The following is a 144,179-nucleotide window of genomic DNA, read 5'->3' as shown; positions in this document are numbered from 1 at the left end:
TAGTTCTTTGCACTTATTTACCATCTGACCAGACTGTGCACAACAGTTTAAAAGTTTAAAAAAAGATGGCAAACGAAAAAGAGCTCTGTTTGATTTATATATATATATATAAGTGCGGCATGCTGCTTTAGAGCGAGTCAGAATCTCACTGGACAGAAAAAAGGCAAGCATGTCATTCTGAAATGCCTCGCTTAACAGTACCCAACTTCCTGAAAATGTTGTGCAGTGATTTCTGTATATATTATATATTTTTTGTTGTGACTTTCTGTTATGTGGAATGTAATAAACGAGAACCAAAATGGTGAGTTTTTTTGCCCTTCACTTTACAGTGTCATTTCCATGTTTTTTGTTTTGTTTTATTTGAGTTAAATTTAAAGTTAAAGTTCAGTTTTCGTTTGCTTGTTCAGCTACACTATGGCACAAGTAAACCTAATGTTATTACGTGTTGATGGCCACTATTTACTGTGAAGAAACGGCAATGGCAAGGAATGAACAAAAAGAAAAAGAAATAAAATGTGTTGTCAGTGTTGTGTACTATTTATTTCGGGGATAAACAAAACAACATTTAACTTGAAATGCTATTTGGCATCCTTTGTTTTGTAGTTAATTCACTGGGGTGAAGTGTTTGTCTGTGTAGTCCATTTTGTTTGTCTATTTATTTTGGCGAAAGTGCTGTGTCCTGTATTTTGTTTGTCTTTACAACCTTTTATTTTCTGTCTGTTCATTATTAAATGCTCAGCGAAACCAATTGCTCAGCTCCACCCAACTCCACATCTGTCTTTGTTTATTTCCTGGTTCCTGTTTCTGGTCTGACATCACCCACTACAGCCATCTTTGTGACAAAGTCCTACACAATGTATTCGTTATTCCTGGGATATTTCTCTATTTTAACATGTTACATATTGTAAGGTCTTGCTGTTAATAAAGGAACGCATACAGCCGTGGCCACACTCTCTGCCGCTATGCTATCTCTGCCTGCGTTCAGAGCAGTATAATGGCTTACTTAATTCTTACTTTTTGAAAACCAAACACATATTTAAATTTATGAGCGAATGTCCAGACATGAAAATCCTATGTTCCTCCCAGCACTAATTTATTTACAGTAAATGTATTTATTGAAAGTTGAATTGGAATTGCAGTATTGTTTCTTGTACCTCAAATATACAGTACAAAAAGGGTTTTGTTTATTATATTCTTTACACAAAAGTACCTGTTGGCTCTATAAGCTTTTAGGCTCCAAATTATTTTAACGATAATTGCTAGTGATGTAATCTTTACATGTATGCCTAAGTTCATCAGTTCAACAAACTCTTATTGACACATTAAGGATTACGTTTTCGAATTTAATCTGAAGTAATATGAAACTGTTCAATAGCCTCTACAGTGTATCCAGTAACTTTAGACCCAGAGACAACCAGACCTTGTAACACAGTGGAGATTTCCACACACTCTTCCTGTAAACTGTGTGCTCATTCACAGGAGGGATAACTAAGAGTTTACAGTACTACAGCAACTTGACTGAACAAAGTTGCAGTTTTGAACATCTTATTTTTTTTTATTTTAACAGAGGTGAAAGGGACTCCATTCCTGCCACCATGGATGAACAACCCCAAGGCCAGCAGGCTGCAATTCCACAGTTCCAGCCACAGGTACAGTAACTTGATCAACGTCATCTATTTATAGAAGACTGTATGGAAACAATTTTCAAAAAGTGGCAGGAATTGAATATAAAGGATGCGGGTTGCACATGATTATGTGAAATGTACCAGTCTTCAAGCAATATGGACTAGTGTTCTGCTATTCGCTAATGTGGTTGATATAGGTATATATAACATTATTATATATATATATATATATATATATATATATATATATATATATATATATATATATATATATATATATATATAAATTACACATGTATGCATTGCTGAAAACACCATTTTCTTTATTTCTTACATATAATAAAAGAACGCTGGCGTTTTAGCCAGCTTCAAATACTCCAAATTACAAGGAATGTCTCGATTCTTATATATAACAAAATAACACAGAAATACTTTCCTTGAAGCCGGACAGATGTTTTACACACAGGGGTATCTTAGACGTGCCCTAAAAATGTGAGCAAGGAATGAAAAAAATTCACTGTTGTGGAAGCTGATTTACACGGTTACTTCAAAAAATGGCTTGAGGAGGTTCTTGCTTGGATCAATAAACCATCAAATGAGCAAGATGGGCCAAATAGACCTCCTTTTGTTTGTTTTCAAAATGGCTGCTCTAGTGCACTGGGGTTTGAGAGCTGTCCTCTAAGTCACTGTGGGAAGAGCAATTAAAAAAAGAAACACATGCTTTGGCTTTTCTGTATCATTATTGGTGTGTTACCTGTTTGACAATGGGGGCAATAATCCTTACACTGTCAGTGCACTAGAGCAGCCCTTTTGAAAAGAGCTTTGAAACAGACTTTAAAGTTATAAGTGTAAAAAGCTGTCAGGATGGTAACAATGAAAAGCAAAATTACAGGTACACTATTTAAACAGTTGTAACAGCACCTGGGGACGTGTAACCCTCTATTTTTCTGAATCATGCTACTTATTCTATTTCACGGTATTGTTACTCTCATACATTTATGAATCTGTTTCACCGACTGCAGTTTAAATTGAAAAATACACATCCGATTAAAAAACAAAAACAAAACTGACCTGTATTCTTGACTGTAACCTAAAATGTGTATTTTAGCCTCAAGGGAAAAATGATTATCTGATGCTGACAGTCTTTCTGCTTGTTATTAGCTGTTTTACTTTAATTGTGCAAATATCCATGTTATCTCCCATTGTGCTGTTGTATGTAATCTTGGATCAATGTAGAATTGTGTATTGATTGAGACTATTGTAGTTTGACCTCCTAGCTGTGTTTTAGATGGTTAAATATCATTCAGTCTAATGTATGAATCCTGTCGAAGCAGCATTATAATAGAAGACAGAAAAATCTGGTTATAGATTTTTCTGAAGGGCAGAATAAACTTGGCTTCACAAATAAATAAAAAACTAAAAAGAAACTTAATCCATGTTCTTAAAGGTTAAAACAATTTCAATAAAACTGTTGTCAGTGGCTAGGTTTACACAACTTTTAGCACTCGGAGTGGAACATTCTTTTTGTTGTTTGATATCCTACAATACTAATACTTTTCGAAATTTTGGAAATGGGTGTTCCAAGCATTAAACGGTCAGAGGCGCTAGGCCAGTACTAGTTTAGTACAATTAACCTCATTCCATGGGTGAAAATGCCTCAAATTCAAGGGACAAATTGAAAAATTAAGTGTACTGTAATCCTGTTGCAAGCCTTCTGTTAAGAAACTCTTATCGCACAGTTTCAGAACAAACATCCCGGGTATTTTTTTTTTTTTTTAAACGGACAAGGGAAAGGACACAGTTGTTGTCACAACTTTAGCACAGCACATTAACAAAACTCTTTTGTGCTATGAGGGAAACTTAATGGAAACATTAACAAATAATCTTACAAAGTCATTGTGAACTGCTTTTTTAGGTTTGAATGGTAGTTTTTTTCTTTTAAGTAGATTGACGTAGATTTCTTGCAAATTTTGACAACTTACATAGTAGCAGATCTGCTAGACTAGATGTGTAACCTACCGAAGCAGGAGTGTCCTGGTTTGTCGCAGAGTGACGTAAGGTGGGGGGAAGCTTAAAACCCTGTAGCTGGTGCCACAAAACCATAATTCTGTCAATAGCAGCCTTGTACATTTTTTGGGTCGTGGGATTCAAAACATTTTATGAGATTCTGGTCTTGTTACAGAATGTGAAAAATGATTTTATCAATGAAGTTTTTTTTGTTTGACTCTTCATACAAATATATTTTTGGATACCACAGTGTTCTCAGATATTTATTTATGTCCTGCAGTGAAAGAAAAAAAACAAACAAACAAACAAAAAAAAAAAGCTTTTGTGTTTTCCACCAAATGCAATTTGTACAAATTGTGTTTTCAGAGAGTGACCCAGTGTTTGTCAGGGATGTGCAGCTATGCTGCTCCTCATGTCAGCTCTCCATTCTAAATTGTATGACGGGACAGAGCAGCGGATGAGGCAAGCTGTCACTCAGCCACGCTGCCCTTTGAAGGGGGAGGCCATGGGGCGAAAAGGTGCTGCAAATGGGCTGTGAAGTTTACATACACTGCCCACTGTTAAACAGATTACCTCTAATGAAGTGTCTAATGCTCAGACCACATCAACCTAATCCTCGCTGGCAGTTTGTCCTACGGCTGCCAAAAAACCACCACCCTCTGGCCCTCTCTCGCCACTGAGGCCGCCAAGCTCAGGGAGGTGCCCAGCGTTAATAAAGCAAGACCGTGTGCGATCTGACATGCAAATGTAGGTCATTGCATATGTAAATGTGTGATTACAAACCTGCATGCCAGAACACATTACTGAGACTTTGCTGTCAGCGTGCGGTTGTCACACTGCTTTAGAGGCTCATGCTAACATTTGAAAGTAATTCCTGCTCTTAATCTCAAACTGTATACAGTACAGAGCTGCTCTTCATATATCCCCCTCCTCCTTTATTTCTACTAATTGGGTAACAATTCTTAGGTTCATCTTTTTATCTGCTACCACCCTTTAAGCTACAGAATGTTTAAATTGGCTGTTCATGTTTTTTTTAATGTATTATTATTTGAAGTGTAAATTATATTTATTGGGTACTGCCTATTCTAACACTTTGTGAATATACAATGCACTACAAGATATAATTTGCATAGAATCTGCCTCGTGCAGATTTCTCTTTTCTCCATATTCAACCAATATTGAAGAAAACAATAAACACATAGTTAATTAAATAAATAAATTGCTTCAACTAATTTGTTGGTCCTTCTGTCTATGGCAACTTATTTCCTGAATGAGGCAAATTAGTTGCCCTTAGCGCTACTAACATAGGCTTTTGTACCTGGAACTATGAGCTGTAAGAACCATTGAAAATATATACAGTATATCATGGTAGAGCCTGTGGTTTATACCCCCAGGACTATTTGTAAATGGAATTTGACCATGAATGTAGCAGCATTGACTTGATCTGATCCTTGTGTTTCTAAAAGTTTTTCCCACAAAGTATTGTGGCTCTAAGGGGGTCCCATGGCCATCTTTACACTGTCACTAGTGACATGTGGCATTCTGATATATGTCACCTTTTGTTGCCGCAGTTTTAAATAATACAAGGTTACAAAGAAACCTCTAAAGGTCTGTGTTTTAAATTGTAACCAAAGGGCTTATCTTTAATATTGCCTTGCTTGTAATTCTAGATCTCAAGTGCCAGAGTGCTGTGTGATTATTTTTTAAGGGACTTTGGGGGATTCTATGCTAAGTGGTCCGACAAAAGTCACTTCGACGATAGTGGATGTCATGCTGTTTTGATATGTTGCTGACAACAGTGAGAATGAAAATAATACTTATTTTATTGTTTCTATGTACTCTGCCTTTTAAGTGAATTTTTGAAAATGGCTTTTTGTTGTCACATAAAAAAAGTTTGTATTGTTTAGTTTTGGTTCTTCCACAGCTACTGTAGATAGATGTATTTAGTGTGAAATCCAAGTATGGCTTATTGTGATAAATCCTGTTTTTACTTAATTTGCAGAAGCCACCGCGGCCAGATATGGGTCACAATGCACTTGCAAATTTTCAGATTGAGAAGAAGATTGGACGAGGACAGTTTAGTGAAGTGTACAGAGCGACATGTTTGCTAGATCGCATGCCGGTAGCCCTGAAAAAAGTGCAGGTAAGAGAAAAATAAGTACTTTTCTGTAATGCACTAGATGGTGTAATATCTAAATATCTGTGTCTTTTGTAAGGGTGGTGTGCTCTGTGTAAAGTATAAATAGCAAGTCCCAAGTGTTATTCCTTACTCTAGTCATCAATAATGAATGATCTTATCTTTTCAGCCTCCTGCTGTCCAGATCATTGATCTTGGCCTTTAAAATAAGGGATGTAACACATAAAATAGAGAAGAAAAAATATATACTGCAAAGGTCTTTCCAGTCTTTATACAATCTGGTAGAGTTATGAATTAATACAGTAATTATACTATAGTTTACAGTGAGTGGGTAAACTTATGTACTGTAAAAACTATGTATACATTTAAAATAAATTGTCTAGCCTAATAAAACATCTAAACTGATTAAAAGAAGCTGATGAAGCACTGGTATCCCTGTCCTGAATTGTAGTGGTACATGTGTTGTCTTAAAGCCAATTTAGAAGTGACTTTTACTGCATTTATCTATCTATATTTATTTATCTGCATTTATGTCTTCACACAAATTATACAGTTTCCCGTGGATACATAATTAAAAAATAAAAAATAAAATCGGAAACAAAAAGATTAAAACAGTCTTGGCTCCTGCAGCTTTTCGTCAGCCAGACACTGTTTGTAACATAATCCTTTTATTCACTGCACTCTGGTGCTGATGCTGTCATTGTTGTTCGGGATCATTACTGGTAATGATGAGCCTGGCAAGAAGGAACTGTTTCCAGGTATACACCACTAATGGCTGGCAGATAACAAGCATTTAGCTACAGTGGGAGTTTTCACACTGCATACCTTATTTTCAACCAAGTCCATGCCTTGACTTCAGAAACCACATATAAATCCCCCTCCCCCTTTAAATTGTTATATATTTACATTCAGCATCTATAAATGTGTAACGAAATAGCCATATGGCAAGGCACCAAGACCTTGACTTGCATATCAAGGTGTTTTATTGCAAATTAAATGACTGTGGTGCATTGCTGGCACATTGCCTCTCAGTACACTATCACAGTGGCTGGATATGCCTTTTCTTCTATTTCTGTGGTTTTACAGGTTTAGAAAAGTAGTTATAAATGCCAAAGATGGATTCCCTTCTCTATCATATGATACTGGCCACTCACATTTCACTTGTTTTCTAGACAGGAACAGGTTCCTTCAGTCAGTTTCGTCTAGAAAACACATTATATACTAAGAATCCAATTATTTTGACTTGTGGTGAATTACCTCTAATGCATTCATAGATTTGTTTTCACTGAGATTGAGATCCATGTATTGCTTCTCTTTTTCAGAATTTCTGACTAGGTGACTTGCATGGCATGTCCTGAAAAGTTTACTGCAGTGCAATACTAAAATAAAAAAAAAAAAAAAACAAAAAAAAAAAACAACATACGCACACACACACAAAAAACCTTGCAAGATTTTTTAAACGGTTCAGATTCATTTATGCAATGTAAAAACAGTAGATGCGTGATCTTACCTGTAAATTTGCAGTTTATCCAGGTGTGTACCACAACTGCAGTTTCTTTGTATGGTAATGCTTTGTGTGCAGTCCTGTATTCTGAAATGCCATAACAGCATTTTCTTTTGATCTTTTGATAGATATTCGACTTGATGGATGCCAAAGCTCGTGCAGATTGCATCAAAGAAATAGATCTCCTAAAGGTAAAACACTCGAGGAGTTAAAAATAGCATCTTGTGTTGTATTATGTTTTCTAAAGGTGCCTTAGCTGAGACCTGATATTAAAGAAAAACAATTGATCTGTATTGGACGTACAGTTTCCTGTGAGGCGAGTGCAGATCACTACAGTAGCTTCCATATATCATTTCCTTGAGGCCCAGATAGTTTTTTTTTTTTTTTTTTTTAAAAGAGTCTGTCTGACTAATATTTTACAGGTTGGCACGGTTTATTGAAATGGGATTTTTTTTTTTATTTGCTTTAAAAGCGAGGAAAACAAAAAAAGATCAGTGAATTAGGATTTACAAAAAGAAATTTACAAAAAAAATCAACCAAATTAGTAGGATCTGGCGAAATCCATTGAGCTTTTTTTATTTTTTTTTACTAATTGTGAAAGCAAGCGCTCATGTTTTAAAAGCACCACATGGTTTCATTGAGTTGGTACGGGCCATTGTTTATGGATGACTGGCTTTGTGTGACAGTGCTCATGTAAGGTGAGGATTGATGACACAGGAGACCTCCACCCACGAGTCAGTCACAGCATGGGTGAGTGCAGACTCACACTCCCAAGCAGCGCTTTGCCAGTCGGCTAACCTAAAATTACTTAGCCTTCAGTGGGGCGAGAAGTTAATTTAATAATCATTTTTATATGTTCTTGTTTGTTTGTTTTTGTTTTTTTCCGAGCAGTTAGTTACAGTTAACTGTATATATACCAGTCGGCATCATACAATTAACAGACTGAAAAAGTAGTGGATGCTGCATCGGCAAGCATAATAATAATCGCGGTAAAACTGGAATAGTAAAAAAGTGAAATTTAGTTTGTGGCCCTTGGTCGTCTTTATTTAGGACAGTGTCCGTGGTTTCTCATCTTTCTATGCATTGTAGTGTTTTTAAATATATATATTTTTTAATATTTTGAAATATTTATATTTTGAAACTACATCAAATTATACATGTGACATTGCCAAAATACAACGCAAAATCTATCTGAACATTTAGTACATTTTATAGTAAAAAAAAAAAAAGGTTTGTACATTCATATCCTATCAATTCTGAACATTTGTTTAACAGTATGTCATGCATGTTCCAAAATCCACTACTTTAGTCCCAAGCTAATGGTATCTGACAAAGATTTTTTCTGTGATTGGTTGAGTTTGCTTTATTCAGTTCTGTTAATAGATATTTGCAGGCCGTTTCAGCTGGGCAGGCAGCCCGGCTAAGTGACTGTCGCCGCCCAGCTGAACAGCCCTGATCCTCCTAGATGCTACTGTAAAGATAAAGATAAAGATAAGGATTAACTGCGCTGCCAGCAGACTAGATCACTTGCACGCACTGGTTGAGCAAAAAAAAACAAAAAAAAAAACTTGGAAGCACACAACAGCTGTGTTGCCTTGTTACATCTGTTTTTTGTTTTGTTTTGTTTTTTTATTCAGGTTGCATGTTATAGGAGTTTCACAGTATACTTGGGTTATGGTATTCTATATAGTATACTATGGTGTTACTTATAGAAAAGTACTGTATACAAGAAGATTATGTTATGCATTAAGTTCACATTATACAAGGGATGTAAACCAAGGCTGCTCAATCTTGTGCATTATACTATGGCAAGCCAAATTATCATTTAGAGATCTCAAATTCATTTATATTTCTAAATATTTGAAGATCTCTCTAAGTCATTTAAAGATATCTAAAATACATTTAGAGATATCTCAAAATGATTTACAGATATCTTTAAATGGAGCTTTAAATGAAATGAACATGCATTTTAGATAAATTTAAATTGTTTTAAGATCTCTCTAAATGTTTTTGAGATATCTTTAAATACTTTTCAGATATCTGTAAATCATTTAGAGATATCTTCAAATAAAGTCCCGTTCATTTAGAGATATCTCTAAATCATTTGAAGATATCTTCAAATGAACAGGAAGCCGTTTCAAGATATTTCAAAATGACTTCCTGTGAAAATGCTCTGTTTTCAATGGACTTCCTGTCCTTTAAAGATATCTTAAAATGAACAGGTAGTGATTTAGAGATATCTAAATGAATAGGAAGCTATTTGAAGATATCTTCAAATGATTTGCAGATATCTTTAAACGAACAGGATGTTATTTGAAGATATCTTCAAATGATTTGCAGATATCTTTAAACGAACAGGATGTTATTTGAAGATATCTTCAAATGATTTAGATATATCTTTAAATGAACAGGAAGTTATTTTGATTTAGATATTTCTTTAAATGAACACATGATTTAGATATATCTTTAAATTAACAGGAAGTTAATATGTCATTTTAAGATATCTCTAAATGACAGTTTGGTGTGCCATGCTAGCACACTCCATATGGTTTCCATAGTATTTAAAGAAACTAAATCAATTTTAGAGATCTCAAATTGATTTACAGATATAATTTTAGATATCATCTTAAAAACTGCACATTTTAAGATATTTGGAATTCAATTTGAGATATTTTGAAATGTTTTACATATATCTCTAACTATTTCATGATATCTTAAAACCCCCCCACCTTCATAACTCCACCCTCGCATACCGCCAACTGTTCTCTCCAATTAAAACAAGAAGTTAAGCAGTTAACCTTTGGCTCACTTTCCTAGTTTGTTGTTAACTTAACGTTCATACCAGTGTCATCAACACTCCTGCTCCTAAAGCAAAACAGAAAGTACAAAATGGTGAGTCGACCCCACATTTAACACCAGAGCAAAAGAAACAAGTCTGCATGTATGCATCTGAAAATGAGAAAGCAAGTCAGCAAGACATTGCAAATGTTTTCTCACCTAAGTGAGGCATATACTGTTAATCAAAGGACAATTGGAGATTTAGTGTTTTATTAAAATGGCCTTGAGATGCTGTAATTTTATAACAAAAAATAAAAACAAAAAATGTTTGAATTCATTGCAAATATAGGTTGTGTGTGTGTTTTTTTTTTTTTTTTTGGACCCTCACTATAACGCCACCCTCGCTTATTGCCTGTTTTTGCCCATGGCCCTTACCAGGCGGTATAAAGAGGGTTGGCTGTAGTTACTTTACTGTAATTAAGGAATACAGGCTGTTTTATTTGTTTTCATTTTAGCACTTGCCTTAAGAAGCCCCAGTAGCTCAAACAAGTCATGTTAAATATTTAAACCATTAATGGCACTTCCTTTTGTCATTTCAGCAACTAAACCACCCAAATGTAATTAAATATTATGCATCATTCATTGAAGAGAATGAGCTAAATATAGTCCTGGAGCTTGCAGATGCTGGCGACCTTTCACGAATGATAAAGGTAGGAAGGTCATTTCTGACTAATGCTTTGTTTCCATTTACTACTAGCATGGAAGTGATCTCAAATTGTCTCCAGTATGTTTCAATTATTGTTTTTTTTGTTTTTTTTAAATGTATAAACCTGGTTTACAATAGCTTAGTTCATCATGCACAGCAGCTAGGAGTTGGTGTTTGACCGTCAGTATATAACCAAATGTATAATAAAAAAAAAAAAGTTCATTTATTTATGTACAGTACACCCACACTGTAACTCCCTTCGTTATAATGAACCTTCGGCTATAACGAACCTGGCCCATGGACCCCAAATAAAAATAAATAAATAAAGATAATATAAACACACACTGTCAACATCCTCGGTCTGTACGCATGGGATGCCGCCACCACAGTGAAGCCAGCTCTTTTTTAATTTTTTTTTTTTTTTTTAATGAAAAGCACACACTGTGTAACTATGCATCCAAAGCGAAAATAATTTGCAACAAACAGAAACTATACTGATCATTTGAAAAAAGTAGTAACGCTGACATCTCTGTCTTGAATACAGGTTGTCAGAAAGCACCATGCGGCAAAGCAAAATTGAGTGAAAAAAATGAAAAGAAAAATAAATAAAAACGTGAGGATCTGATGAACTTTTCATGTCTGGTTGATTTGGAATGAAAGCTCAGTGGATTGCATATTGGATTAAGATCTGGTGCACTTTGAAACGATTTGTGTCAGATTGATTTTGCATAAATGCTTCAGTTTGTTTTTTTTTTTTCTTTTTGTACTGCATTTTAATTCCTTAATGAATAGGATAAAGCAAAGGCAGAATACTACATACTTAAAATGAAGAGGCACATGCAATTCTACTTTAATTGACAATCGCATCTCATGAATTTACTGTTTGTTGTTCACTTGATTGTCCTATATATATATATATATATATATATATATATATATATATATATATATATATATATATATATATATATATATATATATTATCGATTTTGTAGTGGTTTTTCTGCACAGCTGCTGATCAGAGTGACACGTGACCTTCTCACCATCCTTATTTTTATGTATTAATTTACACTTAAAGTGACACTTCCGGCATATACTGTAGTATTCTGAATACGCTTGGTCTGTAGAGAACAAACTTCAAACATGTTCTTATTTCCTAAACAATGTAGAGAGCTTTAAATCTTAGCATCCATGATATTCACAGAATAAAATGGTCCTCTACAATCTCTTTTAATGAGTGCTCTTTCAAAGTGATAAAAAAACAAGATAAATTAAAAGGGACATAAAAAAAATAAATAAGGAAATGTGATTAACTATTTACCCTCCTGTTGTACACCTGCATTCAGCATTGCCAAATAAAAAAAAAATAATAAGGTTTAAGTCACATACTGTTCATTATAATGACATGAAATTGATTACAGTAACGAAATGTACATTCTAGAGAATATGAAATGATGGGCTATAAGCCAGAAATTGAACATTATTTTAAGTGGCAAACAATAAAACACATGTGTTTCTTTGTACATGAAATATGTACGTAATTATTGTGGTACTCTGATTGATGCAAACATTATAGTCACATTTTAGCAGTGTATTCTGATTTTCTTAAGAATTACTAATTGCAATTGATAAAGTGGCCTTGAAAGTTATTAGTATTTTACTATTTTAAAAATAGCAAGTGACAGAATCATTACAATTCTGATGCTTGCATAAATATTTATATTGGGAGAATACATCAAGGAGTTAGTGTTTGGGTATTTGTCATCAGTTTCATGAGGTGATTGTTCTTTAAAATATTCATTATTATCAAATATTTTTGACATGAGGTTCGTATTCGCTACAAATGACAATAATCCTTTGCACTTACTTACCGTCTGACCAGAATTTGCACGACAGTTTAAAAAAAGATGCCAAATGAAAAAAGTTCTGTTTGATAATGGTTAATGTTAATGTATTAAAATGTTTAAAATAACAAAGCTATACATTACATATAAATATAATATATCAATATATATATATAGATATATTATATATATATATATATATATAATTATACATTAATCATATTATAAATGTAAAGCTTTGTTATTTTAAAATTTAATACATTAACTGTATTTAAATACAGTATTATTATTTATTATTATTATTATTATTATTATTATTATTATTATTATTATTATTATTATTATTATTGTTAAATAATAAAGTTTAAACTGCTTCTGCTTCGAAGCTGTGTGCCTGATCAGGTTCTGTCTTGGCAGGTAACAAGCTGGATACATTGGCTGTCAGATGCTGAAAAAATTTTGCTGCTGCGTCCCTGCAATTGGCATTTTTCAATAAAGCCTTTCGAAATCTTCTTCTTGGGAACCGGTGAAGCGATTGATCTGATACTTGGCATATATCATCAGCATCCAAACCTGCATCAAGTTTGCGAAGTGGCTGCCACAAATCTTATCAAAACGCGCCCCTAACAACAAACGGCTGCTGTTTGAAAACCGTTTGTCCAACAAACTCCAAACTTGGTAGTTATCGTCCCAGTAACAATGGAATACAAATATGTGAAAATTGTGATTTTTTTATAAAACAAGATGGCCGGCACTGATACGTTTAGGTTTGAAATTTAAACCTGCGTCAGTTGACAAACGATTTACTTGACTAACTCCAAACTTCACAAGCATCTTCCCTGATACTGTGTCAATACAACTGACTTTTAAAAATTGTGTTGACCAGAAACGAAAATGGCCTTTTGACGCATTTTTTTTTTAGAAACCTCTCAAACTTCTTCTTGGGAACTGGTGAAGCGATTGATCTGACACTTGGCATATATCATCAGCATACAAACCCGCATCAAGTTTGCAAAGTGGCAGCCACAAATCTTATCAAAACGCGCCCTTAACAGCAAACTGCTACTATTTGAACACCATTTGACCACCATTTGACCAACAAACTCCAAACATGGTAGTTATTGTCCCAGTAACAATAGAATATAATATTTCAAAATGGTTATGTTTTATAAAACAAGATGGCCGCCAGTTGTAGGTTTACGTCTGAAATTTAAAACTGCCTCAGTTGACAAACGGTTTACTTGACTAACTGAACTTCACAAGCATCATCCTTGACACTGTAGCAATAGGACTGACTTTTAAGAAACTCACGTTAAACAAGATGGTTGCCTGACACATTTTTGAAAAAAAAACTTTCAAACTCTTCTGTGGAACAGTTGAAGTTACTGATTTTAAACATTGAGAACTAAACATGCTTAGACAGGTACTGATACTGGGGCTTGGGAGACGTAAAACTGCCTGGTAGTTCTGGTTATTATTATTATTATTAATTACCTGAAAAAGATTCGGCTGGTACATGGCGGATACACGGTTCCGGATTTTGTGATGTCTTGATCTGAGTCAGCTATTACACTGTTGGTGGGAACCAATTATACTTAGCTGCCAAGGGGCTCCTTTATTTTTTTTTAAATAGTGCACATATTTAAAGGTACAGGTTATGTTTAAGCTTGATAACATCACATCTATATGAAGAGTGCACTGTAGCAAATGATTTCTGACCATTTCAGAATTCAAGTTAAATCAAATGGCCCTTCATTTGCATAGACTTACAGAATACTGCATGTACTGCGTTTGTTTTTAAATGCATCGACAGCCGATATGCACCCCATTGACATCAAACAACCCTCTGATATGCAAAGTGAGCTACAGGAAGAATAGGTTTACCGGCTTTGTTTGGATGCTGGCCAAGGTTCCTGTGCTAAATTTTATATTGAAGATTTACATTTAAATATGGGAAAAAATAAAAGTAGAAAGAAACACACAAAGAAATAACCCATCATGATTTTGTTTTTTATATTTGCCTGCACATAATAAATACTGTGCTTGAAACCTGCTTTATATCAATTGGTATACATTTGCATAAAACTAGTTGGTTCCTTCATTAAAGGATGTGAAAACTGGTAACCTCTTTACTGCAGATTATTAATAAATGTTGGTACCTGATATGCAGAGTGTGGTAATAGTTGAAGAAATATCGTTGTTACAAAATGACTTTTTTTAAATTTTATTTTTTTACTGTATGTTAATATTTAATGGGGGGGGGGGGGGGGGGGGGGGATTCTATTCCATTGTGCATGCCTTTATATTAATATTTAATGTAATGTATAGCTTTGTTATTTTAAACCAGGCTTAGATATTTTTCTCTTACTGTTATCGTACTCAAGCCTAACTAGAAACTAAATAGTGCAGTCCCCTATGATAAAACAGAATTGCAACACTTTACTACCTTACAGTAAGGTAAGGGACAAATAGAATAATGGGTTACTATCTTGGTAACCTCTCTTTCTGCAGAAGTAGTTTATTAGTAATGATCAAACTTTTCTCAGCAGTTCTTGAAGAAGCCTTTAGTCTAGAAAAGTTTAATGAAATCACAACTTTAATCAAAACACACTTAAAAACAGCACTCTTCATATATTGCAACTCATGAGAATGCATTATGACTAGGCGTCTTTTTTTTTATAAATCCTCTACTGGTCTTAAGCCTAGAAAGTTGACAAAATAACAATGGTTCGGTGTCTGGTAGATTGTCCATCAGATTCTGGAAAGTAGTTCAGTACAATACACGCCAACATGTGGCATGGATAATTGACATACTATAGTGAGATCATCCTGCAGAGTAAGTTCTCCCTAACTTCTTTACTGAGCGATAACCCCTCTCTCTCTCTCTCTCTCTCTCTCTCTCTCTCTCTCTCTCTCTCTCTCTCTCTCTCTCTCTCTCTCTCTCTCTCCTCCTTTTTTCTCTTTTCCTTTGAAGATGTATAAAAACAGACCAAAACCAAAGGAATATTCTGTTAAAACTGAAATCAGTGGAAAAAGTATAAAGGGCAATGTTATGTATATTAAAGTTGTGCACCAGATGTGCACACAAGAAAATAACCTCAAAGTGCATTTTCAGGGTAGTCATGTGATTTCAATTGAAATTTTTTACTGTATAAAATACGATGAAAAGAGAAGTGTTTTGCAGGAGGCTTGCAAAATGTTTTAAAATGTTTTTATTTATCTGATTTTCCACAAAGGTAGATATTGTAGGCATTAGTAATGTACTGTACTGAAGACTGAATGTTCATCCTGTTGCCATTTTTCACCTGTGCACTTTTATTTACTTACAAAATGTGATGTGCCCTGAAATGAAAATCCTCATGAATCCAGGTTATATATTAAAAAAAAATAAATAAATAAAAAAATGTACAAGAACTTCTTTGTTTTGGGCATACATGAGAATGTGCCTGCAAGTTTTTCAGGCTCATTCATAGGGTGGTATCTGCAGCATGTACAATGGATGTCTTGTGCTTGGGCAGCTGTAAATTGTGGCTGTGTTTTTTTTAATTTTTTTATTTTATTTTCAACAGCATTTTAAGAAGCACATGAGGTTGATACCAGAGAGGACAGTCTGGAAATATTTTGTTCAGCTGTGCAGTGCCTTGGAACACATGCACTCTCGACGTGTCATGCACAGAGGTATTTCAGTCAAGGGAATGTTCGAGAGTAATCCAAACATCATGATGCTAAAATTGAATATATATATATATATATATATATATATATATATATATGTATGTGTGTCTTCCATATAGTTGTTACCTACTGTTCAGATATGTGTCAGGCAGAACATTTTCTCATCATTTTACCCCTAAAAATGATGATCTGCAAGTGTGACTGACAGGTACTCTCATTTTGTTCGTATAAAACGTCACTCTATTTGTTAGCCTGACAACATGCTTCCTTTATTTATTCAAAAATACCAAGAGCAACATTTTCATACTTTGCTGAGTACAACTCTGCAAACTCTACATTCTAAATAAAGTTTTGGAGATCATGACATACAATGTAGAAAAAATCACTTGGCACACGTGTCAAATGGACATCTACTGTGACATCTGTGTGCTTAGAAAAGCAGCCTGCCTGCTTTAGTTTTCTTCTGTATGGTTTGTAGCCAGACATATGAATCTTGTATGAAGACCTTTTTAATTTTAACATCAGGAAGGTGCTCAGAACATAGTATTAATTGTGAATGTCAGTACCAGTCATCTTTATCAATATTACTTTGTGTCCTCTTGTATTTAACATCTGTAGAAAAATAAATGCTTTAATAAGGCGTAAAAAATCTACGTAAAAAAGCTACGTTTCTAAACGTCAGGTTGCATTCTTGAACAAGGTTACATGAAAATGTCTACTAATTTTGCAATATAACTGTACACTTTTATATCCAGAGATGTTAAACATTAAAAGGGTGAATGTCTTCTGTTCAATGTACTTTACTCAGCATTACAGATTCACTGTATCAGCTTCTGTTTTCTGCCCTTGGTAGGGGCTGTGGCACCTTTCTTGCTCTCATTGTGGTATAAAGTGAAATGTTGTGTTATAGATTTTTCTTTTTGTTTTATTAGTTTGTTTATTTATAACAGCAGTTTAGGTTTTGAGATGTTTGTGAATTGCTTTTGCCATTTTATCTGTGTGCCTGCATTGCAGACAGGAAGGTGATGTCAGTCCACCCTTCAGAATTGTGCCTTTTCATCTCTCTTACAACATAATTTCCACTGTGTCCAAGTCTAAAGGGATTTAAAAGGGTTCAGAACCATCCTGCCTACTATGACACACATCCATCAAATGTAGCTGCATTCTTGCATGTTAATATTTTAACCTCTTGCCAATTTTTAATTTTTTTTTATTTATGTTTCACAGATATAAAACCAGCTAATGTGTTCATTACAGCCACTGGGGTAGTGAAATTAGGAGACCTGGGACTTGGCCGATTCTTCAGCTCAAAAACTACAGCAGCACATTCTTTAGGTAAGAAAGCCTTCAAATTCAGCACAGTAGAAGGCCAATTTAATTACACAAGCTGGATGTGTTTCATTATACCACTTAGACTAAAACCATGTGTCTGTTATAAAAAACCTCCTGCAGCCTTAGGCAAACCTTACAAAGCGGTGCTGGGTATATCCATTTCATGGAGAACTTAGGAGTTTCCTGTTGCCTTGACCTCCAACCTTTTCACAGATGATGCCTGGGTGTAACAAGTCTGCCCCTGCTACTGCAGTACAAGTCTGATTTGCACAAGAGTGCAATAAAAAAAAACAAGCAGGCTATGATGAATGGACTGCTTTGAGAACCCATGCTGGGCTGACCTGTTGATCTCTTTTAAGGTATAAAAAAAAAAACAGCAGAAGTAAAATTTTATTTTTGTAAAAAAAACAAGTCCAAAAAAAACATACTGTAGCTACAATTCAAGAAGGTTACTACTGTATAAGCTCATACTGAGATGAATGGCGGTAGACTATTTAAAATAAATAAATACATGCAAATAAAATCCTTTTGTTATCAAGACACTTTGAAGAATGTATTCTAGATTTGTTTTGTGACGAAACAAGCCGTGGTAAAAATTAAGTGTATTTATATATAGACACTGCAGTAGGTTGCCTAGTGGTTCAGTGGCTTGATGCTCTGTGCTTTAACTGTCAGCCACTGGAGACTGGTAAAACTGTAAGTGGAATAAACATTAGCTACAAAAAATAATAGAAACTAGCATTCATGAAAAGCAGCACAGCACCCTCTGTAGGTACATTGGGCTAGTTTCTGATGCTGAGCTACAGTTTTAAAGAAAAAAAAACACACCTCTGTGCAGTACTAGACAGTCCCTCCGGGAGTCTGTGATCGAGCAGTGCAAAATTCAGCGATGGAAGAAGAAAAACATTAGTCGCCACAGAAATTAGCACAACTAGGTGATTTTCTTACTAAGAAAAGTATTTTCCTTTCAGAAATACTTTTGGTAGCCAACAGCTACGACCTATAGACAACAGGATAAATTGTGCACACGGAATATACTGTAATTTCAAAAGATCGTGCTGTACAGTACCCGCAAACCCTTCATGAAGACAGTGTGAGACTGTTTGAGTTTACCCACGAGGCTAAAGCACAAGAAAAGCAAGCCATTTTTCCAACAGGTACAATGTAGAAAGAGACGGAGACGAACGTAAAACCATGTCTCCCATCCTAGAATATTGGGATGGTAGCAAAAAAAAAAGCTTTTGACTACAATATATATATATATATATATATAATATATATTATATATAATATCTATATATATATATATATATTAATATATATATAATATATATATATATAGATCCTATATATATAGATATATATATATATATATATATAATATATATATATATATATATATATATATATATATATAGTAGTCAAAAGCTTATATATACATTGTATGTGTATACAGTATCCACCACTTACACCGTACAAGGTTATTTCGGGCAGCCGTTTAATCAGACAGATAGCGCTTGCCATTTATACCGAGTTAAGTGCAGCGTATATTTTGGGCAAACTCAGCTGTTTGGATCTCGTTATGTGACATTCCCATATACTTAAATAACAAACGCACTACTTATTACTGTAGTAATCGTCCTTACTAATCCACCAATCAGCTGTATTTGCCTAGTTGCCTTGCCATTCACGTAGTTTTCAATACAAAAGGCAGCACTTTACTGTAGTAAAAGCTTGACAGATCGATCAATTAGCTGTTTGCACCTTGTTACTGAGCGATTACCCCTGTACTGTACCTTGGCTGTTTAATCCCTGTACGCAGTGTCGGGTTTACAGTTTGAAAAAACAGTAAAACAGCAACAAAGCAAGCGTGGCTGGAAAGGGAAAAGGAAAGAATTTCATTCTTGCTTTGCAGTAATATGTATGGCGGTGAAAAATGTGATTGACAAATCGAAAACCTCACGTTGTTTTAGAGGAGTTCACCACCTGCCTGTGCTTTACCGTTCAAACATTTTTTCTGAACGGCTACGCATGTGCGTACTGCACTTTTAACACACAGCATCTGAATATAGAGCCGAATTGTGGTGTTTTTAGGAAACACTGACAACTTTTGCTGCCCATACTTGCAAAAAACTAGGGCCATTTGTGTTTCCATCCTGTATTCCATACTTTGCAGTACAGGCTTGAAACGCATATCGCTGCATAGGAGAGGGACTGACGTTCACTTCCTGATTTTTTTCGTTTTTTTTTTTTATTTTTGTGTGCGACATCACTGAGAGGGGCATTTAGTGTCTAAAGGCCAGAGACAGTTTACAGCAGCCTGCAGAAACAAAACATCACAGGAACTTGTTTAGAGCGAATAAAAAAGGGGAAACACTGTAAATCTGATGTGTTTGACTTATTATATTAGAACATTTATTCTGTCATGTGTTTTAATATATATATATATATATATATATATATATATATATATATATATATATATATATATATATATATATATATATATATATATGTTTTTACAACATTTATAAATATCAAGAAACAAGTGGATATAAGCAGATGCTGTTTCATGAACTATCAGGTAGTTTCAGGTACATTTCTTTTCCTTATTACTGATAATAATGCAATGAATAACTATTATTTATAAACAGTGTAAGACCCTGAGAATAAACATCTATTCTTTGCAATCACTCAGGTGAAGCAGTGTCTTGTTATCTACCCAAACATCAGTATTTTTCAGCACAACTTTCAGGAAGTATTGCAAGTTCTCTTGGGTCATAGAATAACGTTTTTATACATGTGTCTCTAAGCAGGATACATAATAAATACTTCCCCAGAGTTTTCTGAAAAAAGACACAATTTCCAAGATGCTACTGTAAAAAATAGAATTTTAGTGAATTTTTATAGGAAGAGAGTCAACTACAGACAAAAACGGCTGGTCATGGGTGAGCATCCCACTGAAAAATGCTTGGTCCTGAAAGGGTTAACATTTTAGGTGGTCATTTTTTGGGGGGTGGAATGAGATGGTGAATACTTGCTGTACATTCACTTAGCTTAAATTCAAAATCCCCCCCCCCCCCCCCTTTTTTTTTTTTTTCTTCATCTAAAAAATCTGGTTTTGAGTCACAAATGTCTAGGCAAAAATATAAAAAGAAAACCCTTTTTTAAGAACAGTTAGTATGTTGTATATTACGCCATTATTCTTTATAATAGAATGTTTTGTCTAGTTTACCTAATTTTGTCTATCTGTGAATGTGTGCCCTTTGCTGTAATTCTGGAAAGAAATGCTCCAGGCAAATAAAAAAAAAAAAATAAAATAAAAACAAACAAACACTGAATAATAAAATATTATATTCCAATGTGGAAAGGGTGGTGGGTAATTCACTGACACATGGGAGACAGAAAGGTGTACTTGAAACGCCGCACTGGTGTCCAGTTTTATTAATTCAGGTTTCTTCATTCAGTGATTTATTTTAGCCCGCAGAGGGCACTGTTGTCCGTGACCTGACTATCAGCGATGATAGACAGGACCACGAGAATACCAATGCTGGTAAACAATTCAAATGCAGGCGCACTCGCAGGTGCTCCAAGTAATAATGAAAACAAAAGGCAAAAGAAAAAGGGAAAATAAAACACAGTAACAAAACTACAAGTAAAAGGTGCTTCACTTGGCAGCATTACCCTGGTCGTTGCTACCCGCACGACCCAGGTCACCAACCTACACTTGCGGCTCCCTCAGTCTGCTATACACAATACTTTGGGGGGGTCTGCCCAAGGTTTCCCTGCTACCACTATGTTTCTTTCTGTTTCTCTTTCGGGTTTCTTTCTCCCGGTCATTCTTGGTCCTGGACCAGTGCTTCCGCACACTTGGCACGTCTAAAAGGGCAGACCTGAGGGAACAGCAGAGTGTTATTTTATAGATCCACCTTTCTGTGTCACTGCCATGACCGTCAGGCAGTTATTGGATGACTGCTTCCCTCCTCCTGCAGCATGAACACGCCAGCAGAGCCTCCCCCCCCTGCTACATCCACTTTCAAATTATTGTGAATAGTTTTTGTGAACACTTTACATTTCAAATATTAAGTAATTTTTAAAGCTGATATAACACAAATTACATCATCTTTTTTTTTTTGTTTGTTTATTAAAACTTGTTTTTGCCTTTCTTATAGGACACATGACACTCTCGTCTGTGATTTACTAAGCTTAAACTTGCCAGGGTCTGAAATTCATTGGTTTCTATATGGCAGGTTAAATTCACCCAGGGGCATATAGACCTTGTATCTGCCTTTCCCATTGGGTGAATAGACTAAAGCCTCACTATGCAGGGGGCTTGACAGTTGTGGCTGTAGTGAGACAAACCTGCACTGTAGAACACTGGGATATGCGGTGTATGGGGGTCCAGGAGGCTGTTATATGCCTGTCAGTTATCTGCTTTAGAAGCCAAGACATAGCCTTTTAACTTTTTCTTTCAGCATCTGAGCTGCCTGCAGATACAAACTGCAAAATCGTAGTAATCTTAAGCTTTTTGATCCAGGGGCTGATTCCCCTTTAAATTGCAAGAAAAGAAGAAAAAAACAAAAGACAGTCAGGAAGAAACCAGTTGTATAAAAATGAAAAAATAATTGCAGTCCTTGAGCCTTACTGTACATTTGCATTTAATCCGAACGGGCACCACAAAGAATAGTTCTAATTACCTTAACTTAAAGATGCTGCTATTGCGTGAGGAGAGATAACCGTCAAGTTAAATAAAAGGTAGCTGCTGATCTTTTTTTTTAATGGGTATGTTGCTGTTCTATATTTTTCAAGATTTAATAGGAATCCTATTTATCTCTCTCTCAATTAAATATTTTACCTAAAATGTTATTAGCTGTTAAGTCCTATTAATAGATAAAGATAATCTGATTAAACAAATGACACAAAAACATGATACTTATTTAACATTTATTTATCCACAAATGATTCAACATTCAATATCCATGTGTGACAAAGTATGTGAACCTTTCTATTCAGTAACTGAATCTACCCTCTTGAGCAGCAATGACTTCATATAAGCATTTCCTGTAACTGTTAGTCAGTCTGTCACATCGGTTTTGAGGAATTTTGGCCCATTCCTCCTTACAGAGCTGCTTCAACTCAGTGACATTTGAGGGCTTCCTTGCATTGGACTTGGACTAGGCCATTCTAAAACACAGAATTTTTTCTTCTGCAGCCATTTTTTTGTATATCTGTTTGTATGTTTAGGATCATTCTCTTGCTGCATGACCCACTTTCGGTTCAGCTTCAGCTCACGGACGGATGGCCTGACATTCTCCTCCAGAATCTTCTGGTACAATGCAGAATTCATGGTTGTGTCAATGATGGCAAGCTGTCCAGGTTCTGAGGCAGCAAAGCAGCCTCACCATGCTTAACAGTTGGGATGAGGTTCTTCTGTTTGAATGCAGTGTTTGGTTTTCGCCAAACATAACGTTTCTCACTGAGGCCAAAGAATTCTACTGTCCAGAGAACATTGTTCTAGAAGTCTTGTGGATCATCTGTGTGCTCTTTGACGAACTTCAGACGGGCAGCAATGTTCTTTTTACAGAGCAGTGATTTCCTCCTGGCTATCCCACCATGAACACCGTTCTTGTTCAGTCTTTTTCTTATAGTTGAGTCATGAACACTCACATTAGCCAAGGCGAGAGTCGCGTGCAGATCTTTGGCTGTTACTCAGGGGTTCTTTGTGACTTCCTTGATGATTTTCCGGTTTGTTCTTAGAGAGATTGTGGTAGGACGACCACTCCTGGGTAGAGTGACTATGGTCTTGAACTTTCTCCATTTGTAGACTGTCTGTCTGATAGTGGATTGGTGGCGCCCCAAATTCTTAGAAACGGTTTTGTAACCCTTTCTAGACTGATGAGCATCAATAACTTTTTCTGAGGTCCTCAGAGATTTCTTTTGATCATGGCATGACGTGTTTCCACACACCTGTATGGTGAAGACCAAACTCGCAAAGTTTCTGATCTTTATATAGGGTGGGGCCTCCCAAACCTCACCCCTGAAGATCTACGTAATTAAAACCAGGGGTTCACTTACTTTTTCACATACCCTTAATCTTAATTACTCATTGTTTGTCTAATTGATAGATCATTTTGTTTCAAAAGACATGGAATTGTTTAATATAAACCCTATTGGATATTTAAGAAAAGATTTAGAAAGGTTTTGATTCAAGAAGGCTATCATGGTAAAACTATGGAATTTCCATAATTATCATTGAGGTTCACAAGCTTTTTCTCTGCACTGTAGGAGGAGCTGAACTGAGACCAAGACCCCCTCTTCCATGCTGAACTTGCCCCATGATATCACCGATTCGAAGGGCAGCCTTTGCATCTTCCACGGCTTTCTTTGCCAACCACTTTCTTACAGTTTTCAACACAGGCGCTGCCTCCCTTACGCATTTGTCGCTTGACTCTACTAATGTCATTTACAGTCGGACCTCAGTTAGAGTGGAGACTGGTAGATGCAGTATTCCTTTGCTATAAAGTCCGACCCTTCTGAGGCAATGTGGAACTCCCAACCATTTCCTGACATATGAACTGATAAAATTTTCCAGCTTCTCTGCTGTTTTCTAAGAAACCTCATACACAGTCAGTGGCCACAGAAGACTCAGCAGCAGACCAAACTGAAAGCACCAGAGTTTTAGTTTGCCTGGTAAAGCGCTGCTGTCTATGCTCTTCAACCCTTCACTGCTTGTTGTCTAACTTCTCCCACACGAACTGTGTCCTTTAGATCCCCGTCGTACCATCTCCCAAGGCTTTTTCACTGGCTTCTCAGACAGTGTTGGTATTGCCTCACCATTAATGTAGAACCTTTTATCTACTACCTTTTTAATTATAGAGATACTCCTTGGTTTAGTGGGCTTCAATTGCATTTGTGCCTGTTGGTTAATTTGCCCAATAACCGATTAGTGCAGGCTACTGTTGTAGTCATGGTTGTCATGTCATCCATCTATGCTCAAATTGGTGGTAGTCGTATCCCAGAAGCCGTGCTCTCCTCCCTCTACCCATTTCGATGCCCTAATGATTACTTCCATTGCCATGGTAAAAGCCAGTGGAGAAATGGTGTATCCATTATTCCAACTTCTAGGCATTGCCATGTAGTGCTGAATTATGAAGTTGAAAAACAAAATTGCAAATCTCCAAAGTAGGCTTTCACTAAGTTTGTTATTTTCATCGGTACGCTGAAAAAATCAAATTTTGCCCAAAGAAGTTCTGTCGCACTGAACCATGTGCATTAGCCAAATCCAGGAATGTCACATGGAGCTCCTTCCTCTCATTTTTAGCTGACTGTTGCCAGATCACACTGATGTGTTCCAAGAAACCTGGAATGCCCTATTTTTGTACTCCTGAAGCACTCTTGTACACTCTGTAAGAACTCATTAGGCCATGGAGATGATGACACCCTTGCTTTTTCACAGCTTGCTTTACATCTTTCTACTTAGGTGCACAGTCCTCCATTTGGTGTTCTGGTGGACTGATAGGTGGGATGTCTGAAGGAATTGACATAGGCTCCTGCCTTTTTTAATCTGTATGTGTTTCCACCCTTGCTTTTTCACAGCTTGCTTTACTTCTTTCTACTTAGGTGCACAGTCCTCCATTTGGTATTCTGGTGGACTGATAGGTGGGATGTCTGAAGAAACTGACATAGGCTCCTGCCTTTTTTAATCTGTATGTGTTTCCTCCAAATATCTCTGCAGCTCAAACTTAGATGCTTTTAGTGTGCCATTTTTCTCACTGGTGAATAACTTCTTACAAATTTTGTTTTTATAAAAGTTTTCTCATGCTCCTTCTTTTTGTAGCGTTTCAATAGGTGCTCAGCTCTGCGCAATGTTGCAAGCTGATCTTTTATGACCCTTTTTAATAGATTGAGTCCCTCCTTCTGACTTTGTTCAGCTTTTCTCCATTGCTTTCTCAGCTGTCTCCTTTCTCTAAGTGTTCGATCTCCTGCTGCCGTCCAGACTTTCCAGGAATAGTTTGTACTTTTTCCTTTCTTTTTTCAACTCCAAACCTCTCTCTTCCATATGCGTAGATTATGTCCCCAAATTTGTCCAGCTTCTTTTCAACTGTTCCATTTAACCTTTCCAACGCAAAACAGAGATCGGTGTTTACTGTGTCCCGTGCAGTTTTCTGACAAGCTCTTGGCCATTTAACTCTAGGCTTGTGCCCGTTGAGGTTCTTTTCTCTCTTATGCTGGTTTGTCTGACCGGGTTCACTAGGATCATTAGGTCCATCACTAGCTGTATCCATGCAAGTCCTCCTCACATCTATGACAGGGGTGCTGATATCCTGCGAACTGTGGTTTGCTTCCTGTCGCTGGATTTCATTCAACTGACTTTGTAAGTAGTACTGATCAATGCAAGGCCCAAGGCCCTTGTCCCTTAAGTTATTTATAAATTAGGGATGTAGTGATTCATGGTGTATCGATGTTCCAGTAATGCCTTAATATAGTCCAGCAGATGACGTGTAATTAAGGTGTGGTGCATATGAGTGCAAAGTGGATCATTAACCCTTTGCGGTCCATTTATTCAGCGTGCGTCACTTCCAATTTATTTCCACACGCGCTGTTGATTTTACACGTGCTGTTTTAAAAGGTTTTTTTCACAGTAAAAGAGGTTTAAAAGGCACGACATATCAACAGGACACTCAGTACTGCACCTCCAGCCAAGCCCCCCCCCCGTTCGCTGTATTTATCATATACCTCTTCCTAGTTGTGCATACTGATAAATCATCTCCTGATCACTCGTTTTATCACCAAACTCATCAATAGTGCATCAGTAACTTTTTCTGATATTATTACTATAACATCTCAAAAAGCTCTGCAGATGTCTGTGATATTCTCTGAGCGCTGGATGCGGAAGTAGCTATCTTGTTTGTTTGTGTCCGTGTTATGTCTGTGGTGCAGGGGCTATGTGTATTGCTCGGATCCTCCCCCCTCCCATTTTTTTTTTCCAGAGAAAAATGACTAAAGACCTGTGCTTGAGGTCTTTTTGATGATGTCGGAAAGGGTCCGAGATCGGACCAGAAAGGGAAACTTGTAATGTCGGACCGCAAAGGGTTAAACTGAAGAGAGCTGTATTGATTTTGTCTGTTTCAACCACAAAGTGCTTAACAGGCTTATTAAATCTTACTGTAATGTTAATGATCTGCATCTTCCTATGCAATGTGTTTTTTATACCTGTGGTATAAACATAGTCTATCTACCTAATGTTAATAAACTGACCTGCTTACTTCTAGTGTGTTCTGCATTTATAAAAGTTTAAAATTACGAATCTTGATTTTGGAGTAGTAATCATTTTAAAATACAATTTCTAGGAATAACTAACTAATGATTTTCATCTCTTTACACCTTCTTGTGGTGGGAAGCTATAACTGCAACAGCAGTAGAATGAATTTAGGCGGGGGCATGAATCGCATTTTATTGTGTGTTTAAAACTCAAGCTTTATTATTATTATTATTATTGTTATTATTATTATTAATTAAACTGTAAGCTATTGGTAGATTAAGCTGTGATTTGTTTAGAACTAATTGGAATCGATAAATAATATTATACTATGAAGGCTACTGTACAATTTTTTAAATAATGCTTTACACTAGCCTGTCAGGCTGTGCCATGTGTTTATCAGGACAGGGATTCAAAGAAATATTTCAGAATGGATAGCATTTTTATAAAAAGGTGGTGTTTTACTGATTCTGTTTGCTGTAAAAGCCTGCCAGAGATTTAAATATAATTTAGAATTTTTAAATTCAATCCTTCAAAAAGCAATACATTATATATTATTTTAATAAAGTGCTTTAAATTCAACAATATTTAGTTGTAGTCTTCAAAATGTAATACAGATCTTGGCATTGCCAGACACAATCTCAGTGATCTACATTAAGTTATGAATACCAGAACTAACAGATTTCGTCTGTGTTTTTGTGTTCCAGTGGGTACCCCTTATTACATGTCTCCAGAGAGGATACATGAAAATGGATATAACTTCAAATCTGACATCTGGTCACTAGGCTGCTTGCTCTATGAGGTAAACTATAAAATACCACCGACCTGATGTTCTGATGTTTCTTCTCTTTATGAGATGCAATACTACCCTTATTAAGATAAGGTATCTATCATTAAATTACAATATCACATATGTTTTTTTTAAACTAAGAAAGCAATATGAAACAGAAATCTGTAGAATATTTGAAGAGCTTTGAAAAATGATGTTGACACATTTACATATGTTTTAAATGACTAATGTAGTTTTGGTTAAATGGCTTAAATATATTCCTTTGCTGTAGCTTATACCAGTGAATTGCCTTATGCTCAACTTTAAAATAAATAGCATTTAAAATTTAAAATGGGAGACATGCACACCATACTTTTGACGTTTGAAAATTAGAAAATTAGGCCGGCTGATGTTGAGAGGCTAGTCGTGTCATGTTGAGTGAATCATCAACAACCTTAAGGAAAGCCAGTGCTGGTAAAATGCAGAGGGAAAATGGTGTTGGTTATGCATCAGTTACTTTTGATTCCCTGTGTGTTAGCAGTTTTTTTTTTTTTTTTTTTGGCAATTCAGTAGCAACTACAACTCCCAAAGAGCCTCGGGCTGCAAACGCAGAGATCCCAACTCTAAGCTGTGCAGAGACTGTTGCTATCATTACTAATTACTCTCCCACAATGCACCTGTCTCACACTATGCCTAGCAGTTAACTCAAGTTAGACATGTCCGTGAGAAGAAGCAAACCAAGTTTGCGTTTTCTGATCCCATGGTGCTGGTGGCACTTCATTCCCGGGCAGTCCTGTAAACAATACCACTGACTCATGTGGGTTGAGGGGAGGATGCTTTCATCATAAGAATTGCATCTCATGTCACATCACATGACTTGAAACAACACTACACTGGACTAATCTGAGATTAGATTACATGGTAAAGGCTAAGAGTTACACTAAAATAGACCTGTGTTGGTATTCATTGGAATATTATATTTGCCATGTCCAGGGGTTTGTTGGTTTTAATATGATAGATTGTTGCCTTAATCACACCAAAAAAAACCCCAATTCTCTTCATTGTATCACTATAAAATGGGTATTTTAAGTACTCTATCCTGATTGGTCATGTGGGGGGTGTTGCCATTACACTCTGCTTCTCCCTGAATTACAGCATTTCAAAAATAAATAGTTAAAAATATATATTTTAAACTTTCAGGTATTTAAAAAAGATTTGGATTGCTCTTAACAGAGACTTTGGTGGTTAAATGGATGTTTTGTTGCCACTGACTGTGGTCTGTGTATGTCTTTCTCCTCTGGTTGGTTGCATCTCCTGCCCTGCCTGCTATCGCCAGTCCGAATACCTGCGCAGCTGTGATCTGATGTAGAATATTTATAAATGCATCTTGACAATCCTGCCTTATCTTTCTCTCCACATAAATGTGTGCAGGGATGATGGTATCATCTCTTTTGCTGTGCCCTGCATTGTTTTAAATTTGGCCCAGTAGTCCACCATGTTGTCCAGCTGTAAGTCAGTTTGATGACTAACTGGGTATCCTCCATAATGCAAATAACATCTTTCTCGTCACTGTGAAGCAATATCGCTAATCTGGTATGGATACCTCCTTACCCCGCATAACAATGGACGATTTAAAAAAAAAACAGCACTATCACCTGATACTGTTGCATGTCTTGAGGAAGGTTCTGCGTGATTTAATTTATATATATATATATATATATATATATATATATATATATATATATATATATATATATATATATATATATATATATTATATTTATTTTTTTTTTTAATTAATGCATTTTTGGTTATATTTTTTTATTGTTATATGGAACTATTTTCTCTTAGCTCAGTTTTAGGTGGAAGGGTATTTAATAAAAAAAATAATTTTTAACAATTAAACATTTTTGCCTAATTTCTTTCAATTTAGTAAGTTAACCCATTTTATCAGCGCAATAAGGCACGCACCCGGGCATGGTGATATTGGAGAATATCGCACATCCTGTCGTGCCTTATTGCTTATGTTTGTATATAGATATTTATTATTTTCATCATCCACTATGTATTGTTATTATTTAAACTACTTGATCTGACTTGTCTTTTAGCAGATAACAGGAGTAGTCAGTGCCATATACAGGCACTGTGCAGGTGCCTTATTGACAACATCTTAACTGCAAGTGGAGAGGATGTGTTACATTCTCTGCTTTGTTTTGGTGTAGTCTAGACTGGAGTTTTAGCAGTGAAAAGCAGCTAAAGGAACGATAAACAAATCAAAAGATCTTTTGGAAAATAGTTGTAGTTTTCACCACATTAAATCTCCACGGCATTGGGGTATTCCAAGCATTGGGTTATTTCCCAGACGCTAATGGTTTCAGTTACCATGTCCTACTACAGAATTTGGTTTAAATAGTATAGATGTTTTGAGAATGGGATTAAGAACAAAATAATCCAAGAATTACCACAGAACGACATCAATTATCCCTGGTTCTAGATGGTACACAGCTGATAAAGCTGAATGGATTTTAAATATAGTGTTAGTAGCAGAATCAATAGCCGTCATATTCTGTTTTTATTTCACAAACTTTTTTTTCTTTTTTAAATAAAAATACGCCTATGATACCATTATTTGACACAGAAAACCCCTTCCGTGTTGACATTTCATAATAAAAAAAGTGGAATTTATTAATGTGGGTAAGAAGATAGGGCTTTTTCAACTCATGCACAAAGGAATTTTCATCTCTGAAGTTTTGGTGTTGGTTTTATAATCCCGGAAAAAAGGCCACAGTAAACTAAACAGATGGCAGTCAGCATGATCTGCGATTCACAAGAATTATTTTCATAGCAAACTGTCTACAATGTATATTAAAGACAGACAGTGTGCAAATCGACGAATCTACATCTATATGGATTACGTGTTCTTTTGAAGTCTTTTTAAACTGTCTTTAATAGCACTTGTTGAAATAGCTAGTGGGGTGTATCTTGGTTAAAAATGCAGCTGTCTTTCTGGTTGTTTTACGTTTTAATATATTCATAAATCAGGAAATCCCGCTTAGTATTTTTAAGTCTTCTCTGGTCTTAAATATCACCCTAGCTTGTTGTAAAATGTTTACAATTAAAACAAATGTGATTATCTTTTCATGCTCTTCATTTACAGCCACATGTTTTAAATACACTGTTTCTTTGAAAGCTCATGTTCAATTTTAAGTATAATCTGATTATTTAAAAGGATCACCCATAACTAATACTCAATAGTGTTCAATTTATAAATAATAAAAGTAGCATTTCTTTTTATTTCTTTTTTTTAATTTAATTTATTTTTTATTATTTTTGTCACCTAGATGTAGAATTGTGTTGGTTTAATATTGTTTACCAGGATGACCCCTTTTATCTAAATAAGTGTCCAGAGAGAGAGCAGAACCCACAGATTCAATTCCATAAATTACTGCTGGGAAATCTGTTCCTGGGACAAGTACACACCTATGTACTTTGTTATATCTTTTATAATTTAATTATGCAGTCCCAGATTCTATGCATGTTAATGGCATAATAATGAAGGGAATATTGTTTTTTATACTTTAATTTGGGGTGTGCTGATATTTTAAATTCAGCGCTATAGTGAAAAATTATGCTGCTTCCTGGTACCAAAGACACTCAAAAGGTCTAGCTGAAATAACTCTTTACCAAAATGTATACTATAACACGGTATTATAAATAGTTACCAATTTTTTGGTGTTATGATTGTACTACTGCAACAGGCTAAGCCAAGACCATCAATTTAATTTTACTTGGAATCTGAACCTTTGCGCCAGTTCAGTTTAATTCTGAAATTAAGAACAAGTGTATTTATTCACTAAGCCCAGCAGCCCCTGGTTGCCATGTCCAATGAGGTGATAAAGGTCACCAAGATTTCTAATTGGGTTAAGCTAATTCTACCAGTTTTCTATTCCTCCCTCCTTATTGTGGATATGCATCATAAAAATGAGACAGTGTTGATTCCCAGAAGGCAGGGATTCAAAATCTGCGTCTGCAGTCTCTCTTGAACTTTTAAATTTGCCCACATGGTTTGGAAACGTATACACCCCAAGCATATCGACATAAATATGTGTTTAGATTTAAGGAAATACATGTTTTACATCAGTGATACTGTATTTATTATTGTACCAACATTCTCTACCTCTCTTTAAATGACAGTATAGGATAACATTTGAAGTTGCACAGTAAGAGTGTACACAGTCAAGCAAGTGAGAGCATGACTATTTTAATATTTTTGAGAAGACTGTCAAGTCCCACCTATTTTAGTATATTTGAATGGACTGTCCCAGATTTCTGTGTATCTCTTGATTCATGTTTTACAAGCTACAGTATACAGAAAGTAAACTGATATATTTGTTGCAGATACTGTAAGCGTTGGGTTGGTTGGTACAAATGTGTGAATTTTGAAGTGTTACACAAACTTTAGTACTTTGGAAAGTCAATGTGTGTGTGTGTGTGTGTGTGTGTGTGTGTGTGTATATATATATATATATATATATATATATATATATATCTATATTATATATATATATATAATATATTATATATATATATAATATAATGAGATAATGATGCATAGCACAACTCTATAAGTCTATAACTTTGTCAAAAAGACTAGTAAAAACTATGTTTTTCTAAACTGTCAAGTAAAAATTATTTTCCATGTTCAATCAAGTCCAGGTAATGTGCAGTTTGAAAAAGAAAAGAATTGTAACAGCGAAGGAAGATGCATCTCACCCGTCTTTGTTCACTTTACAAGAAAATGTTTGATAACATGTTATTTAGTTGGCCTGGAAATGTTAACTTAAACATAATATTTCCAAACGTTTTAATTGTTTTACTTCTAAATATAACACTGCTTGTAATACCACATAATGTCTAGTATCGGGTTTTTTAAAATTCCATTTCTGGATTTCTATTTGGTTGATTATTCTAATCTGTGGGTGTGATGGGTGTTTCTTTCAATCACTGTAGATAAACTTTTTCATATGATCCTTGCACATGGTAGAGGATCACGAAAAGTCGAATAATCACTTGCTGTATATATCTTTAATTACAGTCCCGCTGAACTTGTGTTAAATGAATGACATTTTTGGTCTGATAAATATATCATGAAAGTTAACATGAAGGCTGGTACAATAAAATAGTGACAGCTTTTTATATTAGAAGCATTTGAAAGTCTTCACACTTGATTATAACCTTTACCCACAGAGGGGAAAAAAGACTTTAATTGGCATGCACAGAAAGAAAAAAAAAGGATCAATATTAATTAAGATAATGGCAGAATTGGTCTCCTACACGGGACCTTTACATAGGGAAAGTGGTTTTTACACATTTGCTTTATTGTTCAGAGCAGCGGTTGCCTCCTCATGAGGTTGTAGGTTGGTGGCGTACGATAAAGAAGAGAGAGTGCCGCCACCAGCCCTGAAGACAGACAGCAGGCTCTTGTACCTTTCACAGCCCCAGAATACTAATCAGGAAAAGTCGGGCCCTGGAGGTCAGGGAGCAAGTCAATCATTTCAGCGATCGTCTCAGTGTGGAGGATCAAATTAGCCTGAAAAATTCAGCTGCTGGGAGTAGAGGGCGAGCAGCTGTCAGGGGCAGCAGCGAGATGCACTAATGAACCAGATGAATAGTGCAAAAACTTGAAAATAAAAACAGGACAGTTGACATTTTTCATCTGTCAAAGCAGGAGATGCATGAAAATACAGTAGTCCTTGTTTAACCCTTTATTGGAGTTGCTGAACATTTTATCTAAAAACACTTTAACACCTCCCCCCTCTCTCTCCCTTTACTCAAAACCCACACATGCAGATCTACGGTATGTTAGGTGAATACAGTAGTAGTATAATAGTCATATTCCTACATTTCTAGCTGCTGAATATGCAAAAATGTATTGCAAAACCAACCAAGAATCATTATGGCAAACAATGTTTGTTTGTTTGTTTAACGGTGATGATGACCTGGATCTTTTTGATGGCAAAGCTTCCCACAGGGCAGCTGCATTTTGTGATTGTAAGCATTATTATGGGGTACTATACGCAGAAGCTGGTCTTTTTACTGTAACAATTAATTTAAATTGGGTGTCATAAAACGTATGACAGCAGTATCTGCAAATTCATAGTATTACAGAATATAGTTGACGTCCAGATATTCCATTGCTTGTGGAGATGATTTTTTTTTTTATTTTGTTGTGATAGGGTCTCATGGTTTTCTTGTATTATATAGTTTTTTACTTCTGGTAATTGATATTGCTGTCAGATTGCCTCAAGATGTCCTGGGTGGCCATCATGTTCAAACGAATCATACACAAGCCACTTGTCATTTGCATTATACAGTGGAACAGATCTGCTGTGATATTGGTATGGCGACGTAAGAGTTAACACAATTTTGAAAGAGCACCAGACAGGTGAGAGGCATTTTTCAGCTTGTCCTGTCCCTGTTGAAGCTCAACGAGTAGCACAGGATGGGCTAGCGTGTTTCACACACGCTCTGTCTGTCTGGAGAATGTACACATTGTCCTTTCAAAATCATACTTATTAGCACACGCAGAGAAGGGTGACTGACTCTGGGGCAGTGCTTCTCTCAGTGCAATCTTCACACTGTTGTGCTTGAGGGGTTTAGCAGCACTTGGACAAGATTCCTAAGATGAAGCTGCAGATCTGCCTATCACAAAACATTCCCTCAAGTTATGAGCTGGCTTCAGTTTATTTTTAAAAAGTAAAAAAAAATAAATAAAAAAAAGTTGATACATACAAGATAGTTAGGCACATTCATTGTTAACTTTCAAGAAGCTGTCTCCAGATCTTGTCTAAATGGGGAGGAAGGAGAGAAGCCAACAGCTTTACAACAGTGTTGATGAGGTGACACCTCCAAGTGCCAATGCTGGCTGTCATGGTTGCTGTTGCGTTATTAAATTGATATCTAAGTTGTTGCATTGTCATTTTAAAGTTGTAGAATTTTTACATTATACAGTGCTCCCTCTCTATAACACGGGTCTCGAGGGACACCAATATGAGTGTTATAAACGGGATGGGTGGAGGATGCCGCAGAACACATAACACACATCTGACTAAAATACTAAATAAAATAACTCCCTCTCTAGAGTGCATGTATCCTGAAGCAGAAATGTAACTTTCTGTGAATTAACCATGCATAAAGCACCGTGTAATCAACGTAAAAAAAAAAAAAAAAAAAGGTAACATTCCCACTTGTGGGTCATTTTAATTAGCAGTTTTTAAACTATAAGTAGCCTGGCTAAATGACGACTGGGAGTTCAGTTCGAAGTGACAGACAAACAACACCGGTACTGTATTTACTGTAGAAATATTGTGTGAATCGCGTTCTGTCCGAGGCCTGTTATAACCGAGAACCTTATAGCGATGCCTTAGTGCATTTTTAAAGTGGAAGTTAAAACCAAGATAGCCCTTTGAGGACATTTCAAAATAAGCAAAATGTTGCCCGCAAGTTCAAAATATGTGTGTTTGTGCGGCCTGGATGGATACAATCTATAAATATTGACTTTTTGTCCTGTTTTATCAGGACACTGCAGTTCTAATAAGCAAATTAGGCCAAATGCCTACTGCTAGTTGGGTGTCATATTGTATTATCCCCAGTTATCTCTTTGTAGGCTGTAATTAAATGAGTAGTTTTGTTTACACAAGCATCATCAACTTGATATTGAGAAGTACCTTTATATGTTAACAGTGGTTAATCTGCTTCCACTGTTTGTGACAACTCCAAGCGATAGTGGTTGCATAAATGTGGTTTTCCGTATTGCAGGAGTCAGGTTGTTTGTGTTTGTTTTTAGGTTCCTCATTCAAAATGTGAACCTGTATGCACCGAGTCTGTCTGACTACGTACTGTTACAATATGTGTTGGACAGAACTGCCTTAAATGTTCATGTATCTCCTCGAAGCCTTTATCAAACTACTAGCTTCCTGTAGACCTTTCAGGTAATGTTTTGGTATAGTCTGGTATGAAAACAGTTTTCATACACATTTTAATTCTAACAGTTATATTATGAGGACCATCTGAATCTGATTGCACTGGCTAAAGGATCTACAGTATTTTGTTGTCACTTTGGTGTAAATGTGCTCTCTCTCTCTCTCTCTCTCTCTCTCTCTCTCTCTCTCTCTCTCTCTGTCTGTCTCTTGCTCTTGTCTCTGTCTGTCTCTCTCTGTCTCGCTCTCGTTCTCTCTCTGTCTGTCTCTCACTCTCTCTGTCTCTCACAAGACTGATTTAATTTTGTGTTTTGCAAATGTCATCCCTGATATGTAGTGTGTATTGTATAGAAACGGTATCTTCTCAGCTAGACTGTGACTTAGTTTGGTGCTGTGCTTCATTATCAGTGACAGCATGAATTGGGAAAACAGTCCTTTCCATACATAAATGTTTGATAATAAAAAGTAAACATTTTATGATGTTTAATGGCAGGCGGTTAGTGAATAGACTGAATGACTGAATAGATTTGTAAACTAGCGCTAAGATAATCAACAGGATAAACTCTAAAAAAACTATAGTGAAGGTCTACGAGTGTACTGTGTGGATTTTTTATTTTTTTTTAAACATCAGTCAAGGGTAATGATTACATTAGATGAGCATTGTTTTGCATTATGTGTAAAATGGGGAAGTTTGAAGTCAGTAAAGACAGGCAGTAAAGAAATATGACAGATGTTTTATGTTCCAGAAGCCAAAATTAATATTCATTAGTCTAATGCTAAAATATTTTCCCTATTATATAAGGCACTAGATGCTGTTTGTTACCGCCATAACATGCAACATGTTAAGATACATTAGTCTGGGACCCTCTTTCGCTAATGGCAGATGGGTAGTAAATGCCTATGGATCAAGCTGTGTCTAAAATAAATTATTAGTCCCTTCTCTGTGCTATCGTTCAGTTTTGTTACATTCTCTATTTGAATGAACCAACAAAACTCCTCACAGCCATGCCAGACCTGTGATGGCCGTTTTAATTCCTCTAATATAATGCTTGGGCTCTAGGTGATTTTTTATTTTTTTTTCCATCCATATATACTGTTACTACTCTAGGTAAGAAGATTGTATTCTTATGTTGAAATACAACGTTAGGGCCAATAAACTGGCTTCCAAGTGGCATGACTTAAATGAGTTAGTATTTCATTATACCCTAAATTTGCATTAAGTTCCCATCCATCCCTTTTAAGGTTTGAGTCCATTAAAAGTTTTGCCAGCACCATCTGTAGGAAAAGTTTTTTTTTTTTTTTTAATAACATATTATCTCCAGGCTTGGAGCCGTATGATCTGTTTATTGCAATCTAAGTCTTTCACAGCTAATGAGGATGTGATCAGCTGACCCTTTGGTGGAAGCATGCTTCCACATCTCAGAGGTGTTCTCGCTTCTTCTGATCAACTGGGTATCCATGTGTTACACAATAAAACTCTACTGTGAACTGATCCTGCATATTTTGAAATAATTATTGTATTTGATGAAGTAGATTTTATTTTTGAATGAAGTATCCCCTTTTTAATTGCTTTTAAAATAAAGAAGATGAATTACTCCTATAGCTTCTAGATATAATATAATATATAATATATAGGATATATATTATATATATATATATATATATTACACACACACTCGCTTTAGATTAGATGGGATAAAATATTGCAAATTGCTCAACATCAGTCTTTTGTTTAGTTTTTTTGACCAGTTGTACATAACATAAGTGATTTGTGCTTCCAGCCAAACAGACAACACATGTGAAGAACTCAGAATACAGGTATTCCAACATCCTTTGGGATTGGATTTCCTTAACCTGTTTCCTTCATTTTCAGTATTTTTTTTTTTTTTTAACAAAAGTGAATTTTGAGAACAATACTGTGAAAGTAGTTGTACTTTTATTTTGTCTCCATCAAGCCTGCCTTTAGAATCGGATAAACATAGCTCAAGGCAACGCCACCTCTGAGAATTAATGTCATATTCACTGTCCAGATTGAGAGTATTTCAAGTGTAAACTGCATTTCCCCACAACATTTCATTGTATTGTTAAGTATGACTACATTTTTTTACAACATCAGAAAAGACCTGATTGACTTACCAGCTCTCAAGAATGTGATGCAAACATGTTTTTGCTATGACTTGCAGCAGTGTGGGGTTATGAATGTAATTAAAAAAAAAGCTCAATTTTAGTTCCAGAAAATACCAAATAGGTTTATTATACTGACAACAGTTTGCAGGAAATATCTATGTGGATGACCTCTTAAGTTTGGGCTTGTAACGTACACGTCTAAACACTGTTTATAAAATATTCCAAACACATTCATCTTTTACAAACATAATTTAGGGACAATCCGAGATGGTAAGCATCATGGAGAAATATTCCCAAATGTGATTTATTACCTCTAATTAATCGGTCATACAAACGCAATGGTTGGTTTGTGTGCACAACAATTCACTTAACACAGTTGATCAGTACATGCCGTAGTAAGATTGGGCCATGTCAATCCCTTCCTAATCTAAATTCCTACAATGTTTTGCTATATTTTTTTTTTAATTTAATTTTTATTTTTACAGATGGCTGCCTTACAGAGCCCATTTTATGGAGATAAGATGAATCTCTACTCTCTGTGTAAGAAGATTGAGCAGTGTGACTACCCTCCCCTTCCGTCCGATCACTATTCAGAAGAGGTATTTTCTTCCCCTATTTATTGATATACACTAAGCAGCTGGCCAACTAAAACCTTGAACTTACAACTGACAAAACCACATTGGCGTCAATTTTGCTCTTGCTTATCCTTGTGGACACAGGTTTAAATACATATTTTTCTTACCTGAGCAGGTCTAGATTACACCATGCTAAACTGTTCTGACCCACATTACAATTTCACTGATCTTGACAAGCTTAACATTTGTTGTCTTCGATCTTTCATGTGTTTGAGTCTCTTAAGAACTATTTATATAATTTGACATTTCATTAAATGACATTCTTATTCATACTTTTATTCTGAGATTTACTCTAAGTGCCAGTAGGCAGAATATACAGGTCTTGGATTCCGGTCTGCCAGCCATCTTTAATCAAGAAATATGTAAATATGGCCGTTAGACCTGAAAATACCCCCTGAAAGCTTTGGTTTTATAAATGAAAATGTATTTTCACTCATGTGCTAAAGGTTAAAATCGCACTGCCTCTTGGGATCTGTCTATTTTTACTTATTTGAGGGGCTTACAGGGGCTTGGCTCCCATTCAGGGAAATGACAGTCAAAATTTACTAAATATAAACTGATAAGACATTTTTAAACTATGTTTTGTGTGGCTTTCATAAGTCACACACTCGTTTATAGAGTTATTTTGTGCTAATGATTTAACCAGCAGATAAAAGAATACATTCATTAATAAGAACTTTTCATTTAAAAAAAAGTGTGTTATTATGATGGCATTTTTGAGTGCCCTATTTATCTGAATTCATATTTTATTGCCATTGTTAATTCTTGCTTTCTTCTGCTGTGGCACAATCGGGGGTTTCCTTCAGCCGGCTTCCATTCTAGAGGCCTGGAAGTACATTTGGGGTGTGAACAATGAGTTGGAAATTTGGCAAAAAAAAATGTCAGAAGACGTTCTTTGTTGTGTCATTTACACTGTCTCTATTTCCCCACTGAGAAACGCATGAATATTTCACATATCTGCATCCTCATCGCCTATTCTTCTTGACTAATTTTCAGACTGTCTAAATTTACATTTCACATGCAAGGTGATTAGGAGATGCCGAGCGCAGCGGAGGAGCCTCAGCAGGCGGTTGCCATGGTGACCTTGCGCAGGATTTTAATGATGATGCCACTAGTAGTTGGTTGAAGTCAGCCTGCCTTCAGGGCTGCTCCACTCAGCCTCTTACTGCATTTAAGTGTGAAGTTGGGTGTGTGGGGGATGCAGAGCTCCATGTACAAGGGGCAATTACCAGGATATAGCCCAGATGGAAGCTTCCAAAGGCAGAATCACAACCTTTACAAGCCTAGTCTAAGTAGTTGCACACAAAAAATAAAATTAAGCCCTTTATTTATTTATTTATTTTGGTTGTTTGTTTTTGTTTTTTGAGTCCAATAACGCCTATTAAGTTGTATATACACTTAACATGTAAAGGAAGACATAGATAAGACGAATCAGGTCAAATTACTGTTTTTATTTTATTTTATTTATAACCAACAGTGTATTGCATGTTTTCAATTCTCATATTAAGTAATGTTTTATTATTTTTTAAAGCCTAAAAAAATTGATTTTTTTCTTCTCTTCTGCTGTATCTTTTAGCTGAGAAAGCTAGTAGATCTCTGCATTAACCCTGATCCAGAGAAACGGCCTGATATTGCTTATGTGTACGATGTAGCGAAGAGGATGCAGGCTTTTAACTCGGGGAGCTAAGAATCAAGAGAAGGGGCAGAAGATTTCCCAGTGTTTTCTGCAAGTCACCCACCCTCGAAGACAGTGCTATAGATATCACAGGGAAACATTGAGTACTTCAACTATTTTACTTCAGGCTTCCTTTAAGCACCAAGTGTTTACTAATGAAGCCCAAGAAGGGAGTAGTACTGGGTGTTACACTCAATTTTTAGTGGAAATAAATAAATGGAATGGCACACTTCTTATTGTACCTGCTTGGTTTGTGTTCTGTTATTGACATCACAATTTAAACTGCTTATTTCATATAAAGAATTTGAATTTCATTGCAGTTAGAGAAAAGCTGTAAATGTCTTTTTGTGTTTTAATTGCTTTAGTTTAAATGTTAGTAGTTTTGACACATGCCAATGTAAGCAATTGTTGTAGAAAACAGCATACATTACTGTGGCTGTGGTGTAGTTTTACACTAGGTCTACTTTTAAATTAGTAATTCAGTAAAATCAAACTGGAGATGTATGCATCCAATCGAATTTGAAGTTGCTTAAAAATCTAGTACTCCTGGTTGTGTTGGATTGCTGGCAGAAAATGTATTTTGAAAGTAGAAGTGGTGTCTGCTTTACTCTAAGTGCAAAAGTATTAATAATTCAGAAAATGACAAAGTTACACAAGATATAAACCCCATAGGTTTAATCAAATACCCAATTTGGCTCTAAATGAGATTCACTATTAAGTATAAATCCCTGTTTAGCAGTCCATCCTGTCTAACAAATGCAGTAATCATTCTAAAAAGTGGCAGTTGATTTACATAAATTGTCAAAAATTATGCTTAGAATATGTTTCTCATACAGTTTAAATGAAGTTGTTTCTCTACTGGCCTATTGGTACAGTTACTTTGCTCACTGTAATGTACAACTCATACGTTTTACTATCCATATTTCTATAGGCTATACTGTGTGCCTTATTACTTGCAGAGCTTCTATATTCCATACCATTAAACTACTCTTCTGGTGTTATTGTTCAGTCTGTTCACTCCTTTCCGTAGTGAAGCTTATTGCATATTCTCTGCTCATGAAGAGTCTCCTGAAGAACTTGATGTCCCACAATTTCAGATTAAACTACCTATGCTTTATAATCAGGTTGGTAATACAGTATGGAGCAAGTATAGGTTATATTTAATGAATTGTGGCTCAAGCCATTGCACTGTTATGAGCAGACTGGCTTCACAACGTTTTGCTTTATACAGTAAAGTAAAAATAAATGATTCTACCTTTTTTTGTAGAATTGCATGGAAGATAACATAAGCCTTGCAATTCATTTTTTAATCCACAAGCCTCTAAATTCTAATTAGAAAATGATCTGAAAAGTGTTTGAAGTTTCAAGTTGTAAACAGGACATATGCAAAGAAACACCTGAACAGCGAGGAATGTGAAAAAAAAAAAAAAAAACGCAAATTCTTTAAATCCAAATCAGATTTCATCTCCAGTACAATAACCTATTACAAAATGTATGGTATAAACAGTGTTAAATATAAAATAATTAAAATGTAGATTAATGACTGAAATTCCAGGAGAGGGAATTTAATCTTGTAAAAACATAAAATAACCATCCTATCTAAAAAAAAAATAAATAAAAGAAAGAAATACAAATAGTTGATTGGTACTCTCTTCGCACACATACATGTCTGTTTTTAGTAACAATCACAAGGTCTCATTTCCCATGTGTACACAACTAATTTATGTAAAGCAACAAATGTGGCTTTCCAACTGTTACTAAACTATCGTAGATATTTAAAATTATTTTGCAAGTATTGTGAGTGTTTCTTGTTTGTTTGAATGTGTTAAATAGTATGTCTCCATACATATGGAATTGTAGTGCTAATATAAGCCAATGTTTTGCACAATATGGTTATTTTGGCTGATTTTTTTTTTTTTATGTGAGTGAGCTATTTTTTTTTTTTTTTTTTTAAATCCAACTAATCTAAATTCAGTTGTACCCAGGGTGAGTTTTTCTGTTTGACACATCTTTGTTCATAACAAACAATTTAATTGTAAAATGAATAACTATCTAAAATGCACAATCTAATTTTCAAAAGAGGAGTTTGGAGTTACTTGTTGAGTTCAGTAATGTTGCTTATCCTGTGTACATTCCCTTTTGCTAAAAACAAACAAACCATCACTCTTGCTGTGTAAGGACGCATTAATTACTAATGAGTGTGATGACCAGAATACCAAACTGAAAATAATGATTCATCTTGTATTTTTTTTCCCCAAAGCAATACCGTTCATATGTTAATATAAAAAAGTATATATTATTCACATTTTTTTCTGTTTGTAAACTCAAAAGGATTGATTTCTAGAAAATCTAGGATAGCTCGATGCTGTATAGAAATAAAAAAACTATGCAATTGAATCTTGTTAAAGCAAGACAAATACGTGTAGGTACTTTGATTTATTGACAGTAGAAAGTGAATTCTAAATTATACCCATTTTGAAATTGTTATCTATTTTTTCTCATTTCATGGTTGTGTTCACCAGTTATTATACCATTAATAACATTCACTTTAAGGTTTATATTAAGCTTTAATGCCAATCCTTTTTAGTATCTATATGCATAAGTGCTTGACAGTAATTTGATTGTATCAGTTATAAAAAAATAAAATAAAACTGAAACTACATGCGTTGTGCTTCTACCACAAAACACCATTAGCTGCATACTGTAGGTGTTGCTGTGACTATACCAGGTGCATCATGATATTTAACTCGCATTATAATTCATAAGTCTATTATAATAACATTGATTCATGTTAATTTAAGAAAAAAAAGTTATTTTGTGAGCATTAGATGTCATTTTTGCAAAAAAAAAAAAAAAAAAAAAAAACAACTTTCAAAATGCCTGTCATGTGTTCCTGCATATTTTCTGGATGTGTGTATTTATTGCATCATTTAGAAAATGGTATTTTAACTTGGGTGGTAAGTGCTGAAAGGCCAATGCAGTGCTTGATGTGGACCCCAGTATAAATCTGTAACTTGGTGTAAGCAAGATTCCAGCCACACTAGCATGACTTTAGTACTTGTATTACGCAAGCCACTAGGGACTAAAGAGTTCTGCTTTATTTAATCTTTAAATTTAAAAACTCACTGACTATTATAGTGTCTGTTAATTGTTTTGATTACATTATCAAAATAATACTCTTTTTTTTTATTATTAATTAACCTTGCAATATTATACTAGTACAATATATTAAATATGGTGATGTCCATGCAATCATATTATACAAAAGTATACATATTCTACATTATAGTATGTACTATTTATTTGTAAGGCTATAGTATGCACTTTATAGAGTCTTTCTTTCTCTAAAATAAACATAATTATAGTACACCAATTAATTTAGGAGAACCTGTCCAAGCTTGAGTGTTCATTGTTGCAAAATTTATTGATCAGATTAATAAGCCATCTAGTAACGATTTACAGTTTACAGCATGTAATACTTCTTGATGCCTAGCAGCGAAGGACCAGAACAGCTGCAAGTTGGGTATTATTATTATTATTTAATAATTTGACCTGATTATATCATATTCTAACAAGCCAGTCAACTAATGACCTGTGAATCGTATTCAAACTTCAGTATATTGTTACAGCTCTATCCAGAACAGTGGCCACTTTGTACGTTTGGGCTTGGTCTGTGCTCCTCCTGGTTACTGCGTTTCCACAGCCAAAACTAAACACTATTGATGTGCAGGGGCTGGTTCCGGCCTTTCCACAGCCAAAAGTAAACCCCAATTATAGCCTGTTGTGATGCATTTCTAATCAGAACAGATGAATCACTTTCAGACAAAAGGATACATTCTATTGGCAAGTCATAATCTTGACAATATTTTAGAAAGATTTCCACTCTGTGCAAGTAGTTGGTCTGCACTAAATTAAGCCTTAATCTTGGGGTTTCTGTCGATGATTGTTTTATTATTTCTGTTTTAGGTACAGTAGTATTATTTTTGTATCTATTACTACTGCATTATGAGGTTTTGTTTCTCTGCTACCAGATAATTAATGACACTTTTTGCATTAGATGTCTGTGTGAAATTGCAGAAAAGACCTCACAGCATGCCTATAATAAAACAGAACTCATTTGTTTATAAATGCATTCTGAAACAAGATGCAGCCTCATGCTCTCCACATTGTACTTTGTGTAATTTAATGCATTGTGCGTTTAGAAAAACAGTCTATATTTGAAATAATAGGGACATATAATACACAGATGCATGTGCAGGTAACATTCATTAAGTTGTTGAATCATATTTCTTTAGCTTTACTCCTGCACTGTTAGCATTCCATTTGTTATTATTATTATTATTATTATTATTATTATTATTATTATTATTATTATTTAAACCAAATAAAATTGAAAGCTCCCATTTTGAACCCCTTAATTTCCAACCATTTTGTATGTGTCCAGAACCAAACCACAAAGAATTGTCACTATTTTCCTCTGGGGATTTTTCAAGTTTATTTTGATATTGTTTCATCCAGTCCAATGCAACAAAAATAATTGGATAGCACAGGAATTTGTAATTTTATTTTGGTGTTCCTCAAGGGACCTGAACCCTTGACCGGGAGAGGCTATTTGAGTCTTTAAGGCAATCTAATGCTTGGCTTCTCTTACTGAAGGCTTATGAAGATGGGTATTAATGACAGCTGGTAGTTTTGTGATGTGGACATCTACACTGATCCTCCCACACAGCTTTCAGTTAGAACTGACACTTAAAGGCCCTGTGAGATAGGTACAAGTAAGCCTTACAAAATACCCAATTTAATCTTTTTAAATGCATCTACAGATACGATTTAGAATCTGTGATTTAGAGAATTATTACTAGTTTATTGAATATACTGTATAATGTGGAGTGTACATTTTATAGGTTTCAAACAGGCTCTCCAACAAATCACTTTTCTATGTTTTCGTACCCTGGTCAGTAATGCCCGAACACTGCATACATTCTCGATTGCACAGTTAATGTCATTTAACCCTCTTATTATGTTCAGAATTTAGGTACAGCTGTTATCTTTTGGGTCATATTGATTAAATGTTTTTATTTGCAAAGGTTTTACTCTTTTATACTCTTTTAGTCCAGGAGCTGTGATAAAACTTCTTTGACTGCCAACCTGGGAGCTCCTCATTTTGGAATGTCTTTACCAGTGAGATGCTGTTAAAATACTGACAGAAAATTAGGCTCTGCCTTGTAGATATATATTGTTTGTTTTTTTGTTTGTAAATATTTCCAGACAGGTGCAGCCATTTCCAGAGATAATAATACAAATATAATAATACTAAAATAACAAATTAAAGAAGTTTGTTTTATTCTTGCGCTTAAATCTACATAGATAAGTGCTACGGGTCACAGTGACCCAAAACATCTTATTTGTATACATGACCTGTTTTTAAAAAAATAGATAAACATCTCAAAGGTTCTGTTTTCTGTGTATAAGTACATGACCCCAACTTAGAAAATGTGATAAAATATTACACAAAAAATTAGAAGGAAAGTAGCATTTAAGCTAATGGAAACTAGAGTCGGGTCAAATAGACCTGAAACCTAACAGGAGGGTTAAGGGGTATGAGAAGAAAACGAAAAGAGTACTGCATTGAAATTTATATATACAGAAATATTTAAAATGACCACACATGCAAAATATTTGTACTTTGCAGGCAACAGTTACACTTGAAAATATAGATACAATGTGGATGAACAGTTTTAGACACTAAAAGGCAAAGTCAGAAACCACTAACAATTATTTGTGTTACTTTTTCATTTATAAAAGGTGACCATGACTGTTTCTTTGTAAGTCTGTTTTCATTTGATATAATATAAAAGTAATAATAACATAGTTCACATGAAATGGAGGTGTGAACAGAAAAAAATCATCAATTTGTATTGAAACTACAGGTTTTAACCCATGAAGTGCCGTTATCCTCGTTTTTGGAGCATTTTGAACTGCCATCTACCAGTTATTTTATTTTTATTGTTATCTTTAACTATATTATTATAATAACTTACTTTTGTTAACTGCAAAAGTCTAAACGTAATGTGTCAAATTACATAAATCTAGCATGTGTTCTCATTTTTTTGATAGTGATTTGATACTTATGGGCTAATGACAAACCATTTGTGACTATTATTGAAACTTCCAAATTTAGCACGAAAGCTTCTAGTGAAATGCCCTAAATTTATTTATCAAAAACCCTTTTCTTTAGGGGGTAAGGGTGTGTTTAGCTAGCGTTGGAACTTTCCTTTCTTCAGAAATATATTGTAGAGAAAACAATTTTTTTTTTTTTTTTGCAGTAGTTAAAATAAAGCTCCTTTTAGGTTTATAAAAACTTGTTTTTTGAGGCACAAAAATATCAATAACATGTAAACATTGAAATTGCTTGTGGCCCATGCTCAGCAACACACACTTCAAACATATTATTTCGTAAGAAATTAGCCCCATTCCTCTCTTCCATCGAAGATTTGTTGGATACTTTCTCGGAACAGGACTTACATTCCCTGCTGTACAATTACCTTACTGAAGTACCTGGGATACAGTTCAGGTGATTACTGTTAACTTGTTAACTATGCCAAGGACTTGAATTCTAATAGGTACAATGCCTGCAGTGATGTTCTTCTAAACTCTGGAGATCTTAGTGTTGAGATGTTTAGTGCCCTAATACTGTGGTCTTAGGGGATTACTGTGGGCAAATGAAAATTGTTATAGATATACTTTCTGTGGCCATTGAAAATAATACAAATAGATGCTTTAATTTTACTACTGAGGAGAACCTCTTTATACAGTAAGGCTTTGTAATTCTGTATTCCTTATTGTGACTGATGGGCTGTCCAGTTTTAAAACCATAGAGGCACACCAAGACTCAATTAAGAAAGCATTTTGTGTCCATAGGTATATTTTTAAGAATTGTGACAATGCACCTTGCCTGAGTATGGTAGCCTGTATGGAAACAGAACACATGCTATTGGCTGTGTTTCAATTTTGTCAAGCATACTGTACAGTTTGCAATCTAGTTTGGATCTTGTGTTCAAAAATTACTTGTACTTTTCTTACATGCTTTGCCCTTAATTGCAGTATAAAAAACAAATGTTATGTTAAATTTCAAAAGTAATCTGATACAGAATGTGGTTTACTAGTAGCATTCGCACCGCAATGGTATTTTCCTCCACAGCTGTTTTCACTTTAGAGTTGAATTTAAAACTGCCACATGTCATCATCCTGTTGACCAGTCCCAATGAAAAAGAAATCTTTGGAAATATTTTGTCCATTTCATATGTGTGAACGGGACCGGGAACGGAGCCAGTCAGAACCCAGAAAAATTGAAGTTAGCTGTGAATTGTTGTTTTAACGTGTCTTATTGCGCATTCAGCTGTGGTTGTTCGTTAGTCCCTCAGCGGCCTTGTGCTCTGCGTGAAGCCAGCAGCTCTGCTGCCCCTTCCCTTTAAACCGTCTACTGGTGCTCTCTCGTAAGCTGCTAGCTTCGGTTGAAGCGTAAAATAACATTTTTGTTTTTTATTATAAAAAAATATATAAAAATATTTGTTTTGTGTGAGAAGATTTTCTCTGTTGTATTTTCTGGGGGGGGGGGGGGGGGGGGGGGGGGGGTTTCACAACTGACCCATGGCTGCGGAAAGGGGGAACTTCAATAAGTTCTGCCATCAAGCGCAAAGGCAAAAGCCTCAGGCTAAGCCAGAGACAAAGCAGCAGCTCTAGCAATATGCTGCCACAGGCCCAGGAGTACTGGAGTCATCTGGAGTACTGCCGTCAATGCACCTCGGACACCTGGGTGCTCAATACTGTACAGACCGGCTATTTTATGCAATTCAGACATGGTCCCCCTCCATATCGCAGGGTGACTACAATGCTAGATCCAAGAGATGCATTGGTGTTGTCTCAAGAGGTGACAGCCCTCCTACAAAAACAGACTATTTGCACTTCATCCTCTTCACATAGAAGAAGGTTTTTACTCCAGTTACTTCCTGGTGCCCAAACGGGATGGTGGCCTCAGATCAATCTTTGATCTCAGACAGGTCAATCCATAACTGAGTCAACGGAGGTTCAAAATGTTAACCACACAATTATTATATGGCTTGCTATAGAATTGGCTGACTTATGGATACCTATGATTCTTACTTAAGCCAGCAGGAGTCGCTGCCCTTTATTTTATTTAGTATTTATTTTTTTATTTTTTTGTATTACTAGGACCTAAAACTGACCTTGAAGTATAAAGTAACATTAAAAAGTAGGAGACATGTTAGACAACAAGGAGGTGTGTTCACTTGAATTTAGAATAATCCGAATCAATGATTATTGGGTTTCTGAGCTGAAAAGCAGACAGAGTGAGTGATTGCAGCAAGAAAGATATATACTCAGCCAAGGTAAGAACTAAGGACAGGTTGTTTGTTCAGTGGTAGTTAGGACTAATATCAATAAAGAAGTACAGCTCCTCAACACAGGGAGTGTTGTTCACTAGACTCTGAGGAGGCTTCACCATTGCCATAACCCCTACTTGCTTCAATATATAATTTACATTAGCAGGATATTCTGGTGCGTTGAATCTTCATGGTGTAAATCATTGGTTACTAAGGCCAGAGTCAACATGTGTAATAAAACACAGGCTAATAGTAAGTTCTAGAACAAACGCAATTGAAAGGAATCACTAACAAATTCTAAAATTATTTTGAACAGAGCTGCTAAATCATTTCCAGTAAGGCTTCACATTTGATTTTGTGATTTTGTGATTTTATGGGAAAACAGAACACTTTATTAACAAATAATTGGGCTTTATTTCAGATACAGAGGATAATAAATATGTGTTTTAATTTTTTTCAGCCTTATATTTATAATAATCATTAGGGTGTTAATTATTATCCATAATGATTTTTTTTTTTTTTTTTTTTTTTTTTTTTTTTTTGAATTCATACCATGTTTTTAATTCATGAGGTACATTGACAATCCTGATGTACCCGAACTTATCTCAACTTACTGTACGTTGACATCCCAGTGCAATTAAGTGCCAATGCTACATGCTTTATTGCAGAACTCAACCTACTAACTGCAGAAATAACTACTTCACTGCACTTTTTATCCCAATTCTGACATACAATATTGTTTTTCTCAATAACTCTGCCAAGGAGAGGCTTGACTTTTTTGTTGGTAGTTTTTAGCATCAGCTTTGTTTCATAATACAAAAGTAACAAGCAGTATTAAACACTGCTGCCTGAAGTTGTATTGTTGTTAAAAAAAATTAATAAATCATCTGAGAAAATGAATTACAGCTGAACCCTATATACATTGTTCCTTTAACAACTTGGCCTCAAAGGAAGGTTCAAGAGAACCTCAAGGATCTGATTGGAGATTGATTATATATATATATATATATATATATATATATATATATATATATATATATATATATATATATATATATATATATATAGATATATATATATTAATTCAGAATTAATTCAATCAGAATGCGGTTGCTAGGGTCCACTAGCTTTTCAGGTATCCAAGTAGTTCAGCAAAATGGGTTGTCAACCAATATTACCAACCAGTTTTGGTGGCCATTCACATTATAATTGTTTATACATACCTACTAATGTAGCAGAACAAGGGTACTCAGCATGCTTATTACAGAACGGCTACAGCTATCATGCAAATGTACGAAAGACTGGTGGTGGTGTGTTGAAAACAGTAGGAGTACAATTTTATTGCTAGGGAAATAAATCAAGATCCAATGGCAGATTGTGAAAAGAACTGGTAAAGATCACAGGATTCAGGTTCTCCCAAAACCCAGGTTTAACAAAGACTGTCCCAAGACTGCTTCCAATTGTTTCCAAAGCCACTCAAGGGAGCCCGGAGCTACAAGCTTGTACAGCATTATATCTTACATTCTCTCAAAACTGCAGAGCGATATTCTGTCTCTGATTGGGGTACTACTGTAGCTACCCAACAGAAATCATCTATAGGCAATGGAATGGTGGAATATGTTTAGGGCTGTGATAACTAGACCGAGTAGAACTCTGACAACAGTCATTGGAAGGTCATTTGAAGATGAGCAGCAGAGCTGCCTGACAAACAAAGCACCAGAGCGCCAATGATGCAGGGAGGTGGGTCTGCGTGGGCTTCATCTCTCATAATGGGGTTGGTGAAAGGGTGAAGAATGTATGATATCAAAACCTATTCTGCTGGCTGAGCAAGACAGTATATCTAACAAAATTATAGTTCTGAGATTTGAGCAATTAAAGTTAATTACCAGACATACATAACTTATTAGATGTTTCTTTTTTTTGTTGTTGTTGTTGCTATATGTGGTTATTATACATAATATTCTTGCTTGCAGCCAGTGCTATGGTAAAATATCACTTAAATTGGAAATCAGAAGATTAAATGTTGCTTGTTACTTTCTAAAATTAAAAGGGTACGTTCATAAATCATGTAGAAAAATAAACAGTTGAAAGTTAGACAATGGGTTTTCACTTTGATTAAAATGTTACAAAAACAAAGACTGGTTAAGAAAATATTTTGTGAATTGTACTTAAGTGAAAACTGTCATAGACCACACTTAGACTGGGCTCAGTTTAGCCAAGCTGAAACAACAGGGTGGGAAGAATACAAATGCAACATATGTCAATGGTTTGCAGTTTTATTGCAATTAAAACATTGATTTTATTAATCAAATTACAAAACAAAGGGCCTGCACTTCAATATGTTAGTAGGACTGGAGTGAAATTAATCACCTTCCCTAAAGCTCACCATTGAAACTTCCTCAATTGTGCCGCGAAGGGCATAGTGAAATTAAGATGCAATATTTCATTCCTGACATTTAATCCATAGAAATAAATGCCCTTGGAGACCTATTATTTCTTAAAAACATAATTTATGTACTGGCCACAGTAAGAGCTCCATTGTACCGATGGTGAATAAGATTTGTGAGTTTTATTTTTTTAATCCCTGCTATATTTCATACAAATACCATTCTTTCCAAAGTGTTTCCTACAATGTCATTTCTCTGTATGATTTATTTAGGTGAAATATCTAATAAGCAGACCAGGTATAAATTGTCTAATCACCAGCCCCAAATAATGACATTTATCTCATTCAATTAAGGATCTCTTAAAAATGCACTATTTCCAGTCTAACATATTTCAGTGTAGCAATAGCACCTCAAATAGATTCTAGTACATTTATTAACAGTATCACAATGACCAAACAAACTGCAGAGCTGTTAGCACAGTGCCTTAGTGGGGAATGTGATACATTCATAATGCAACTGGTCATGCTAAGATGCTATATCAATATAGTATAGCTAAAATACCCTGATAAGGGTCAGTGTAATCAGATTAATGTATACATCATCCTCTGTGGTGACAAATGGGTATTTTGTTGAAAATGTTAAGTTTTATGCATAGGTGTAGTGTCAGCTTATCTACAAAAATAAAGTGTGACAAGCCTTTTAATGTCTGTCAATTCAAAAAACAGTTATGGTAAAAACAATTTGTTTAGGGATGTTTGTTTGGTATTTCAGCGAAATAAAGAAATATACATTATAGAAACAATATAGAAATATTCATATTATATACAGTGTTTACTAGTGTCAGTGAACTACAAAACACATTGAGAAATGTATCATTGTAACAAGTCTGAATGGAGGAAGAACAGGAAATAAGGTAACATATATTAACCCATAGGCATAACGGGACCTTTAGCAACTGTGATGGTGCCTGTATGCAATTATTTATATATATATATATATATATATATATATATATATATATATATATATATATATATATATATATATATATATATATACACATATACAGTATAATACACATAGTGCATAAGCAACAGTTTAGATTACTGTACAGGCCATCTTTCATTTTCCAAGTAAAAGCTTACATTTTATGGTTGAATTGCATGTTTACTTAACCTGGCGGTATCTGAGCACATCTGAAAAATATCACTGTCAACAAGAAACCCCTGCCTCTACAGTTACTTGCCTTTTTATTTAATAGATTAATTATTTCAGTATTACCAAAACAGCAGTTCACCTAATGTTAACCATTTCAATACAATTACTGATAACGCATAAACAATTTAGTAAGATCATTTTCCAAAGTAATGGATAAGTGGTTTTAATAACATTTCAATTTTGCACAATTTAACAGCTGGGATTCAATTTAGGACAAATGGAACCCTGGCTATATCTAGTCTGGACAATGAAATAAATACGATCTTTGTTATTCGTCCATTCACTACAACAGCCAGAAAAGTCTTTTCTGTTGCTCCTATAAAAATCTCAGTCCTCATTCAAACCGTCTATGCTGGTCTCTCAATGATTATCAAACACTCTCATTCGTGTATTAAACTCCTGCTGTCAAAGGATTGTAATGTTTTACAGGTTCCCAACAAATGAAACTGTTACCAGATGTCAAAAATCCAACAATTTACCTTCCTAACCGCCATAAGAAATGCATTCTGTACAAGAATAGTTTTATAAAGAACAAGAGACCACAGACATTCTATTTAAACTGTATTCCTTTACAAAACAAACTGCTCCAGGAAACCCTATGAACAATTTTCCCACAGTGTCCTCTGTACTATGTGCCACCTGCAGCTCTAGCCACGGCATAGATTTTAGTGGGGCAAACTAGGAGGGTGAAGGAGTGAGCATCAGGTTGAAGTTCATAGTATTCTGCAGAGACCGCTGAAACAGCTTAGGCGTACATTTTGTGTTGACTGTTTTCTAAGTACATAATTTAGCAATAATGAAAGCTATTTTAGTGACATGAGTCTGTTTTCCAGCACAGACTAATATGTGCCAAGTTGATTTGCATATTTGCATAAAATAGTGGATTCAAAGTAAAACTAAATACTAAATTGTAACAAAAAGACACATAATGTAATAATAATAATAATAATAATAATAATAATAATAATAATAATAATAATAATAATAATTAGAACTGCCAGGCACTTTTACGGCTCCCAAGCCCCAGTATCAGTACCCGTCTAAGCATGTTTAGTTCTCAATGTGCCAAGTTTAAAATCAGCAACTTCAACTGTTCAGTAGAAGATTTTGAAAGTTTTTTTTTTTTTCAAAAATGCATCAGGCAGCCATCTTGTTTAATGCAAGTTTTTTAAAAGTCAGTTGTATTGACACAGTATCAGGGAAGATGCTTGTGAAGTTTGGAGTTAGTCAAGTAAATCGTTTATCAGCTGAAGCAAGTTTAAATTTCAAATCTAAACGTATAAGTGGAGGCCATCTAGTTTTATAAAACATCACCATTTTCACATATTTGTATCCCATTGTTACTGGACAATAACTACCAAGTTTGGAGATTTTTGGACAAACAGTTTTCAAACAGCAGTAATTTGTTGTTAGGGGTGCGTTTCAATAAGATTTGTGGCAGCCATTTTGACATTAAAATTTATCACAGCAACTTCTGCTTCGCAAACTTGATGGGGGATTGTATGCTGATGATATATGTCAAGTTTCAGATCAATCACTTCATCATTTCCCAAGAAGAAGATTTCAAAAGGTTTTAACGAAAAATGTGTCACAGCATTTTTTCAGCATCTGACATCCAATTTGTCCAGCTTGTTACCTGCCAAGTCAGAACCTGATTAGTCACACAGCATTCGAAGCAGCAGCAGTTTAAAGTTTTGAGAAGAAAAAAAAAACTTTAACAATAACAATAGGCTTCCCAGCCTTTGGCTTGGAAGCCTAATAATAATAAATAGAACTACCAGACAGTTTTACTGCTCCCAGTATCAAACACTTAAGCAATTACTGGGAGAAGAGAGTTTAGTTCTTGATATTTGACAAGTTTGAAATGAGTAACTTCACTAGTTCTCCAGAAGAGTTTTTTTTCCCCAAAAATGTGTCAGGCGACCATCTTGGCTCACGCACAAACACCATTTTTGAAAAAGTCAATTGTACTGATACAGACACGATGGTTTTCAGGTTTGGAGTTAATCAAGTAAACCGTTTTTAAACTGAAGCAGTTTTAATTTTTAAGAATATGCAGGTCCGATGGCCATCTTTGTTTTACAAAAGAACGCAATTTTGCATATTTTAATTTGCATATTTTAAATTCATTGTCACTAGGATGATGCCTACCAAGTTTAGAGTTAGTTGATTAAACAATTAGAAGCAGTTTGATGTTTGGGGTGCATTTTTACGAATTTGGTGGCAGCCATTTTGATAGTAAAGGTTACCATAGCAACTTCTGTTTCGCAAACTTGAAGCGGGTGTGGTTGTTGATGACGTATGCAAAGTTTCAGATCAATCGATTCACCGCCAAGAAGAAGATTTTGAAAGGTTTTTAAGGAAATGTGTCAGGCGGCCATCTTGCTATATGGAAAAACACCATTTTTGAAAAAGTAAATTGCATTGACACAGGGATGACACTTGTCAACTTTGGAGTTAATCAACTAAACTGTGTTCAACAGAAGCGGTTTTAAATTTAAGAATGAAACATAGGTCTGGCCGCCATCTTGTTTTATGAAAGAACACCATTTTTCCATATCTGAATTCTATTTTCCCCTGGATGACGCCTGCCAAGTTAGAAGTTAGTTGGTTAAACGGTGTGCAGTTTGATATTTGGGGTGTGTTTTGGCGAATTTGCTGGCAGCCATTTTGATAGTAAAATGTATCATTTAACAATAATTTCAAATTCACTTGAGCTGCTCACATGCATTTTTTTGAGGAATGAAAATAAAATAAAAACATAGAGGTGTGGATTGCTACAAGACAATATGGATAAAACATTTGACCAGAATAGGCATACAAGTACTGAGTTAATATCTCATGAGATTGGGTTACTGATTTTTCAATGAATAGCACCTTTATTCTTAAGAGGATTAGAATTGGTAGAGAGCACATTTCTTTTATCCCTGTGGTTTCAGCTTCCCGCCCAGCCAGTAAAACTGGATCAAGGTTTATTTTGCTTGTTTAGGGCCCTCACCAGGCAAATAAACCAAATTTTCAACACTAGTATAGCAGAATTTTATTAAGCGTTTCAAATATTTCTGAAATAATTAAAAAAAAAAAAAAAAAACACTGAAAGTGTACTGTAGGAGACCAACAAAATACTTTAAATTAATTCTGTAATTTGAAAAAGTACGTTTACTTTCTTTAAAAACATTTCTTAATCTGTGTTTTCATTGTTCATGCAGATGAATCAATGATCATTAAATAACCTTTATTTCCAGGAAATATGTAAGTTAATAACCCTAAAGTATTGTTTTCAAAGCTTTCTTGCACCATTGCAAAAGTTGCATCATGTTTATTTGGAAAGGAACCAGCAACTACTTCTCATGCACTGTGACTTTTAACCAGATTACCACTACATGAATGCAGTACATTGTGTCAATCTGGCTCAGGGAGAGAGCAGAATAAAGAGGGGATGTTCAGTTTATTCCAATCATAGACCCTTATTCTCATGATGATTTGAAAGGCATGTTAATAATTGTACTTCATGCTTTATGATGCTCGTGGTCGTCTTGTTATAACAATTTATACAAAACAACAACAACAGCAACAACAACAAAAAAAAAAAAAAACGGTTTCCAGCAGTCTGATTTAGTATTACAACAAAAGCAAACACAGAAACTGCTTGTTCAGGTATACTGCATTCAGTCTTGCTTGTGTCTCCCAGGTGACAGTATAAATGTACTGAAGTGGATAATGGCATCGGCAGCCAAACATGAAGAAAGGTATAGAAGCATATACAGCAGGATCCAATATATGCATCTATCCAGCAAAAGAAATGTTGGCAAATGTCTAGTAAGTTGTAAATGCCAAGAGGCTGTTATGTGAAGAAATCCCCAAGGAAACTGTTAAAAGTGTGATAAAAAAATAAACGTTTGTACTTGGGGGCAGGTCAATTTGACTGTTTTGTATGTGCTATCAATATGCTGTTGTATTCCTTATAAACAACGCCCACAGTATATTGTCTACTATGCTTTTACCTCTGCTTACAGAAATAAAGTTTTCTGAGTTCATCAGAATGATCTGTTTCTGATACTGCATACTAGACTATCAGATGCCAGCAGCTGTAGATAGCAGATTACATGTCAAAGTAATGAAATAATGGGTGGATGTTAATTAGTTCAAATTAAAATCACAAAGAAAGAAAGAATATTAATTTACAATGCTATGAATGTATTGGAAAGGCTTTCTTTAAATAAAGGAGAACTTAGTGTTACAAGCAGTTTTTTCACAACTAAACTCCAAAGCTGAATCAGATGTTGCAAACAGAATAGCTGGTCTAATGCATGGGAATAGCACATGTCCTGTATATAGCTGACCTACCCTAACCTAACCACAGTATTTGATGTTGTCTAACCAGTAGTTAGACTATAATCTCTATAGGGTTTCAAGTTATCTTCATTCCACAATTCCACCATTTTACTTCTTGTAGTACACAGAAATTACTACTGTGATGCCACTCTTCAATAAATAATGCAGTAGATTTGATTATTGTATTGCACAAGTATGATCAATACCTTTTTTTTTTCTTAATATATATATATATATATATATATATATATATATATAACGGCTTTTATATATATATATATATATATATAGTTAATATATATATAATATTTTCAGGGGAACTTTCCCATTTGAAACGGTGTTTCTGTACCCTAAATTCGGGATTTTACTTTCTGGATGACATGGAATTTAAGCTGGATGAAAGTGTTTGACTTTATTATTATTATTATTATTATTATTTATTATTATTATTATTATTATTATTATTATTATTATTATTATTGTTGTTGTTGTTGTGGTTGTTGTTGTTTTATTTACAATATTTAAACACATAACGGTGTTTGGTGGTTGTGTTGGTTTACTTTTGTAGCCTTAACCCCCTCATCACTTTTTTTAAAGGCCACTTCTGGTGTCAGACGTTTTTGGTTTGCCGTGGTTTAATGTTGTTCTCTTATGTGAAAGTGAGCGGTATTGAGGTTCTTGAACTGAATGGCTTTTGGATTCTGCTAAATCATATATTTTGTAATAGTATTTTTTGCCTAATATGCCCACATCGTCTGTACCACTGTTTTTCTTTGTTGGAACTCATCCCACAGCTCTAATACACGTAGACAACACAGTGATTAGATTGCACTGTAGAAAAATAACACAGAACAAAATGTTTATTAATGCAGTGTATTTCTACATATGTTACTATGGAGCATGATTTTAATGGGTGAGTAATCTACAAAAAGAAAAACCCATCTAACTAAAAAATAAACAGAGGGGTGGACTGGAGTGATAATGTCAGTTTAGGTATCTTTGCTGTATGACTCTGGGACTCCACCCCACCTGAAGAACTGGCTGTTATGTATGGGTTGTAGTTCATTACTACAGTTAATGTTACATTATTGTTAAAACAAGGGAACTTGGGATCGATACCGTAAAGGGGAAGGGAACTGCACTTTACGTTAGAGGAGGCGGCATGGAGAGATATGGGAGTTTTGCAGGCACTTTGGTCTCAGTGTATTGAGTGTTAATAAACAGCACAACATTAATGTAGTATCTGAGTTGGTTTGTCAAACACAACAGTGGCCACAGACTGACTCCCACTGAAAATAAACTAGGCTGTCTCTCTAAAGCATTTTTGAGGTGCGTTTAGCAATATGTAAGGAGGAGTGTCACATTTTAATGAAGAGCATGCAACCCCAGATACAGCAATCAGAGGCTTAGGCTAGCATTATGTTACTTCACGCTTTGGATTGGTTGAATTGGCTGCCATTTGCTTTGTAAGTGTAAATATAGTTGTTTTTGTGTACAAAGTGATTAGCTACTGTATATGCAGATTTTAAATTAGGGATCTGTCTCGAAACACAAGAAAAAAAAAATGACTAACAGTAGTTATCTATCAGATGCATTCTGGGGTCTGTTCAATTGATCTAATCAGTAGCAGGTCTACATACGGCTGCTGTTGTTATAATGAAAGAATAATGAAAAGAAAAGTCTCCAGCAGCGTGGCAGGTTTGGTCTGATTTCAATCATTAAATGGTGGCAGTATTTAGACCTGCTGGTGTTTACATCAATGGCATAATCCCCACTGTTCTGCAGAGGAAATTACTGCTGTTATGATCCATGGTCATTCTATATGCAGACCTGGTTTAGCTTTCTTTTACTGGATCACTATAGATCTAAACAGTGAGAGTTTCTTTACTCACTGAGCAGGTGCAATATTTGACCACTTTACCTGTTTGGTTCATAATTAACAAACCTCACCCATTCCTATCATTTTCTGACTAACTGTTTTTGGTTTTGTTTGTTTCTTAATTGGATATTTAATTCTAATTGATAGCTTACCTGTTTTTCCCTTGGGTTTGACAATATACAGGTATTATAATGAACATGAGAGTTACTGTTTCAGACACAGTAAAATTCTCATTCGATTTTTAAAAAAGGTTGCATTCAGTTCCTTAAAACCACCTCAGTGAACAGGAGGGAAAAACCACAACAAGAAATAAGCACACTCAAGAATATTACTGTCTTGTTTTCTATTGCCCTGTCAGTTGAGTCCCTTGATTAATCAAACATTATTAAAAGTTAAAAAATGAGACTTTCTTTCTCTTAGATTTCTCTCTAACAAGGAAAAATTAATAACCAACCACCACGTTCATTAAAATAAATACTACCATCACAGTGCCACAAAAAATATTGACAGCTATGGTTTTCAATGCAAGATTATTGTAAGAGCTGGTGTGCAGTGGGGCATATCCAAAAACTAAAGGATGGGTAACCAAAGCAACGCTCCTAGCACTGAGGATCATCTCCCAGTCTTTTCAGACCTATTAATATCCGAGTATGGCATTGAGATTCATTCATTATTCATAGCAATGCAAGCAGAGGCCATTCCGAGACCTGATAGATTCTCGCTTAAATGACAATGAGTGACAGAGCCTAGGGTTTTATAGTCTTTCCCTTACTGAAAGTGCAGTGCAGTTGGCAAAGGCCCAGCCTGATCTTCCACTAATGACCAGCATGATGTATGTGCAGCTGCAGCACTCCTGACATGTGGTCTACATGGCATAGCTTCCAGCTTGCTAGCAGGAGAAGATCTGAGGCATGGTGAGGATGAACGCTTGACAGCCTGCACTGCTAGAGAATGGGCCTGTGAAATTTGTCATTAGCTGGGACATAGAGGGTTAACCCTGGAGGGGAGCTCAGGGTTGGAAAGGATCACTGCATTGGCCCATTCTTTACCTGACCTGCCTGAGTCATGGAACACCTTGTCAACACAATGAAACTTGCATGCCTATGAATAGTGCAGTGTCGTATTAAAATAGAGCAATGTTAACTTTAAACCTGCTAGCTATTCTCAACTTATTAATGCAAAATAAAAAAATAAAAAACACTGGAAGCTATCTTTTCTCTTGTGAGTATATCTACAATATTTGCTTTGTTATTTCAGTTTACCCCATTTTAAATCAATATAGCAATAATAGGTGCTTGAAGTGTTTAGTATTATTCTATAGAAAAGTATATGTGATCTAGTCCTTAGTCTCTGGTAACCTGCTTGACAGCTCCTCACAGAAGCAGGCAAGTACTATCGCTACAAAACCCAGAAAGCACAGGAAAAGGAGCCCATAATACCTTGTACTCGTGTCTGGAATCTGAAACAAAAACACATTGGAAATGTTAAGGTGGAGATATCAAAAACACAAGTCGTTTCAAGAAACAATTGGGGCAACCTTGGCCAGCACCAAGCAAATAGGCACAACTGTAAAGGCGGTGGGGGTCAAGGTTGCCCCAAAAGTTCAATCTGCTTTTTTTTTGCCTGAAAAACACGGCACCAATATAATAACCCTACGTTTTAGTCTTGGCACTTTCATCACATATTCTCTCCGATCACATCTCACATGTTCGCTCAGTCGCACCCACAGTTTCTCATTCAAATTCAGCGCTGGACTATTTCCAGTCCGCAGGCTTATTGTTTCCTGCCACTGTCCGGCTCATCATTCAGTCACATCCATGCTCTGTAACCCCCCAAAACAGCAACACACATTCTCCCCATTCATTCACTCACTCCCCTTTCCCTTGTTAAGTAACGGCATGACCTGTTCCCCTTACAATACATGTAACATAAAAGACAGACTAGACAAACTGAACAGACAACAAGTCCTGCAACAAAGGAATTGTCCAGGTTGTTCCAATCTATTTTTTAATTTGAAAGTAAAAATATATGAAAGCATGACAACCTTTATGTACAAAAATCTTCACTAATATACAACTGAACAAGAACTGTTGAGTATTTAATTTTGTTTCAGACAGTATTAAATTGCAATGTTTATTTATAGCTGATAAATAAATATCAAGATAGATAAAGAAAGAAGACAAGTATCTGTATTGATTTAATTATTCATTTATTTCAATATTTATTAATGTATTTATTTATTTATATTTTACTTTTACCAAATATATAGGCTATCCTTCAGCATAGCTCATTCTCAGAAATTAACATTCCTTTTTGTCCAGTGGGGACCATAAATATCCTTACTCTCATCCGCTAGTATCGAGAGGAACCTTACTTCCTTGAACCAATAGGGACCACAATGAACGTTACAGGAGACCAAAATTTTTTAGAGATCAATATCGAATCTCAGAATGATAATGCAATGACTCGAAAAATCTTCAAAATCTTCAAAACTAATGTGATGGGCAGTGTTGTGTGATGCACTGCCGTTACAGATTCTGTTTCCTGTCAGTGAGGTGAGGTTAAAAGCTGTATAACCACAAATGCTTTTCTACATTGTGGTTAAGATGCCCGCTAATAAAAACATGATTTAATTTGGTAAACATTACTACAGTAACAAGTTTAATTGATTTCAAATATATTGTGGCGAACACACGGAGGTCAGACATGAACCTAGGACCTCCCGCTCGGAAGCATAGTGCCGATATCACTGCACAAAAGAGCTGACCTATTATATATTAACTAACAATTAACAGAAAAAGAAACAATGCATATTAATATGTTTTAGCTGGTGGTTAATAGTTAATAGGCTGCCCTTAAAATAAAGCGTGACCCATTAGTTTAATACACTGTTGTTTTTTCCCAGTAAATATGGGAACATTTCATATCATCACAAATTCTGTAGACAAGAAAAGACTTATCAAAATGTTTTAGTTTCTATCAGTATTTCTAAAATCATCAAAAAGTGTGCCTGAATGCTGCTTAGTTTTCACCTTTGCCATTGTTACAGGTAGTTTGCAAGAATATTCTATATTCGTGACGTTATCCCCTTCAAGGTGTAAAATGTATTAGTTTGGCATTTCAGAAAGTTAAACTGTAGTAACACATATACATTATAAATAGAAGGTAATATTTCTGTCAGCTCACAATAGTATAACATTTCACCTTTGGGCATTTGAATCTCACAAATTAAAAATGCCTCCTGACATCCAGATTCACCTTAACACACTTGGATTCAGAAACAGGCATGGTCTAAAACTGTACCTTCCTAGTTAGACTATGCAGCACACTTAGCATTTTGCTATGGGACATACTTTCGAACATTTTCAGCAGTGTAATTTTAATAAATTTCAGTCGACAGCCGGAGAAGGGGATACAGTCGCTTTAAATTACCTTTCCTATTAATCGCTCAATTTGTGTTCAACTAGCACTGGGCTTTTGGTGTCCTCTTCACCTGCCCTGGCACCTAATTGGTGGCAAAGTCTTCTTTTATGGGCATTATATAATTGCACGCCAAGAGACAATACATTTTTTTTACATCCATACTGTAGCTGTTCTATTTGATTTAAGTTTTTATATCGATTCAGGATAACAGCCCCCTTGCCAGGTATAAATAACATCAAATAAACAACAGAAGTAAGCAAAATCTTGCATAATGGCACCACACTGCTCAGTGCTTGACACAAATTGGACAGTATTGGCTGCAGGGTATCAGGTATGGGCTGAATCCCTGTTATTACTAGGTCAGTAAACAGCCTCTTTTTTTATATAAGGATGGATAATGCTTACTATATATATATATACACACACACACAGCTCTGAAAAAAATTAAGAGACCACTGCAAAATTATCAGTTTCTCTGGTTTTACTATTTATAGGTATGTGTTTGGGTAAAATGAACATTTTTGTTTTATTCTATAAACTACTGACAACATTTCTCCCAAATTCCAAATAAAAATATTGTCATTTAGAGCATTTATTTGCAGAAAATGACAACTGGTCAAAATAACAAAAAAGGTGCAGTGTTGTCAGACCTCGAATAATGCAAAGAAAATAAGTTCATATTCATTATTAAACAACACAATACTAATGTTTTAACTTAGGAAGAGTTCAGAAATCAATATTTTGTGGAAAAACCCTAATTTTCAAGCACAGCTTTCATGTGTCTTGGCATGCTCTCCACCAGTCTTTCACATTGATGTTGGATGACTTTATGCCACTCCTGGCGCAAAAATTCAAGCAGCTCGGCTTTGTTTGATGGCTTGTGACCATCCATCTTCCTCTTGATCACATTCCAGAGGTATTCAATGGGGTTCAGGTCTGAAGATTGGACTGGCCATGACAGGGTCTTGATCTGGTCATCCTCCATCCACACCTTGATTGACCTGGCTGTGTGGCATGGAGCATTGTCCTGCTGGAAAAAACAATCCTCAGAGTTGGGGAACATTGTCAGAGCAGAAGGAAGCAAGTTTTCTTCCAGGACAACCTTGCCGACCAGTTGTCATTTTCTGCACATAAATGCTCTAAATGACAATATTTTTATTTGGAATTTGGGAGAAATGTTGTCAGTAGTTTATAGAATAAAACAAAAATGTTCATTTTACCCAAACACATACCTATAAATAGTAAAACCAGAGAAACTGATAATTTTGCAGTGGTCTCTTAATTTTTTCCAGAGCTATATATATAATATATATATATATATATATATATATAATATATATATATATATACTATATATTATATATATACATGTTATAATGTAATGTTTACATTAAAACATTAAGACTTTCAAAATAATACAAAAAATAATTTATAATTACCTGGTATTTATAAATACTGAAAATAGAAAAATAAATTAGAAGGAGGAGTATTTTTTAAATAATTAAAAAATATATAACATTTGGCAAGTATAGCACCCATTCCCATAGTTACCAGCTTCTTTGTAAGATCCAATACTAAAGAATGTGAATTATAATTGCAATTAAGGTTTTGGCTGGCAAGCTATTGGTAAGAAGTAACAAGATGTATTATGTTAGCTGGCTTTCTTATTTACTTGCAGGGCTGCTACCAGTGTTCCATAGTTCTGGATGAAAGAATCAGACAATAGCTTCTAGACAATGAGGATACTTCTGTCCATGACTTCTTAAAGCAACACGTCACAGTCACTGTATCCCTGTCCTTCCCTTATTAGCAGATTCTGAGCTGAGACATATTTGAAATGCTCAGTGGCTAGATATGACATATTGTTCCTTTTTCTTGTTGTAGAATAAAGATGTCTGGATCCTGGAGTGCGTGTGTGTGTCATAGCAACACTTTGACTACTGACCTGCTTTTAGCAACATTAGTGCTATAATGAAGGTTTGACTGTCAGGTATGTCTGGTATTGTTTCAGAGGTTCTGAAGCTTTTGTAAACTACTGGAATCTAATGAGATATTATTATTATTATTATTATTATTATTATTATTATTATTATTATTATTATTATTATACTCTCATTTTCAACCCTATTTAGAATGTGGTCCTTTTCACACAAGTAGACCTCCTTCCCCTCTCCAGAACAGTTGAAAAATAGTTTCAAGAACTGCAGACTTGATTTTAATACTCCTTAGGACTCCTTAACAAAACATTACGTAACATTTTGTGAATAGGACGCATTGTCACAGGGTCTACTTTTTCGCTGAAAATCTTTAATTCTTTTGTTTTAATAAACAACATTCAAGGTTAACTGCTGCTAGGTAACTAACCAGTTCCTGTGCTGTAGGTCACATGGTCTGATTGCAGCTAAACTAATGGAATGAATCTGAAAGTGCACACAAAGCAACTAGGTACCACCATGAAGAGGCAATTTAGATGGTTCAATTGATGCTCTCATTCAAAGAACCCAAATATCTTGGGCACAAGAAAGGGAGACCAGTAATAACATTGTTAATGATCAGAATCGGATTTGTTATTCTTGGTTATGACATTTCAAATCCTGTTGGTTTATAAAGTTAATAGTCTACATTATAGTGCACCAAATGATGCTGTCAAGTACTGAATTACTTACTTGCTCTATCCATGACATATATAGCCCTGTATTCCAAGTCATTTTTAATTAACTCTTCTTTTCAGGTTATATAGAATATATTTTTCACAATATGGAAAAGGGTGTGTATTTAGAGAAGAGTTTCATAGTCAGAAAACTGTATTGTGCAACATGAAGAGGAATTTGATGTTGAAATGTGAAGTCATTGACATTGTTTTGTATGTGTGTTTAGTTTAGGTTCATACTTTAGTTTTTAATCTATGTCTATCACAAATAGCTTAAAACATACAATACTAGAATATACAGTAGTACCTAACATAGGTCTTTTCAACAGGCTGGTTTAGTGTGAAAGTATTTTTAGGTACTGTATAATACAAATTCTTTGATGATAAGGACCTCTGGATATTTTTAAACATCACAGAACTGTCATTAACTCTCTCCCCTAGACTGGCATCTAAAACATGTGCAACATTTAGTATCACAGTTCTCTTCTAGTCCACAGCTCAGACACACGCAGCATGGTGAAGGATCCTCTTATCGCTGACATCTTTCTGCAAGATAGGGCCATACTGCCATCTGCTGTGCATGTACAGGAACTGTGCTAAATCTTTTAGTATGAAAAGTATCTTCTACATTATATATTATACATTTCATGCAATAAACAAATTGGAGCACTACAATGTGGAATAATCAAGACCTCTTTACAAATGTAGACATGTAGCATATTTCACTAATGCAATTGTGCAGCCACCTGAACCTTGACTTGAACAATTCTACTCTATTCATTAGGTGTAATTTGCTGTAGTGCCAAACAAATGAAATAGTATGCAGTATAACCTCAGTGCAGTGCTTTTTTTTTTTTTCTTGAGGTCTTTTTTGACAGAGCTCACAACTGAAATGAGTCAGAATGTCTTGGCTCTGCGCACAACACAAAAGCACTGCCCAATATGACACATTTATATTTACTATTTTAATGTAAGGTGAACATAGTATGCTTTAAATTAATCTTTAAATTATCTAAACTGTGGCATATCTTAATAATAACAGTAACACATACTAAGAATAATAATTTTAAAAATGCTAATATTAAATATATGCATTATTTCATACATACATATATGTTAATATACAAATTCACCTTGGCTTGGGGTTTGTGTGTGTGTGTGTGTGTGCACATATGTTAATCTGCCTTTTAGGAAAAGCTTTAGCTTGAGTACAAAACCCTGTAATACCATATTTACATTACACTATGTAACACAATTTTTGTTCCTGGGTAGTAAGTGTTATTTCCTAATTGCTTATGCCTCAAAAGTATAGAAAATGGCTATTATTCCCCACAAGCTTTGCTTTTGTGACCAGGACAGTGATATTTTAAAATATCACTATTTCCAATGGGAAAATGGGCAAATGTGTGTCTTTTCGTTCACATAAAGTCAGAAAAAAACAACATATGAATCCAAATTAACATGTATTTATACTAAAGTAATACAAAGATGACTACAAAAGATTTAGAAGTGAGTAGTTTTTCGAAATTTACAATTATACTGTATTTACACACATTTGCCCATTTTCCCATTGGAAATAGTGATATTTTGAAATATCACTGTCCTGGTCACAAAAGCACAGTTTGTGGGGAATAATAGCCATTTTCCATACGTTTGAGGCATAAGCAATTAGGAAATAACACTTACTACCCAGGAACAAATGTTTTTTTTTTTTTTTTTTTTTTTTTTTGTTACACAGTGTTATTCCAAACAGTTTTACACTCTGGACCAAAAATGATGTCTTCCTCCAGTAGGGGGGGTACTTTTTTTGTTGGGCACTCCTTTGGTTAGTCATTTTTGCAAGAGGTCAGTGTTATATTTCAAATTGATTTCCAAATACAATTTTGACTGCTCATGTTATAGTTATTACTCAAGAAATAGGTGTTATCCAGTCATTCTTTTGGTGTCTGGCATTATCACTCCTCATTTGTTTCTTCATACTGTTCTGACCAAACTGTACTGTTTAGAGCATCATTATTGGACCAGAGCCCTACCTCTAACTCCAAGCATTGTTGAGGGTTCTGTTTAGTGTCATTGTTTACAATTGTGGAGGCACAGTCTCTATGATCAAAGTTCATGCTTGATTCGTTTAGTATAAGGTGCTCTTGTTATCCTTTTCTCCATTGAAAGATGTGGTCAGGTTTTTATACGGGTCTCCACAACTCCAGCTGCAGGATGCAAGTTCAATGCCTTTTGGCCGTGCCTGTGGTCCCAGTGCAGGTTTGAACTGCAATTGTACATATTGTCCTTGTTTAATGCACTGTGCCTTCTTCAGCATGGTCACAGGAGGGTCCCACCTGGCTTCTGTTATTCTGTGGAGAGAGAATGATCAAGTGTAGTATATACTGTTATGCAGTTTTTATAACTTTCACTTGTGAAATTGATACCATTTAATTTATTTATTTTTAGAACGACTCCCACATACACACTGACTTTGTCGGTTACCGTGTATGGACTGTGTCGTTTTGGGGTGAGGGGTCTCTTTGGTATAAACACCCTGGTCCGTATGCTATTTCCAATGTTAATTTCAGATTAGCATATTTGCGGTCATTTTCAGCTTGCATCATTTTTTTTTGTTGAATACCATCTTCAATTTTGAACTATGCTAATCTGTTCTGCACCTGTGTCAAGCTTTCAAATTGTTTTTTTTTTTTTATTTGAGCGCTTAGCATTGGATTAGGATATTTTGGTAGCCTCATTATTCTCCATGCCATCATTTCATACAGGCTCATCCCTGTTGATCTGGAGGGTGTGGCCCCTATTTTGGCCAAAATTATTGAAATAGTGTCACAGAGACGGCCGAAGTGGTCTGCGTCAGAACCAGGAAATGAATACACAAAACAGGACGGATGAATTGAAATGATGATGGCGCTTGCTTGCGCCGGTTTATTGTAAAATAAAAGGGTTGAACAAACAAACAGAAACAGGACACAGCACTTTACGTCAAAATAAACAGACAAACAAAAACGGGCTAATACTAAACAAAAATACGGTGAGCAGATCGACAAACAAACATGGTGAGTTAAATAAACAAGTATCGTGCTGGTCCCACCAGCACGCAATAGCAATTGAAATTGTAACTCTCCTACTCTCTCTCCCGTTCTCCACTCACCGAATACCCAACCGTGAGTATGTGAAAACGTGCATCTATATATACTGTTGTGCTGGGATTCAATTACTAACTAATTATTCACTTGAATCCCAGCACGTAAATTAATTATGTGCAACTTCGTGCTCACATATTAACTACTTTAAATGTATGTGAAGTGATGTACAATCCTGTGCCTAAATATAAATATACATTTTAAACACTCGTGCTACAGACCCGTTTATATCCCGTGTACCAATGATTATTCACCAACATTTAACAAACCACACGCAACATAACAGATAATATACACAGGGGAGAGAACTTTGTCACATATACCCCCCCCCCCCCCCCCCCCCCTGTGCAAAGCACACATGGCCTCAATGGCCACCTCCCCCCTTAAAAGCCCAAAAGTCCCGAACAAAGTCCTGGGTCAGGACTGGAGGTTTCAAGGGGCCCACAGGTCTTAAGGCTGTCAGCAGCAATGCTGACAGCGGGGTGGCATACTCCTGCCAGGGTAGTCCTGGCAGCGGAAAGGCTGCTTGGGGGGTGGTCTCCTGACCTCTCCCCTTCTTCGGAGCCGGCAGCTCCCCTCGATGGGGCTCTGACCACAGTACTTCCGGCAGCGAAGAAACTGCAGTGGGAGCAGGTCTCCGGATCTCCCCCACGATCTCCGGCAGCGAAACTGCTGCAGTGGGAGCAGGTCTCCTGACCTCCCCCATGATCTCTGGCAGCTAAACTGTTGCTGGGGTTGGTGATCTCCAGACCTCCTCCCCCTTCTTCGTGGCCGGCAGCTCCCATTGGTGGGGTTCCGGCCACAGTACTTCCTGCTGCGATGCGGAGGAACAGGCAGCCCCAGACGATGCGAAGCGGCTGGCAACCCCAGGCGATGCAATTCCAGCGACCCCAGGCAATGCTGAGCGACGAGCAACCCCAGGTGATGCGGAGCGGCGGGCAACCCCAGGCGATGCGGAGCAGCAGGCAACCCCAGGCAATGCGAAGCGGCGGGCAACACCAGGCGATGCGAAGTGACTGGCAACCCCAGGTGATGTGGAGCGACTGGCAACCCTAGGCGATGCGGAGGCATCTTTGGGTGAAGTGTGGCAGGCATCCTTGGGTGAAGCGTGGCAGGCATCCTTGGGCGAAGCGAGGCAGGCATCCTTGGGTGAAGCGAGGCAGGCATCCTTGGGTGAAGCGAGGCAGGCATCCTGGGGTGAAGCGAGGCAAGCATCCTGGGGCGAAGCGAGGCAATGAGTCAGGACAAGCTGGGGTGAGGGTGTTGGCCCTCGTCTCGGCCACTGCGGCCGGGCTGTTCCTCCCAGTGCTTCCCTCATCAGCCTATACAAGGGCTGATGAGGACCGCCAGCATCTAGTCCTGGTCCTTCTGGTGCAGGGAGAGGCAGCTCCCCCCTGATGTAGGTGGAGTCAGAGGCAGCTCCAGCTCCTCTCCTCGTGATGGTAGGGGAAGTGATACCAGCAGGCATTCACCCTCTGCTGGTGGGGGAAGTGATACCAGCAGGCATTCACCCTCTGCTGGTGGACAGGGACCCAGCAGGCATTCACCCTCTGCTGGTGGACAGGGACCCAACAGGCATTCACCCTCTGCTGGTGGCGGAGGCAGAGGCAGCTCCTGCAGCTCTGCTCCTGCCAATGGAGGCTTTTCACCAATATTTACTCAGTTTGCCTCAGCGGGTCTTACGGTCGAGATTTTGACATCACCTGGCTCTTCACCAGGATTTACAATTTGCCGCTATACTTTTCTACTTATTCTTTTACTTTGTCCATGGATTCCTGTAAGTCCCTTACACTTAGAAAATCACTATTTGACTCTCTTTACCACGGGATCTCTCCGCTGAGAGATTCTACCTTGAGTATCTCGACTCTTGCCTTTCTCTTTCCCTTCACTATGTGTGATTTATTCAAAAACTGACTCACAAGATGATATAATACTGCTGACGAGTCTGAAATCGCATACTGTGAAACGTCGTTAAGGGTTGCTTTTCAGGAATCCCGGGTTTCGGCACCAATCTGTAGTGAAAAAGATTAAGTTGACAAATGGTTGATTCAAAAACACTTTATATACAAGAAAGGTATACCTCCAATACAATCATATAAGCACGAGATTTAAACTGACTTCGGACAAGGCCTCAGTTCAGCTCAGTGTATACGTTTGTATCAGAAAGCATGGAATAGCCAAAAGAGATGAAAAGACTAACAACACTTTACCATTTGGGGTATTTATACCTTTGTAAACAACTGTTGACTCCACTCCCATTTGTCTTACTTCTGTCCAATGATAGGGATTTCCACTCTACCATTGCACATTTCCTCTGCGGGGGAAAAGGGGGGGGGGGGGCTGCATACCACGTTGTACCTAGCAGGGTGCATCCATCTTGTCTTTCAGTTCCCCTCCCCCATCTCACACTATCTCTGCTAATCTCCTGCCTTTTGGCATTTATGTCAGACACCCATCTGTGACTTTGAGTCGTGCTAGGCTATACAAAATTGCACATAGCTGGTTTTGTGAATGGGAAATGAAAGAACTCAAAACGTACATAATGCTGTATAGAACGTTAATATAAAAGCATATTAAAGCAACTCAATTAGTAAGCACATTAAAATGACTATAAAAACACATTCACACACAATTTAGACATAATGATTAAAAAGAACTTAATTTTAAAAGACACACATACACATAATGTATAACTTACAATTAATAACAATTAATACCTCATCCAGAAAGCCATCACTACAACATATTGATACAGCATAATTTGAATTTGCATATGGAAGTCTAGTGAGAAGCATGCTTTTACAGTATAAATGCTAGAAAGATGCTATAAAGCCAACTGAAAAAAAAAATGAATATAAGTGTGCAGTTTGCAGTCAAAAATGATTTGGTCATGTGGCTCAATATAGTAACACAAAAAGAAATTGGTTGAACTTTTATTAAAATCTTAGTTGTCATTCTTGTATTCTTATAGTTAGTTCAAGGTTTAAAAAAGTGATTTAATGACAGCTTTTAATGTCTATATCCCACTCTATCAATTACTGTAGACATATAAACCTTTCAATAACCAATGCCACTCTATAATGTAACTCAAACCCAAATAAAATTTACACTTTTGTCTATCACTCAGGCTCTGAGGAGCAAGGCCACCTGATGTAATGTTTAGGACATAAATTTATTAACATATAGAACATATAAAGAGAGAGGCTCCGTTCTACGAAGGCCCTATGCATATAAAGGGGGGGTTCCGTCATTGACGAGACCTGACAAACAGGAGTGGGGTCACCGTCTCTGAGATGACCCGACATATAAAGAAGCTTGTGAACCAGAAAGAAAAAACATTGATTAGTAATATTAACACATAAAAACAGTTTTGGTTCTTCAAGGGCCCAACATATGCAGTAGGGGGGTTCCGTCGCTGAGGAGACCCGATAAACAGGAGAGGGGTCACTGTCTGAGGAGACCCGACAAACAAGAGGGGCTCCACCAATAGGGGCCCTCACATGAATAGAGGCATCAGAACCTGAAAGAGAAGAAGACAAGGAATTATACAAGTTAAAGAAGGGGTTTCGCCCGGGGTCCCCTCTGACTCATAGAGAACCCTCCTCTATGAGGTAAATGAAGCGATGCTTAACATGTTGGAGAAAGTAGAATCACTACTCCCCCCCCCCCCCCCCCCCCCAAAGAATGGACCCCCAGCTCTCTGTTGAAGACATTTATGGGAAGAAAATGGAGAACCGCAAATCTATATAGAAAAGAAGAGGGAAAACATTTAATAACACAAAAAGAAAGAAAACACTTAACGTGACACAGGGGTTAGTAACTGTACCCTACTGAATATCAAAAGACACTCCACACAGTGGAAAGAAAAAAAAACCTTTAATTTTATTTAATTTCTTTTTTAGGAGGAAACCTTTGGTGGCCCAGGCAGATAGGTCGTCCCTACTCCAGACATACTAGCAATGGATTGATGGGCAAATGCTATTTCGGCTGGTGAAGAATGAATGTAAGTGTAGGCTGCTGATTTTTATTAGATGCTGGTTAATCTTTGTCCTGCTGCTGAAGTGGCTGCCTCGATTCTGAATGAATGCAGATTGTAGAATTGCGGGGGAAGACCTGTTCTGGAAACCAAAGTGGAGAGTTGAGAAGAAAACCAGTGTCTTGAAACAACAGACCCGCTTGCATTGATGAAAGAGGGTTGGAAGGAGATTTGGGTTTATGTTCTGTAATGTATTTCAGCATGGAAGCATATGGGCATAGAGGAGAGTCAATTTTTGAAAGTTTAATACATTGTCCTTGCTGATGCTGATCTGTTTTTGAAATGCTTAGAAAGAGAATAAAATGTGAATCCAAAATATGAGTAAGGTCACTGCACTGAGTAGGAAAACTGGAAATAGAAGGGACTGTATATTCAGAGCATCTCAAAAATCCAAAAAATGCAGAAAGACATAATATTAGGTCATCAGCTGGAGAAAAACAGCTTTGTTGGAGAATTGCAATCATATTGACAAGAATGTCAACAAAGATAGGCAGGCAAGTGGTAGAAGCAGCCGGAGAGCTCTTGGAAATTCCTCGCAGGAGGAGACAAACGGCTGGTGCCAGATGTAGAGAATCCTTTGCATGAACTATAAAAGCTATAATAAAAATAGCTTATTGATGGTTGAACTGAAGAGTTGCTGCTAGGGATGGCAGAGCTGTAGGAATCAAGCTTTTGGGAGGGGGGGTGGGGGGGGGGGGGGGGTAATTGTAATTAATTAAAACAATATACCGGCAATTGAAAACAATATACTCACCTGACTATAAATACCCCTTGATTTTAGTTTTCCAGGATGGCCATCCACCGTTTGTCTTGTGTGTGCGTGTAGGAGAGAGGGGACCCGAGACGGAAAGAAATAGTAAACCTAATACTTGTTGCTGCTGCTGTGATGATGATGAAGATGATAATAATAATAATGTAGTTGGGAATAATGTTTATCGATGTCCCCTCCTTTGTACGCACTGGCGTTTTGTGTTTGTTTTTAAACTGGTTGTTTTTTTTTGTTTTTTTTTCGGATCCTTTTATTCTGGTTTAAAACAAAACTCTTGTTTGTTTTTTTGCACAATGCACCTACGTGCTTTTGTAATGATCTGCTGCTAACTTTTTTAATTATGTGCAATAAAACATTATTTTAATTGATAATGATTGTGTCCTGGTTGCTCTGTTGCCTGATTTGCCCTCCGAAAAAAAAAGAACTTAAATTTTGAGGATGCAGTTTCCCTCTGTGACGTAGTCAGGGCTACTGGAACAGCCTTTATTTATGATATGCACTGTAACTGTATTATCGCAGTAGAATAATATCGGTTTCTTAGACCACAGATGACCCCATAGCTAGGCTGATGCAACTACTAGGTAGATGTGGAGATAGATTTTCACTTTCCTGGGGTCATATACTAGAAAACCACTGATTATTTAAGAAATCTCCTAATCTAAGAAATGATGCTTCTGTAAACATAGCCATGTTGTGTGGTGCTGAGATGAAATCGTCATAAAACACAGACAAGCCATTCCAGTGCTGAATAAGAGCAGACCACATTTTAATATCTTTCCTAGCTTCTGATGAAATATTTATGTAGTAGTGTTTTGTTTTTTGCTGTTGATTCAAGAGCAAGTAGTCATCATAAAAGTGCTCCCTGGGGGAATAATGCGAATGGCAAAGTTGAAGTGACTCAGCAATGAAAGCAGTACATGTTTTCTGATTGTTTTACTGATCTGAAATTTCTGGATAAGAAAATGAATGTGATTGAGTTTGGACTCAGGGAGGCTGGCTTCAAATTTTTCTGTGTCTTTTATGATTGCAAGAAATTCCAGAAAATGGGGGACAATTGTTTTTTCTTCTGAGAGCGGGACACCAACTTCTAAAAAAAAAACTCTTAACCCTTTGTGGTTCTATTTTAGACCAGGTCCAACATTACAATTTTTCTTTTCTGGTCCGATATCAAAAAGATCTGATCTCTTCGGGTTTCTCTGGAAAAAGTCGAGAAAACCTTTCAATGGCTGAATGAGACCAATAGAAGCCGAGAGAAGCCAAAAAAAAGGGACATATCTAAGCAATACACATAGCCCCTGCACCACAGAGATAATACGAACAGGAGATAGCTGCTTCCGCATCCAGCGCTCAAAGAATATCACAAACATTTGCAAAGCTTTTTGAGATGTTGTAGTAATAAAATAATGACTTGGATCACATTATTGTGGAGTTTGATGATAAAATGACGGATCAGAAGAGTATGCATTACTATGAAGAGGTATATGATAAATACAGTGAACAAGGGGTGGGGCTTGGCTGGAGATGCAGTACTGCGTGTACTGTTGATATTTAGTGCCTTTTAAACCTGTTTTACTGTGAAAAAAACTTTTAAACAGTGTGTGTAAAATAAATAGCATGCGTGGAAATACACTGGACCTGACACGCCTGACATGTTCTAAATAAATGGACCGCTAAGGGTTAAGATAGCAATTGCTCCTGCTGGCAGATCTGATGGAGGGGAGATCAATAGAAGGTCATCAAGCAGGTGGAGCAGAAATGGAACATGGTAGGCATTGAGAAGTATCTAGAATAATGCTTCTGACAGGTTGTCAAATATCTTTGGGCTGCTGCAGCAGCCGAAAGTTAATTGAGTGCCAAAGCAAAACTTTCCTTCCCAGCAGATACCAAACAGGTGGCTAGCAGAAGGATGGGTTAGCATTACTTTAATTCAGCTCTGCAGTTAGGATAAAGGGAAAATTTCCCCAATGTTAGGTTTTTGAATAATCTGGGGTCTCTGGATTTTAATGTTACTGACGATCCATTACTCTATGATCCTGGATAGATGAAATGGTAGCCGTATTAGTCCAGAGATGATAGACAAAGAGGAGAAGTGATAACTTTTATTGGATTAACTAAATAATAATTATTCACAAGCTTTCAAGACCTCAACGGTCTATTCTTCTCTCTTTCCTACTTTCACCTGAAGGAGAGACCTTTGAGGTCTTGAAAGCTTGTGAATAATTATTGTTTAGTTAGTCCAATAAGAGGTATCACTTCTTCTCTTTGTCTATGATCCTGGAATTCTGATGTCGCCATTAGTAATGAAACAAAATGAATGTCTTTACCATCAAATATATTCCACCGAATTTGCAAGGATATTGAATGATGCTTGGTTAAGGAGGTAGGGTTGAAGATAGGAGGATCTTCTGAAGGTACCAATGTTAGAGCTGAACCGGAAGTAGCTGTAGCTGCAGCTGGTGCTATTACTGCAGGAATGGAGGAGAATATTGAAAGACCTGAAGTTTGCTTCTCTTACTCGATGTTAGATGCCCTTTTATCTAAACCACTCAGTTTGGTATTGACCGAGGATAATGTGTCGGCAAATGACTGCATACAAGTTTTAATCTCTTGAAAAATCAGGGAGTGTTCTTGTTGGAGTCTTCTGGCTGGAGCAGCTTCTTGCTGTTTTTAAGTGTTAGCTGTTGGGATGTATTGCTCTAACACTGACTGCCTTCTGTGTGATTGGGGCTGCAGAACAGCTGAGTGTAGCTGGGGAGCTTTTTTTAAAGAGAAAAGACAGGTTCTGTTGAGATGGAGTTGCAGTAGAGAATAAATAGTGATTCTCGATCGCTACCTACTGGGCTTGTTTTTCCGTTTTTTATTCCAGTCCAGTCCTTATTCGAGTCCAGTCCTTCTAGTAGAGTCACTCTGGAGGTGCATCCTGAGCCAGGAGTAGTTTAGAATGGCAAAGATTAGCCCCTTGGGCAGCAGGTATACAGAGAGAATCTTTGTTGGGGGGCAGCTGTTCAGATCTTACCGAGCCAATGAACGGAAGAAGAAATGGAGGGGTGATCTGACCCAGGTTTGAAGCACAGGAGTTTGCTCTGCTACAGATATGAAATCCTGGGAATCCTCTGAGTCAAAAGACAGTTGCTGTGAGTAATCCATTTATTTATTTATTTATTGCTCTTTTGCTGGTTAAGAGAAATCAGATGGGTCTTGCGATCCGCTTTGGTTTACACCGAATGAAAAAACGCAGGACAACTACGTGTAGGTGGCTAAGGGTAAAATAGAGTAGATTTAATTGATGGCAGAAGATGATAGGGCGCAGGGGGCCTAGTTCCACCCCCCAAACCACACTTAATAGGTTAACATATTTCAACAAACAGCTTCTTGAAGGATCCCAGGGTGTCCACTTCAACAACATTACTGGGGAGTTGGTTCCAGACTCCCACAATTCTCTGTGTAAAAAAGTGCCTCCTATTTTCTGTTCTGAATGCCCCTTTATCTAATCTCCACTTATGACCCCTTGTCCTTGTTTCATTTTTCAGGTCGAAAAAATCCCCTGGGTCGACATTGTCAATACCTTTTAGAATTTTTAATGCTTAAAGACTGAATAAATTATTTTTTTTAGCCTGTCTGCATGTACATGCTTTTAAAATCTATGATAATTCTGGTTGCTCTTATTTGTACTCTTTCTAGAACAGCAATATCCTTTTTGTAGCGAGGTGACCAGAACTGAGCACAATATTCTAGATGAGGTCATACTAATGCATTGCTAGCAGAGTATTACCCTGGCATAATGCTATATCACACAAACCAAGACAATTAAAATTGACATTTAGCCATATGAAATGAAAGAGAAACAAATAGATTTGCTTCTCCATTCAGGACACCATCAGACTACAGCAGATTTAAAAGCAGAACTGAATCGAACGGTTGTAGCACTGTGTAACTTGCCGGTTTCAACAAACCTATTTGAAAGCATGTGTTTCAGAAGTGATTATGATAATCACATTACACAAAAACGGAACAGGACGTTCTCAAGCCACTGCCAATCATATACATTTAAATTCCAGTTTTACAAATGTAACAACTGCTGTCTACATAGAAAAATAATAATAAGTGAATTGCCTGATCACTGGAGATTAATGAAGTAATATGGAAATAACATGTACAACACTTGAACAAAGGAAATACTGAACATCTACAAATGGGATACTTCAGGATTTTATAGGGCAAGCCATGTCAATATGGTACAATGGTAGCCATTTTGTTCTAAAAGTCTAACAGAACTAATGGTGTATCTGGTAGACATTTGTAGTGCAGGGATGGATCTTAATACAGGTGTCCTACAATTTTCAATCTAAAACCTGATTGGCATAGGAACTCTGTGGGGTTTTAATTGTGCTAAGTGTTAGTAATAATTGAAATGTATTAGTTTAAAGTGTAACCTGTGGATTGTATAAATACTTACACCTGTTTGTTTGTTTTTAAAGTCATTTCCCTTCATTTGACGATGATTTTCCACTTCTGCTAGAGCTTCATCTTTTATCTGCTTTAGACGTCTTGCTTTTTCTGCACAGAAACATGCAAAAATACAAACGTAAATATCACTGCATGATGCATCCCACACAAGCCCTTCTTGCATTCAGAAGTGAAAAAAACAGTATTTAATTGGCTTTATGTCTACAATACAAATAATATAATAATGGTAGCAGTGATAGTAATATAAAGAAAATGTGTTGAGAACTATTTTGGCACTTCTTTAAAGTGTTTAAACTATGAGTGGATCTAAAAAACCAATAGAAAGGAACAAGCATAAGTGTCGCATTCACTTTAAGCTTTACACTGCCTTCGATCTTTCAGCACTATGGAAGAAATGATCAGTATGAACAATGACATCGAACACACACAACGGAGTGAGTGTGGTGTGTGCGTGAGCGCTGCTGGCAGGCTTGTCGGTCTTTTCCTCTTTTTTTTTTTGTTTCTATATTGTTTTGCATTTCTTGTTTACAGTGTACTGGTGAACAGTTTTGTGTGCTGAGCTGACGCTCTGTCAAACTTTTCTTTTGAAAAGTTAACCCGTCGACACGGAGTTAAAGTTTCCGCCGAGGGGTTTATCCCTTTGGAGGAATGTGTGCTCGCTATTGGGGAGGTAGTCAGTTGTGAAAACATCAAATCGGCTTCTCGCACGAGCGGCTCGATTGTGGCTTTTTTAGGTACGGTGGAGTTAGTATCAATGGTTGTAGAAAAGGGGATTGTTGTTAATAATACTTTTCTTCCAGTAATTCCTTTAGCTGTCCCAGCTAGGAGAATCACCCTTTCTAATGTTCCCCCGTTCCTGAAAAATGAAGTGATAGAGAGGGAGCTGGCTAGATATGGGCAGCTCATGTCCGGGCTGAAGAGAATCCCTTTAGGCTGCAAGTCACCACGTTTGAAACATGTTATGTCGTTCAGAAGGCAGTTGTTTATGATTCTTATAAACATCGATGAAGATCTTAACATCACGTTTAAGTTTAAGGTGGATGGCAGTGATTATGTTATTTATGCAATCTCTGACTCGATGAAGTGTTTCAGATGTAGGACTGAAGGACACCTGGTGAAAAACTGTCCCGAGAAGGAGAGTGGGGAGCGGGATAGGAGTAAGGGAGACGTGACTGCTGATAAGCAGAAAGCAGGACCGGCCGATGCTGGGCTCGATGGCGGATCAGTACCTGCGGGCAGCACGGAGGGAGAGCAGGCTAGTGACGGGGTGGCAGCTGAGCCCCAGGAGGCAGGCAGTGACACTGTAGTGGGGGCGGAAAGCCAAACCAAAGCACAAGATAACGCAAAAGAAAGTGAGAGCGTAGAAAGTCACGGAACGGAGGGAGAGGGTGAGCAAATGGACACAGAGGCGGTTGCTAGTGTGTGGGGTGATGTTCAAATACAGGTAGAAGGGGTAAAGTTCGCAGAGGATAGTGAGGCTTTTAGACTGCCGGGGAAACAGTTTTTTGTGACAGTGCTGTCACAAAAAAACGCAGTGTTTCGTCTGATGGCAGTAATGTTGGTATGGAGCCTGGGAGTTCTGCAGAGCCGAGCAGTGCGCAGGCTGTCAGCATAGTGACAGACAATCCCGCTGGAGACAGTGAGGATGAAGGCAGTCTCACTGACTCCTCGCAAGCATCGCAATCGCAGGGCGCGTATAAACCCCGGGGAGGGTACAGTGTGCAAAGCATCAAAGATTTCCTGGAGCAGACAAAAGGGCGAAGGGGAATTGATGTTGAGGATTTTTTTCCCGATATTGATTTGTTTCTGAGCTCAGTACGAGGTTTAAAGCAAATCGTGTCTGCTCAGGAAATGTTTAGTACTCAGGAGCTAGTGCGCCTCAAATACATATCGAGCAAACTCCGTGGCAATGTTAAACACAGTCAGTCCTGATGGCCAGTACACTCCTAATACTCCTTCTCTTTACTGTCTGCTTGTTTTTCTTTTCTGAGTATCAATGTGTTTCCTTTTCAAACTCTGCAATGGCTAGCTTTAATACCGGGTGCCTTAATATTAATGGCTGTAGAAGTGCTTTTAAGAGAGCCACATTGTTTGAATTTATCTCACAGAAAAGTCTGCATGTTACGTTTTTGCAGGAGACTCACATAGATGGGGGAAATCAGGTTGATTGGGAAAGGGATTGGAAAGGGGATGGTTATTTCAGTAATGGAACTAATGTGAGTGCTGGGGTTAGTATTTTGTTTCCTGAGGGGTTTAAACCGAGCTCTGTAATTGCCTGTGAAATCATACAAGGACGGCTACTTAGAGTTCAAGCGGTGATTGAAGGCAAAGTCTTTGTTTTTGTTAATGTTTATGCACCTACAGATGGTATGGAGAGAGTAAGCTTCCTCCAGAGGCTTGAATGTATGTTGGGCGAATGTAAAACTGATGAGGTGTTAGTTTTAGGTGGGGATTTTAATTGCACAGCTGACAGTAGATTAGACCGGAATCACATTGAGCCACATCTCCAGTCTGCCAGGGAACTGGTTAGAATTGAAAACTATATGGAACTAGTTGATGTGTGGAGAAATATTAATGCAAAGGATAAGCAATACACATGGATTAAAACACATGGCACTGATGTTTCTATGGCTAGATTGGACCGGTTTTACACTGTTAAACATAATTTAAACATTTTTAAATCTTGTTTTATCAGCTCCACAAGCCTGTCAGATCACAGCTTAGTTTCTGTAAGTGTGTTGCTCCCCTCTCTGAGAATACAAAGTGCATACTGGCATTTTAATACTGCTTTGATTAATGATGAGCATTTTAGGAAAGTTTTTAAATTTTTTTGGGAGAGATGGAGATGTAAAAAAAGAGACTTGTCCTTGTTGCGGCAATGGTGGGATGTAGGGAAGGTGCAGACTCAATCTTTTTGTCAGCAGTATACTAGAAACGTCACAAAGAGAATAAATAAAACCATGAGAGAGCTGGAGGAAGGCATCCTACAGCTCCAGAGAGCTCTGGAGTCCAGCCCAAACGAAAGGCTGATTAATGGCCTGAAATGTAAAAAAAGGGGTTGGCGGATCTGCTGGACGTAAAGGTGCAGGGGGCTCTGGTGAGATCGCGGTTCCAGAGCTTAGTGGAGATGGATGCACCCACTCACTATTTCTTTGGGCTGGAGAAGAAGGGCGCACAGAGCAAAGTAATTCATTGCCTGAGGACAGCGGCTGGGCAGGAGCTCAGGGAGCATGCAGAGATCCGGAAGCTGGCTGTGGGTTTTTATAAAGACCTGTATACAGCAGATGCGGTGGAGGAAACTGGGGAACCACAGCATTTCTTGCAGGACCTCCCTCAGCTGTCTGAGGAGGAAGCCAAGGGGCTGGAAAGTCCTCTGACACTCTCTGAAAAAAGTTCTGGTCTCTGCTGGGAGAGGACTTGTTGGATGTTTTCAGGGAGAGTGTGCAGGATAAAGTTCTACCACATAGCTGCAGAAGAGTAGTCATCACTCTCCTCCCTAAAAAGGGAGATTTGTGTAGTATGAAAAACTGGAGACCTGTGTCGTTGCTCTGTGCCGATTATAAAATCCTTTCTAGAGCCCTCGCAAACCCCCTCAGGACTGTGATAGGGTGAGTGGTGCAAGGAGACCAAACATACTGCGTTCCAGACAGATCCATTTTCGATAATAACTTTCTAATTCGAGATATACTGGCAGCCTCCAAGCTTTTTGGTTTCAATGCAGGTGTAGTGTCGTTGGATCAGGAAAAGGCTTTTGACCGGGTAGATCACCTCTATCTGTGGAGGGCACTAAAAGCTTTTGGGTTTGGGACCGGTTTCTTAGAGAAGGTTCAGCTGCTCTATGGTGACGTTTCCGGTCTATTGAAAATCAATGGTGGCTTAAGCGCCCCTTTCCCTGTTCAGAGAGGTATTAGACAGGGGTGTTCCATGTCTGGTATGCTCTATGCTTTAGCAATAGAGCCTCTTATAAATGAGCTGAGGAGGGTATTGACTGGACTGTCCATTCCTCAGTGTCCCGGTAAACCAATGAAGGTAACAGCTTATGCAGATGACATTGCTGTATTTGTTAACAACCAAACTGATGTTGACAGTGTAGGCACCTGTCAAAGACTGTTTGAGAAGCTGTCATCTGCTAAAGTAAACTGGGATAAGAGTAGTGCAGTGCTTCTGGGGGACTGGAGGGGTTGTCGTCCTCCAATTTTATCTGCTGGTTTGCAGTGGAGCAGGGGCGGGCTCCTTTATCTGGGTGTCCATCTCGGGGATGACAGCACAGTGCAGAGGAATTGGGAGGGGGTGGTGGAGAAGGTGAAAGGCAGGTTACAGCGGTGGAAATGGCTGCTTCCCCAGATCTCCTATAGAGGTAGGGTACTCATTATTAATAACTTGGTGGCCTCTAGCTTGTGGCACAGGTTCATCTGCTTGGAGCCCCCACAGTCATTAGTAAAACAGGTTCAGGCTGTGATGCTGGAGTTTTTCTGGGATGGGGTGCATTGGATCAGACAGAGTGTGCTGTACCTGCCAAGGGGGGGCAGTGATTCATAGACCTTTCTAGCAGGACGGAGGCTTTTAGGTTACAGGCCCTGCAGAGGCTGCTGTATTGCACTGAGGACATCCCGTGGAGGCAGTTTGCCTGTGCCTTCCTGCAGCAGGTGGGGAGGCTAGGTCTGGATAGGGGTCTTTTTCTGCTAGAAATGGGTAAACTGGAGATGGACCAACTGCCAGACTACTATAAGAGCCTGCTGAGGGCATGGCAGTGGGTGTGTATTGAGCAGAGGGGCAATGAAAACATTAGCCTTGATTGGCTCCTAGAAGAGCCGTTAATATATAACACATTCTTGAAGTGTGATATTGTTCAGTCTGCTACTTTTATACATATGTTAGTGAAGGCAGGTATTGTAAAGCTTAAAGCCCTTTTAGATTTCAACACCTACAGCTGGGTGACTCCTCAGTGGTTAACGTCGGCTCTGGGGATGTGGTCTGTCCGCACTGCTGAGCATTTCCTCACCCAGGTGTGTGCTGCTCTCCCCGGTGAAGGGCTGGAGCTCTTGAGACAACTGTTCAGGGATCAGAGAGTTCTGCACACTGATTACCCCTTTCCATCACTGTTAGTGTCCCCAGCGATCAGTCAGGTTTCTGATGAGCAGGGTTTACTGACTGTAGAGGGTCTGAGAGATCTCCCTCTGTGCACAGTAGAGGGGAAACAGCTGTATAGGGTGTGTGTAAAGGGCCGATACCAGCAACAGCTCAGGGCACTACCAGACACACACTGGAGAGAGAGGCTGGGGGTGGCGGAACAGATAGTGCCAGTTTGGAGAACCCTGTATAAGCCACCACTGCCAAAAAGATCGGGGGATCTGCAGTGGAGGATCTTACATACCATCATTGCCGTTAACTCCTTTGTGAGCATCATAAACCCCGAGGTGAAGGATTCCTGTCCATTTTGCTCACAGAAGGAGACTGTTTATCATTGTTTTGTGTTCTGCACCAGATTGAAACCTTTGTTTACTGCTCTGATGGAATTGCTTGCTGGGTTGGGTTTTGTGTTCTCTGAGGTGGTTTTTATTTTTGGTTTTACATATTGTAAAAAGAGAAAGTACTCAATCCAGCTGGTGAATTTTATTATTGGACAGGCCAAATTAGCAATTTTAAAGAGCAGGAAAAACAAAATGAATGACGTTTTAAATACTGATCCTTTTGTTATTTTTAGAATGCTTGTATTAACACGGGTTAGACTGGATTTTAATTTTTATAAGGCAATGCATAATTTAGCAATGTTTGAGGAAGTCTGGTGTGTAGACAGTGTGTTGTGTGCTGTTAACGATGGTGATCTGGAGGAGTATCTGTGATGTGAATTTTTATGTGTCCACAGTATTTTATGTATTGTTTTGTTTACCTTGGGCGGATCTGAATTGATTTCATAATATCTGTATTTATAAATATTGATTGTGTGTATTCTATTTAATTGTTAAATAACGTTTTTTCAAAAAGTATCTATCTATCTATCTATCTATCTATCTATCTATCTATCTATCTATCTATCTATCTATCTATCTATAGTGCCTCTAGTAAGTATTCACCCCCCTTGGACATTTTTACAGTTTGTTGTATTATAGCCTGAAATTTAAATGAGATTTATTTCCCTTTGATTTACACAACCTACTCAACACTTTGAAGAGGCAAGAGAATTTTTATTGTGAAACACCAGTTAATGAAAAAAAATAAATAATGAAATGTCTTGGTTAGATAAGTATTCACCCCCCTGAGTCAATACTTGGTATAACCACCTTTGGCAGCAATTACAGCTGTGAGTCTTTTGGGGTAAGTCTCTGCCAGGTTTGCACATCTGGATCTGAATAGTCACCCATTCTTCTTGGCAAAATTGTTCAAGCTCTGTCAAGTTGGATGGGGATAGTTGGTGGACAGCAATCTTTGTTCTGTAAATGTTTTCTGCTTTAGTTTCTGATTGGATTATTGTTTTTCTTCTATTAAACTAAAAGCTGTGATAAAGTAAAATACTTATAAAATACCTTATAGAGCTATCACACCTATGCCACAGATAGAATTAATCTTAAAAATGAGTATTCCATTGTCTCTATTTTCTTTAAACTTTGCAGGATAAAATATACATTTAACACAGAAATAAAAATAAGGGCTCACCAAATTAAAAATAGATACCTCTAAGGCAGCTTATTTACATAGTCTTTAAAGAAAAGTAAAATTAAACAAGGATGTGGTTCTTTTTTGAAAATATTTTAAACTATTTGTATCATACAGTACTCACCTATCAATGTAAATATTTATTTGAAGAAATTAAATTGGCTCCAGGAGACCTGAAACAATTTTATTTCATTATTGCTAAAAACAACATAACATGTGCCCTATACTTAAAGAAATAAAAAAATGTTCTGAAACTTGTAAAATATTTTTACAACATGAATTTCACAAAAGTGAAAATAACTAGTTCATAAATGACTTTCTATTATTCCCGAACATACATTTCTTAGAGGGTACCTGTGGTGAACGGAAAGTGAATATAGACTTATTTCAATAGAAAATATATTTCCAAATACCCAAATACTTTTGTCACATTGTACAGATCCCCCCCCCCCCCCCCCCAGTCCCAGTGTTGTGATGGTCTATTTTAATGCACAAAGTGTTCAAACGACAACAAACTTCAGTGCACTGCATTGTAAAACATGTCAAGGTAATGTGACATGACAGCATTTATTTCCGCAATTGTCGCCTATAGCTACACACGAAGCAAAGTCGTTTGCACACAGATATACAAATATCATGGACAAAAAGAATAATTCAAGCACAATACAATAGTACCTGTATGAGCCGTTATTGTTACACTAGAGAAGTCTAACCTCTTCAAACATCGAGAGTGACGATTCAGACGAGAATAGCCGCCAGTTTGTTTTAGCAGCAGTCAGTAGCAGTCAGTAAACTTGTCCACAATTCTCTGTGATTGATTGTAAATGTGAACGCTGACTTTTCAAGAATTCTCCATATTTGCACGGCGCTGTACAGCTGCTTGTTGTAGTGTTATAAGTTAGATATGCTTGAGTCACAGAAGCATGCATGAAAACACAATATTCTGTAATGTCTGTTACCAGCGCGACAAAGCCCTAGGAAAAAACGGGACAAAATGAGCATCCTAAGAAAGGTTCCGGGGACACTAGGATCAGCGTTCCAAAAGTGTGACTGTCCCATCCAAAACGGGATGTCTGGTCACCTTAGAATGTACTGTACAGTTTGCAAAAGCAGATGCTAGTAACTGGAAGTAAACAAACCAGTAGCCTGTATGGCAAGCCATCTAGGTCATACGTGAACACAGCGAGCAATCACAAGCGTGTCAGGTGGGCCAATCCCAACGTCTGCACTGAAGCAATAACACAGCACAAAGGAATATCCACTAGAAACATCTTGAGGGCATCAGATTAATTTTAATGGTTAGGTTTAGGGTAAGTTATTAGGTTAGGGTTGCTTAAGGTTAGGGTTGGGGTTGGGTTAGGGTAGCTAAATTTAATAGAGTTGCCAAGCTCTGGAAGTGAAAGGTGGGAGTGCTTGACAAATGCACTAGAATAATCTGATGCACTCAGGACACTTTCTAGTGGATATTCCTTTATGCTGCCTATTGTACAGAAATACAGTAAATATGGTCAGTCGCGCATGCAATTTACTGGTTTCCATGAGGAATGCAGGGGCACTTCAGCATTCGGTCCCTTGCCTGTTATGCCTTACTGCACATGAACTTGTCACTTCCCGCTTGTCGGTTCCTGCGATTTGAGTACTCTCAAAACCTTGATGAACAAAAGATGAAGAGTGTCAATTTCTTGTTAGAAAAAAAAATGGCTTACCGCAAGCGATCATGGAAAATTGCTTTTTTTGTTTTACTTTCCATTTATTTAGGGGAGATACCATGTGGACAAAATCGGGCTAAAAGGATTTGACTAGGAAAGACTAGGATAACATGAAAGTTGCGCTACTCATGTGGAACGTGCCATCAGATTCAAACTACTACTGGGCAAGGTAAACATCACAGTACAGATTGGCAGTGGATACGTACAATCGGTTGATCTCCACAATAAGCAAGTAGAAGAAAACAGGTATGTGCTGTCAAATATAATCGCCTGTATCAAATTGTGTGGAAAATCCAAAGTTGCTCTGAGAGGTCATGACAAAACAGCGGTCTCCATCAATCCAGGGGCTGAGTGCACCAAGCAGGCATAAGTGTTGCAACAGCATAAGTGATGGTTGTAATTTTTTTGCGGCGTACACAAAGCAGACGTAAGACTTATTCAGGTCGTAAAGGGGTCATAACTGTACTCCTGCAAGGGGGTAGGTGTAAGGCAAGTATCGATAGGCAAATAAAATAGGGGATAGAGGCAAAAAGCAAATCAGCTCAGAATATCGTAAGCCACAGGAAAAATAGCACCCTGGGCAAGCTTGTACTTTGGAGACCCCACCCCCTCTTTTATATATATATTTTTTTTGTTTGTTTGTTTTTTGACATATTTAATTGTAAAAAATTAAAAACTAAGCATTGCTTTACACTTTAAGCCATCAATAGTAATAATGATTAATAATAATAAAACATTTACTCACCATTCCAAGACTCAGAAGACAACTCTTCGTGACTTTGCTGCAGCAAACTGTGATATTGCTTGGGACAGGTCTATCTTTTCAGCCACATCATTCTGTGCTCTATTGGAAATATATTTCAATAAGCTACAACTCAGAGAAGCTCCGTTCCTCGCGTGCCACCGATACAGCATGGCTAACAGGATCCTGAATGCTATCCATGTGTTTGGGAAGTTGTCATGAAGTTCATTGCTGTGAATAAACTGTAGCACATCTTAAGGGCACTACAGTCCTTTGGAAGCAGACTTTGGAGATAGCCAAGTTCTTTACAGAGGTCAATGTTGTTAATGTCAGAGCTCTCTGCAGATTTCAATGCACAGTGAAGGTCCTCAAAGTGTTTCGGCAAAGTTTCTTTATCAGGGTGTTTTGGCATGTTATGCAGAACCCCAAAGTTTCACATTTTGATTCATTTGCTCAAACCGTTCTTCCACAAACACTTTGACCTTGTCTATAAGTCAGTGGAAAAATTCAATTTTGAACTTCAATTCTACGTCATTAACTCTTTCATCTTCGCACTGTAGTTTACAATGTAGTCACAGCATGCATTTATCAACCCTGTGGCTGCAACAATGTTGATGTATTTCTGTCTCTGCATTCATTTGTTCACTATATTGACTTCAAAAAGGATATCGTACCACACAACAATGGAGACAACAAACTTGAATTCAATGAGTTCACATGCCAGGGTTAACGTTTCATGACAGATACCAGCTTACACTGATTTAACTAATGCAGCAAGGGCATTGTGGACTTTAGCAGTTTGGTATCGAACAGCTTTAACACTGTCAAATCTGCACTGCCAGCGTGTTTAACTTACTGGTTTCACAGTGACATTGACGTGTTGTGTAAGAATTTTCCAATGATTAACAGAGGCAGAGAACAGTACGTAGATCCTTTGCAGAAAGTCGAAGAGTGACACGGACTCTGGTGAAGATGATACGGCATCCCCCACCAGAAGATTCAACAAGTGGCATCCACATGGAACAAAAACGCTCTTGGATTTTGATTTAGGATTCTTGCCTGTACACCCTTTCTTTTCCCCTTCAAATCTGCACCATTGTTATAACCATGGCCACAGCAGTCTTCGATATTTACGTCGCATTCCTTCAAAGTACAGGGTATGGTATCCATCAGCACTTCTCCAGTGACTCATCCACTGTTTTCAAACCAATAAAGTGCTCCTGGATTGTCACTTTGCCATGAGCAGTGTCAAGGAACCTAACAGTGAAAGACATTTTTTTTCAGAATAGCTCACAATTGGTGTGCAGTCTAGTATTACAGAGTAGAACTTGGCAGTCCTCAACCTTTCAAGAATGTCTTTGCAGCACTTTCTTTGCCAATAATTCAATTATCTCATTCGGAGTTGTTTTTTATAAGTCACCTCTATGGAAAGGATGTGTCGCAAATGTTCCTTCAGTACTTTGTTGTATTTTCTAAGTAGCTTCACTAAACCCAGGTAGTTCCCATTATTCACAGTGAAGAGCTTGTCAGATGAGCCTCAGAAAGTGTGACGACAGGTAAATATATTGGTTTGCCTGGTTATGTATTACTTGCTTCCTTTAAGAAAACAAGAGAAAAAAAGGAGCGCGTATTACTGGCATAATTGCTCTTAAAACATACTTCCAACTCTCCCATATTTGCTGGGAATGTCCCGTATTTTTTACCCTTCTCCAGGTGGCTCCCGGGACAAGTTTTCTCCCGTATTTTAAACTTAATATTTTGCCAAAAGCAATTTTGTTTGATAATTTTTCAAGTTCTAAATCATAGTGCCCTTAGCACAATAACAGAAAATATCTTTCACAGTTTAGGACCCAGGGGAGCCAGTGAAAGGCATCGCATGCATGTGTCAGGGTTGGTAACATTGGCGAAGCAGCTTCAGGAGATGTAAGAGCGCCCGTGCCAGGGCTGTCACTCGACTCACCGCTTACAATGGCTTCCCGAGGTGTAAGTCCTACTGATCAATTTAAAAAAAAAAAATGAAGTGTTCTTGTACATTCCAATCCTGCTGGAATGCAATACTTAATCTTTATTTAGGTAACTAGAGTTATCAATTGCTGAAAGGCCTATCTGGTTAGAGTTAAATAATCACGCTAGTTATGCAATAACACTAGTTGTTTTTCATTCTGTGACAATGAAAATTATTTCAGCTTATTTTTTTTGTTTTTAATTTTAACATTTCTGTATTTTTATTTGCAGTGGTGAGGTTTAGCAAAGAAATTTCTACAACTGAAATTTGATGTAGACAGATTGAGAGATGAAATGATTGAGATCCAGATAACAGACAGCACAGATATCCCCAAAGAAGGGAAGGTAGACAGATTCTGTGGAGCTGTGGGAAAGCAAGCAAGATTTAGGCACTTGTCGTCATTAATGAAGGCACTTCTTTGCATCCCTCACAGCAATGCAAGCAGTGAGAGAAATTTCAGCATGGTTAGGAAGATTGTGACTAAGAACAGGATGAACTTGGATAACTATACAGTATGCGCTCTACTGTCATGCAGAAGTAACTACCTTGAACCAGCTGACAAATATTGTCCATCTAGCAAAGTACTGGCTGCTGCCAAATATGCAACCTATGCTTAAAACAAACATACAGTGCTTACAGAAAGTCTACACCCCCTTGAACTTTTTTTTTGTTGTGTCAGCGCCTCAGAGAAAAAAAAAATGAGGATTTTTGCCCACTTATCTACACACCATACTCCACACTGTTAAGGGGAAAAAAAGTTTTATTGACAAAAAATGTATATATTAAAAATACAAAACTGAAAGATCATAATTGGATAAGTCTCCACCCCCCTGAGTTAATACTTGGTGGAAGCACGTTTGGCAGAAATTACAGCTGTGAGTCTGTTGGGATAGGTCTCTACCAACTTTGCAAACCTAGATTTGGCAAAATTTGACCATTCTTCTTTAGAAAACTGTTCAAGCTCTGTCAAGTTCCTTGGGGAGCGTTGATGGACAGCAATCTTCAAGTCCTGCCACACATTTTCGATTGGATTTAGGTCGAAGCTCTGACTGGGCCACTGAAGGACATTTACCTTTTTGCTCCTTAGCCATGCCAGTGTAGCTTTGGCTGTGTGCTTTGGGTCGTTGTCATGGTGAAAGGTGAACTTCTGTCCCAGTTTCAGCTTTCTTGCAGAGGTCAGCAGGTTTTCCTCAATTACTTCTCTGTGCTTTGCTCCATTCATTTTCCCTTCTATTCTGACAAGTGCCCCAGTCCCTGCCAATGAGAAACATCCCCATAACATGATGCTGCCACAACCATGCTTCACAGTAGGGATGGTGTTTTTTGGGAGATGCGCTGTATTGGGACTGCGCCAAACATAACACTTTGCATTTAGGCCAGAAAGTTCCATTTTAGTTTCGTCAGACCACAAAACTTTTTGCCACATGGCTACAGAATCTCCTGAGTGTTTTTTTTTTTTTTTGCATACTTCAAACGGGATTCAAGGTGGGCTTTCTTGAATAATGGCTTCCTTCTTGCCACCCTACCATACATATACCATCTTGGGATATTGTTTTCACATGCATACTTTGACCAGTCTTGGCAATAAAAGCATGTAACTCTTGCAAAATTGCCATTGGCCTCTTGGTAGCCTCTCTGATCAGTCTCCTTCTTGCTCGGTCATCCAGTTTGGAGGGACGGCCTGATCTAGGCAGGGTCTTGGTGATGCTATACATCTTCCAATTCTTAATAATCGTTTTGACCGTGCTCCACGAGATATTCAAGGACTTTGATATTTTTTTTATAACCATCCCCTGATCTGTGCCTTTTACCAACTTTGTCCCGGCGTTCTTTTGAAAGCGCATTGGTGCTCATGGTTGAGGCTTTGCTTTGAAATGCACTACCCAGCAGAGGGAACCTACAGGAACTGCTGAATTTTGTTACACCTGAGCTAATTTAAAGGAGGGTAGACACTTATCCAACCCAAGCTATTTCAGTTTTTATTTTTAATTAATTTTCTACAAATTTCTAGAATATTTTTTTCACTTGGAAGATGAAAAATAGCCCCTATTAAAATACATTTTCTGTTCCTCAGGCATTGTGTTTCCTGGTTTACTTCCTGATTTACACAACATATTTGAAGCCCATCAGTTTTTCTACTGCACAACTTATTTATCTGGTTATTTTTGCTTATCATACTAACAAATGTTGTTATAAACCGAGTAAATACATTTTTAAATAATCTTCCGGAATAGATAATCTCAGCCACTGTAAATGTTTTTTAGCTTCATCCAGCTTTTCCTTGGCCTTTTTCTCTGCCTGTATAAGATGATGGATTCCATGGGATTGGCTGGTTATTGCTAGGCCAGTGCTCTCACACTCACACAGTGGGACTTTTATAGCAGAGCAGATCTTGTTAAATTGTGTTTGTTCAACAAACACAAAACACAAACCAGTTTGAGCTCATCCAGAACTCACTTGAGGCAGGTGGGCACGCCAGCCCTTCAGACCTCTAGGTTCATACTTAGTGCTGCTGCTTTGGTGATTTGAATGAACTGGTATTTTACAACCTAAACTGACCCTTTCTTTCTAACTTGTTTTTCCTACTGCTTGAGTCTGGTCACCTTTTACCAAGAATCTCAAGTAGACACACTGATAAAGACATAGAGCAAAACCTTTTTCAATGTAATTGTTGGTTTAATCAGTGGTATATAATAGAGAACACGTCTTTTGCTTTATAGTAAAGAAACCAGAGTTCATTTAAATATGAATTCATCTTTTGTTGTCAATGTCGCATCTACTAGTGTCACAAAGATCTTTGCTCAGGGTGCAGACTTAAGTGTTGCTTCAGTTATAGAGCCGATTGTTGTCACTACTCAATGTGAAAAAGGGTTTTGTTGTAGCATTGTAGCAACCTGCTTTAGTTTAAACCACTAAAAACATTTTAAGCTATCAGAATAGCACAGTATGTTAGCTACATTCAACCACAATGTCTGGGTTTGTATTTTTTTTATTACATTTTTTGCACTTGATGATTGGCTTACACTCTCCTAGACATAGTGGGCCCTTGGCTTAAAACTTTAAAACACGCTGCCTCTAAAAGTGGCAGCCATAGGATGAAGATTGAAAGAATTGAAAAATACTGTATTGCAGGTTATCCACACAATGGCCTAAACCAGAACACAAGCAGTAAATTATCACATGAGGGTGACAATAAGAAATTTGTAAGAAATTGTGTATGAGCTACAGTTGGATGGGAAGGTGTTATTGCCTGTGCAGACTTAGGGTTTCAGAACAGTATGGATTATGAAAGATTGAAAGGTCTCTGTATACGTACTGTATGCATACCACACAATGTAGCCTAAGCACAACAACTTGACACTGTTTTTGATAGCTCACTATAGCACAGCTATCATCTTGGCGGGTTCAGGGAAGAAAGTCAACTGGGGATAGTCTGCTACTGGTCAGGCACTGGATGTGTCGAGGCAGACACTTCCCAAGGTCAGCCCCTTGCGTCCAGTTGTTAACTTGGCCAAAGGGTGAAAAGATGAGTTTGGCTTGACAGCAGGAATTGAGGTTGCCGTTGATCTTCAGTCCTGCTGACTGGTTACTGAGTTGCAGCGTTTATGCAACATTGAAAGTCGTTGGTATCAGATAAAAGTGAAGCTTTAGGCCTCTCCCTTATTCAAGTCAACTGTGCAGGCTCCTCTTCGAATACTATCCTGGTAACAGTTTTACTTGCAGTGGATTTGACATGAGTGGTTTGCCAAGCAAAGGGGTGAAATTCACTCGGTTGAGACTGTATTGGGAAAATGCGAAAATGCTACAAACCATCGTCTTAAAAAAAGTTACATTTTAGATCTTCTACATCAAACATGAATTTCAGCACAATTGTTCCTCTAAAATATTCTTTTTTTTTAATCAAACTGTTTGATTTTTTTTACTTCCTACAAAAATAGCTGTTGAATAGAATTGATGCAAACTTAAAAAAGAAATAAATAAATAAAAGCCATCTTGTTTATGGTATTTAACAAAATATTATTTGCATTTTATTAAAAAGTATAGTAATGTACTTTTCAGTCAATGAAAACTTTTTTTTTTTTTTTTTTTTTTTTTTACTGAATAGTATATGATCTGTTCTTTTTAAGTAAAAATGTATAGTCATGATCAGATTAGTAACCAAGAAAATTAAATCATAGTTTGGCTTAAAGTCATAATACAGAGTCACCTGAAGCGTGAAGCATGTATAGAAAGGTAGAAAAGCACAATTTGGTACATGTTTGACTTGGTAAAGGGGATGAAGAAACCGTCTTACACTATGCTAACTGACATTGTCTCAGATACCTTGTTAAGAGTGATAGTCCCTTCCACAGCAGTCCTCTTCTGTACATGATGTTGAAGGAGGTGCTCATTATCAACGCTCTCACAAGTCTTCACAATTCTCCTTAAACACTTTACTCATCAACAAACAGGGGCACAGGATGTGACTTCATTGCTTTGGTTATCAGTCATCTGTAAATATGTGTCCATGTTTTATTAAGAGGCCAGATTCAACAATACAAAATGTAGGGGAAGGATTTCATCCTAAAGTGTCAATACTTTTTGAACCCTTATAATTACCTTAAACTGAGTCATAAATACTACCATAGGAGAATGTTTTCCACGTTAGAGCCTAAATTGTTAAGGTCAGGTTTGGAATATATACAGTAAGTACAGTAGAAATAACATAAGAAAAGATAATAAAAAGGTCCAAAAGAGTTTAGATTGTTATGATTATTCACCTGTTGGTAACTTGATGGACTAACTGCACTTGTGTTAACAAAAATTAACTATTTATTATCATTATTTAACTAAGTTTAACTGCAAAAAGATGAGTTATATGATTTCGGTTGTGAGCGAACTAACTTTGTTGCACAGAAGAAACTGTGCTCAGACACCACTTCCTGAACTCAAAAAGTTAAGATGAAGGTAAGACTATATTCTGACATCACTCAGAAGAGCATGTAAGAATCGAGTGGTTAGGGTTTGGGTGACACACAGAGGAAACTGCACCCTGACTGATAAGCAGGCACAAAAATATAAGTGAAACCTTCAAATATTTTACCCAGTTCCAGAGAGAGTATGAACTATTTGCTTTTAAATTAATTTCTATACTGATTTTTAATAGGACGCAGGGTGTTTCTGAAGGACTTTCCTGATTTCTGGAAATGACTAGTCTTTTTGGATTAAAGCTCCTGGCACTATGCGCTGGGCTGCTAGGCTCCGGTATCCTATGTTCTGGTAAGAGACAGACAATGCATTTTTTTATAACTCTTACAGGCAAAAGATTTTATGCTGCAGTATTTTAACTCTACATCTATGGCCAGAAGCTTTGCATCACCCTATATAATTAATTAATTTTGCTTCATAAAATCAAATGAAACCTGCTGAATAACGTTATGTTAACATATTCAATTACATACCGCTTTGTAGCTTTCCATATACCTGACAAAAAATCTGACAAATTGAAAAATGTGACCTTTCGAAATCTAACATAAAATACTGTACTATGATTATGGTTTCTGTTAGACTTTTGCAATATCATTTTGTAGTTTCTTTGATTACATGATGTTAAATAAAATAGCTAAACTATATTCATATAGTTTTTAAAAAAAAAGTCTCAATCCTAAAATTCTAGATGATGCAAAACTTTTGGTCATAGCTATATTTATCGGTACTAAGATGCTTGACACTGGATTAGGTGTTTTCTATTGTGATCAAACCAAAGACACTGTATTTTATTTTTTTATTTTGGAAAGTATTCATTATCCAGTCAAATTGCTTACACATACTGTGGAATTTAACAATCTTTGTTTTAATATTCAGTATAGAATTGAGCTTATTACGAGAGCTGATAATAGGGTTGTTAAAATGGCACACTTTTCTAGGGTTTCTTGTTTTCGGTGGAAGTTTGTGATCAAGTTCGATGTAGGTTGTTTTACCTGAAATTTAACAAGCTGTAGTTCACCACCTATTGTGTTTTGGGATATTATTGTGCGGTTATTGGCTGCATGCAGAGAGTTTTTCAACTGTTCTTATTAAATCAATCTTTATGGTGTCCAGAAATTTCATCTTTATGTTTTCTGTAACTGGTACTCTCCTTAAAAATGAATGTAATTAGACACTACTCATTAATGTAGTTAACTTCTTGGCTTCAATTGTAGCAGTCTCCATCCTAAAAGAAAGAACATGACCAGCATTTTAATTGAGCAAATCTCACTCATATTTTTATCCAAATCTTGCTCATTTGAATGTTCCGTCCCTGGAATCTCAGAATCACTATATTAACACACATACACACACACACACACACACACACACACACATATATACAGCTCTGAAAAAAATTAAGAGACCACTGCAAAATCATCAGTTTCTCTGGTTTTACTATTTGTAGGTATGTGTTTGGGTAAAATTAAAATTTTTGTTTTATTCTATAAACTACTGACAACATTTCTCCCAAATTCCAAATAAAAATATTGTCATTTAAAGCATTTATTTGCAGAAAATGACAACTGGTCAAAATAACAAAAAAGATGCAGTGTTGTCAGACCTCGAATAATGCAAAGAAAATAAGTTCAGATTCATTTTTAAACAACACAATACAAATGTTTTAACTTAGGAAGAGTTCAGAAATCAATATTTGGTGGAATAACCCTGATTTTCAAGCACAGCTTTCATGCGTCTTGGCATGCTCTCCACCAGTCTTTCACATTGATGTTGGGTGACTTTATGCCACTCCTGGCGCAAAAATTCAAGCAGCTCGGCTTTGTTTGATGGCTTGTGACCATCCATCTTCCTCTTGATCACATTCCAGAGGTATTCAATGGGGTTCAGGTCTGGAGATTGGGCTGGCCATGACAGGGTCTTGATCTGGTGGACCTCCATCCACACCTTGATTGACCTGGCTGTGTGGCATGGAACACTGTCCTGCTGGAAAAAACAATCCTCAGAGTTGGGGAACATTGTCAGAGCAGAAGGAAGCAAGTTTTCTTCCAGGACAACCTTGTACTTGGCTTGATTCATGCCAAAGCTGCCCAATTCCAGCCTTGCTGAAGCACCCCAGATCATCACCGATCCTCCACCACGTTTCACAGTGGGTGCGAGACATTGTGGCTTGTAGGCCTCTCCAGGTCTCCGGCTAACCATTAGACGACCAGATGTTGGGCAAAGCTGAAAACTGGACTCATCTGGGGGTGCTTCAGCAAGGCTGGAATCGGGCAGATTTGTCTTTGTGAAGGGCGCATGAATCAAGTCAAGTACAAGGTTGTCCAGTTCTGGACTAGAACAACTGTTATAAAATAACATCAAAGCATGTATTATTTATATGATACTCCTGTGAAGCTCATACAAGGGATTGATATGAATCTGTGGCCAGTGTTTTAAAGTGTTACTATGAAATGTTATGAAAGTAAAACAAACAGAAAGTGAGAACATGGTTCCTTGTTTCAAACATTTACCAATAATGCAGAACTAACCAGTGTGCGACTAAGAACAACTTAACAGACAAAATATTGCACTTTATAAAAGATGCTTAAAAGCCAAGATTACATGCAGACCATTAACAGAAGCATGGTTGGATCATAATGCATGTTAGGTTGAGTTCGTAATAGCATTTCAACAATGTTTATTTGACTTTAGATGCTGCTTTTTTTCACAGAACTTGTTTGAAGCACTATTCTTTAACACAATATAGAAAACAAATATGTATTTTCTCTGTTTGTTGTTTTGGGGGAGACTTTACTTCTTGTTTAATGTAAACGTAAACACATGCCCCATGGATATGAATAGTCAAAGGGCAAAATGTACTGCAGTTTTGTTGTTCAAAAACTCACCTCAGATTTCAGTTAGGCAACTAAACCTGGAGGTTTACCTAAATCAGTATATTTCAGTTCAGCTTTTTTTTTTAGCCTTGTCTGTAATTATTCAGTTAAACAGTCTTGTTCCTTCTAACCAGGTCTTTATTTGTTTAATTAAACCTTTGATTATTAAATCATTGAACTGGATGGAATAAGGTCCTGGAATGAAATGGACTGAACGAGCCACAACTTAGTACCACTGAGCAAAAGAAGCTGAATCCAACACAAAGACATCTGTCTATATTTAGCTTTTCCCTTTCCATCTGTTCATAAATTGCCAATACAAACCCACCTTCAGCTATAATTTGCCTGTTTATGAGCAATAGTAAAATTCATATTGAATAAACAAGATTTTGTTACAAATAAGCTAACACATAACATGATCTTTGTCTGCATCCATGTAACTGCTAGTAATATATCCACTATGTATTGAATTGTGCGACAGAACATGTGGCAACGGCACTTCGCATGGCTAAAACTCTCTATATCACGGCAGACCACTTCCTTATTCCAGTCTAAGTTTTTGAGTCACTGCATTTCCAGTTAGAAGCTGGGAGCAACAAACATGTAAACTGACTAAGAAGTAAAAAAGAAGTGTTAAAATTCAGACGTTATCTGACAGGATTTTTATTTTGATTAAGTTACACATGTCCATTGCGCCACCTTTCTAATGCTGCAGTATAGAGACAGGAGGCAGATCAGAGACTGCCCTGTGTGTGTTCTGCATAATAATGAGAAGACAAGTGCTAGGGGAATGGGAGGCAAATGGGATCCATAACCATATTACCTTATAACAGGTTTTGTAATATTAAGTGGCAGGTTATTATAACAAAATGACGAAGATCTTGCAGTGTTCAATATCTATAGTGTGAGAAGTATGTAGTGTAAAACTGAACTTGTGTGTATGACGACCTCCTGTTCTGATTGTACAGGAAGTGTTCTGTGAAGGTCGTGTTGCTATTAATAGCTCTCACTTTGCAAACGTAGCAGGCCACACAGTAGACTGTATTCATTTGACTGTTACAAAGTTCAATATGATGCAGCTCGCACCTTGATTATTCATCCTTTTATTACACTTGCAGCTGCATCGTACTGGAATTCTTTATTTTATTTTTAAGTCAGCAATATATCTAATATTTCATATTAGATATGGTTGGAAATTCTGGCCTGTTATTGGTTAAAACCTCATCATAGGAGGAAAAATAGATCAAACTATTGCCCTAACATCCTTACACCACAGGGAATAGTCTCCATCTGTCATGTGATTGGTTCATATCACTGTCAGTCCCGCTCCTTTTCAAAGGAACGCCCTCCACCTAACAAACCACTCCTAACAAACAAGATAAAATGGCTGAATGAAAAAAATACTGAACGGCGAGTCTGTGACTTAACAGAAAATTTTATACAAAACACTACAAAAGAAAGAAAATACTTGCGGTATTTGAACATTTTCTGTTATTTCTGTTATTGAGTTATTTACTTCTGCTGTATTCGCTATAGTTAAACAATACTGTAAAGCCATAAATATTTGCAACAGAATATTTGGCGAATCACACCCATAAAACCTATTTTGCTCCAGAAATGTTGCTGTCCTGTTGCAATGCAACCTATGCTTACAACAAACATACAGTGCCTACAGAAAGTCTACACCCCCTTGAACTTTTTTCACATTTTGTTGTGTCAGTGCCTCAATTTCATGCATTTAAATGAGGATTTTGTTCCTCTTATCTACACACCATACTCAACACTGTTAAGGGGAAAAACGTTTTTCTTGAGAAAAAAATTATATATTAAAAATACAAAACTCAAAGATCATAATTGGATAAGTGGAGTGCTTGGGATATTGTTGTCACATGCACACTTTGACCAGTCTTGGCCATAAAAGCCTGTAGCTTGTTGCCATTGGCCTCTTGGTAGCCTCACTGATCAGTCTCCTTTTTGCTCGGTCTTCCAGTTTGGAGGGACGGCCTGATCTAGGCAGGGTCTTGGTGATGCCATACACCTTCCACTTCTTAATAATCGTCTTGACTGTGCTCCACGAGATATTCAAGGCCTTTGATATTTTTTTCAACAACTTTGGCCCGGAGTTCTTTTGAAAGCCCCTTGGTGCTCATGGTTGAGTCTTTGCTTTGAAATGCACTAACCAGCAGAGGGAACCTATAGGAACTGCTGAATTTATCCTGAAATCATGTGAATCACTACAATTTAACACAGGTGGAGGCCATTTAACTTGGTGTGTGATTTTGAAGGCGACTGGTTACACGTGAGCTAATTTAGGATTGCTATCAAGGGGGGTGGACACTTAATCAAACCAAAGAAATTGACAAGCACTTTTTTATTATTTGGGACCTCCCCTGGTTTTACACACATTTGGTTTGTGCAATGTACTGGAAAAACAGAGTTTAAATGAATAGTTTCCCCATCAGTGAATCAAACCAACATGTATGTACAGTATGTCAAAGTATGTGATAAAACTTAACAGGAGGGCAGGATTTTAAGGTTAGATATTTAAAAGGATAAATAAACCCAACCCTATATTTGCAAACTATACCTGCGTGTATACTTACCACAGACTACCAAGGTGTGAACATGATTCACATATGTATTAATGCTCAACTTCAAATGTCAGTAACAACACTGTCATTACTATGTACAGTGTTGCTGCAATGTAAGAGATTACAGGACTTGTTAAACCAGGCAGTGCAGCGTGTAGCTTGCTGCAGCACAATAGAGGTCACTGTAAAGCATAGATAAAAAGATAGAAAGAAAAACCACATCCTGTAACTATTTATTGTTCCATAACACATTCTCTTCACAGGAACTGGCAACACCGTATTTAATTTATTCTCATTTTCAATAAACACCTGCACCTTTTATTTTATTAAAGTCTAAAAATGTTGTTCAATGATTTTTTTTTTTTTTTTTTTAATTCTTATTATTTGCTTGAATAAATGATGCTTACTTATTTCATTGACCTTTGTCATATTAATTTTAATGTGGTGGGAATACACTGGAAATGTACCATTATTCGTGATCTGGCTTTCATTAGTGGATATGAGGCAGTTTGACTTTTGTGTAAAATACCTGCTGCCTATACACTGTATAAACTATGCTAATAATGCTGTCCACAATTTGACAATCTGATTTAAAAAACACAACAAACAATGAAAACAGGAATTGTATTTTATTTGATGAATGACTTGCTTATTTTGTCAATAATGTCACTACCATTATTGTAAGTAAATTCCCTCCAAATAAGCAAGACTTACTGAAGCCCCCCACATATCATACTAGTATTAGAATAAAACAGAAACGTGGCCCCTACAGATCAGCCTTTAAAGACAACAAATGCCTAAGCTGTAGTTGTTTTGCATGTATTTGTTTGCCTCAGTACTTGTTACAAGGAAGAAAATGACCAGTATATATAATGAATTAATATTTTGGGGGACCAATCTGTAACCTGTCAGCTGACTAATTGTTTCACACTGGTTTTAATTTCAGCAGCAGCTTCTTTAGTTGTACTGACCAATGATAACACTGAACTGTAAGTCTATATTTAACCTCAGAATTTGTGCCTGATTTTAAGCTGTAGCCCCTTTCTACACTGATGAAAATGTGCAAATGTGGTTTTGATCTATACTGCATACGCTTTTTTTTTTCTTTTTTTTTTGCAACAGCACCGTTCATAGATAGACTGTTACACCTGTGTTAATATCATTATACCAGCATCAATAAATCAAATCCATTCTAAGCCAATGAAGGGCTTTATGTTTTAATTATACAAATAATGAGGCGATGTTCATCCAAATTATTATTATTATTATTATTTATTATTATTATTATTATTATTATTATTATTATTATTATTATTATTATTTTAAGTAACTAGCCGTATCTGTTATTTTAGATAGGATAAAAATAAATAAATAAATAAGATCACAGCAGAAACAACATCAGCAATAACAAAGACTAGATATTTTCATCATCAATCAAATGGCATGTACCTGCTGCTCTCTCTAATGGCTGCTAGTGGTCACTTCACAGTCTACATCATTTACCACACAGGCAGTTTGTATGAATTATAGGAAAAATACTTGAGGCTCTGCATTTCTGCAGTTATACAGACTAGACTTTTATTTTAAAAAAATTAGAATCTCAGGTCATATTCTTAAACAAAATTTATTTTAGTTTGTCATCATCCCATAAACAAATGGAATAAGAGGAATAGTATCTCCGAAGCTCAACAGCTACTCATGGTGCTTGTTTGCTGGTGATACAAGATACACGTTTGACTCAGCTTCTCCCAGTGCTAACTGGTGTTATGTTTGATACGATCTAAAAAGAAACCTGTCATTTCCATGCTGCAAATGTTTGCAAATGCAATGTACTGCATGCTGTAATAGAACTATGCAATACGTTGAGAATGTAATGCATGCTTCTGATAGCTTGCAGGGATTTTTACTCGTGCTAGGCGGAGGTTATAAATAAGGCAGCATGTTCTTTTAGTGCAAGAATAATCCCTAGCACAGAAACATGGAGAACCTGTCATTTGGAGAGCTATTGTTAGTGCTTAAATTAATGGGGATTGCTGATTTCCTATTTACCTTGTTGGCTGCTTTCTTATACAACTCACAACCTGTTGGTAAATAGATGACAGCTGGTGCTGCTGAATTGTACAGATTTATAGGCACTTTTGATGCCTGCTTCTTGTCAACGTATGCTGCAAGGGTAGAGGTGGTTAATTTTTGGGTTGTTTTTTGTGCTTATTTTTTTATGTTTGAATTAGAGGGGGAGACTTTTGGAATTTGTATTGTGTGTTACTGTAATTCTCTGCACCCATGATTGCATTGAGGCAGCTCTTACTCGAGTGCAGATGCTGTTTTAAGTTATTGCTAATAGTGTATATTCCTTGAAAACGCCATGGATCTTTTAATCTGATGCTGCTTCCAAAATGTATTTTCACTTTAGGATTTAGGCAGAGGAAATATTTCCATCCTCAATACTGTACATGCACATCCTGTGCTACCAGTTACAGAACCCCTCCTAGTTTACTATTTTGAAATGCAATTGAATGCAAGTGTAAGTCTCAAGTACCTGTAAGACAATTATTAGGTTCAAGGTTAGTAAAATTAATAGATTTTTTTTGTTGTTGTTGTTTTTTGTCCTCTTTTTACACCTGGCATCATGATAATCAGCTGCAAGATTTACTACATTATTTTATATACATTAAAAAAGCTGGAACTGGTGTTTCATATTCAGGAAGCTGTGGTTTAGCAACCAAATAGAGTAGATCAACTGAGTAGCCTGCTGCCATAGTAACGTGGCTGCACCATTTAGAGAAACTGCTATTGTTAACCACTGCTAGCGTACCCCATTTCCTTTCGAGCAGCTTTCATAAGAAAATCAAGAAATAAACAGAAGTAGAAATAACCACAAAATACAGTGCAAGAACAGTTTTCTCAACCTTATGTTCTGTGTATTATAATAGCAATGTTCGATACATACATTGCTGATGTGTTTGTCAACAGGAAATCAGGCCACACTTAATATAAACACCAATCCTACATGTGTACAGTAGCTATAACTCATCCAATCTGCTCAATTGTGAATCGGTTTCATCTTACTATAAACAAAGAAATAAGCACAAATGCAAAGGTGTTTTTTAAAGAGGAATAACATATTTTTAATGTGCCTTTGCCTTTGCACTTGATATGAAATCATGACTAGGGGCAAGCAACTGCTTTGTTATTCATCAGGATATTTATTTATTTATTATTTATTTATTTATTTATTTACTCAGTCCATGGACAGTTTTACATGAGGTCGTATTTATTTAGTAAATTTGGAATTGGCAATTACAATTTGGCCAGTCTACAGGGGTCGCTGGTGCGCAGTGAGCCAAGGACAACCTGGCAGACCTAAGCCCTCCCCACCCGGGCAGCACTCGGCCAATTGTGCACTGCCCCTTGGGAAGTCCCATCCACAGCCGGCAGTGGAAAATGCCTACACTTGAACTGGTGACCTCCAGGCTATAGGGCATATCCTGCACAACATTCGGAGTGCCTTTACCAGATGCGCCACTCAGGAGCTCCAAATGGGGTCAGATTTCAGTTGTGTTAAAGGTGACTGGTACCATACAACAGTAAACCTTTTAAGACAGGTAGAACTAGTTTTATATTTAAAAAAAATAAAACAGGGCAATGTTGTTGAGAGAACAATAGAGTTAGATGTACGACAATTGTTGGGGTAAGGAATAAAAGAAAAGGCTCAGTCCATGGACAGGTGGCCACTATGGGCTGTTAACCTGTAGAAATATCATTAAATTTCTATTTGATCTCTTGAAAGGAAAGTGACTCTTCAGAACCAACAACGGACATACGTATTTACAATTCGATAAATAAGTGTGACGGATTCAATTGCTTTTAGTTATCCCTCCCTAATTTCTTAATTGTTATTTGCAGATAACAAAACTGAGACAAGCACACCTCCACTCACTGTAAAATCCACTCTGCCTACATTCACCCCAACTAAAGCAAATACTGGACATTCTAAACCAGGTAAACCAGCTTTTTGGGCTCATGCAGCACAAGCACAATATAGGTAATATGAATGGGTTTGTTTCTCATGCACTGTTTAGATCTAGGTTTGAATCATTTTCTTGTATAAACTTTCTTGCTTGTGATTTATACACACAGCCCTTAGCCCTACTCTTGCACTCACCACTGCAACTCCTCCTTTCAACTCCAATGATGTTCCTGCCTCATCAGGTACAGTTCTAACTTACTATTTACTCTGGAGCACAATTCTAAAAAAAAAATCCAATTCTGTTTCTACAACAGGAAATACTACAGGACTGGAAAACAAATTTTAAATAATGCACACAAGTAATGTAATCCCATTTTGTATGAATGCTTTACAATCTTGTCACACAGAGAAGCAAAACACATGAATTCAAGAGGTTTTTAATTTATATCTTTTTTTTCATTATAGGGCAAGGTACTCAAGCCCAAGGTAAGCTTTAATACAGTTTGCTTCTAAGGTAAATTATATAACACAAAATGGAAAAGAAGATGGTACTCCTGTTTTAAACACTGTGTCTGTGATTCAGAGTCATCATCCTCTATCACCACTCATGCACCCACCCTTGCAACTCATTCAAACCCCAACAATACTGGATGACAAGGTAACGGTCCAGTGGATTCCAGAAATGTATAATATGCAATCTATTGAAAATACAATTCAAAGTTGTATTGTGTTGAGTGGTATTCCTTTTTTTTGAACTAATAAAGATGCAATTGGGACCACAAATGCCCATTAATATCTGGCATAGTTATCTGGGTGGCAAGTTTGAGGAAAACAATACACTAGTGTAACATCTAAAAGAAGAAAACATGAAACATAAACATTACAGATTTTTTATTTATTTTTGGTCCAAAACATGATCAAAGTTTGACGAGACAAAAACAAGTATTGCTGTATTTATATACTGAAAGAGAAACATATTAGCCTAGAGGATTCCAACAAGCAGCATGGTTAATTGAGTTCCTTATTTTTGTTGGTGTAGTAAGTGTGCAATGCTTCAAAAATATAAAGCAGCATAGAGTATTTAGTGGTCTGCTGATTTAATTACTGCACACTAGAACTGTCATTACATCATGTGATTATTTTGAAATCAAGAAGGAAAGGAGACGAGCATTAGGATTTTACAGGCTCAGATTCGATTCTTATAGTTAGATTCTATAAAACAGATACAATATTAAATGTAAAATAAAAAAAGCTGCCATTCATATTATTATTATTTTTTTTTTTTAACAAAGCAAAACACATCTCCGCTACCTTCTAATTGTGTTGGCAGTCCAGAATTACATTTCCTGCTTGTGATTTTACAGACAAAGCACCCACCAGCACACTTCCACCCTCCACTTCATCCAACTCTGCACAGAACCTTTCCTCTCACAGCATCCAAGGTAAAGACCACGAGCATGCTTCTGTTTTGCAGTTAATTATCACTAGTATTTTAACACAGAAAAATCAAGGCGGATCCTCCTAATGTAGAGTGATTGCAAAGTACAGCATGTTTCTTTGCAAGAAGTTGCTTTTTATTGTATGTGACAAAATGTTATATTTTACAGTCAAGGATAAAGTAGAAGAAATTACATGTAAACAAAATGCTGATGTAGTAATTTTATTTAGACATGAAGTACTTAGATAAGATTTTCATGATAGAAATAAACAGTGGCAGAACTAACTAACTTTAACTCTCAAGTTCATGTTCTGCTATGGTGGAATTTCAGGAGAAAATTATACTGGTACATCTCTACCCACCAACACTACCAAACCCACACGCACCTCTTCTGAGAGTTCTAACCCTACAAGCACTGAAGACAACACAAACAAAACAACCACTCCTGCACTCACTGTCATCACGACAACCGCATCAACCAATACAACCATGGGGACTTCAGGTTGGCTCTTTTGTTTCAGGATTCCCAATTTCACCTGGCTGAAACTTGTATAATGATCTCAATGTTAACACTAATGGCCCTCTTTACTAAGCTTGAACTCATTGATTATTTAAATAGTGTGCTTTCAGAGCTTGATTTTTGAATAAAATACAGTTTGATATTCATCAAGCAGTTCTGAGCTGTTTCTGAATAAACTATCAATAGTCTAGTTTCATGAATATCTATTTGGATTAAATTAATACATGTTATCATTTTATCCAGCCTAAATCAATCAAACCAATCCATATACACATACAGAATCAAAGATATTGTATGGAACTCCCAGAATGTTTATTCATTAAAAATCATGGGAATATAAAAATAAAGAAAATGCAGTTTCTATGATCATTTCCAGTTGTCTCTTATTTGTTTGATCTTTTTTCATTTTCTTTAAATTTACCTAATATTTCTTGTCCACCTGAGTGATTGATTCTTTTTTGTCACTTGTTTTTCATGGTGCCCATCTACTGAACAGAACAGTGCATCAATTGTAAGTACTTATTTTGGAATGTGTTCATTTGTTACTTGTTTTATTTACTAAAAATATATATATATGCAGAACAATGTGATGTTTGTAGCCCTGAAAGACTCATCTACTGTAGTAAAGTTATTGCTGTCAGAATGTTTTGTGAGTCATGTTCAAAGCCCAGTCACCCTGTATTGTTGATCCTGACAGGGGGCCCTTAGTGATTGTTGCATTGCAATGCCTAAATCCCCTTGGAGCTAAACCTTTAAACTTTGATCAGTTATCCTAAATAAACATGATGGTTATGCCGTTTACCTGTGTTGTTAACTGTATTGTCTCTCCCAGAAAAAAAAAACCCTCCTGAATCACAGAACAACAGTGTTTTGTTTTTTTATAGTTTTTTTAATTTTTTTTTTTTTTATAGTAAATTAGCAATACATTAGCAACCACCCCTTATTCATTTTATTAACAAAATATACCCTACTTCAGGGCTTTTTGGTTTTTACTAGTTACTTATCTAGACCCTTAATTAAACTAATACTTTGCTTAATGAGACATTTTTACTTGTTTTCAGCTCTTAAACAGTTGTAGAATTCAAGTTAGGTATAACATTTTATAACTTGAACTCTGCATTTTTTTATGAGCTGAGAACAATTCAAAAGTTCTAATTAAGATAAATTAAGGGTCTAGTTAAGCTCAGTTGGAAAGCAAACCAGAAGCCCTGCCCTTGGTGCTGTCCCGGGATCTCAGATATTTCGCAGACCTGTGGCTACTAGTGGTCTGTTCACTTGTACTGCAGTCTATTTTACCAAAACCTTTGAAAAAAAAATCTAACAAGGGAAGATAGCTCTATTCAGCCTCAGGCTATCATCCCTTCTGTCAATTTGCCATATAGATAGATAGATAGATAGATAGATAGATAGATAGATAGATAGATAGATAGATAGATAGATAGATAGATAAGAAGCAGTTATACTAATACTGTTGTTGCATGATTGTCTGGTTCCTTGATTGATGTTTTATTTAAGAGTCTCAGTCAACTCAGAATCAAATGGATATATGTGTTGTTTCAGTATGCATTACTACTAGTAATTAATACATTAATGGGGGTTATGTCTATCGTTGAATTGTTTCGCATTGCTAATTTTTTATTTATTTATTTTTTAAAAGTCACAGGTGAATACACCACTTCAGAAGCTACATATGAAATTAACATCAATTTTAGTACAACAGGAAACCTTATTGTGGAGTATTCAGAAGTTGGATCGAATTCCATCCACAACAATACATTTTATTCTGAACAAAAGTACCAAACATTTAAGATTGCAAACTTGACTCCGTGTACTACTTATGAAATCAATGTCACTCAAGGAAGCTGCAAATTGAATGGAAGCAAACATTTTAAAACAGCAATGGGTAGGTCTATTGATCTTTTTTTAGACTACTTGTGTTTGTGAAAAAAAAAAGATGGCAATGTTTACAAAGGCATATTTTACAAAAAACAGACTTTGAGAGGGATGCACAAGGTATAAACAACTAAGAATCCTCCTAACTTTGCCTACTTGTTTATAAATAGTTTTGAAATATTATAGAAATATGATTTTGCACTATAACTGCTGCAAAATCAATTAAGTTATTATTGTTGTTATTATTTTTCAGACCTCAAGATTGGATTTATTGGCAAAAAGCACAACAACACAGCTGTAAAGCTAGATGTTATGATTCCCCAAGTCACAAACCTAACAGTCAACTGTGAGAATTGCAACGATAAGACAAAGAAGCCAATAACAAGGACAGTTATCTTTCCGGATCTTGAAATGTGTACCAACTACAACTTTTCTTTAAGTGGAAAAACTAAGTGTAACACCACCATAAAAGAACAAACTGAAGTATCAATTCAACCAGGTATGTTTCTTTTACCCTCAGACAGTTAATTAACACAAGATAAGACATATGTTGAAAAAAAAAAAACTGCAAAAAATAAACAAAGATAAATAGAATAAACAAAGAGGGTCACTGTAGATCTCTCTCTCTCTCTCTCTCTCTCTCTCTCTCTCTCTCTCTCTCTCTCTCTCTCTCTCTCTCTCTCTCTATATATAATATATATATATATATATATATATAATATATATATATAATTAATCACGATCCTACAAAACGTGATTTTCATGTTGAGCTATTCGCTCGTAATTTAAATATTCCTTTGGATATTCGCTCGTTTTCATAAAGTAATCAAATCCGTTATATTGCTCAAAACGTAGGCACAGCATAGCAACAGCTGCAGGGGAGCATGGCACCTGTGTGTGTGCCTTTATTTTACAGCAAGACGTTACACTATGTCACGCGTTAAAGTAAAAAATACCCCAGGGGTAAAAATATGTTGTGTAGGCCTTACTTTACCCCAGTGAATTAACTACAAAACAAAGGATGCCAAACAGCAGTTTAAATTAAACATTGTTTTGCTTATTCACTAAATAAATAGTACATCAAATTGACATAATGTATTTAGTTGTTTTCTACTACGACAACTTTTTGTCCACTACACGTCTGCCTTAAAATATTTAATTATGTTTGTGTAGTTTTACATTTACAGAGCTCTAAAATCATTACATATCGCAAAAGACAATGAAACCTGTCGTTTTAGTTGTAATAATTTCTCAAAATATTATACAAATCTTACAAAATTCTTTAGATTGTACAATTCACCTAGATTACATCCGGCACAAAAAATCGTACTTTTGTAAGTGGATTTTATTGTATAACAGTTTGTTTTTATGGCATTTCCAGACTTAGCTGCAGCGCAAGTGTTTGGGTCGCACTCAGTGTTTGTGGTTTACTTATTTTCGAAAAAAAAAAAAAAAAAAAAAAAAATACTACACTATACTACACATACAAACTGCATTAAAATAAACTTAATCGATTTTAATACAATATGGAACTATTTGGAAAAAATGTTTACAACGAAACCCTACAAAAGGCTTTTACAACAGAGCAAAATTCAATTTGGTAAAAACTTAAATTATTTGAACTATCAATTTAATACACCTGATACAATTGTGGCCGTTTCGGCTGTTGATAATTGTCTGACTGAGATTAAAACTTGGATGAGGCAAAACTTCCTACAATTAAATAGCGATAAAACCGAAGTAATGCTGCTTGGCTCTCCTCGACAACTTAGAAATGTTGGCTGTGCCTGTGCCTTAGATAGTTCATGCCGGTGTTGTCTGTGCCTGATGCAGACAGGCTACTTCATGTCTTTAACCTATAACCTATAACCTGTAACCTATAAGGCTCTGAACGGTTTAGCTCCATGTTACATTGCTGAATTGCTCACATGTTACACACCCATACGTAATCTATGTTCTTCATCCTCGGGTTTATTGGCAATACCCAAAACTAAGCTTCCTCCATGAGCAATAGGGCTTTTTGCCGCTGTGCGCCCAAACTTTGGAACGACCTTCCTCAGTCTGTCAGGGATGCTAAGACCGTTGATGCTTTTAAAAAACGGTTAAAGACATTTTTAAATTCAGGCATTTTTATCATAATTTAGTTTTTGATTTGTGTAATTTCTTTTTATATTACATATATCTTAATATGGTGAATGTATACATGGTTCTCTGTGTTTTTTGTGTTTGTACAGCGCTTTGAGATGTGTGCATTTAGGCACTTTATAAAATAAAGATTATTCTAAGATTATATTATTATATAAAACATTGTTATGACTTTTTGACCCCTAAGAAATACTAAAAAAAAATATTGCATAATTCTATATAATTAAAATGTTGTAATAGCTACAATTAAATAGCGATATGTTATTTGACAGGACAAGTTATCTATCAAATAATAAAAAGATATATATAATATTTGTTGTTGTGGTACGTAATCTTTAAAACGTGCTATAATATATTATTTTTCTATATATTATAAACAAAACCCATGCATTTAAAAATGACACCTATGCATTTTGTTGCAGTACAGTCTCGCCCTCCTGACAGTCTTGGCAGAGTGACAGATGTGTTTTTAGGATAATATAATAATAATAATAATAATAATAATAATAATAATAATAATAATAATAATAAAAAGATCTTTTAATTTAAAATAACAATCCAGCTTGGAATGAATTTTGCCAACAAAAAGTTGATATTTTATTGACACATTTTTTTTTTTAGCTCTAAAAGCTAGTCAGTAGAGTGCAAAACTCAATTCCAAGATGGCCACCAGACTGGAAGTGTAGTCGAATTTGATGCTTAAAAAATTATTTTTAAACATTTTAAAACTGTTTTATTTTACTTTAATTTCAGACATTTTGAAGTAAAAATAAAATATTGAAATATTGAAAATACTGAAAACATTTGCCCACTATATTTGTGATAGTACTCTAGTACTATCACAAATATACTATCATTCAAAGATACTTACTACACAGTTATAATAGTTTACCTTACTGATGGCAGGGCAACTAAGCCATTTATATAGACACTTTCAGGTTTGTACACACATCTGTAATACTTCATCATCACACTACTCTCCTTCCACCTTCATAACACCCCACACACAATGAGAACAAAGGAAGGCTTTTGCACACACAGTAATTAGGTTTAATAATCAATTAATATTGTTAATTACCCAATAATTACACATCTAATGAGGTGAACCCATTGTAGGCTGATTGCCATTCAGCCCTATAGACGTCTGGGAAATATAGTTTTCCCATACAGTCCATTTAGCTGACCGGGGACATTTAATTGGTCAGCCTGGTGCAACTAACCCTAAAAACCCTTTAACCCTGGGATCAATGTTTTCTTTAACCTTAAGCTAACATATGTATCTTCTGACACTTCATCACAATATAAATGTATTTCTTTTTGTTTAGATCCACTGGAGCTCAAGGTCACTCCATCAAATACATCTGTGACCCTTAAATTGAATAATAATCTGAACTATAAAATTGGTTGGCATGAAACAGGTAAGGGTGCAAAATGAATGACTTTTATTTAAAATAAAAAAAAAAAAAACTGATAAGTCCTGATTGGATTGTAATACAACGTAGGCAACCTGTTTAAGCTATGTAAGAATTCTCTTTATATTAGCAATTATATGTATTACAATATATTAAACCAGACCTCATAACACTGATAAAAAAGGCAACAAAAAGTGTGGTTATAATTAAAGTGATTGTTGCCAAACCACTCTTTACATCTTACTGGGCATGCTCAAATGGGTTGTTTTAAAACATGATGTCTGGTGCTGTACAGGGTCAGAATAATCTCTGTCTACAAGCCTTACTTCACTTTTTCATGCACTACCTTGGTCATTTCACCTTTAGAGTGAAATGGTTTGCACCCCTTCAATGACTTTAACCAACCAGCTGCTTCTCTGATTGACTGGAGTGTTTTACACTCAGCTATATGAGATACCTTGGCACTAGTGCCATAGTGCCAAATTTGCACCCTTGTGAAATGATGAAAGAAGTGAAAGCGTGGTGTGATGGCAGATCTTCATGCCATCACAATTTTATGTTGCTTTAACCCTGCTGGTGTTTTCCCCCAGGGATGATTTATTAACCCACTTACTAACATCACTTCATACAACAAAATGAAAGCAAAGTGAAAGTAAGCTCCCCAAATACCAGGTGTACACATTTTAGGCCATCATTATTGAGATCTACCCCAGTTTAGATTATTAATGTTGGAGCATCCAGTGCATTGTCCTGCTGCAATCACCTAATGGCAGTACTTTGGACTGTGAATAACAAGGCTATAAATATATAAATATCATAAGCACACAGGACCAAGGCTTCCACGTTTACATATTTTTTTTAAAACTGAATGGCAGTGTTTAAATGATGGGCAGGGCCTTGTCAATAAAAATACTAGTGGTATATTATACTTGAGTAAACCAGGCTTTTCATCCAAAGTCATGCAAATGAATGGGAAAGGCGGGGGTTGATATGTAAATTAGCTATGTGTAAAGTACCAGAGCTGTTTTTGAAGAATACTAGTAAAATTTTGTGAAAATGTGGTTTCCATGCACAGAGAACTGGTACACGAGTGAATCTAAGCTGCTGTAATAGAGAAAAACACTTTGTGCCTGGCTGGTTAATAATGTGTTTTACTGCTCTTGCCCAAATAGTTTTTCAAATGTAATTAGTAGTGAATACTGTTTCAACTAATGTATCTTATGACTCATTAAATGTTAGCTTGCGTAGTGCAGGGGGCGTGCAGCAGGGGCTTCCAATTTCCTGTCAATTAGTACCTATTTTCTATTTAAGCCCTGATCACTTGCACCTTCTCTGTCTAGCGTTTTGTTTTCCTCTTCCTCCCCTCCTCCACCTTCTCATACATGCCTTCGCATCGGTCGTCTCTGGGGGACAAGTGATCTTACTTCCCCGACCTCAGGGCAGGCTTCAGCCTCCCTTGACCTTCAGGGGGATTCTCACCATGTGAGTCAGAGCAGACCCCTGGCCACATTCTGTTCTTTCGCAGCTCCTGCGCTTATCTTGCCTCACTCAAGGCTCTGTTCTATACTCTGTCTCAGTTCGGGACGTGGCTACTCATGCTCGAGTCCCATACTAACCTCTATGCCTTGTTCTTATCTCAGGTCCCAGGCAGTGTGACTTCTCGGCCAGAAGTCTCAGGAGCTGGGTACCTCTCCCTCTCTATCTCCTTTCGTGTCCCGATCTTCCGGGACCATCTTCCTCTGAGGGGAGGCTCCCCGAGTCATAACCCTCATATGTGTTTTCGGTTGCTGGGTCCTTCGGCCCTGGGTCGTGTCGGCATCGCCGCCCTCAGTCAGTGACCACTTTCTGTATCCTGTCTTAGGTTGCTGGGTTCTTCGCCCCTGGGCTCATGTCGGCATCGCCACCCTCAGTCAGTGACCATCCTTCTATCAGGTTTTGGTTGCTGGGTCTTTCGCCCCTGGGTTGTGTCGGCATCGCCGCCCTCAGTCAGTGACCACCTTCTAACCTAGCTTCCATGTCCAGCTTCTCTGGTCTGCTACTAGTGGGCCTCGCCTGCTCTTCTATCCTAGGTCTGGTCCTTTCTAGCCGGCACTCTGTCCTACTTACCGCTCCCTTCTTCTTCTTCTGCCCTATCCCTACCCCCCAGCTCACGCCCCGTGAATTAAAAATAAACTCTGAGGTATAAAAACTGAAACTGACCAACACGTATTGCAGATCACCATGGCTGAAAAACGCCAAATACATATATACCCCTTTCATTCAGCATACAGCATATAGGGGATCAGGTGATGCTGCGTACACTACCCTAGCTTAGCAAACCTACACGTCCAGATGGATGAGCTGCTGAGGAAGCATTCAACACCACGCTTGGGCAAATATGAGTAGGCACTTGGAAGGGAAGTGGCAGATACTGATGAAATGGACTGAAGTGCATTAATTCGTTCCCAAAATTGCCACTGCCTGCTGTGTCCTGCAAACTCTTAACAAAATTAGGTGTTCAGGAATCGGTGGCTGCCTGTGAGACAGAAGGGGAAGGTTACAGTCTCACAAGAAAAAAAAAGCAGCACTGCCTTTCACAACAAGCCCAAAATAAGAGCAACCCATGTTAGAGTGGGTTTTTATTCAAACTGTAACCCACGGCTCTCAAAAAACAAGCCCAATTCTGCTTATTATAAGCAGACTTGGCAACTGTGAAGGTTACCTCAGCCGCCACTTTCAATTGGACAGCAGCAATCTGAGAGGGCTCGTGCTGTCAGATTCTCTCTTTTCTTTTAAGTTGTGTTGGATTTACCGTTGTGATACATATCAACAAATAATACACAATCAATATGTTCATTTGCAGTTTTATTTGGTCAGTTCTAAGAGGGCATCAACAACTTGTTGGATGATGATGTGCTATTTTGGGCGATCGAGCTGGCTCATGACATCCAGTTCACCAACTATATTTATTAACGTGGAGGGCAGACACACATTGTCTTTGGACATAGCTGGTATAAAAAAAGGGAATTAATTAAGTTACATTTAAGCAGCTCACTTGCACTTTGTGTTTAACTTTAGCGTATTTTTTACAGCAAGGGTAATCTCAAACAGCTGCTTTAATACTGTAACGTGCACGGGGGTAGGCAGCAGCAGGGCTGGTAGGAGACATAATCACATACAAAGACATAAGCCCGATATATGCTCCTTGCAAAGGAGCCGGCTCTTTACAGCGGTATCGGCGCTATGCGCCAGCCCTCCGCTTCTGTGTGGATTGCCTCGCTCTGTGTGAGGCACCTGCCTGCGGGAACCGAGATCCCTGCAATACTATAACAAGGGCATAATGCAGTTCAGGGTAAGTGGTTTTATACAGAACTGTAAACCCAAAAGAGATATACAAAATGACAGTCCAGATACAGCAATAAACAATCATAAAAAAGCCACCCACATTATCATTAAGGTGAAGTACATCACTGCTAACCATAAAAATCGCCTTTCAGCCATTACTTTCTGCCATCTTAGAGTCCACAGTAACAACTGACCTGCTCCCTTGCAATATTTATATGTAAGGATAAACACGGTCATTCACATTTACACGTGAAATGCGAGTTTCCATGTGAAGCTGGCCGTGGCTTTTCCTGTGTGTTTTGTCAGAGATTTACACAAGTAAATTAAATTTACCCTATCTCTCTTTGTCCGTTTTTTTCGGCCACAAACCTGCTTTACCTGAGTAATTCTCTTAAACGTGCACGTGCATCACTATTTCTCCTTTGCTTATGCGATACGCTTATCATTTACAATACTGTCCCCATCACTGTCAGATGATTCACTCTCACTCTTAAATGAAATGTTGTGACTAACTTGAAAACACTTGTGTGTTTTTATACGTGATGTCTTGCTGTCAACCCATGTCAAACACAGCATCTGCTCGGGCCTATCACCTTATAATAATGCACTGCATGACACTAAATAAACTTTAGTGTAATGATGTTACTATACTCTTATTTTGTGGGTAAGTCTCATTTTACACTGACCCAAGCTTCAAAACTAATTTGTACTTCAACCATTACCTGTATTTGCCACCGATGTACACAATTTAATTGCTGTCAAATAACGTGTCATTATTCACATTCTTTTAGCTAACAGCGCCCCAGGTGTTCTTCTAGTAGAGGGTATGTAGCTTCAAATTTAATTTTCTTTCAAATTCTCTTGACTTTTTATGTTGGTAATTATGAAGAGTTCATTTATAGTTGCCTTCAATAGACATGTGTAATGTAGGCTAGGTGAGCCAACGTGTCCTTTTATGAGCAAGGGTCAGCACACTCTATGGCACTGCAGTGTCAGCAAGACAAAGAGAAACTAAATACAATGTGACAGATGACTTGATGTACAAATTGGGCTTAAAACATAAAAGGGTTATTTTTACTATCAGCCATACTACACCAGTTCAGTGTGATAAGGCACGCAACAAAATAATATAAAAATAAGTAACTTGTCAGGTTATTTTTATTCAGATGGCAGATCTAAAATACAGGGAGCAGGGTCATTTATTTATATTTAGGTGCATAAAACTATCAATAATTCAACTGGACTTTACTCAATAAGGCATTAAAAGGCAAAAGGCAAAGGACCTTAGTAAAGGAGCTATAGAGTAATACAAATCAATTACAAAGTGTCAGGCAACAATATATAAAACATGTACTAATCAAATCAATGTGTAAAAAGATAACGGGTCATTTTGACCTGGTTACACTTACTTCAATACATTAATAAACAAAGTCTGAATATGCATATTCGTTCACATTATCAGTGACATTGTGTTGTGTATTTCCCGCTATCAAAGGTAAAAATATGACAACTCTTGAGAATCTGAAACCATTTACAGACTACTCATTCTATGTGACACCCTACAACAACAATGCATCGTGTACCACAATCAATCAAACATTTAAAACAACCTGTGGAAGTAAGTATTTTTTTTACATTTTTTTTTTAAATATTAGACATATATTTGAATAAAATATTTTTTTTTAAGAAACAATAAAACACTTTGAAATTGTGTACAATGTACACACAAACACATATTCTGCACATTTAATAGCCTTCATTCACGTTGGTATTAAATGTATCTGAGAAACCTTTTTAGGTAGTGACTTCATGTATGTAGGGCTATATAAACCCTTAATTCTAAATGTTTTGCCGAGCATGAAAGTGAACTCTGACCTAATTTGGCTGTCATATTGAGATTGTGTGACTGTTAGACATTGTAGCTGCAAAGACAGTAATCTTTTTTAATTATTGTCTTAGTGACTGGTACACAGCTGTACTGTATTCTTTGATTTTCTTACTTAAGTTCCATTACCAGTGTTGACCTGTACAGAATTAACCCTTTCACTGCCCCATTGATTTGAATTCTGACTATATCAGTGGTACAGACCACAGGCTCTGACATTATGGTCTTGGCATAGTTGTATTCATTAATTCTATCAATACATTTCCATTACAGGTGGTATCCACTAAAAATGTGACCTTTCACAGCCACCTTTTTTAACCACTTTTTCACATTTCAGTTTTGCTTTATGTTTACAAACCTTCCTTTATTCTAGTTAACCTTTCATATCAGAATGTAGTCTTTCATACATACATGAACAGTCCATCTATTGTATATTTATTGAAACAGCTACTAATCTATCTGCAGTACAGTATGTTCCTATAATTTGTAACTAGTGAGGTGATCTTTGACAACATCATTTTTACCTTCTTTTAGCACCTGGAAAACCAACCAGTGTTAATAGCACTGTTGAAAAAAATTCAATTAGAATTACATGGGCTTCACCTGAAAAACAAAATGGAAATTGCAAATTTCAAGTTAAGTGCCCTGACACAAGTAAGTATAAACAAAGAAGAAAGTTTAACTGAGAAATCGCAGCAAAAACACTTTTAAAGCATGAGCCTCTTTGTCGGCACCATTAAAGTGATTTGTAAACTATTTTCTTAAAACATTACACCACACTATAAAAGTTCACCTTTTGAAGTATTTTTTTCCAAGAGGCGGGATATTCACAGAATAAATAAACAGTAAAAAAAAATGATATAAAAGTATATATATATATATATATATATATATATATATATATATATTATCTTTCTTTTTTAACAAGTAGCTATTTTGTAAGTACAGGAACACACTGGAATATACAGATGTCAAGGGTGGTTGGAATTGCAATGCAAAGTATGACTCACTTGACACCTTGCCATGTTTTTTTCTTTTCTTTTCTTATTACATACATATATGTCACACATCACACATTGTCCCTTCATCCACCTGTATGTCACGCTTACATTTTTGTGTATATGTGGAGAAACGCTTATTTTATTGTGATTAAACATTATATTGCTAAATCTTCTACTATACTATTCTGTATTACTGTTGATATGCCATGGTCGTTAACTTTTAAATTTTACAGATCGCTCTAATTTTGAATTGACTAATGCAATAATCATTATAATCATGTTTTAATTACTGTATGTTTTCCCCTTGTGCATTTTCTTCCAGATTTCACTCCTGCACAGTTGCACAATCAATATATGTGTAGAAATGTTAAATACAATAAAACATATATCATGCAGGTTTTGGCATACAACCAGTGTGAAAATAATACATTTCATGGACAACCTGTGGAAGTACCAGTACATTGTAAGTACCTCGCCCCCAGTATTGGTAGCATTTGTTTGACAGGGAAGACTGGGGAGATTCAAACAATACGTGTGTAACAAAACGGGCACATGTACTGTATATGCAAACAAAGAATCACGCCAACTACTGTCTTCCTACTACATAAGCAAGTGAGGTTAAAATAGGCATTGCAACTTGTATTATTACTAGTCGTGTGTTTTGAATGTCCACTTTCTATAAACTGTAACCCAGCATCATCATAGCATTGATTTCATGGCCTATTTTATTTATTTATTTATGCATTGCGAAGGGTTGTATTTGTTTAATTTGTAGTAGCTTCAGTATTTTTTTATAACATTGCTTATAATAGCCAACCTATAAAGCACTGTCATTTTATCAAATGGCAATAATTTGAAATGTTGAATAAATGGTGTTGCATAAAAAAAATAAAAAAAACACAACTTAATGAACAGGCATCTAAAACCTTCCTACTGTATGCTTATGCTTTCCTAGTTCGTCAAATAGCTTTCAGGTAATAATGATTGTTTGGTGGTAAGGCCTTTATATATAGTAGAAAGTATGTTGCAAGCAGGATTTTAGTTGCTGAAGTCACATAAGCATAATGCATGACTTCCATGTCTTTTTTCATGTTTACATGAACAAAAAATGTTGTCAATTGTACGGCTTGTTAGCGTCAGATGTTGAATTGTGTATTAATTTTATAGTGTTTTTGATGCTTTCTCATTCATTGTATGACATTTTGTGAATGTGTCATGGAATTTAACGTCATTTTATGCTTTTGTGTTTTGTCGTGTGGAATGTTCTTTACCTTCAACTTCAGTCTGAGCAATATATGTTGGTATGCTTTGTACCATCATGCATGTTGATTGATGGCAATTTCTCCAAAAATGATTGTCTGAGAAGGTGTGAGCAAGTGTCTCAGACATTGTGCAGTTTTTAAATATGTTTGTGTCTAAAATCTGATGTTTAAAAGCAAATGTCTAATGAATTTCCTTTTTGATACCAGTCCCAGATAAACCAACGATATTTAATGTCCAAATGCCACAGCACAATGAAATACAAATAAATTGTGCATATGCAGCAAAAACTGGAGAAACTGAAGAATATAAGTATTTATCAAGGATTAAAAAACCAGATGAAACAGAATGGAAAATTTGGAAAACATGTGAATTCACTTATACAAATCTTCACTATAACACAGAGTATGAATTTGAGGTAGCCATGTTTGTTATGTTTTTTTTGTAAATTTAATTTTAGCTTCACCAAGTCCCATGTCTATTTATACTCCCCTCAGTCCTGTTTTTCTTTCATTGTTTGTGTCAAGTTTCAGATAATTATCACTGTGTTAGGCAATGACTGGGGTGAAGGTGGGAGAATGAGAAAGGTCTAGGGGTATGCATAGCCCTATCCCCAGAGTTTAAATCCAGGTACTGATTAGTGATGAGGGGCTAGTCATTGTCTTGCCTATTGAACATCAACCAGGCTTGTGTAGAAACTGTTGCTGATTGTTTTATTTTGTTTTTGTTAGTTTTTTTGTTTTTTTGTGGAGGCTTTACACTTTGTTTACTTTTACTATTTTTAAGTTAAGGAAAATAACAAAGTTGAAATAACATAATTTCAAGATTAAAGATGTAAAACTGACAGGACTATTTTATTTTAGGTACAAGTAAACAATACTCTTGTATTAAGTAAGAGTGCAACAATTAAAGCAACCACTAAGTGTAAGTTCCTCCTTTTTTTTTTTTTTTTGTATGCCTTCTCTAATTTCTCAACATTTCATAATCCAGAAATCTCTTTTTAAAACACCAGTGAACCTGATAGCATTAACATTAGTAATTAAACCAAAATAACTTAAACTGTTATCCGTTTCCAGAGATTTGAACAATAATAAAATACATATTACATTTGAATTAATAATATTAAATTTATACTCTCAAAAAAGACTCAAGGGCATTACATTTTCAACCTTTCAGGGTTGTTTCATACTAGTAACTGGTGCCATTTTTATGTAAGATGGTAAATATTGTAAAATGTACTTTTTCGATTTTAAATGTAATATTGTACTTCCCAGATAACGACAAAGCTTTGATTGGGTTCCTGGCATTCTTCATTGTTCTGACCTCTTTAACCATTGCCTTTATTGTATATAAAATCTACTTGCTACCGAAGAAAAATTCAGAGTAAGTACAATATAATTAGTATATGCTTTGCTTTTGTTTAGTTTTTCACTGCAATGGTAATTTTAATTACATATTTATACCGTTGTTGCTTGGGGGGAATATTTGTTCCTCATTTTACCCCATTTAGACTGCTTACTAAATAAATTCATATCGTCCACGCTTCAAAAACAGTCAAACTATGAATGTTCCCCACAGCATCAATATCAATTTTTAATGAATTAAATATTACACTCAAAATGTGTTTTTGCAATTCTATTGCAAAAATCTACTGTGGCCCTGTTTCCCCAGCCAAACAATACATGTCAACCTTGCAGTTATTATACCCCATGTGATCCCCTGGCTTGCACATTTAACTAACCATTGGATCACCATTGAGACTAGGGCTGTGTCCGAAGGTTCGAAGGTTCATTCACTAGCCAGGAGTTCGAAGATTGTTTTAAACCTCCGAAGGTCCATCAAACGGGTTCATGCACTGTTTTTTTTTCTTCTTCTTCTAATACAAGAAACTGTTTGACAATGTGTGAATACTATAAATCACATGTCACTCACATGCAAAATTCGACCTTTTAATTTGTATAATGCATATTACGTAAACAAAAGTTGTTAATAAAATCCACTACCACATTGTTATACATTACGTACAACTGGAGCAGGGTACAGTATCCAAAGCTGTGGGCTCGCACCTCTAGTGGTATCTTAAAGGGCTTTTACATGTCAGTTAAAACAGAAAGACAAATGCAATATCAATAAGTACTAAAAATAACAATAAAATAAGGTTGTGTCGCCGGCATAACATTGAAAATGCATACTGTGTTTACGAATTCTCACCCAGTGGTAGCATATACAAAGAAAACAACATGGGGCCAAGAATAGAATCCTGGAGGACACCACAAGCACTAGTAAACAATCTTGATACATACACCCCTAAAGAAACAAAGTACTGTCTGCTAGTTAGATATGATTTAGACCAGTTTAGAACTGACCAAAAACTGTACATTTCGAATAAATGAAATAGCCATATAAATATGTGGGGGGGGGTCGATAATTCCTGTTAATTCCTGTTAATTCCTGTTAATATCTTGTCGATATTAATTCCTGTTGCAATAAATATAGGAGGGCCCTAAATATATTTAACTTGGCCCCTTTTCTAGATATCAGATGTTTATATACCCAGTCGCTTTTCTGTAACAGCTCTTTTTGTACAGGTACAATGTTTTAGGTCAGTATCTTGAAAAGTTTTTTTTTTCTTTTTCTTTTTTTTTTTCTTTTACTAATACTGCATTTGTTTGCTTACTAGTTAAGTGGTTATATAAACCTGTTTTTACTCGTTCCAGCTCTTCTGATGAATCTGTAGAGCTCATTGGACATGGTAAGTATTATTTGCCTCAGCCTAATTCTTTTACATCTTTTCGTTTATTTCCTACATTCCTTGTATTTCTCATACTCTCCACAGATGAAGAAAAGCAGCTTCTCGATGTGGACCCCATCACAGCAGACAAGCTGCTGGACACTTATAAAAGGAAGATGGCTGATGACGGGAGAATCTTCCTTAGTGAATTTCAGGTAAAGATCAAGTTTATATAGAAATACTTAGAAACAGTTTTCCACAACATTGTTACTTCTGCCTCTTTTCCACTGTACAACCAAGCCACTCTGGGGCCATGCCGAGCACTCACCGGGCGGTTAAGGAGAGCCTGGGTTGTTTTTCCACTGCAGAGACGAGCCGTGCTACTGACATCACATGCAACAAAAGACAATTGTTACTAATTATTGTTATTAATTAACCCAGTTTGCCAAAAGATGCACAAACAAATGGTGTGCAAAAATAAATAGTTATATTTTGTAAATATTTAGGAATTTATTTTTTGTGAACAATTACTATTAAATTTTCTTTCTTTTCCTCACCCCTTGGGAAGAGGGAAATGGGGGAAACATTGCAGACCAAAAAATATCACAGCAATATAGAAATACAACTTAATATCAAGACAAAAACAAGAATAGTACAGCAACATGCAATAAACAATTGAAACTAAAATATCAAGGAAAGAGTATTCCTTAATAGATGAAAGTTGTCCTAGGAGGAAATGCCATAATATGTACTTACTCAAACAACTGTGCCACTTTCTTGGCAGCAGTATCCAATGTGTAGCCAAGTCGTAGATCTTTCCAAAAGAATTATGTAAATATACCAACCAGACAGAAGAAAAGGAGATAGATGGCTCAACCCAACCCTTCAGGATAGTTTTCATGGCCGCCATCATCCCTGCCAGGAAAAGCTTCTAAGATTATAATGGCAATGCTAACAGAGTCATTAGCCAGCAGAAGTACTTCAGGAGTGAGGGGCACAACAACCCCCACTAGAGAGCCCATAGTCGATACAACAAACTGCCAAAAGGTAATAATTTTCAGGCACTCCCAGAACATATGCAAGTATGTACCCGACACTCCCAAGGCACAAACCTGGCAGGCACGATCTGCTACCATATTCATCTGGAACCGCCTAAGTGGAGTAGCATAGAATCTGAGCCATTTTAAAATGAATAAGGTGAAGTGCCAGATTTTTAGACGACAAACAAATATTCTCCCAGATAGTATCCCAGTCAGGGATGACAGCTTACTCAACTCCCAATCCCAAATGGTAGTAATTGGAAGGGTCTTAACATTGTAGAGTTTATCATATATGCATGAAACAATAACTACACTAGGAGGAGAGCTGTAAAAGAGATTTATCAGGGATGAGGGCACAAAGGGGCACTCCAGCGGACCCTACATGCATGACAGGGTAGGTGCAGCCTGAGATATAAAAAGAAAGAGAGGCCTGGAAGAAAGTGTTCTTGCAAATCCTGAAAAAAGTAGAGTCTGCAATCAGTAAAGATATTACTCAGTGTATATGCTGCGCATCGACCCAGGAGAATAAACTAAAGGGTGTGAGCCAGTTAATGGTGAGGCATTACGCCAGATAGGGGATCGTGTGTGCAGTCCTGTAGGCGTACAAACAAAACGTTAACTTTATTCCAAGTTTGCAAATTACAGGCAAAAATGGTACTCATGCGAAAAAAAAATGCTTTAAACCAGAAAACGTGAGATCCTGCAAGTGGTATGGTTGAACAAAAATATCTTTAATGGGACACCAGGAAACAGGAGTTTTTAGGTAAAACCACATCTTCATAGCCCTGAGCTAGAAAGTCCAATAGTAATACTGGAAATTCGGTAGAACGAGACCCCCAGCAGATTTAGACTGCTGCCAAGTGGCTGTAAACTAGAACTTGTGTACTATTCTTCCATAAAAAGAAATACAAATGAAATAGAAATTAGGTGGTGTACCATCAAGGGCAAAAAATAAATACATGTTCTTCATATTGTAAATGTTCAGTATTGTAGTCTTTTTGCTTGCATTCGTACAGGTTACATACTTTTGTGTTTTAGAGTATACCAAGAATTTTCAGCAAATGCACAACAAAAGAGGCCCGCAAGAACTACAACCAGAACAAGAACCGCTACGTTGATATACTACCTTGTGAGTACAGATATAGCAGAACTGCTTGTAATACAGAATTCATATCAGGTTTTTTAAGGCGTTATATATACAGATAGTATTCACTTTTTTTTTTTTTTTTTTTAAGAAGTCTGATATGTTTTTCTTCAATAGATGATTATAATCGAGCCATTCTTTCCACAATTAATGGTGAAGCCGGGTCAGAGTATATCAATGCAAGCTTCATAGATGTAAGTATTTTGTTGCAAGCATTTTAGTGCTATCACTAATTATGAAAATGTGAAAGAAGTGTATACAGCAGACAGGTATTGTTCATTATTTTAAGGTATGCATGCAAAATATACAACAATATTCACTGACATACCTATATTTTTACAGGGCTACAAAGAACCGAAAAAATACATTGCTGCCCAAGGTATTTTCTTTTATAGTTTGTTTAAACTATGAGGGGATGTTATTTTGGAAGCTATGAAGATCTAAACCCTGAACAATGTTGTGTATGTTTGTTAGGTCCCAAGGATGAGACAATCGATGATTTCTGGAGAATGATTTGGGAGCAGCAATCATCCATTATCGTTATGGTGACCCGTTGTGAGGAAGGAAATAGGGTGAAGTAAAACCTCATTAAACCAGTTAAATAAACTGAAAATAATAGCACTGATTATCCATGTACTACATCATTGCTACAAATAGGGGTTACGGTAGGCTTAACTCACACACTCAAATAGAAAAGTCTGCCCATTTTTGTCTTAGCACTTTAATAGGTCATTTTAAGATAAAATGAGGAACATACAAAAATTCTGAATTTATTTATGAAATATTGGTTAAAATGTTACTGCGTATTACCTTTCACTTCAGAGCGGTGAGCACTGGATGTAGTAGCCACTAGAGGCAGGTAGAAGGTGAAAATCAAAAGGTGTTAAAATACTGTAATAGTAAGAGTTAGTTTGATAAGGACAGTTTTATTGGTTAGTTTTAGGTTTAAGTTTAGGGCATGGGAGTCCGTCACCAAATGTTTTTTAAACCTCATTCTGTTTAAAATAACGTCCTCAATCACAGATGTGCCAGCAGAGGAAGTTAAAGTGATCACAACGAAAGATCATATCCCGTATATGCAAAATAAGGCATTCTTTAAAAAAAAAAAAAAAAAAAAAGAAAAAGAAAAAGAAAAACATTACTTAAGAGCAAGCAGTTCTCAGAAATCCTGCTACGATGTCAAGTGTAAAAGTGTAATTGCAAAACGTTGTCAAAAATCATGAACTGAGTGGGCTGCTTCTAAAACACAGAGTAACAATGGTGAGGCACACAGATATACAGAACATTTCTGAATTCCTAAAAACTGATTTCTTGTAGGAAATCAGTGTGCTGACTGACCCTTACTCACCAGTGCTTTTTACTGTATACAATTAATGATATCAATATTTTGCCAGAATAAATGTAGTTTTTTTTTTTTTTTTTTTTTTTTTTAAATATATTTCAAACAAGAAATGTTTTAAAGCTATAAAATTGAAAGGTTACCATATTACTTTTTATCTGTATGCTAGAGAAAGCTAAAAAAGCAGACGGATTAGGTAAGTCTGTAGTTCACAAAACAAAATTCAATGTAGTCATTTTTTCAGACAAAAATAAATAAATTGGTCGAGAACAAATATGTAAATATATATTGGTCTTGTTAAAATGTTACCCTGAAATTTGACTTTTGACCTTTTTGGTCTCACAGTGCATATAAAATGACCCATTCTTAATTATTACTAATTTACTTTACACATCTTAAATAATAAATAGTGAGAAAACAAAAAAATAATCTATTAGATTTTTTTTTTTGTTGTTGTTGTTGTTTTTTAACCCTTTCCACAGCCTTACTCTCTCAGTTGAGTTAGTGGTACGCAGTAGTACAGTGGAGTCATTATTAGGGTGATGATATATTTTTGAAAGCTATAGGAAAGCACACTAAGTTGATCAAAAGAATAACAAGCCGTCTGTCCAGATATTCTTGTACAGAACATTTTTATTTGTATTTATATTTTTGCTGGCGGGAAATCACTTGAGTTCAGTGTACAGACAACTGCAGGCAGAGAAAAGCAGCGTGAAGTTAAAGAACTCACACATTCAAACAACGAGGCGCGCAAAGAAACCTGGACCAGTAAGGTAATTATTACTAATTAGATTAAATCAATTTAATCTGTATTTCTTGACATTCGTTAGTCTGACTTTCATAATTGGAGTCGTCGTCATCGTCCCCAGGCAACACTAATGGACATTTTACAGTACTGGTTTTCATCAAATTTTGGCTTAAGTCTGAGTTGTTAATTAATTCTGAGGACGCCCATTGTTTTTTGTTTGTTTGGGTGCTTTAAAAAAAAAAAAATTAAATTAAAAAGCAGTATGTATTATAATGCTACAGCTGTATTATTTTGTTTTACTGTATTTTTTGTAAATACGTTTAGAATGTTTTTATTGTCCATATTTTTTTTTTCTTTAAAAAAATATAACATGGGTCAAAGATGAGGCATTTGGTAGAATTGTGTGTTTTTGAGTGAGTTAAGCGTAGCGCACCCCAAATATGAATTATTTATATAACTTGTTTTGTTGTGCCGTTAAGTACAGTAGTACTGTATCTACATCATGTTCCTTTTAAATATTCCATGTAGCTAACTACAACATTTACAGGTTGTGTATAATACATTTAGTTGGCAGACTTGTTTCAGCAATGTTACCAAAATGATACATGTAAAATACGCGGTGCTGATTTAATGGATCTTTTTTATTTTGTTCTAGAACAAATGTGCTCAGTATTGGCCAACTAAGGTGAACGAAACCAAGAACCTTCATCTGTTTGATGTGAAGCTAAATGAAGAAAACAAATACCCTGACTACATCATTCGAAAGCTCACCATCAAAAAATTATTCAGAACTTGTTCAGCACACGTCTTTAAGGTAAGGGCTCAAATATTGTATTATCATAACAAAACCCTGCAAATTAACAGGGTAATTAGTATAATGTATTTCGCCTATGCAACTTAGTAATTTGTACTTAGCGGTATTTAAACAGATTCATGGTTAATTGCAAGAAAACTACCCAGTCCAGTAAACTTGTGGGCACAAATACGGATGACATCAGATTTAACAAGACCATTAAAATAAAGTATTATGAGAGATACAAAGAAAATGGAGCAATGTCTGCATAGGAAGCTCAAGTATTGAAAAGCCCCATTTTTAAGTTAGCAAAAAGTAAAAATTATTCTTCAAAACTATATTTCTTTTATTTTTATTTTTTTTAGATAACATTTTAAAAATGCAGAACCTTGGTTGTAGATAAAGTAGCTAACGAAGAAAAAGGGAAGCCAAATAATCCCTTTCTGTTGTGTTAGTGGATATTCTAAAAGCTAAATTCCCCCGTTCCTGCCTGTTTACAGGAGAACATGAATAACTCTGAGCGAGTTGTGACTCACATCCAGTTTACCAGCTGGCCTGACCACGGAGTCCCAGACGATCCTCAGCTGCTTCTGAAGTTACGCCGAAGAGTGAACTCTTTCAACAACGTCTTCAGTGGCCCGATTGTCATTCACTGCAGGTATGACTGAAGAACCTTGCAGCTGCCTATTCATGTGAAGTGTTGTTCTGTTTTTTTTTTTTTTACTGTACTGTTTCAAGGGTTGGTAACTTAATTAGCCGAGTTCAATAGATTGGAGTTGAGATGAGAGAGACACAGAGAGTTTGTGGATGAAACACCGCTCAGGCGTCCAGGTTTTATTGAGAATCATAGGCAGTCAGGTGCAGGAGTATGTGCTGCCTGTAGGCTACCAACAACGGTCACCCTAGTGCAGAAAACCATACAAATGTAAACATGACGGCGAAGTACAAAAAGACAAAAACAAAAGGTGGCCAAGCGCTGCTCCCACGGGTCCCGCTTCAGGAACCTTCACCTTGCATAACCTAAATAAACCGAGGAGGGTTTAAAATCCCCTAAATGAATCCCTACCGACTGTTCTTATGATCCCGGTTAAACACTCAGTGGTCCTCAGTGTTGGCCCACTCATGCTGGATGAACACACAGTCATGAGACTTTCCGTCTGTAAACAAAGCATGGAATAGCACAGAACAAAAGACTGGCTTTCCAGACCCTTTTTAAAGGCAGATGATCAATGTTTATTGATTATCAATTCTTCAGTGGACACCTGGCCACTTGCTGCACTTTCATTTCAATTAGGCACACTGTCAAAAATTCAGCATCTTTATGTACAAATCAAACAAAAACATATTCTTTACAGGGGCAGACCTCACCCTTGTCACAGATGTAAACAGTATTTGTGCTACACTTTTCCTGGTCACATTAAATGCACTAGTTTGCTTTCTGTTTAGTAAATCACTTAGTAAGTTATTTTCATTGAATCGTGTAAATTTAAGAATTTTGTAGTCCTTGTTGCCCATCGAAGTATAGATTTCTTTACAAACAGGCAGCAGCGATCAGAGGGGTCCACCACAATCAGGTCAATCACTTCAACGTCTCCACTTCTGGTGGATTAAAAAAAAATAAAACACACCCTTAAACCAGCTGGCTACCTGTCAGAAACCAGAGCTGGCAATTCAGTTTCACATCTCTCAGTGGAATTCAGACAAGGGGGATTATAGTAGCAAAGAGACACTGAACATGTGTATTGAAGTTAACCTTTCAGTAAATGAATGCTTTTTAGCTGTGTTGCACAACTTTGCTGACTATTGACTAGTTTTGTTCCTTCACAGTGCTGGAGTAGGTCGTACTGGTACCTATATTGGCATAGATGCCTTGATAAAAGAGTTGGAGGCAGAGGAGCGTTTCGATGTTTACAGCTATGTGGTAAGACTCCGTCGCCAGCGCTGCCTCATGGTGCAAGTAGAGGTAAGTTTGGGCTTTTTTTTTTTCAAATAAAGATATGGTTATGTTTTTTTATACTGTAAACAGCTGTGTAGTTCATATTATAACTGTAAAAACTATTTTCTTGTTATATAATCAGAATTCCGTCATAATAGATACATAACATTTATCCAGAATACAGTAAAGTTTTTGTCCTCAATTTTCTGTTCATTGTGAGGGTAATTTTCTCAGTAAATCACTGTGGTCTGTGGGGTTAATGGGTTAGTGCTTGGGACAAAGCTTATTTAGATGCCTTGCTCTAGTATTAATGTTACACTAGGCTCAGGCAGCCTCTGCAGTAAGCAGTTATTGCACCCTCTGATTTCCACAGTACAGTACGGTATGCTGTTACATTTGTTTTATTGACATAACCGATGGATGCACTTATTGTGTGAATAAGTACAGCATTGCCATTTACCATGAATGGATGATTACTTCATGCGAATTCAGCAGGAAATTGTGCACTTCAGTTTTTAAACTGGTTACTCGATTCCCAATTGCAGAACCAGTACATATTGATCCACCAGGCTCTGCTTGAACACAGTCAGTTTGGTGAAACTGAGCTTGCCCTCTCTGAACTGCATTCCTCCCTGAACGCTTTAAAGGCACGTGACTCTCCAAGAGAGCCGTCCCTTCTAGAGGCAGAATTCCAGGTCAGTCTCAAAGAATTGATTATGACACAAGAATCTTTCTTATTAGTTTGTGATAGCCACCATTTCAGCCAAATGAAAACAAAAGGACCCATAACCTGGGCGTTAAAACTCATTTTTTTCATTTTCTTTTATTTTTGTAACCTTATATATGCACAAAATATATAATCTCTGGTTCCCTTTCCTTCTGTTGAAGATCTTTTGATTATTTGCTTGCATTTATACTTCAATGTGGAATATGCAGATATATCAAACAAACACTCTGTATATGAAAGGATCCTGTTTGGATTTTTAAATACATCTTTCATAACTATTGACACTTGAACATATAAGACATTCAGTATATAGTACAATAATTCAGTTTTCTCAACCGTTATGACTGTATCTTTCTTGACCACATTTTACCTCATGATATCAACTTCTGTCAAAATTACTGACTGTCTAAAACAGTGCTGTTTATAGGATTCTCTGGGCTTTGCTTCCAAGTGATTGATAGTGCCAGTGTTTGAAGGAAAAAAAGTTCAATGTAATGCTTAAGGCTTCATAGGTGTTTAAAGGTTAACATTAAGTAACGTATATTAACACATAATGCATAATGTATTCTAATATTTAAAAATACACACCTTATATTTCTTTCAGAGACTTCCCAAGTACAGAAACTGGAGGTTACAAGCTGTAGGACAACGTGAAGAAAATACAGACAAAAATCGCTATCCCACTGTTGTTCCATGTAAGTATTAGGCTGACTGGCTAACCATGGAGAGTATTAACGCAATAACCTACAAACACTTTGAGATTATTATTTAAATTAAGATTTAGAAAGTGTTCTAAAGGTGCAGAACATTGATACCCTGTCTGATCAAATATAACATTGTATTTGCATTCCTGGTTGTTTGATTGTCTTTTTATGATAATTGAGTGTATTTGTGATTGTTCCAATATGTGGTTACAGATGATTATAACAGAGTGCTTATTAAGCTGGAAGATGAGACGAGCCAAGACAGCGATCATGAAGAAGGCACTGAGGAGTCCTCTGATGAAGAAAGCGATTGGGAAGACTCGACCAAATACATCAATGCATCTTACATAAATGTACGTAACAGCTTTTTATTAATCTAAGGTATGTATTGGGACATTTTAGTTTGGCAGACCTTTTCAAGACAAGAAAAGAGAAGTAAACTTAGCTGCTACAAGCAATGTACTGCTTTAGAGTAGTTTGAAGTCCTCTGAATTGCCCCCTTTGTTCTGTTACAATGTGTTGGTACTGATTCTAATTCCCAAATGATCTATCTTTAAATCATTGTTTTGGTATATTATTGCAGGGTTACTGGAGCAAAAGATCTGTGATTGCTGCTCAGGGGCCACTTCCAAATACCATTGCAGACTTCTGGCACATGATCTTCCAGAAAAAAGTAAAAGTCATTCTTATGCTAACAGACTGCAAAGAAGGAGACAAGGTAAGTCATTACCTTCTGCTTTTTATATAACTGAAAACAGTGTGACATGTTTTATTAGAATGAGTTGGTGGAAAATGTAATCCATTCATGCACATCAACTTATTTATGACAGAAGCATATGCAGTGTTCAGATTAGGTTACAACTTGATCTGATTTCTAGGATTATTGTGCTTCATACTGGGAAGATGAGAAGAAGTTATATGGTGAGGTTGAAGTTGAGGTTACCGACTGCAACAAAGCTTCCGGCTACACAGTCCGTGCTATTGAAATAAGGCACACCAAGGTAGGAGACTTTATTTCCATTGACCACTAGAATTCAACCACAAATGTGAGACATAAATCTACTAATGTGTTGTGGAGAGTGTATTTGTTTTCAAATACGGTTCAAATACGGTAGCTGATTGATGTGTGTATATTTATTTATTTTATTTTTTTTGTAGAGAAAAGAAACACGAAAAATCTACCAATATTATTATCACATGTGGAGTGGGTTGGAACTTCCAGAAAGCCCAAAGGAGCTGGTTGCTCTGATAAAAAACATAAAACAGAAGATTCCATCAAAATATGACCATGATAAATCCAGTCAGGATAAGAACGTGCCATTGGTTGTTCACTGCAAGTAAGTCACATTAACTTTTTTCTGTCCTACAACACTGTACCATGATAAAAGCATAACATAGTAAAAAAAAAAAATAAATACATGACTTGCATAGTGGCAACATTGGAAAATGAACCCTCTCTCTCCACAAATAGACATTCTACAAGTTTGTCATCAACAGCATGCCCTGGAGGAACAATTGCCCAAAGTCTTTTCACCTGTTACCTAAGCTACAGTCCTGTGTAGTGTGCATATTAGTCTTCTTGACTGAATAAACAAACCTGATACTTTTAAATTATATAAACAATTGGCTTCCAAGGGGCTACACATAGAGCAAGTGACCTTGTTTTTATATTTTTATTTTTTTTATTAAGAGTTAAAAATAGTTTTCAAAAATAATTATGTATGGAGTGGTATAAATCACAGATCTTATTTGGGTTAATTTCTGGGGGGGGGGTCGGTTGATATTTCTTTCTAGTGATGGATCAACAAGAACTGGGATATTCTGTGCTCTCTGGAATCTCATGGACAGTGCAGAAACTGAAGGGGTGGTAGATGTGTTCCAGACTGTAAAAGCTCTGCGTAAAGAAAGGCCAGGATTACTGACATCCTTTGTAAGTACCAAACCAAGTGCAATGTGTTTTTGGTTTTACAGTATTGTAATATCCAAACTGTGATTTTAGCTATACTGCTACCACATACAAAAAGATATACTCCTAATACAACATAATTATAAGGATTTTAACATTGTGTAGTCAGTAGATTAATTTGGATGTTTGAAATGAGCTTATTGAACATTTGAACAGAGCAACATTTTGCACAGCGTGGGTTTAAAGATTATTGTATTGTAATTTGTGGGCCTAAATAGACAATTCACTTTATTGATATATGTATTAAGACAATTCCATAAATAACAATATGTGTTCTAAAATGTATGAATAAATAAGGAATAAGGGCATGTCTGTACATCTTCAAAAAACGTTACTGTCACCCTTTAATTCATTTAGTCTTTAAAACCATGGGGTATTATTCAGGTATTGTATTTTTGAAACTAACAGATACCTCTTTCAATAGGAACAATATAAGTTCTTGTATGATGTGATGGCGAACACCTTTCCTGCCCAGAACGGGAAGGTGAAGTCAAGTTCTGCCCAGGCAGAGGACACTGTTGAGGTTGTCAATGAAGCAGGAGCGAAGGAGCAGCCTAAAGGCAGTCAGCCAGACAAACAAGATCCTGTCAAGTCCAGTGCTGGAGATGCCTCACCCAACTCCACAGAGCAGGAATCTGCAGTCAAACAAACCCCCAGTACTGCTGAGAAAACAGCAGTAGAAAGCTCTACCAGTGGCCCAGCCCTCAGAGCCAGTTAAAAAAGATGAAACACGTGTATGCTAAATGTGTTAGTTTTTTTTTTTTTTTATGTTTATAGCTTTTATTTTTGCAGACCATGTTTTCATGAAAACCATGAGAAGATCAAGGACAAGATTTTTAACCTGAACAGATGAATGTATGTTATTATCTTGCATGCTCATACTGGACTCAGGCCATCAAAGTGGTATATGCATACGGAAAGCTAAACGCACCGAAATTTTTACAGTAGATTAGTTGAGGGTAGTGTAAGGAGAAATAATTTGCTAAATTGTACATCAACCCAGTTACTTTTTCACCATACCTTTTAATGTGTCACGTGCATGCTTAAGATTGCAAAAATCAGGAATTTTAAAATGAAAGTTACCACAGTAGCACAGCAAATTACGTTTATTCCAGTTCCCTAGACACTTGAGAGTACTTTGATGATAAAGTTCTCTTTCCAACCTTCCTGATCATGAGATGGCTCCCATCCTATAGTTCCCAAGCCAGGCTGGGCTGTGTTTTGTTCAACACCACTGAAACATCCATTTAGCAAACTGAAAACATCTCCCAATAACTAGCTGCTGGTACTGTTCATCAGTGTTTGAAATTAGAAGGGACAGTGATTTAACCCCTTGTTTGCACTACTTGTCTATATCTTACCAAACTATAACTGCTTTGTTAAGGCTTTTGCACATTTTTAAAATTTATTATATAGTGTATATTAGAGTGAATGCATATGATTTAATTAATCTTATGAACATTTTCTCTTGTTTGAATGCTTTTTAATTTTCTATGCTAAAATCATACTTTTATGTGGTGCTGTATATGTACAGAAACCATTTATATTTGTATTGTAATGTTATGAGGGGATTGACATTTTGGTGGAGTCAATGAGTGTGCACATATGATGCAGGCAGAGAAAACACATGGATCCCTGGCCATGTTGTACCACATACAATTACACTCCATGTTGTATATGTCGTTGTCAGCATAATTAAATTTTATGAAACATAAACAGTGAAAAAAATGTACCATGGTCAAAACAATTCAATAAGATCAAACTTTGTTTTTCATATTTCTACTGATTTTGGTATTGTACGAAATGTAAGGCATAAAGTGTATCATATATGAATTTGTCAGTCTGGTTTTAATTAAAAAAAAAAATTCCAATTGAAATGGATTTATTTATTTATCTGGTAATGAATACTGAAAGGACTTGTCCGATTCTTTATATATATTGTATTAAAAATACGGTATATGTGTTTATCTGTGTGAAGAATGAAAAAATTAGCTTTGTGACGACAACATTTTCTTAATACTTTTATACGTAAATACTGTGCAATGTGCAGCACTCACACTTTATAAAGGGGCTGTTTTAAAGAAAACGAACCCCTATAAACTGAGTAAAAGCAACCAGTTTAAAATAACAGTAAAGACTCTTGCAATGTTTGTCCTTGATACAACCTATTTATTGGCAAGGACGCCGTTCTGAAGAGTTCTCAAGTACAATTACAAAAACGACCGTTTCAACCTAAACGAAAACGGTGTTTGTGGTTTTAATACGCAGTGCACCAAACTGTAGTCCCCCACACAGAGAACTGTCTATTTATAAAGGGGACACTGCACAAAGAAAAACACGACACAGACTGTTTTAGTTTATTAGCTTTTGTTAAGTGTAGTTTCAGCCAATTGGGGGCAGGGATAAAGCGGAGCAGGCTGACCTTCCACGTGTACACCAGCAGAGGGCGCACTTCAATCCTGAAAGGACAGGGGAAACCTGAATTAACACCAAGGACTGGGTGAATGTAATTTGAACCTAATACTCACCTGTTGCTCATAATGGGACCTGCAGTAACAGCGTGTCTCTCAGGAGAAGAGACTACAGACCGGGGCTTACTTACCTTTTAACCTGCAAAAGAACAGTACAACAATTACACCGCCAGTCTCAAAAGGATACCAATAAGATAATTACAACTATACTTGTGGAAATCGGGTGATCTTCTACTCTTGGATACAGCCTTCAGCTAGCCAAAATCCACTGGAAAACCCAAACTGGACTTTGCCAAGTGCAGTAAAAATGCTGGACTGTAGTGTTTTACTGCAATTATATTTCTGTTGCCATTTAAGTAAAACATTTTACCTGCTTTGAGGTTAGCGCAAATAGGGCTGAGTTAGGGAGCTCAAGAAGTTTAGTTAGTGCCCAGAGTGGCAGGTTTTGTTTTATTTATTTTGGTGTTCAATACACTGCTGTAAATAATAAAACTGCTTTATTGCAACTGCAATTTCTGGTTCCTGTGTGCTCTCTCATGCTGCCGGTTAGCTACCACATCAAACAACTGAACATAAATAGTTCACATATGGTGGGAGAAGTGGAATACCAAACTGAAGTGATTCAAGCTACAGTACCTTATCTTTACAGCACAGTGAAATGGTAACACAACCTGGAATCATGGCAACCAACAATGAGTTGGTTTGTGTGCTGGTAACAGCTACTGCAGCGCAGCAAGAACTCACCCAAGTACAACAAGAAACCAACCATCAACATGAAGCCTTATTAATGGAAGCCAGGGAGGAACAACTGGATTCATATGGAACCTGGAGCAAGGGAGTACCAGAACCGCCATCTAAAGCACCATATGCTCAACGCAGGTTTTGAACAAAATGTCCACTGCAGACAACATAAAAGCATTTGTGTCGACGTATATATATTGTAAAAGATCCTCACAACTCACGTCGTTCGTTGCCCCTTTAAAAGCAGACCCAAGACTCAGAAATTGATTTTTCCAGCACTTCCGCGATATTTTTAATAAACACAAATGAACACCAAGAAAACAAACAAAACAGAAACAAACCCCTAGCTCTCTCTTGGAGCTCTGACTAAACATTAACGAGAACCTAACTAAGCACTCAGGACGGCCAAGCCATTTACCTGACACAAACACCAAAACACAAACTCACACGGGCTTCACTCAGCACTCTCTGTGATACGACTGGACACACACGCAGTCGGGCTCTTCACTCAGCAGCCCTGAGCAAACTGGCTGCCTCTCTTAAATACCCTGCACAATAAAACAATTAACACAATTACAAAACCCTTAGCCCACTCACCCAACAGTGCATTCTCACAAGGTTTTAACAGGGAGGAATTTTAACCCCCTCCTTGCTATCTTACATATCCTCCCCCCCAAGTGTGCAACACTGACCGGCCATACCAAGGCCACCCCCTCCCCCAAAAACACAACCACCCACACTCAAGTCCCGAAATGTCTATTTCCGCCCTCTTCCACAGGCGGACTTGAGGGTGGGTCAAACCTTCCGGCACATCTGGGAAGGGCCCATGAACCGGCGACAAGGGACCCCATCGGTATGACAGGGCCAACCAAAGCAACTACCAGGGAACAGGAGGATGCAGCAGTGGACAGAGGTTTTCCACTGGGGACCGACGCAGCAATGTCTGATCACCCAGGGGGAGCGAAGCAGCGAACAGGGGGAGCACTAGCGACATCTGGCAGCAGCCCAGCGATGTCTGGGTGTTCGGGAAGAGGGGAGAAGGGAACCAGGAGAAAAGCTGTGGCCAGTCCTTTAATCTTCTGTTTTGCTCTTTTTGAGCAGCGATCAACTCCCATAGGCTCTCCATTTTATAGGGTCATGGGGGCGCCCACACATGCTGCCACCATATGTAAAAGATCCTCACAACTCACGTCACTTGCTGATGCAGTATAACTATCTTGTGTCTTGTTGCTGTGCTCAGTCTTGCCATGGTGTATGACTTTTGACAGTAAACTGTCTTCAGCAACCTCACCTTGTTAGCTGAGTTTGGCTGTTCTTCACCCAGTTTTATTCCTCCTACACAGCTATTTCTGTTTCAGTTAATGATTGTGTTTCAGCCTATATATTGAATTGATGATCATTACCACCTGTTTGGTATAATTGTTTAATCATACACCTGACTATATGCCTACAAAATCCCTGACTTTGTGCAAGTGTACCTAGAAGAATTAATGCTGTTTTGAAGGCAAAGGGTGGTCACACCAAATATTCTGTTCACTCACTTTGCATTTTGTTAATTGATAAATATAATCTATTAACACATTTATCACAATGGATGAGGTATTCTTATGATGTGCTAGAACAAATGCAATGGATAGCTCCGAGAATGCGCAGGTGCTTATTTTGTTAACCTTCATAAATTAAAAAGCTGTCTGCACTTCCTCAGAAGAAATGACTCTTTCGTTTCATAAAGTGAAGTGGTAAAATACCAGGGTTTGTGTAAATGACTCAAAGCTGCTGATCAGTGTCTGTTTAGTGGTTTTAACAGGTGTTCATAAACTATCATTACAAGAAAACATTTTAAGTACATGCTTGGAGCTGTTTCCATTACTTTTAGCATGCTATCTATTAATCCTGTTGTACAGTATAATCCTTAAACTATATGCTTGCATGTTACTTAAAAAACATTCATTAGGATCTTAGAATCAGTTCAAACCAACAGTGCATGCCATATATCTCGTTACATCTTCGTAACTGAACAGATTTTTTCACTTCCCATCGCAGCAGATCATATGGGTAGAATGCAACACGGCTTGTTTAATTTACCTTAGCTCCCACCTCTCAGATTTGTCAGTTACTTGTGTTCTACAAAGATTAAAAAGCACAAGTGTCTTTTGCTAGAATTCATGGATGAAGAAGCATATTTTATTTGTGATCAAAACAAAACAATTTTTCAATAGTAATAATATTTAATTATCAAATGGCAGATTTGAATCATTTCAAATGCAGCACAGCGTCCAGCTCCCACGTTCAGTAAAATTCAAATTGTTAGTGACATTATTGCATAGTCTGCTCTTGTCAGACTATGCAATAATTTTTAGCATTTAGCATTTTTAACAAATTATAAGAAAGACATGTTGGCCTCTGTGGTTTGTGTGAGTCATTGTTTTTACTTCCTGTGACATATTGCTAAAAGCATCTCCAGCTACAGACTTCTCATTTTTTATCTATAGAAGAACTAACTTAGTGCACATGGAACTAGATGCATGTACTCCACCCCCCCCCCCCCCCCCCCCCCCCCCCCCCCCCCCCCCCCCAAACAAAAGTTTACATTTGAATGAACAGATAAAAACATCAAATTAACAAAAAAAAAAAAGACTTTCAAATGCTATGTATAGTCTGCTTAAATTTACTTTGCAACATTCGAAACACACATTTTTGTTACTGTGGTACCATTAGACTCACCAATTGAGCCAAAGCAACCTTCCATCAGTGTAACTTAACATCATCAGTATTACCCTTACCATAATAAAAGTCCAGCAATGTGTAATACAGCACAGTGAAAGCATAGTAAAGAATAGGGATGTGTTGTAAAGCACAAAGTGTTACTGTAAAATCATCCATAACTTTATACACGGAATATAGAACTACTAAAAGAAATAAAATTCATTGACTTGTATTAAGCATATTAAAAAAAAAAAGCATGGCAAACCATAGGGGAAAGCTACAGATTTACTGTGGTAAACTTTTATAAGGGTATTTCCATTAATTATTATGCTTTCTCCGTCTTTGTTGGCTGATATTTATATGTTGATATAATAAATAAAACAAAAACAGACATATTAATAATAATGATGTGGTGGTACTAGGAGGAGATTTTAATTGTATTGATAATTTTAATATTGATAGAAATAATGATGAACCACACCCTCAGTCATCCAGAGAGTTGGCTGCATTGTTAGAGTCCAGTGACCTGGTTGACATATGGAGATGCCTGCACCCCAGTTCAAGACAATACACCTCGTCTCAGTATCACACAGACTGTGTATATAGAGCAAGACTAGACCGGTTTTATACTTCTAAAAACGATTTAAATAAATTTATCAAAGAAAGAATCATCCCCAGTAGTCTCTCTGACCACCACTGTCTATTAATTACAGTAATATTTCAATCAGAACCCCACAGAGCATCTTACTGGCATTTCAATGTAAAATTATTACAAGATATAAAATTTAAGCAACAATTCAAACTTTTTTGGATAATTTTGAAAAAAGAAAAAGCACAATATAAAGATTTAAGACAGTGGTGGGACATTGGCAAAATACAAATTAAATGTTTTTGTCAACAATATACTATAAATGCAACCAGGTCACTGAACACAGCCATGAGAGAACTGGAGTCCAAAATCCTCCTCCTAGAGGAAAGTTTAAATTCAGAATTTAAAGAACAGACCCTGGAGAACCTAAAAGAGCAGAAAATCGCGCTGGGGAGCTTGCTGATGGAAAGAGTGAAGGGTGTGATTGTGCGTTCCAGATTCATGGAGTTGAGAGACATGGATGCACCCACTAGTTTCTTCTGCGACCTGGAAAGGAAGAGAGCGGACAGTAGACAGCTGTGCTGTATCAGGACTCCTGGTGGGAAAGAACTGCACACCCGGGAGGAAATCAGCAGAGAGGCGGTGCGTTTTTACAAGGAACTTTATAATAAAGAACTGTGCAACATAGAGGACACTGAGCGGCTGCTCCAGGGGTTACCCAGCCTCAGTGAGAAGGAGCAGATTCAGCTGGACGCACCGCTGACCCACCAGGAGATGACCGCCGCTGTCAAGCAGCTCTCCAGCGGAAAGGTTCCCGGGATCGATGGACTGCCAGCAGAATTTTATAATAATTTCTGAGATATAATGGGGGAGGATTTGCTCCAGGTTCTGAGAGAGAGCCTCAGCCACAAGGAACTGCCTCTTAGCTGCCGTAGGGCAGTGGTTACACTGCTGCCCAAGAAGGGAGACCTTTGCCAGCTTAAAAATTGGAGACCTGTGTCAATTTTATGTTCTGATTTAAAGATTTTATCCAAAACAATCGCTAATAGATTAAAAAGTGTTATTGGAACTGTAATACATATGGATCAAACATATTGTATACCGGGTCGCTCTATTTTTGATAACTTATTTTTTATTAGAGATTTTTTAACTGTAAGTGATATTTGTGATTTTAATGTAGGAATGGTCTCCCTGGATCAAGAGAAGGCTTTCGACAGAGTCGACCACACCTACCTCTTTCATACACTGGAAGCCTTCGGGTTCGGTCCTGGTTTTATTTCTTATATTCGGCTTTTATATTCCAACATTTTTAGTATTTTAAAGATCAACAATGGGCTGAGTCAGCCCTTCCCAGTGTGCAGGGGTATAAGGCAGGGCTGTGCCCTGTCTGGTATGCTGTATTCACTGGTTATAGAGCCCCTGCTGCACCTGCTGAGGGTCAGGCTAGCTGGATGGACAGTGCCCTCCTCGCCCTCCACACCCTCCTCTGCCACAGTGAAGGTGTCTGCCTACGCAGACGATGTGACTGTGTTTGTGAGTGGGGATGCAGATGTCCAAGCACTGCAGCAGACTCTAAATGAGTTCCAGAGAGCATCTTCTGCCAGAGTAAACTGGGCAAAATGTGACACCTTCCTGTCAGGCAGCTGGGATGAGGGCACCCCTCCTTTCCTGCCTGAGGGGCTGAAATGGAACAGAACAGGTATTAAAGTGTTGGGGGTGCACCTCGGAACAGAAAACTACATGAAAAAGAACTGGGAGGGTTTGTTGGACAGGGTGAGGGGGCGGCTGCAGAGGTGGAAGGGACTGCTGGCTCAACTGTCCTTCAAGGGCCGGGTGCTTGTTATTAATAATCTGGTGGCCTCTAGCTTGTGGCACAAGCTGGTATGCCTGGACCCACCCCAGGGCCTGGTGAAGGAGATCCAGAGAGTGTTGCTGGAGTTCTTTTGGAGCGGGAGACACAGTTTGAGGCCGGCAGTCCTCTACCTCCCTAGTGATGAGGGGGGGCAGGGGCTAGTCAGCATTGCCAGCAGGGTGGCAGCCTTCAGACTGCAGGCGGTTCAGAGACTCCTGTACACTGAGGAGGAGGCTCATTGGAAGAGGCTGGCCTGTTTCCTTCTCAATAGAGTTGGGGGGCTGGGGTTAGGAAAACACCTGTTTTTAATTGAGAACACCAGTTTTAGTAAAGCAGGACTTCCTCCTTTTTATCAAAGTATTTTAAAAGCAGTCAAAACCTTTCTCCTAAAGGAAAATAGTTCATAAATGTTCCTGGCAGCTGGTGAGGGTGGAAAGGGATGTGGAGTCCTTGACAGGGCAGGACCTGTTTGAGGAGCCCCTATTTTTTAATCCACTCTTTCCAGTTAAGTTCCTCCAGTCGATGACGCTCTGTGCCAGTTTTTTAAAAGCAGGTGTAACCAGGATGGTCCACCTGTTAAACCTTGAGCTCTCCTGCTGGCTAACTGCCTCCCAGCTAACTGCACAGCTAGGCTGGCACTCAGAGAGGCTTGCAGAAAGACTGATGGGTGAGTTGAGGGGCTGCCTCTCCCCGCGGCTCAAGGCAGTCCTGAGGGAGGAGTTGTCCAGAGGCACAGAGCAGAGACAGCTTTCCTTATTTCCAGGGATGATCGTGTCACCAGCAGTAGGTGAGGAAGGTGAGGGGGGTGGAGAGAATGGAGGGACTTTGCTTAAATTGCAGAATGTGGAGGAAATTATCTTTCACACAATGAATGGAAAACATATATACAAATTGTGTGTTAAAGCCACAGAGTATAGTAGGCTAAGGGGTCTGGTAGACTCTAAGTGGCGAGCTTACTTGGCTGTAGAGGAGGGGCACAGGCCGGTGTGGAGGGTGCTGTACAAGCCGCCTCTCGCCAAGAGAGTGGGGGACCTGCAGTGGAAGATTCTACACTGCATTGTGTCCACAGGCAGGTTTCTCCATAGAGTGGACCCCAGCATCAGTGAGCAGTGCGCTTTTTGCTCAGCAGAGGAAACTCTCTTTCATGCCTACAGTGAGTGTGAGAGGCTGCGGCCACTTTTTAATTTACTGCAGGGAATCCTGAATAATTTAGGGGTCGTTTTTAGTAAGGAGCTTTTTATTTTTGGGGTTCTATACAGTTTTAAAATGAAAAACAGGTGTGTTCTTATTAATTTTTTAATTGGACAGGCAAAATTGGCTATTTTAAAGACAAGGAAAAATCAACTCTCTGGTTCTGGACTGACCAGTTTAGTGGTTCAGTTCAGGGTGCTCCTGGTCAGCCAGATCAGAGTAGAGTTTGAGTATTTTAAACTGGTCAGTAACCTGGAGGACTTTCAAGAGAGGTGATGTGTGGGAGACGCCTTGTGTGCTGTGAGTGAGGAGGGGGAGCTCCAGTTTTTGTTCTAATTTTATTTAATTTTTGTTTTACAGTGTTTTATTTTGGCTTTTTATCTGTTTTCAACAAAGAAAAAAACACTGTTTAATATTGATTTTTTATTGATCCTTTTATTTTGTTTAAAATCTGTTTTTAAGGAGAACACAATGTATTTTAGGATTTTTTAAATTTTGCTGAGGCAGTAGGAATCTTAACTTTTGTTGTGTTTTACCTTTATTTGAATTTTAATGGATTTTATTTTGAATATTTAAATAAAGGATCTTAAAAGTCAAAGTCTCTCTCTCTCTCTCTCTCTCTCTCTCTCTCTCTCTCTGTCTCTTTCAGCACAGGTGTAGTTCAACTCCACCAAGATGGCCACCAAGCTGACCATAGACAAGGTCCATCTTGGTGAGGTCGCAGAGTTAGTGACCACGGCGCACCCACCAGTTGGGAGGCCAGACTTCATCAGTAGGGATTAATATAACAGACTAATCAACCATGCTACGGACAATTCAACTTCTGTGCCTTGTCGTTGTCTTAAGTTGCAGTTATGAGCCGGGGTTGTTTGTACTAAAAGGATCCGATCCTAGGTCCTGGCTCCGATCTGGCTCCTATGACGTATTGAGTTGCACTAAAAGGATCAGCGCTGATCCTGAGCTCAGTTTCGGCATCAGGATCTGATCAAAGCGTGATCAATCGTTTTTTTAAATTGTACCAGGCACGTCAGTAGTTTTATAACTTATTGACTTTGGAAAAAAATTTTACGATTTTACCTTGGAATCCCCCTTTAACGGGGGGGGGGGGGGGGGGGTGGGGGGGGGGTGGGGTTCGCTGGGCTAATTAATTAATAAATGTCTGTCATCATTAACCTCCTACTTAAACCCCAATCTCACACTTCTTCTCTGTCTAGCATTTCACTTTCTTTCATACGCTGCGATCCGTTCTCAGCGCATAATTTTAATCTTAATTTTCAGCATGAACCAACTCCAACTGCGATCAGGAAACCTCCCTGTTGGATTCTCCTCAGCAACATCTCATCCATTTCTCCAATGGAAACTCAGTACCGTCTACTTCTAATGCAGACTCCTCCCCGCAACCAGATCTGCTGCCCCCGAATTAAGGAGATTAAAATGTCCCCTCCAGCAGACTCAGCCTCCGGAGTAGCTATTTTACAAGGAGTGGCCTCTCTTCTAACTTTTAAAAACTTTGCACGACAACAAATTCAAATTCCCAGCTGGAAGCGATAGTATGTTGTTCAATATTTATTGTACCTTTTCTATCCGCTACACAATGCTTCCTGTTTCTCAAGCGCATTTCCGCAAACTCGCTCCCAGAGCTACAGGACAGGCAGCAGCACCACCCTCCTCTCCAGTAATGGTCACTCGTCTCCTCCCAGCACAGCAACCAGGAGCGCAGCAGAACATTCAACATTTCTGGTCCCCACAGCTGACATTCCTACTTACAACCTGTTATCAGCTCCCTCAATGGTCCATAGCATACATTTGTAGTGAGAAATCAAGTCCAGCAACCACATACGGCTTATATTTTCAATACTTTTGCAACATTAAAGGCTAGATTCTCAAAGCTATTTTTCAGAGCATTAATTTATTTTCTGAAAGATCATTTTCAAGTACAGTTCTAATTTAAGACTGCTTGCAAGTATTAAAAGATATGGTTAAGTTGTTGCTTTGTTAAGTTTATTTTGTAAACAGGTTTCATGCTGCTATTCATACTGGATTTTCCCATCCTGTACACTTCCAGTTTCACTGGTACTGACTAAAAATGATATTTGCATAATGTGTCATCGCACATTCGCAATAACTTACACTTGGCTACCTCGGATCCTTAAAAAAAAAAAACAGGACCTGCTCTCCTGACTAGACCATTTCAATTATGCAATTCGCATCATCCACCCAGAGCTGGATCAATATTTAGTCTACATTATCAAGCTCTGTTAGATACAGGGGTAATATGTTCTATGACGACTAAAAAACATTCTCCGCTAAAGCCGCTGCCATCTCAGCAGCAGATAGCCATTTTGTTGATCAGTCTTCCTCTGATTTAGTCATCTTTTAACTGCATTTACGCAGAGTTCACAGGCGGTGCATTCACAGCCCATTCTACCTCTCTCAGTCCAAAAATACAATCACGATACAGCATCAGAGCATTTGTAATAAACATTCCAGTGACAAGGGCTAACCTCATAACCTCTAGAAGGCAGTATAACACCACAAGTTATATACATTTTAGCGGGTCCTCTTTCACTGCGTAAGTCATGTATTTTCAAATCAGGATCAATTTTACTTCAGAAGTTAATATTTCATTTGATGTGAGACATATGTCGGATACAGAAACCATGTCCTACTATTATCAATGTTTCAGTTATGGCACCCTCCTACCCTGCAATGGTCAATACACTCATATACTGCTCCTAATCAAATCAATAGGTTTCACAGCAGCCTCAGAGCAATGCATTCTTCATTCTCAGGTTATGCAGCGGCCTCAGATCTTCGCATTCTTCATCTCTGCCTGAAACCAGCCCTATTTTTGTCTCCATCTAAACCGCATTAAAACTCAAAGTCCAATATTCATTTTCAGCTGATCTCTGCATTCTACAACTGGCCACTGCGCACTACTGACAGCACTCCATCGTTTACTTCCTCAGAACACTGCACTGCTCAGCAGATCTTGCCCTCTACTCTTAATTGCTCCTCACTACAGCTGATCTCGGCTCCCTCTTCAGAACGTGCTTATTGTTGCAGCAGGCAAAAGTTGCTTTAGGTTACCACTTAATCTATAGCTGTCCTCCTCCAGAGCTTCCAACGCTCCAGCTTCCTTCCAATACTCGGATTGTGGCAGCCATTTCCGCTTGACTTCAGCAATCTAGTTGTATGTCCACTCATTCTTTCAAATACTACAGACTTTAATACATGGTGAGAGACGTGGTACAAGGCTGGAAATCTGTCTTGATTATGATTTAAGGTGTTCCACTATTAGGAGAATGACTGGAGCTGTGAAACCCAAATCTCTGAATATGAGTTCACCTTTTCCATTCCAAGCAGACATGACAGTAGCAAACCACTGATCGATCCTGTATTAACCAACACATAGGATGGTCAAGCAGCTACTTCCGTAGCCAGAGCCAACATCGATTTCCATCCTGTCGAGGAGCATGGGGCACTGGTCCTTTGCAGCAGTCGATTCACACATCTGTTCATCCCCTACCAACATAGCAATAGCCTAGCTAGCATGCTTGGAGTGGGGGCTACCTGACCACCAGAGGTTTACCCCTTCTAGGAAGGGTTTTTTTCCTCCCCACTGAGCAGCAGGTAATCACATAACCATACCACACTAACTATTTTAACGTCTCCAGTGTGTCTCGTATGTCGCTTCCTTTCCCATCTTTTCCAGCTGTTTCCTTTATGTTATGCACTGGTGCGACTTTATTGTTTATCTCACGGTGAGGGTCTCTGTGGGGAGATGGGGGGGTAAGTGCAAATTCACTCCCTCGACCTAGGTTGCTACGATACCTTGACCTCGCACTAGGTCAGAGGGGACCCCCGGCCACACTGTTCTTTTGCAGCTCATGCGCTTTTTTACCTCACCATGTGAGGCGCTGTCCGTCCTTCGCTGGGGATGTGACCCGCTTTAAGCTCTCAGTGCCCAGTCCCAGACTAAGTAGTAGTTGCTTCTGTTTTTTAATCTTGTTAGTACAACCGGCCCCAGGGCTCAGATTTTGCTCAAAATCTAAATTTCGAACTTGCTTCAGAGCAGGATAAGAGTCGGATCAGAGATTGATCTAATGTTTTAAAATGAAGGAATTATTTGTAGACTGTAACACAAGAGTGTGTGTTGTTATCAGCAAAATGAGGTTTACTCCTTTATGTTTGCCTCATGCCTGTTGCAGATTAGGCCTATTGTAATTGTAATTGTAATTAATTTTCATTTTTTAAAAAAAGGGAAAAAAGCATCAGTTTGGTACAATTTAAACACACATTGCTAAACGAGCCAAATATCTACATGTCAAAATACATAACCAATTCTAA

The 144,179-nt window shown here is 37.0% G+C and overlaps 2 protein-coding genes across 12 annotated transcripts in view; both read left to right on the top strand.

The window, feature by feature from the left end:
• Positions 1-41,307, top strand: part of nek7 (NIMA-related kinase 7) — a 58,634-nt gene extending 17,327 nt beyond the window's left edge. For both annotated transcript variants that reach the window (XM_041270406.1, XM_041270407.1), the window contains 9 exons: positions 1,568-1,649; positions 5,635-5,775; positions 7,402-7,464; positions 10,651-10,761; positions 16,171-16,279; positions 17,504-17,611; positions 27,575-27,669; positions 38,228-38,341; positions 39,954-41,307. In XM_041270406.1, coding sequence (XP_041126340.1) covers positions 1,596-1,649; positions 5,635-5,775; positions 7,402-7,464; positions 10,651-10,761; positions 16,171-16,279; positions 17,504-17,611; positions 27,575-27,669; positions 38,228-38,341; positions 39,954-40,064 — 906 coding nt within the window. In that variant the 5' untranslated portion in view covers positions 1,568-1,595 and the 3' untranslated portion in view covers positions 40,065-41,307. The remainder of the gene's footprint in view (positions 1-1,567; positions 1,650-5,634; positions 5,776-7,401; positions 7,465-10,650; positions 10,762-16,170; positions 16,280-17,503; positions 17,612-27,574; positions 27,670-38,227; positions 38,342-39,953) is intronic.
• Positions 41,308-71,405: 30,098 nt separating this feature from the next.
• LOC121326972 (receptor-type tyrosine-protein phosphatase C-like) lies at positions 71,406-132,156 on the top strand. Of its 10 annotated transcripts, none has more exons than XM_041270654.1 (34): positions 71,406-71,492; positions 102,210-102,305; positions 102,444-102,515; positions 102,739-102,759; positions 103,638-103,715; positions 104,043-104,213; positions 104,728-104,742; positions 105,889-106,134; positions 106,378-106,623; positions 109,595-109,687; positions 113,797-113,829; positions 114,501-114,623; positions 115,425-115,544; positions 116,214-116,354; positions 117,361-117,569; positions 118,015-118,075; positions 118,426-118,534; positions 119,869-119,903; positions 119,988-120,097; positions 121,961-122,051; positions 122,184-122,260; positions 122,409-122,445; positions 122,541-122,638; positions 124,809-124,967; positions 125,447-125,604; positions 126,774-126,909; positions 127,428-127,577; positions 128,214-128,304; positions 128,527-128,666; positions 128,897-129,031; positions 129,192-129,314; positions 129,472-129,650; positions 130,108-130,243; positions 130,704-132,156. In XM_041270654.1, the coding sequence occupies exons 1-34, from the start codon at positions 71,465-71,467 to the stop codon at positions 130,995-130,997; spliced, it is 4,011 nt and encodes a 1,336-aa protein (XP_041126588.1). In that variant the 5' UTR covers positions 71,406-71,464; the 3' UTR covers positions 130,998-132,156. The 10 variants fall into 10 exon arrangements, with proteins under 10 accessions (XP_041126588.1, XP_041126587.1, XP_041126589.1 ...); XM_041270653.1 differs by lacking the exon at positions 71,406-71,492 and adding an exon at positions 92,901-93,130; XM_041270656.1 differs by lacking the exon at positions 71,406-71,492 and adding an exon at positions 102,857-102,931 and having other exon boundaries at positions 102,214-102,305; positions 104,733-104,742.
• The last annotated feature ends 12,023 nt before the right edge of the window (positions 132,157-144,179 follow it).

Source organism: Polyodon spathula, chromosome 14, assembly GCF_017654505.1.
Source record: "Polyodon spathula isolate WHYD16114869_AA chromosome 14, ASM1765450v1, whole genome shotgun sequence".
NCBI classification, from domain to species: Eukaryota; Metazoa; Chordata; class Actinopteri; order Acipenseriformes; family Polyodontidae; genus Polyodon; species Polyodon spathula.
Note: the sequence above shows the minus strand (reverse complement) of the source record. Positions and strands in the feature narration are given on the sequence as shown.

Bases quoted from the DNA above. Each gene is read 5' to 3' on its own strand.
- LOC121326972 (XM_041270653.1), top strand. From the start codon at position 93,058: ATGACTAGTCTTTTTGGATTAAAGCTCCTGGCACTATGCGCTGGGCTG. The intron at 103,716-104,042 runs GTAAAGACCACG...GTGGAATTTCAG, and splicing joins TTCCTCTCACAGCATCCAAG to GAGAAAATTATACTGGTACA. The intron at 109,688-113,796 runs GTAAGGGTGCAA...ACATTCTTTTAG, and splicing joins AATTGGTTGGCATGAAACAG to CTAACAGCGCCCCAGGTGTT.